At 44.0% G+C, this 142262-nt stretch overlaps 5 protein-coding genes and 1 long non-coding RNA gene across 17 annotated transcripts; 3 read left to right on the top strand and 3 right to left on the bottom strand.

The window, feature by feature from the left end:
* Positions 1-25957: 25957 nt before the first annotated feature.
* On the top strand, positions 25958-28682 carry CST11 (cystatin 11). 2 transcript variants are annotated; one of them, XM_057300796.1, is made up of 3 exons: positions 25958-26250; positions 26914-27018; positions 28245-28682. In XM_057300796.1, exons 1-3 carry the CDS (start codon positions 26023-26025, stop codon positions 28326-28328), a joined length of 417 nt encoding a protein of 138 aa, XP_057156779.1. In that variant the 5' UTR covers positions 25958-26022; the 3' UTR covers positions 28329-28682. The 2 variants fall into 2 exon arrangements, with proteins under 2 accessions (XP_057156779.1, XP_008952985.1); XM_008954737.5 differs by lacking the exon at positions 26914-27018.
* Positions 28683-30376: 1694 nt separating this feature from the next.
* On the bottom strand, positions 30377-39897 carry CSTL1 (cystatin like 1). Its single transcript, XM_014342996.4, has 4 exons — positions 39001-39897; positions 38321-38663; positions 34775-34885; positions 30377-34048 (listed from the first exon to the last, which is right to left on the bottom strand). Exons 2-4 carry the CDS (start codon positions 38537-38539, stop codon positions 33941-33943), a joined length of 438 nt encoding a protein of 145 aa, XP_014198482.1. The 5' UTR covers positions 38540-38663; positions 39001-39897; the 3' UTR covers positions 30377-33940.
* An 11245-nt stretch (positions 39898-51142) lies between these two features.
* Positions 51143-98159, top strand: NAPB (NSF attachment protein beta). 2 transcript variants are annotated; one of them, XM_003829375.4, is made up of 11 exons: positions 51143-51353; positions 69592-69671; positions 75442-75558; positions 77440-77486; positions 77626-77703; positions 82354-82409; positions 82588-82672; positions 91317-91421; positions 92721-92789; positions 93161-93211; positions 95190-98159. In XM_003829375.4, exons 1-11 carry the CDS (start codon positions 51256-51258, stop codon positions 95298-95300), a joined length of 897 nt encoding a protein of 298 aa, XP_003829423.2. In that variant the 5' UTR covers positions 51143-51255; the 3' UTR covers positions 95301-98159. The 2 variants fall into 2 exon arrangements, with proteins under 2 accessions (XP_003829423.2, XP_034803286.2); XM_034947395.2 differs by lacking the exons at positions 51143-51353; positions 69592-69671; positions 77440-77486 and having other exon boundaries at positions 75499-75558.
* A 1459-nt stretch (positions 98160-99618) lies between these two features.
* On the bottom strand, positions 99619-111645 carry GZF1 (GDNF inducible zinc finger protein 1). Of its 9 annotated transcripts, none has more exons than XM_034947392.3 (7): positions 110420-110641; positions 109355-109451; positions 106926-108310; positions 105576-105670; positions 103740-103907; positions 102935-103092; positions 99619-102585 (listed from the first exon to the last, which is right to left on the bottom strand). In XM_034947392.3, exons 3-7 carry the CDS (start codon positions 108287-108289, stop codon positions 102235-102237), a joined length of 2136 nt encoding a protein of 711 aa, XP_034803283.1. In that variant the 5' UTR covers positions 108290-108310; positions 109355-109451; positions 110420-110641; the 3' UTR covers positions 99619-102234. The 9 variants fall into 9 exon arrangements, with proteins under 9 accessions (XP_034803283.1, XP_054960990.1, XP_054960989.1 ...); XM_055105015.2 differs by lacking the exon at positions 110420-110641 and adding an exon at positions 109807-110300; XM_055105014.2 differs by lacking the exon at positions 110420-110641 and adding an exon at positions 109602-110296.
* Positions 111646-114309: 2664 nt separating this feature from the next.
* LOC100977540 (uncharacterized) lies at positions 114310-116074 on the top strand. The gene is made up of 3 exons (XR_608985.4): positions 114310-114712; positions 115531-115617; positions 115699-116074. It is a non-coding gene; the product is annotated as an uncharacterized LOC100977540 (long non-coding RNA).
* Positions 116075-117886: 1812 nt separating this feature from the next.
* NXT1 (nuclear transport factor 2 like export factor 1) lies at positions 117887-129155 on the bottom strand. Of its 2 annotated transcripts, none has more exons than XM_003829377.7 (2): positions 121594-129155; positions 117887-118677 (listed from the first exon to the last, which is right to left on the bottom strand). In XM_003829377.7, the coding sequence occupies exon 2, from the start codon at positions 118614-118616 to the stop codon at positions 118194-118196; it is 423 nt and encodes a 140-aa protein (XP_003829425.2). In that variant the 5' UTR covers positions 118617-118677; positions 121594-129155; the 3' UTR covers positions 117887-118193. The 2 variants fall into 2 exon arrangements, with proteins under 2 accessions (XP_003829425.2, XP_034803105.1); XM_034947214.2 differs by having other exon boundaries at positions 121147-121605.
* Positions 129156-142262: the final 13107 nt, after the last annotated feature.

Here is a 142262-nt window from a genome sequence, read left to right as displayed (position 1 = left end):
CAAATCTGTTAAAAATATCATTGTCTGAACTCAAACAAATTTACAAGAAAAAAACAAACAACCCCATCAAAAAGTGGGCGAAGGACATGAACAGACACTTCTCAAAAGAAGACATTTATGCTGCCAAAAAACACATGAAAAAATGCTCACCATCACTGGCCATCAGAGAAATGCAAATCAAAACCACAATGAGATACCATCTCACACTAGTTAGAATGGCAATCATTCAAAAGTCAGGAAACAACAGGTGCTGGAGAGGATGTGGAGAAATAGGAACACTTTTACACTGTTGGTGGGACTGTAAACTAGTTCAACCATTGTGGAAGTCAGTGTGGCGATTCCTCAGGGATCTAGAACTAGAAATACCATTTGACCCAGCCATCCCATTACTGGTTATATACCCAAAGGACTATAAATCATGCTGTTATAAAGACACATGCACACGTATGTTTATTGTGGCATTATTCACAATAGCAAAGACTTGGAACCAACCCGAATGTCCAACAATGATAGACTGGATTACGAAAATGTGGCACATATACACCATGGAATACTATGCAGCCATAAAAAATGACGAGTTCATGTCCTTTGTAGGGACATGGATGAAATTGGAAATCATCATTCTCAGGAAACTATTGCAAGAACAAAAAACCAAACACCGCATATTCTCACTCACAGGTGGGAATCGAACAATGAGAACACATGGACACAGGAAGGGGAACATCACACTCTGGGGTCTGTTGTGGGGTGGGGGGAGGGGGGAGGGATAGCATTGGGAGATATACCTAATGCTAGATGACGAGTTAGTGGGTGCAGCGCACCAGCATGGCACATGTATACATATGTAACTAACCTGCACATTGTGCACATGTACCCTAAAACTTAAAGTATAATAATAATTTAAAAAAAGAAAAAAAAATCATTGTCCACGTCTGTCAAGAAGAATTATACAAACAGTTGCTAAGTGTTTTCTTTTCATGAATTTTTTAAAAAGGCAGAGAAACAACTAGGAAAGTGGATAAAAGGCTGCCATGTGCATGTCATATAAATAGGCCTAGATAGGGCCATGTACAATCTCTCTGCAGGTCAATAGAAGAGAGTCCACTAAGTGTGCTTCAGATACACACTGGAATCTTCCCAATGACTAATACCTGACAGACAAATTGACAGAGTGATAAACATATAGGGTGTGACACACTCACACAATCAAATCCTGCGCAGCAGTGAACCTGCGCATGCCACAGCCACACCTAACAATACACTGCCTCTGCCTTACACCTGAGCCTCAGCCACACACAGAGGGCTCACACTGGGTGGTTCCTTTTACACAGAGTGAGAAATGGGCGAGACTAATGCCTGGGATTAAAAACTAGGTCAGCAGGACTCCTTGCAGGTTAGAATCTAGATGGGATCACAGAGGGGGCTCTGGGGGATGGCACTGTTCTGCTTCATGTGAGTGCTAATTGCTCGTAACCATCTACCTTGCCAGTGTTCATCGAGGTGAATACAGAGCTGCACCATGCTGTTGTGCATGTTTCTTAGGCTTCTATAAGAAATGATTAAAAGTTATTTTCATTTCTTTACGTAGAAGTCCACGAAACTCAGGAAGCACCCAAATGTAGAGAGAAAATGAATCCAGACCGGAAGTCTGGGCAGGCTGGGGCACAGGTCTTACTGGACAGCCTAGAAATTGTCGAGAAACTTGACCCAGTCAAGGGCTCAGCAATCCATGCTGGGGATGAGATGATACCCAACTATGCCCTGGAACAAACTAACAACCACACTTATGCCCCTATACACACAACACACTCACATTCATGACCAACACACACAACACACTCACACTCATGCCCCTATACACACAACACACTCACACTCATACCCAACACACACTCACACATGCATGCCCAACACATGCCAGAAACATGCACTCATGCCCAACATACACCAACATACACTCACGCACAACACACACCAACACACTCACACTCATACCCAACACACACACACCACACTCACACTCAAGCCCAACACACACCAACACACTCACATTCATGCCCCTATACACATAACACACTCACACTCATGCCCAACACACACTCACACACACATGCCCAACACACGCCAAAAACATGCACTCATGCCCAACATACACCAACAACATACACTCATGCCCAACACACTCACATACTCATGCCCTGACAGACACCAACACACTCACACTCATGCCTGACACAAACCAACACATTCATACTCATGCCTGACACACACCAACATACACTCATGCCCAACCCTCAACACACTCACACACTCATGCCCCAACACACCAACACACTCACACTCATTCCTTGATACACACCAACAGCACACTCATGTTTTTACATATATCAATAACACACTCACATACTCATACTCCCATACACACCAAGAACACTCACATATGCCCTGCCCCTCCTTGCATTCTCCCCTTTTGGGCTGGCATGAAGCCCCCACCCCGGGCACTGTGGCTGGGCAGCAGCATAACTCCCCTGTGCCCAGGGCTCCTGCAGCCTCCCAGGGTCCAGGGATGGGGATGCAACCCAAGGAAGGGGCAGATGGCCAAGGAAAGGGGCAAAGATCAGGAAGGCTGTGTGCCCTCCGCAGGAGGAAGGACCCTTGAGCCCGATCTTCAGAAATGTGGTGCAGACATGGGACCCCCTCCCACGTCACCCCCTGCTGCCATCACCCCGGGCTCTGAGCTATTCAGTCGGTGAAGAGAGTTCTGGGAGTGGACAAAATGACTGCCACTCACCTTCTGCTGGGCTCGCTGGACCTCCAGCAACCTGTGGGTGTACTCTTCCATATTGTCCTCATTGAACTGAGCCACAGCAAGCTCCATTGATGCCACAAAATACTGATGTCTACGAATTCTTTTTGAATGATCCAGATGCAGGTGCTCAGCACAATAAGTGTCACAAGCAGGGGCACCTTCCACCACATGGCTATCCTCAGCGTACACACCGGGGGCCAGGGGCACTCAGGTGGAGGAGTGGTGGCAGCTGCTGCTGATGACTCCCTTCTCAGCTCTGGGTCCCACACAGCCCTGTCCACCAGGGGCCCTGAGCTGTTGAGTACCTCCCTTTGAGCAGTGCCTTGTCCAGTGCCTCTCTCCACAACCCCGCAGAGTCCCTCCGTTATCTCCAAACAAGGCAGAGCAGGAGGTCACATAACTTTGGACCTGCAGGCATGCATGCAACATGCCTGCTGCCTACCTTTTCAGGGAAGCCTCCTCCAGCTGCAGCCCAGCCCTGAGAAGACCCGGTGGAGACCTCGAGCCCACCTGGCTTGCCCTCACGTAGTGCAGGTAAGGCTCACCAGGGAAAAAGAAATCTCTGAGACCTCTGGTGAGCCAATTCCTGAAGAGCAGAAGCAGTTGCTAAGCCTGCCCATGACTGGGCTGGAGCCCACATCGCCAGCTAGGCCCAGGAGAGCACAAAGTGTGTGGCCAGTGGGGCTCTGAAGGGTGCAAGGGAGATGTCTATAAGAGTCCATTTTCCCTGCTGCCAGACCTTCCTCCACCAGAAGGTGCAACTGGCTTCATCCTCCCAGGCTGATTATTAGTTTTCCTTCATTTCAAAACCAGTTGTAATTTCCACTATGACATTTTTTTAAATCTGTGGGCTATTATAGCTGTATTGTTTAATTTCCAAATGTAGTTGATTTTCTAGTTATCTTTTCTCTCATCGACTTCTAACTCAAGTCCACTATAGTCAGTCAGAGAACACCATTTCATTATCTCCCTTCTTTGAAATTTTTGAGTTATTATTTGTCTAGAATAACCAATATTCTATTAATATATGCAGTTGAAAAGAATACGTATTCTGCATTTTATAGATGTAGAGTTAGATATTTATATACATCAGTAAGTCTATTCTGTTGAAATTTTCTATATATTTACCCTTTTTTCTTTCTTTCTTTCTTTTTTTTTTTTTTCTGAGGCAGAGTCTCACTCTGTCACCTAGGCTAGAGTACAGTAGCACGATCTCAGCTCACTGCAACCTCTGCCTCCTGGGTTTAAGCAATTCTCATGCCTCAGCCTCCCGAGCAGCTTGGATTACAGACATGTACCACCACGCTTTTGGATTTATAGTAGAGACAGGGTTTCACCATGTTGGCCAGGCTGGTCTCAAACTCCTGGCCTCAGGTAATCCGCCCACTTCAACCTCCCAAAGTGCTGGGATTACAGGCATAAGCCACTGTGCCTGGCCATATTTACTCTTTTTACTTTGTCTTGTTTTATTGAGTTTGGTTTGGTTTGGTTTTGGTTTAGGTTTTGGTCGCCTTTTCTGCGAGTTACTGAGGGGTATGTTAAAATTTCTCATGATGATTATGATTGTGAATTTGTCTATTTCTTTCTGACAATTTTTGCTTGATTTATTTTCAGACTATGTCATCCAGTGCTTATACAAGTAGAATTGTTACACTTTCTTGGTGGCTGACCATTTTATCATTATATAATGTACCAGTTTATGCTGAGTAATGCCTCTTGCTCTGAAGTCTGATGTCAGAGACACCAAAACATCTAGCATTGTTTTGATTCTTATTTACTTGAATATCTTTATTCATACTTTTATTCTAATATGGTATCTTAATTAATATGTGCCTTTATAACCACCAAATAGTTTTTTAAATCAGTCTAAGATTCTTATTTGGAAAGTTGTTCCATTTACATTACTCATATTATTAGTTACTAATGACTAATATTACCATATGTTTGGTTTCAAATCTACCATATTGCTATTTGTTTTCTACTCATTTCATTTGTCCCTGTTTCTTGTTTTATTCAATTTCTTCTCCTCAGTGGCTTTTAGTTAACCTCCCCTTTTGTCTTTTCTTTTTTTTGAGATGGAGTTTCACTCTGTCACCCAGGCTGGAGTGCAGTGGTGCAATCTCAGCTCACTGCAGCCTTCTGGGTTCAAGCAATTCTCATGCCTCAGCCTCCCGAGCAGCTGGGACTACAGATGTGAGCCACTCTGTCCAGCTAATTTTGTATTTTTAGTAGCAATGGGGTTTCACTATGTAGATTAAGCTGGTCTTGAACTCCTGGCCTCAAGTGATCCAGCTGCCTAGGCCACCCAAAGTGCTGGGATTACAGGAGTGAGCCACTGCACCCAGCCAAGTTATCTCTTCTTTACCTCTTCTTTTAGTGTAACTATAGTGATTGTAATGAGTATCATTGACTTAACTGAGTTACCATAAATTAGTACCTTTACCACTCTCTGATTTGCAAATGGATAAAAGCAAAGGCAGCTTTGTCATCATGAGCTACTTCTCGCAGGAGTCAGGATCCACATCTGCAGACTATACAAAGACAAACAACAGAGATTAAAAGCACAATCATCATTGAAATCACAGAACTTCCAAGTGTTTTTATCCATTTTCAGCTCCTTTAAGCACTCCAGCTCCTGGCATTAAGGTCAGGTGTGCCTGGAATGCTTTAAATATTTGTTCTTTTAATTTTAAATCCTTATGTTAAGCTCCTAGAGTGGGCCATATCATTTGAGGTTGAGGTGCCACTATACTGCCATGGTTCCAGATAATAGGAACTCTTGCTGTACTTCTTATTATATCTACCATCTGACTGTTTTGTTCAGATCAGCTGAACATAGTGTGACAGTGGCACAGACTGAGAGGTGCAATTTAAGCTAAACATCGCCTTAGGGGACCAATTAATAATGATTCCATAGGAATCGTTGTTCAGTACCTCTGCCTGTTCTGCAATGCAATCTTCCTAAACAAGTACGTTCATTTTTTCTTTTTTCTTTTTTTTTTTTAATTATACTTTAAGTTTTAGGGTACATGTGCACATTGTGCAGGTTAGTTACATATGTATACATGTGCCATGCTGGTGCACTGCACCCACTAACTCGTCATCTAGCATTAGGTATATCATTTTTTCTAACTGGTTCCATTCCTGTTTACAAATAGGTTTTTGAGGGCGGTATGCCTCAATTATAGGGGCAGATTTATTATGGTAAATACTGAGATCAGAAAGCATGTGTAACTGTGTCATAAAGTGATTGCATCCAGGAATTATTGCCAGCCAAGATTGATAAATATACCCAATAATTGTTCTCTGTGTCAGCCCTTACTGAAGGAATACTCATGGCAGTGGTGATAACCGCTATCATAGCTACCATAAAATTACTCGTTGTGACTGGTTGTCCCACTTTCCTCAGGTTTTCTTCCACCATCTGTGACAGCTTCTTGATCTGTCCCCAGATGGGTGGCTGTGTTTGACAGGTGTTGCTTGTGACAGTTGGAGTCCTCCTCAGAGTCAGTCTTGACATGGCTGCAACTGGGGGGTCCTCAGGATCCTCCCAGAGTCTCTTCCTCAGCTTCTGGCTCATGATAAGGTTTCAGGTGTCTTGATAGTATCCAAATTGGCTGTTGATTTTGGCCTGGAGAAATACAAGCATAACCTCTACCCCAAGTTATTATTTTACCTATTTCCCAACTTTTTGTTATCGGATCTCTCCACCAAATCAGTTGTTCTATTTCTGTCTTTGCAGCTGGTTTCTGTAGATGCTGTTCAGCTGCTGATAACATCTGGCCTTTGGGCAGGCTCAAAAAATTTAAAGTCAATAATGCTAGATTCAGTTGTATCTGCAGTGTCCCATATTCTCTGTCTCTCCCTTTCTGCTTTTGCAGCTGCTGTTTTAGGGAGAGATTCATTTTTTCCACTATGGCTTGTCCTTGAGAATGGTATGGGATACCGGTAATGTGTTTAATATTCCATATAGAGAAAAATGTAGCTAGAGTTTGGCTAGTATAGCCTGGGGCATTATCTGTTTTAATAGAAGCTGGAATGCCCATCACCACAAAACACTGCAAAAGGTGATGTTTCACACAGGCAGAAGACTCTCCTTTTTGGCATGCAGCCCAGACAAAGTGAGAAAAGGTGTCCACACATACATGTACATAAGCTAGTCTCCCAAACGAGGGAACATGTGTGACATCCATTTGCCAAATAGAGTTAGGTTCCAGTCCTCGAGGATTAACTCCTGTAAAAGATGAGGAATGTACCATTTGGCAAGTTGGGCATCGCTGGATAATAGCTTTAGCTTCTTTCCAGGTAATGCTGTATCTGCGTTTGAGACCAGAGGCATTAACATGGGTTGAATTATGAAAGTGTCTAGCATTAGATATTGCAGTAGCAACTAGGTGATCAGCCATTTGATTCCCTTCAGTCAAAGGTCCTGGAAGAGGTGTATGAGCCCTAATGTGAGTGATGTAAAAAGGGTGCATTCTACTCCTAACTGCTGTTTGCAATTGGGTAAATAAAGTCATCAGTTGTTCATCTGTATGAAATCATAACTGAGCATTTTCAATTAACTGTGTGGAGTGAACCACATATGAAGAATCAGAAATCACATTAATAGGCATATCAAAAGCAGTCAATAACTCAATTACAGCTACAAGCTCCACTTTTTGAGCTTAAGTATAGGGCATCTGAAAAACTTTACTTTTTGAGCCAGAATAAGAAGCTTTACCATTACTAGACCCATCTGTAAAAACATTCTCAGCACCTTCAATTGGCTTAAATTTCATTACTTTAGGGAGAATCCAATTAGTTAATTTCAAAAACTGAAACAGCTTCGTTTTAGGAAAATGATTATTGAGAATACCCACAAAGTCAGCTAAATGGATTTGCCAGGTAAGACTATTTATAAAAGCTTACTGTATTTGTGCCTTTGTGAGAGGGACAATAATTTTTCCAGGATCATATCCATGTAATTTAACAATCTGAGTTCTCCCAATCCCTATCATAGTAGCGATTTGATCTAAATAAGGATTTAGAGTCCATGAATTAGTATGTGGAAGAAAAAGCCACTCTACTAAGTCCTGTTCTTGGACAATAACACCATTAGGTGAATGCTGAGATGAAAAAAATTAGCAAATCTAGAGTCTTCTCTGGATCTATTCTATTTGAGCCTTATGGACTTGCTTTTCAGTCAGCTGTAACTTGACCTCAGCCTCCTTTAATTGCTGAGGGCTAGTTAAGACTAGGATTTCCTCTAAGGATAGAAAACAGATTACTCATGGCATAGGTAGGAATGCCTAGAGCAGGTCATATCCAATTAATATCCCTTAGTAATTTTTGAAAGTCATTTAATGTTTTTAGTTGATCCCTATGTATGGTTACTTTCTGTGACACAATGGTAGTGTCATTTACTAAGGTCCCCAAGTAGAAGTAAGGAGTAGTAGTCTGAATTTTATCAGGAGCTATAATTAAACCAGCATGAGAAATCAAATTTTGCAAGTGATCATAACATTGGAGTAATATTTCTCGAGTGGGGGCTGCACAAAGTATATCATCCATATAGTGAATAATGTAACACTGTGAAAATTTTTTACAAGTAGGTTCAATTGCTTGCCCCACATACATCTGGCAAATTGTTGGACTGTTTGACATGCCCTGTGGCAACACTTTCCAGTGATAACGCTTAGCAGGCTGCAGGTTGTTTACTGCAGGAATCATAAATGCAAACTGTTCACAGTCTTGCTCAGCTAAAGGGATAATAAAGAAACAGTCTTTTAAATCTATGACTATTAAAGGCCAATTTTTTGGAATTATAGCAGGAGAAGGCAATCCTGGCTGTAATGCTCCCATAGGTTGTATAACTGAACTGATGGTTCTTAACTCAGTTAACATTCTCCATTTACCTGTTTTTTTCTTAATTACAAACACTGGAGAATTCCAAGGGGAAAATGTTGGAGCTATGTGCCCATTTTCTAATTGTTCAGTAACTAATTTCTCTAAAGCCTCCCGTTTCTCTTTACTTAGCAGCCATTGTTCTATCCAAATTGGCTTATCTGTTAACCATTTTAAAGGTATAAGTTCTGGAGGCTTAACAATGGCCACCATAAAAAATTATTTCCTAATCTTTGGCAGGAACTTTGTTTTTCTGCTTGAAGTGGTTCTTTCAAACTTTGCAAATTTTTTTCTAGTCCCATACCAGGGATATACCCTATTTCATGAATTGTATGTTGACTTTGAGGGCTATATAATTGTTCTGGAATTAGAACTTGTGCTCCCCATTGTTGTAATAAATCTCTTCCCCATAAATTTATAGGTACAGAAGTTATCATTGGTTGAATAGTCCTAGGTTGTCCATTGGGCCCCTCACAATGCAAAATATACTACTTTGATATACTTCAGCAGCTTTACCAACTCCAACTATGTTAAATTGAGCAGGTTGAATTGGCCACGTGGACGGCCAGTGCTGTAGAGCAATGATTGAAATGTCCACTCCTGTATCTAGCAAACCTTTAAATTTCTTTCCTTGAATAGTTATTTCACAGGTAGGACGTTAATCAGTAATTTGATTTACCCAATAAGCTGCTTTGCCTTGTTTGTTTGTGCTTCCAAATCCTCTTGTTTGTTTAATTTCACTTTTTCCCATTCCTACATATGGCACAATCAGGAGCTGTGCTATGTGCTTTCCTGGGTCTGCTTTCCAGGGAAGAGAAGTAGATATAACAATTTGAATTTCCCCATTGTAATCTGAATCAATGACTCCTGTATGTATTTGTATCCCTTTTAAACTTACACTAGACCTTCCTAAAAGTAATCTTATTGTCCCTGCTGGCAAGGGTCCACAGACTCCTGTTGGGACCTTCTGCAGGAGTTCCCCAGGCAGAAGGCTCACAGCTTTTGTGCAGCATAAATCTACTGTGGCACTACCAGCTGTGGCAGGGGACAGACATTTTACAGGGGTGAGGGAATGGCCTGTGCTGGAAATGCCCCAGTTTAGAACAGGGCCCGGGACGGGCCCCTCATTGCATTTCCCGAAATCAAGTTCCCTTCTTTATCAAACTTAGAGTGACACTGACTAGCCCAATGATTTCCTTTTTTTACATTTTGGACATATTACAGGCTTAACAGTTTTCTTTTTTCCCCTATCTGGCAACCTAACTTGCTGATTTTTTTCTACATTTTTTTTTAGCATGACCATGCTTCCCACAGTTAAAATAAGCTCCAGGAAATGGAGTATTTCCTTTATCCACTCTTAGTCCTGCCATTGCCTTTGCCAACAAGGTAGCTTTATGCAGATTACCTCTGATACCATCACAGGCCTTGATATAATCAACTAAATGTGCCTTCCCTCTGATAGGCTGCAGAGAAGCCTGGCAATCGGGATTAGCATTGTCAAAAGCTAATAACTTCAACACTATATCCTGAGCAGCCAAATCTGCAATCATCTTTTTAAGAGACTCCTGTAACCGAGCTATAAAATCAACATATGCTTCCCTTGTCCCTGTTTTATAGCACTAAAGGAAGGGTATTGTTCTCCACCTGAAGTGATTTTTTCCCAATCTCCAATGCACACTCCCCTAAGCTGTTCTATGGCATCATCATGCATGACCAGTTGTGCATCTAAACCAGCCCAGCTGCTAATCCCCAAAAGTTGGTCTGCAGTTATATTAATTTGAGTTTGCGCCTGGGCGTTGTGAGCAGCCTGAATGGAAGCATCATCTGCCCACCAAGTTTTATTTTATTTTATTTTATTTATATATGTATTTTTTATTATACTTTAAGTTCTAGGGTACATGAGCACAACATACAGGTTTGTTACATATGTGTACATGTGCCATGTTGGTGTGCTGCACCCATGCCCACCAAGTTTTAAATTTTAAGAACTGAGCAGGAGTTAGACAAGCTCAAGTAAGAGCATCCCAGTCAGTAGGAATCATCTGACTTGAAATAGTAACATTCTTTAACAGTCCCATTCCAAAAGGAGAACCTGGTCCATACTGATTTATAGCTTGTTTTAATTCTTTGAGTAATTTAAAAAGAAAAGGCTCAAATGTAGCTGTAATATTTCCCTGTTGATCTGGGGGGTGTATTCTAACAGGGAACTGCCAAGCCTCTAAATCACCCTCTCGTCTAGCTTGCTGAATTCCTGCCTGAATAGAACTAAGAGTGGTTGCTCGAGGCGCTGCTCCAACAGTCACTGGGGCAACTACTTTTCACCCAGTGTCCTCCAGAAAAGAAAGATCTGGGGGGTCATTTTCTTCAAAATAATAAGGATGGGGTGCAGAAGGGTAGGGATGAAACTTTCCTTCCTTTGCCGCTTTAGCTGGCAAATAAACATGCTCTGTAACCTCTTCTGTTACTTCACTATACTCTTGTTCTCCTCATTATCAGTGTGAAAAACTTCCAAGGTGAAAGGAACCAGACCCCACACTGTCCCACTGTTACCCTGACACTTCCAAGCTCCCCTTCTTACTCACCACGGGGATTGCTTTAAGAGTACTCGGGTGTCCTCCAGCTAGTTTTCCATTCCAATGGTCGCTCTGGCAACCCTTCGATCTGGATTGGAGTCCCACATTGGGTGCCACTTGCTGAGACCAGCTTGGTTGGGGAGACCCTAACCCTGTGGCGCTAGAGGAATTAAAGACACACACACAGAAATATAGAGGTGTGAAGTGGGAAATCAGGGGTCTCACAGCCTTCAGAGCTGAGAGCCCCAAACAGAGATTTACCCACATATTTATTAACAGCAAACCAGTCATTAGCATTATTTCTATAGACATTAAATTAACTAAGAGTATCCCTTATGGGAAACAAAGGGATGGGCCGAATTAAAGGAATAGCGTGGGCTAGTTAACTGCAGCAGGAACACGCCCTTAAGAAACAGATCACTCATGCTATTATTTGTGGCTTAAGAATGCCTTTAAGTGGTTTCCCACCCTGGGTGGGCTAGGTGTTCCTTGCCCTAATTCCCATAAACCCACAACCTTCCAGCCTGGGTGTTAGGGCCATTATGAACATGTTACAGTGCTGCAGAGATTTTGTTTATGGCCAGTTTTGGGGCCAGTTTATGGCCAGATTTTGGGGGGCCTGCTCCCATCATACCACTGCAAAGATGGTGAGGAAACCTTAGGGCACTATTACCCCTTTGTCCCCTTCTACCTTGTATGTTATTGTTGTCATGTACTTAAATTCTAAATATTTGATAGCCTGTAAAACAATATTACAGTGGTTTTATACGTTTAATATTCATGGGGATTTATAAATTATATTTACCCTTCTTCCATGCACCATTCCTTCAACATTACTTTGCTTCCACCTGGGATCATTTTCCTTTACCTCCAAAGAACTCATTTTAGTGTTTATTTTTTACTGGATCTTGTTGGTATATCATTTAGCTTTTTCCAAAAGCTGACTTTTCTCTAAACAATTTTACTTCTCTGGGACCCCCTATCCTAGGGGTTCAGCCAAATCTCCATCCTCTCTCTTCTGGGTGTCCCCAAAATACTGCTAACACATGGGTTTAAGACTATAAATTTCCCTCTAAGCCCTTTTTTGGCAACATCTCAGAAATGTTGATATGTCATATGGTTATTATCTTTCAATTCAAAATCCATGAATTATTTTTAAATTTATTGTTTGATTTTTTATTGTTAAATTTACAGACAGCTAGAGTTGTTAAAATTATTTTTAGCTATTTTTATTATAGTTGTTTACTGTGAGCAAAGAACACACTCTGAAACATTTTCATCTTTAAAATTTTTGAGATTTTTTTCTTTTTTGATGTTCTGAAAATGTCTTTATTTTGATTTCATTTTTGAGGAGTATCTTTACTGACTATGGAATTCTAGATTGTTCATTATTTTCTTTCAGTTCAAAGATTCAAATCTGGGCTTCTGCAAATGGTCTATTTCCAGTTCACTTTTACTCCTAGGATGTGGCCTGTCATTGTTTCACCTGCAACCCTTGGATATTTGCCATAGTCTTCTTCCTTATCAGGCACTGAACTTTAATTTTTGTCCCCTCATTTGAAGCAGAGAAAATGCATTTTCCCAAGCAGCGTTGAAAGTCAAGATCTTTCATCCCCTTTCTGCCCCTGGTGCCCTCCACTCTAGGTCTTGCTCCAAGTCAGGAAGTTTCCTACATCAAGGCAAGTGTCTATTACCACAGTGTCTCTCCAAAGGGCAGTGAGTAGCATCTGCAACTGAGTCCTCACAATGGAGACCATGCTGGGTCCCCAGGCTGAAGGACTTAAGCATCAAAAAGCTGGTAGGGACATGCTGAGTTGAGCTGCTGCTTCTGCAATCATCTGCAGTCTTGGCAAAGTTTTTCTTATTAACCGAGAAGTTGGTCAGGCCCTTAGGGACAGGCTCATATACCTAGAGGACCTTTTGGAGACTCATGGGCAGAACGGAGAGCTGCCTGATCAGGGCTCCTGCCCTGGAGCTTCTGCAACCCTCCCTTGGGATTCCTTCATTACCAAAGGTGCAAAATCAGAGGCTTGGAATTGAGCATATATCCACACACTCGTGTTCACAGCAGCATTATCCACAATAGCTGGGAGGTGGAAGCAGCCCAAGTGTCCATGGAAGAATGAGTGAATAAAAAAAATGTGGCATTTCCATACAATGGAATATTATTCAGCCATAAAAAAGGAAAAAACTGTCACATGTTACAACATGGGTGAACCTTGAGGATGTTATACTAAGTGAAATAAGCCAGTAACAAAAGACAAACACTATATGATTCCACTCACATAAGATATCTAGACTAATCAAATTCACAGAGACAGAAAGTAGACTAGGGGTTACCAGGGGCTGGGGGAGAGAAGAATGAAGTGTTATTGTTTAATGGGTATGGAGTTTCAATTTTACAACATGAAAAAAATTCTAGAGATGGATTGTGGTGAGGATTGCACATGGATGAATGTACTTAACACCACTGAACTGTACACTTAAAAATGCTTAAAATGGCAAATTTTATGTTATACACATTTTAACCATAATAAAAAATTCAGGGGCTCAGGAGAATTCTGAATCACAAAAGAAAAAGCCTATGATTTGAAGGCAAGTTGCTCCCTATAAAGTGTCTTCGGGCATTGTCTTCTGGTGCCCAATCTGGCAGTAGAGGAGGGAGCAGAAGGGAAGAGCATCCCCTCCCTGACATCCCCACTGCTGAGCTGCTTGGTCTCCTCTGGTCTCTCAGCTGGCCTGAGGGTTTCTGCCTCCTTTTGGAGCATTTGTGTTGCCTAAGAGCACCAGGGGCTAATGTTAGCCACTCTGGAAGGTGTGTCTCTGCCTACTAGACTTTTGCAGAGTTCAACAGTCTCAAACTATCTCTCCTTGGGTGTCCAATTCTTATATCACACTTGAGAGCTATCATTCCCAGAGAACCACTGAAACACAGCAAAACACAGCAGAGTAGCCATCTGACCTTAGAACGTTTCATCATTTTGTGAGCTCTGAAAAGTAGATCTGGAGAGAAACAAACTAACAAAATGCCTTTTCTTCAATCCATTGATCCATAAATCAGAAACAGGATCAAGCATCAGCACAGTTATTTCACCACGTGAAAAAATAATAGGAATTTTCTTCCTGGCAGCGGACAAAATATTTTGTTAGTGTCTTAGGGAACCTTGCTGGAAGGGAACATGGCTGCTAGAGAAGACAGATATGCTGGCTAAAGCTGTTCCTGGGGTTCAGATGCCTGAGGAACCTAGACTAACACTGATGGGCCTCTCTATAATAGACCTAAAATCCAAACATATCAATCATTACATTAAATATAAGTGATCTAAATTAAAAGATAGAGATTGTCAAAATGAATAAAAATATCTCCCAACTGTATGCATATACCTCCCTATTCACATACAGAAACACGTATGATTATATGTGTCATGTTATGAAAATCCCAATAGTCTACCACAAATCCTAAAGAACTAGAGGATGGTGGTATTTATAAGGTGATGGACACGTATGTAAGAACAGAATACAATAGTCAAAACATAGAATAGAACAAAATAGCCATAAATAGACCAACTGGTAGCCAACTCACATTTGGCATTGGTGTAGAGGCAATTCAATGTATAAAGAACAATCTTTTCAATAAATGGTGTTGGAACCATTGAGCTTCCATATGCAACAGAAATGAATCTGAAACTAAATTTCATCATATATGCATTATACAAGAATTAACTCAAAATTAAATCATAGATAAAAATATAAAACTATAACAGTTTTAGAGCAAAATATTCATGGCATGAAGTTAGAATTTTCAGACATGACACCAAAGGCATGATCCTTTTTTAAAAAAAAATGTATATCTCTCATTTTATGTTAAGGAGTCATAAAATGATGTCTCAGCACACAAAATCAATGTGGAAAAATTACTAACATTTCTATACACCAACAAAAGTCAAGCCAAGAGGCAAATCAGGAATGTACACCCATTCACAATTGCCACAAAAAGAATAAAATACCTAGGAATACAGATAACTAGGGAAGTGAAAGATCTTTACAAAGAGAACTACAAGACACTGCTCAAAGAAATCAGAGATGACACAAACAAATGGAAAAACATTCCATGCTCATGGATAGGAAAAATCAATGTTGTTGAAATCAATATTGTTAAAAAGCAGTTTATAGATTCAATGCTATTCCTATTAAACTACCATTGACATTCTTCACAGAACTAAATAAAACTATTTTAATATTCATATAGAACCAAAAGAAGAGTCCAAATAGCCAAGGCAATCCCAAGCAAAAAGAACAAAGCTGGAGGTATCATGCTACCTGACTTCAAACTATACTACAGGGCTACTGTAACCAAAACAGCATGGTACAAAAACATACACACACACCAATGGAACAGAATAGAGAACCCAGAAATAAGGCCACACACCTACAACTATCTGACTTTTGAAAAACCTGACAAAAACAAGCAATGGGGAAAGGATTTCCTATTCAATAAATGATGCTGGGATAACTGGCTAGCCATATGCAGAAGATTGAAACTGGACCCCTTTCTTACATTATGTACAAAAATTAACTCAAGATGAATTAAATACTTAAATGTAAAACTCAAAACTATAAAAACCCAGAAGACAACCTAGACAACACCATTTAGGACACAGGCATGGGCAAAGATTTCATGACAATGACACCAAAAGCAATTGTGACAAAAGCAAAAATTGACAAATGGGATCTAATTAAACTAAAGAGCTTCGGCACAGCAAAAGAAACTATCAACAGAGTGAGCAGACAATCTGCAGAATGGAGAAAATTTTTGCAAGCATGCATCTAACAAAGGTCTAGTAGCCAGCATCTATAAGGAACTTAAATTTACAAGAAAAAAACAAACAACCCCATTAAAAAGTGGGCAAAGGACATGAACAGACAGTTTTCAAAAGAAGACATATATGCGGCCAACAAGCATTTGAAAAAAGGTCAACATCACTTATCATTAGAGAAATGCAAATTAAAACCACAATGAGATATCATCTCACACCAATCAGAATGGCTACTATTAAAAATTTTAAAAAAACAGATGCTGGCAAGGTTATGGAGAAAAAAAGAAGGCTTATACACTGTTAGTGGAAATTGAAATTAGTTCAACCATTGTGGAAGACAGTGTGGTGATTCCTCAAAGTCTCAAAGACAGAAATACCATTTGACCTAGCAATCCCATTACTGGGTATATACCCAAAGGAATATAACTTGTTCTGTTATAAAGACATATGCATGCATATGTGCATTGCAGCACTAGTCACAATAGCAAAGACATGGAATCCACCTAAATGTCTCTCAATGATAGACTAAAGAAAATGTAGTACACATACACCATGCAATACTATGCAGCCATAAAAAAGAATAAGATCATATCCTTTGCAGGGACATGGATGAAACTGCAGGCCATTATTCTCAGCAAACTAATGCAGAAACAGAAAACCAAATACCACATGTTCTCACTTATAAGTGGGAGCTAAATGATGAGAACACATGAACACATAGAGGGAAACAAACCACACTGGGGCCTATTGGAAGGTGGAGGGTAGGAGGAAAAAGAGGATCAGGCAAAACTAACTAATGGGTACTAGATTTAATACCTGGGCAATGAAATAATCTTTACAACAAACCCTCATGACATAAGTTGACCTACAAAACAAACCTGTGCATGTACCCCTTGAAAAAAGAAGATAAATTGAACTTCATGAAAATTTAAGGTTTTACTCTAACACAGACACTGTTAAATGAAAAGACAAGCTACAGACTGAAATAGGATATTTTCAAATCACATACCTAAAAAATTATAACCAGAAAAAATAAATAACCTCAAAAACTCAATAGTAAAAAAACAAACACACCAATTAATAAATGGACAAAAGACATGAATACTTTACCAAAGATAAGCACATAGTAAATACACATATAAAAAGATCATTAGTTATTAGCGAATAAGCTCCATGTCATCAGTCCTTGGACAAATGCTGATTAAAACCATGATGAGATACCACATAGCTAAAATAAAAAATAGTGATAACAACAAATGCTGGTGAGGATGAAGATAAAAACTGGTTCTCTCATTCACTGCCAGTCAGAATGCAAAATGGTGTAATCACTATAGACATGTTTTGCAATTTCTTACATAGGCATACCTCGGAGACATTGGGGGTTTCATTTTAGACCACCACAATAAAGTGAATATTGCAATAAAGTGAGTCACACATTTTTTGGGGGGTTTCCCAGTGCATATAAAAGTTGTGTTTATGCTATATCATAGTCTATTAAGTGTGTAATAGAATCATGTATAAAAAACAATATATATACCTTAATTAAAAATGATTTACTGCTAAAAATGCTAACAATCTGTGCCTTCAGTGAGTCATAATCCTTTTGCTGATGGAGGGTCTTGCCTTGATGTTGATGGTTGCTGACTGATCAGACTGGTGGTTGCTGAAGGTTGGGGTGGCTGTGGCAATTTCTGAAAATAAGACAACAATAAAGTTTATATCTGGCTGGCCAGGGTGACTGCACCTTTAAAGACAAGCTATCAATTTGCATTGCCACGGTGAAGTTTTAACATCTCACCAGGAATTTTCTTGTGGGCAGAATATGGGGGAAGCGAGTAGCTTTTCATCTTGTAGTCTTCTTACTTAGGAAACAAAAGGTGGAGGCAGGTTTGCATGACCCAGTTCCCAGACTGACTTTTCCCTTTGGCTAAATGAGCTTGGGGTCCCAAAATTTAATTTCCTTTCACAGGGTGTATCTGACTGTTTCCCTAACCCATTTTGTCTGTGTTATCTTAAGTAAAATGAGGATTCCCGACATTTTTTGTGTGCCTTTTTTTTAATGTGAAAACTGTGGGCTTCTCAATATCCCACACTTTCCCCTTTAAATTTTGAACCCCCAAAATCATCTTCAGAGAAAGGCACCTGTCTCCCAGGTGCGTCCTTAACTTTGGCAAATAAATCTCCAAAAATGATTGAGATTTGTCTCGCCATTTTCCTCAACTGACAACCCCATGATTACAAAATTTATGAATTAAAAAGTGAAAGATAACTATTCAACAAATGGGGTGGGTAAAACTAGATAGCCAACTGCAAAATAAATAGATAAATAAATACATAGTTCAATCCCCAAGGCATTCCTTCCACCAACACAAATTCCAGATGGGATCAACAAATACAAGGGATACTTGTGAATGCTCATCTGGCAGCCAGGACAGCCACCCCATGACCCTCTGGATTCTACTGAGGCTTACAAGAGAACCCTGGTTGAATGTGGAGAAGGAGCCGGACTTCCTGTTGGTGAGGGCATTTGGGAAGCTCAGCTGTTAGGCAGTCACCATTTGCCTTCTGAGCTGTGAAGCAGGATCCCATTATATTTGTTCCCAGAACGGTATAAATGCATTTTAGGTGCTTATAAAGGACTTGGGGAGGCCAGCAGGGTTTGTGGAAAAGGCATTCTCATCTAATGTTGGCAGAAGTACAAGCTGGGGAAGTATAAACAGAAGTGATGCTATAAACACTAGTTGTCTTGTGAGTTTGTTCCTTATTTGCTAAACCACTGGGAACCAGTTGAAGACCTCACAGCAGTGGTATAAAACTAGCTGTATTGTGCAGGGAGAGGCCAGAGTGAACAGTGCAGGAATGGTCAGGATATTACAGAAGTCTGGATGGAGTCAGTGAAGAGTGGGCTGGAAGGCAGCTGTGGAAATGCAGTCTACAGGGAAAAGGATTTTATTCATTCAATCATCCATGTGTTCATGCCTTCACTCATCCAACATGTTTTTGAGCAATGACTTTGTGTCAGTCCCTGGAGATACAGTTGTGAATAAAACTAAATCCTGTGCCATGCCAGTGGTTTTTGACAGGTGTTCTGAAGAATGACCCAATGGGACCATATGACTGACTGGGTACAAAGAATGAGTCAGAGGAGAGAACCAAAGTTTAACATTTGGGCAAGTGCGTGCATGTGTGTGTGTGTGTGAACATTGTCAGTGGTTCATTCAACATCAGGAACTGCACTACTTGTCAGAAATACAGAAAATAACAAATGATAATAACAACAACAATAATAATTGAACATTTTTTTAAAAACCATTATAAGCTCTTTGCCTGGATTATCTCATTTCATTAGCATGAATGGGAACTATTTTATACCCATTTTGCAGGTGAGAAGACTGAGGCATGTTGAATGTAAGTAATTTGCCCACAGCCACCCAGCTGGTCAAAGGTGGAGCCAGATGTGAGTCCAGCCAGTCTGACTTTGTTGTCCCAAGGGATTCAAAGTGAGGTTCCAGAGGCAGAGCTGAAGAGCAGTGGAAGGAGAACAGCTTGCATGTTTTGATAGAAGTGTGGCCAGAGAGCAGTGGCATCCGTGTTAGCCTGGGCAGAAGGTGGGCCAGGCAATCAGAAGGCGCTTCCTGGAGGAGATTGCTCTTCAGCAGAGTCCAGGAATATGAGCAGCTGTTAACAAAAGGAAGAGAAGGACAAGAGTGCTCAGCAGAGGGGAATCCCCTACCAAGACAGAGCTACAGCATGTATGCTGGAGACTTTGTAGGAGGGAATTCGGCTGCCCCAGGAAGCTCATGATCTTGGACTCCTATAAACCTACATCTCTTAAATGTTGGCCCCTCTTTAATGGAGAGAAGAGGCCAAATGGTCTAGGGAAGGTGAGGAAAAGGAGTCTCTGGCTAAGAGCTCGGCCTCTCCTCCGAGGCCCAGCAATTCCAACTCCTCTGGCCCCAGACCCACAAAACAAAACCCATCTTAACCAAAGTCCCAAAGGAAACTGGGTCCACCTCCAATGGTTCAGGGGCCTTCCTTCCCGGGAACAGTACTGATAAATGTGCCTTTCTCATCCTCACCGTAATATTTGCTGGTTCTCCTGGGAGACTGGCACCCTCCTGATTAATTGCCCATTCAATCCTCTCTGAGTCCAGAGAGCTGCATTCGTTCAATTTGGCCAGGAGAACAGTTTTCATGAGACATGAAAGCTGAGGTAACAACAGCAAGCGAGAATCAGCATGCAAGGAGACACATCCACCTGAGCTACGGGGAATAATGAAGAAGATTTAGCAGGGCAGGAACATTCATTGATTGCAATCTGAAAACTTACAAAGCCACTGGAGTTGAAGAGTGCATGGAAAATTTTAGAAACCGGCACGTTCCTCAGCATGTTCATCTATGTGAGATGACAGTTTGGTGGCCAGATAGCATCTTCCAGCAGAGCAACTCCATGCCTGTGGCCGCAGGAACTTTGGGCAAATATACACAAACTGCAGTCTGAGTGTTCTATACCACGTTGAGAGGAAGTCTTTCTGACAGCTGGAAATGGCAGTCCATTCTATTTTTAATTTTAGCATCTTAACCAACTCTTGGTAGGATGTGGAAAGTCAGAAAGATTTTTTTTGGAATATAAACATGCTACAATATTGCATCTGTGGATGGATGTCTCCTAGCAATTAATCCATGGACCCATAGATCCACGTTACCCAGAAGAAGCCATAGGGGATGGAGTGTGGAACTGAGACATGACTGGAGGACTTGTGGGACTTGGTGGCTGACTCTGGGGCTCCCAAGAGACAAAATAGGGTACCCCAGAGAGGCGATGGAAGGAAGTCAAGACAATGAGCCTTTCTTTGGCTGGAGGAGATTCAGTTTACAGTGGGACTTTCAAAGGAATTTGCAGCAAACAGGTAGCAATATAAAATCACACTTCAAAAAGGGAACTTGGAATGAAGTTAACTATATGGGAGTCACCTCTACGGGAGCATTGAATGTGGCCAAATTGTTAGTAACTGAGACTGTAGAAAAGGGGTTCTTAAAAAACCATCAAGGCTGGTGCAAGCACAATGGTATTTACAACTTATTGATCACAAACAGTTACAGATTCCTTTGTTCTTTCTCCACTCCCACTGCTTCCCTTGACTAGCCTTTAAAAAAATTTACATATATATATATATATATATATACACATATATATACATACATACATATTATCCCATGCCAAGGGATTGGATTCAGCGGCCTGTAACCTCCCTAAAGTCATATGCAACATTTTATGTAAATGTTACTGAATGTTAAATGGAATTTTTTATTAGGACAAGTTTCAAAATCAGGTGCCAGAGAAGAACGTAAAATTTTTCATAGCGGATACAGAAGCCACCTGAATTGCTCACCCATGTTGAGAAAATGAAATGTCCAGGAGTCGGGAACAGAGGAAGTTCTGAGGGAGGTGATCTACCTGACCCTCGCCCAAGCTAGTGGTGACTGACTTCCTGCTTTTCTGGCCAGGCAGCCAAGAAGCGGCTGGGTTGAGATGGTCCAGAGCAGAGAAGGAACTGAGGCGGTAGGGATGTCAACAGGGCTCCACATACCTCAGCCAAAAGAACCAGAGCAGTCCTGGCCGAGACAACAGCAACCGGCAGCCGGAAGGGAGAGCCTCTGTGCTGCCATGACAGGCAGAATAACACCCCACCCGAGATGTCCGCATCCTAACCCCAGAACCTGTGAACTTGTTACCTTGTGGGCAAAAGTGACTTTGCAGATGTGATTAAGTTAAGGATCTTAAGATGGTGAGATTATCTGAAGGGGCCCCATGTAATTAATCACAAGCGTCCTTAGAAGAGGGAGATGGAGAGTCAGAGAAGGAGACATGCTGGGGAGAACCAGAGGCCAGAGAGTAGAGAGACTGAAGAGACTCCATGCTGGCTTTGATGATGCAGGAAGGGGCCAGAAGCCAAGCAATGCTGGCAGCTGAAAAAATAGGTTCTCCCTTAGGCCATCCAGAGGGAATGCGACCCTGCCAGTACCTTGATTGTAGGGCTGGTCACCTCCAAAATTGCAAGATAATAAAAGGGTGTTGCTTTAAACCACTGTTGTTAGTAACTAGTTACAGCAGCCACAGGAAATGAGCACAGCTGCCAGGGGAGCTGCAGGGGAGGGGCTGCTAGCGATGGAGGCTGGGCAGAGGCAGGAAGGGACCCCAGAACAGCCAGTTTTAAAATTCTGCCAAGGCTTGGGAGCACAGCAGCTGCAGCCAAGTAGGAATTTTCCAGTCCTCTACATCTTCCTTCTCTGCTCGTTCTGACACAGAGGGGCCCTAAAAACCATGGCTGGTGAGATGGAAGAGGCAGAGGAGATGTGGTGCATAGGGAAAAAGAGAAAGAAGCAAGCACTCCTCCCCAAATGCAAGCCTCCAGGAGGGAGAAGCGCAACTTTAAAGCACGTTCAAAGTTTTGACCATCTCCAAAAACTAGCATTTCAATAACTGGATTGAGACTGTGTATATTGCCTGGGAGTCACTTGAAAAGTCACAGAGGACAAATAGCATGGCTGAGTCCATGCAAAGGAACAGTAGAAAGTGAGGACAAAGCCACACCATGATGACACTTGCAAGTGAAGCCTGTTCCCCATAAGGGGCACATTCTCTGTTTTCAGGGGAGTGGGCCACAGCTTCCACCAGCTTCTCAAAGGGGATTCTTGTATCTGCTGAGGTAAAGAATTATGAACACAGAGGAAGAGGTCAAGATTTGGGCTTGGAGAAGAGTTTGTATTCCAGCCTGCAGGGGAGTGGGGAGGGAATAACAAGAAGAAAAAGCAGAGGGGAAAAAAGACAAGATCAAGAGGGCTGGAGGACGTGGTGTTCTTCACACTGCTCACCTCCCCATGCAGGGCCAGGAGGGCGAGTGGGCGACAGGAAGAGAACCCACGGGCCACTGACGAGATCAACCAAGAGGTAATGCTGCCAGTGCAACCCTGCGGAAGATCGACCACCTGCGCCTCCTGGCCCGGCTTCTTTGGTGCCGCCCTCTTGCCTTGCTACCTGGGGCCTGAGGGAACTGGCAAGGCATGTTTGCACTGATATAAGTGAAGGCCCATGGGCTGCCCACTGAGGTCAGAGATGAACATTGCCAGTTCTGCACAGCTGCAAAGCACACATGGGAGGGGATCCACAGTCAGACCCCACAGACATTGACAGGAGGGATTCTTTGTGAGCCCCACCACCCTGCCCCACCACGTGCTAGATGCTTACATATGCTATTCCTAGTCTTACAGCAATTCTGCCGGAGACATGTAGTAAATATGTCTATTCCATGAACAACCTAAATCAGACAATAAAAAACAAAATTTCATAAATATTGTTCAGACAATTGCACAATAATCCCACTATATATTAAGCACTTACTATGAGTCAGATTCTGTTTCAATTAGTAGTAGTATGTGGCCAGCCATGAAAATTAGAGACCAAAACTATGGTGGTTTAAGCACACAAGAGTTGAAAATAAACTCTTATTTATATAAACAAGAAAATAAACTTTACTATACAAGAGTTGGGATGGCAATATAGGGCTGGCACTCCAAAAAGTGGCAAGGGCACAAGGCACCACAATCCTTTCATCTTTTTCTCTCCCATCCTCAGAGCTGGCTTCTGTTCTCCAGATTACTTCATGTTCCAATAGAGCTGCTGGAGCTCCAGCCATCATGTCCTCATTCCCAATGGCAGATAAGGCAAAAATGACTCTTTGCAACTGAGTCAGCAATTTACAGAGTAAATTCCTCTATGTCTCAAACAACAATTTCACTTAGATCTTGGTCATGAGACTACCCCCACTGCAAGGAAGGCTGGGAAATGCAGTCTTTATTGCAGGCAGTCCCATACTCAAACAAAAATGCAGCTCTGTTACTGAGGAAAATAAAATGAGCAGTCTCTGCCCATAGGCTCTTAATTATAATGTAAGAGTAACCCAATGAAAAGAGCATTGATATCCCACTTACAGCCGCTCAGGGAGCTCAGGGCAGAGGCCAAGCAGACCTCACACTAGGCCCAACTGATGCCCAGCTTCTCACCTTTTTCCGCTTTGCCTTTGTGCCACCAGACAAATTGAGGCCGTCCTGGAAGCACAGACAGGAGGTGGAGACAGAGCCCTTCCACAGTGTTCGCTCTGTGGTGATGCCAAACCCTCCATCAAGAGGGCATGGAGGATGTGCGCTCCACTGTACTCCAAGGAGTGAACCCTGAGGTCCATGAGTTTTGGGAGTGTGTGTGTGTGCAGGTATGTATGTCTGTGTGTGTACTGTGTCTGTGTGTTTTAGCGTGAGTGTGGGTATGTATGCGTGGGGGGGTGTGTCTATGTGTGTTGTGTGTGTGTTTCAGTGTGAGTGTGGGTGTGTACATGTAGGTATGTGTGTGTATGTTGTGTGTCTGTGTGTTTCAGTGTGAGTGTGGGTGTGTAATGTAGGTGTGTGTATCTGTGTGTGTTGTGTGTCTGTGTTTCAATGTGAGTGTGGGCATGTACGTGTAGGTGTGTGTTGTGTGTCTATATGTTTCAGTGTGAGTGTCATTGTGTATGTGTAGATGTGTGTGTAGTATGTCTGTGTGTTTCAGTGTGAGTGTGGTTGTGTACATGTAGGTGCGTGTGTCTCTGTGTGTTGTGTGTGTGTTTCAGTGTGTATGTGTGCATGTGTGGTGGTGTGTGTGTGTTGTGCATCTGTGTTTTTTGCTGTGAATGTGGATGTATACATGTAGGTGTGTGTGTCTGTATATTTCAGTGTGAGCGTGGATAGGTATTTGTCTCTGTGTGTTGTGTGTCTGTGTTTCAGTGTGAGTGTGACTGTGTGTGTAGGTATGTGTATGTGTTGTGTGTCCGTGTGTTCGGGTGTGAATGTGGCTATGCAGCAAGTGTGTCTGTGAGGGAAGGCTGAGCAGGGGTGTCAGGAAAGAGGCCCTGGCTTCCTGGTTCCTGGCATCCCCTGGAGGCACATGAGGAAGCCTCGAAACAGGCCTTGGGTGTGCCCAGGGCTCCTCCCCGGGTTCCCACACAGGAGCCATCACTGCACATTTTTATATCGCATCTTCCCAAAAGACACCATAACAGGCCTTCTAGGAGTCGAACATAACCGCGCTAAGCCTGCATTCTGTGTGCCGTGGGACACAAGCTCCAGCCTCCACCCACCAATGGCTTCTTCCTTCTCTAACAGGCAGCCAAGTCTGGGGACTCCCATCAGGTCCCCAGGATGGGACCTTTAGGAGACCAGAATGTCCAACCAGAAAGCTCCCTGTGTCTCACAACTGAAGCTTCCTCGCCACTGCCTCCTCCTCCAAAACATGCAAGTCCAGCGGAGGCCACTCTAGGACTTGTCGGTACTGGGGAATCGTCGGTGTCAGAGTTGACTCTCCCTCCCTTCACACCTTTCTGTAGGGTGCCTCTGCTCCTTTGTCCTCTAAGGGAGGGGATTTTCCAAAACTCGTCTCCAGGAACCAGGCTGGGGGAGAGTGGCTTCCGGTGCAGGCGGCCCCTCCCCACAGTGCTCATCCCCCACTGCTCACCTATGAATGCGCCAGTCCTGGCATCCAGTCTCCCCGTGTCTCCAGCAGCTACCATCCTCCAGGACTCCCAGGGGCCCTCGCCTGGCTCCCACCAAGACAATGCTGGGTCCACAGAAGCCTGTGTGTTGCTGAGGGAGCAGCCCCTCAAAAGAGAAAATGTGTGTGTTAGCCTGTGTGTGTGTGGCATGAACTTATGCAAAAACCATTGCACAGTCTCTTGCTGCTCTCCCCTCGAGTTCAGCTGCTGATGAAGGGGGAGGAGGAGGAGAGGAGAGCTGTGGGTGTCCACCACCAGCTGCTCTTAAATCCTGCCAGGGCAGGTAGGGTCAGTGTGATTCGACTTGTCCCTGAGGAGTACAGAGAACACTCTTCCTGTTCCTCTGCAGCTGAAGGATGATGGCTGAGCCCTGGCAGGCCCTACAGCTCCTGTTGGCCATTCTATTGACTCTGATGGCCCTCCCCTACCAAGCAAGGAAGAAAACCTTTCTAAGCATCCATGAAGTGATGGCAGTAGAAAACTATGCGAAGGACAGCTTGCAGTGGATCACCGACCAGTATAACAAGGAAAGTGATGACAAGTACCACTTCAGGATCTTCCGAGTCCTTAAAGTCCAGAGGCAGGTGAGTGTATGACTTCCCGCCTCTCCCCAGGCCTGATACGCCCACATCGGGTGGCCACTGGTGTCAGGAATAATCCCACTCAAGGGAAATTCAACCTTGCTTAGCTTGATGTGAGCACTTTAAGAGAAGCATAAATTCACTAGGGTGATGAAGTTAAGGCACTTAAACAAAACCCAGGACCAGGGATCCTCAGCACATTACATCCCAAGGGCCAAATCTGCCTGCCGCCCACTTTTGTAAGTCGTGTTCTTGTGACCTAGCCATGAGCATGCCTGTGCTTTGTCTGCCACTGCTTGCTGCTGCCACACTCATGCCGAACTGAGTAGTTACAGAGACCACATGGCCAATAAAACGTAAGATGTTTACTATGTAGCCCTTTACGGAAAAAGTTTACAGACCCCTATCCAGAACCACTAGCGTCACTTGCATTACCCAAGGGATAGATTTGCCCAGGGGGAAAGTTCATGTTTCTGATGGTTTCTGGTTAATTCTCTTGGAATGACAAAAACAATCATGAGTCAAATAGAGGAAAGAGGAGCCCGCTAATCCACCCAGGACCAGCTCCTTGCCCTTGGACGTGGGGTAGCGGAGCCCCCAGGCACAGAAACCACAGACAGGGGAGAAGGAGACAAGCTGTGCCTCCCCCACGCCTGGCGCCCACAGATCACTGACCACCTGGAGTATCACCTGAACGTGGAAATGCAGCGGACCACCTGCCAAAAGCCAGAGACCACAAACTGTGTCCTCCAGGAAGGGGAGCTTCACAAGGTATTGGGTAAAAGCACTTTAACGTAGACAGAAGTCCTTTTCAGTGAGGTTTTTCTGTGGCTTTAGAATGAGTTGGGAAGAATTAATTGGAATTTACTCAAGCTGGCTTGAAAAGAATGCATGGGTAACACCTCCTTCCTCAGAGAGGGAAAGCAAAGGTGGAGACAGCCGGGATGCTGCTCCTTTGTTGCTGGAAGGAGTGTGAGGAGGCTGAACATGTCCAGAGAGAGGAGTTGAGGTGGCCGAGCTGCAGGGGCACACTCTGGGGCGAGGGAAGCAGACAATTCCTAATATTTGAGCAGCCTGTGGGAGGGACCTGGCAGGTGCGCTGACTGAATACCTCAGAGTCAACATGACAAGGCCGCGCAAGTGCTGGGCTCCTGTCCTCTCTCATTTCATCCAGCCGTGTTCATCCAGGGGGAGGAGGAGGTGAGGAAACAAGTTCAGAAATGATTTGACTGGTGGGTGAGGGTGGGTGAGGGGCACAAACTTGCATGCATGTGCTCTGCTGGGAAGCCACCACCCCCGAAGGCAGCTCCAGCTCCAACAGGCCTTCATCCCACCTGGCACTGGCCCATCTGTGGGAGATGGTGCAATGGACAGATGGATGAAGAAATGAAGCAAGGCTGCATGCACTGAGGGAGAGGAAGCAAAGTCAGGAAGTAAAGATGGATGGGTGGATGGAAGGAGGGATAAATGGAAGAATGAATGGAGATGGATGAGGGATGAATGGAAGGATGGATGAATGGGTTGATGGGTGGACAGATGGGTAAATGGATGGATGGGGGATGGATTGAAGGATAAATGGATGGACAAATGGATGGATGGACATATGGGTAGATGAATGGAGGGATAAATAGATGGTTGGAAGAATGGGTGGATGAATAAATGGAGCCAAGAGAGGACAAATAAGGGAAGAAGTGAAGTTTGAAAAAATGAGTAAAAATGAAGAGGGAAAAAAGAATCAGCAGTACCCATGGTGAATATGGGCTGCGCAGACACTTTATTTCTAAATATCTTGTTTGATATTTATTTTGATTTCAGCCGCTTGATAGTAACATTGCTGGGATCATTCCAGAAAATGTCCTTCTGTTTGTGGTCAAATAGGATTGTAGGGGTGGAGAGGTGGTAGCCTTTTCTCCATCTTCGTGTCTTACATCCTCTTCCTTCTCCTTTTAAATTTCACCTGGCGTCTTTTAAAATATTGCCTTTGTTTTTTGTTTTAGCAAGTCAACTGCTTCTTCTCAGTGTTTGCTGTACCCTGGTTTGAACAGTACAAAATTCTGAACAAAAGCTGCAGCAGTGACTAGGTGTCCTGGAGCGTACAACTGTGGCCACTGCATGTGAGAGAATCCTGCAATGGGCAATAATCTTTAATATAGGCAATAAATGTTTGTCAACATATTCTCCTAAGATCGTGATTCCACTTTTTTTCTTTTTTCTTTTATCCAAATTCTTCAGCTCATAGTAATAATCTGAAAGTCTGCTGGGCCAGGGCAGTTTGGGGGTCCAAATGAGGTGACCTACATTATTCCTGACCTTATCACCTATGCCTTCATGGTAGCAGAACTTCAATTTCATTCTCATATCAGGCAAGATTTTAAGATTCTTTAGATTTTAAAATAGTATGGAGAAACTGAGAAGCAGAATAAGGAGAGGGAAGAAGCTCAAAGCAACTGAACAGCCAAGAGACATTTGCAAGTATGGCCTGTGATGGCACCTCTGAGGGGCCCAATGAAGATCACCCTCTCTCCTTGCCTAAAGTGTGAAATAAGAAGAAATCACCAAAGAACTAAGAAAGACAAGGCCTTTGCTACTGATACGATAACCAGGTTGAGAGATGTGCCTTATTTTTACAAGCAAGTGCACTTTCTAATTGCAAACTCCAGAATTAGACTTCTGCCCCCTTGCACGAGCAACACTGGACCAAACTAGGTCTGTCTATAAATAAGTTCCTCTCCTAGAGGAGCAAAGGGACATATGTGCCCCCTGTGAAGGAGGCAGACCTGGTGACAATGCCCAGTTCATTCTTCCCAAACAGACCAGTCAGATTAATCCCAGCAGGAGAGGAAGTCCTGAGGACAGGGAGAAGCCAGGAGTCCTCTGTTCAAGGGGCTTTCTTTCCACAGAAGGCACAGCAGCCATGGGAGGAAGCATCCCCCAACTCCACAGCCTGATTCAAGGTCTCAGATGATGTCACCGGGCTTACCCCACTCCACTTCCTCCTCCATGTGGTTGCAGGGAGGCTGCCAGCAGCTCAATGGGTTAGGTGTGTCCTCCTTCACATCCAGTAAGAAAGGGAGGAAGATCTTGTTCCCAAGAGCTCAAGCAAAAGCCTTGGGTTTAATACAACAGGCGAGGTCTAGGGACATCATAGCAAACACACACACACACGCATACACACACACACACACACGGCATTACGGCATTCATTTCCCTGCAGGGAGAGGGAGTTGGGGTATTTATCCAACAGTTCAGTTCCCATCAGTATTGGCTCTTAGGGGGCATGAATTCCCTAGTACCTCCTGCCTGAGGCAGCTCCAGGGCAGAGTAAGCGGCAGAGACGGTGCACAGATAAAAGGGCACAGGGAAGTCAAGCTGGCATGCACAGAAAGTGCGAGATTTGAGAGACTATAGGCAGAGCACCAACAGGAGAGCTCCTGCATGTGTGAACTGTGAGCTGAGATGCACGTCAGCAACACCAGTTCTCCCCAAGATGGGATGGGCTTTGAAAGAACAAATAATTTATTTTTGGCTTTTACTCTCCCTGTTGAAGTGCTGGAATGCCCAGAACCCTGTTTCAGCGGGGCCCAGGTGGGGTTTCCCTCCACCAACTGCCTGGGATGATGCTAACCTACAATGTCTTCATCTTTAACTGAGAATAACAGTACCTACTCCTTGAGGCAGTTGTAAAGATTGATGATGATAATGCATATAAATTGCTTAACACAGTGCCTAACACGAAGCAGGCATTCAAATAAATATTAACCATTAGGAAGAATGCTGGCAGTGGCAGTGGTAGTAATTTAATACCAGTCAACAGTCAACACTTTCCTGACATTTTTTGCTATGGTGTCCCCAAGGCAGGCATTACTATTCTTGGGGAGATTAAAAAGAGAAGGTGGAACATTTATGCCCATTAATCTCTTGGATTTCTCAGCCAATGTTGTGGGGGCTTTCTTAGAAGTTTTTCTAAAAATTAGTATATATTTCCAGGAAGTTACAAAGGTAGTAGAGAGAAGTCCTCTGTGTCCTTCCTCTAGTTTCCCCTAATGGTTACATCTTATCACATCATAGGAAAATATCACAATTAGGAAGCCAACATTGGTACTGTGTGTGTGCCATTTAGTCACACGTGTACATTCGTGTAACCAGCACCATGCTCAAGACACAGCACTGCTCCATCACCGGAGAGCTCTGCTGTGCTGCCTCCCTGTACTCAGCCAGGGCCTGGGTGCCCACTCCTGTCTCAATGCTGGCTCAGGCCCACCATTCCTGTTTGCTAGTTATGAAAGCAAGGTGAGCGGGTGGGGTGGGAGAGTTCATTTTAAAAAATTCAAAGTAATGCCATAAAGTTTGGTAAAACATTATAAAAAGAATAGAGTGTCAATATGAAATTGTGTTTAAAGAGATAGAAATACACATTGGGTAGAGTGTGCACTGCTCAGGTGAGAGTTGTGCCAAAATCTCAGAAATCACCACAGAAGACATTATCTATGTAACCAAACAGCACCTGTTCCCAAAAACCCATTGAAATAAAGTATTAATAACAATAATAATAAGAGATGACTCTAAAGTTGGAAAGCAAAAAAAAGATAGAAATAGTACAATTAGACCATATAAATAAAAGATGTTCAAAAAGTAAGAACTTAGAGGTTGAACAAGATTTAAATCGATAAGTAAGTAACATTAGAAAAACAAATTAGGTAAAAAACAAACAATGTTTAAAAGTCTTGAGCAAAAAATAGCTAAAGGCTAAACGTAAGCACATCCTATTACCAACTAACTCTTAGGCATATATCCAGTAGAAACACATGTATGTGGCCAGGCACGGTGGCTCATGCCTGTAATCCCAGCACTTTGGGAGGCCGAGGCGTGTGGATCGCCTGAGGTCAGGTGTTTGAGACCAGCCTGGCCAACATGGTGAAACCCCATCTCTACTAAAAATACAAAAACATTTAGCTGGGCATGGTGGCAGGCACCTGTAATCCCAGCTACTTGGGAGGCTGAGGCAGGAGAATCACTTGAACCTGGGAGGCAGAGCCAAGATCGTGCCACTGCACTGCAGCCTGGGCAACAAGAGTGGAACTCTGTCTCACAAAAAAAAAAAAAAAAAAAAGAAAAGAAAAGAAGTACATGCAATGTGTCCAGCATTAGACAGGCACACTCATGCTTGTTAATAGCTATTGTTCTTAGAAGCTGAAAACGACCCAAAAGTACATTATCAGTACAATAGATAAATTGTGGTATATTTACACAAAGCAATTCTATACAATAAAGAAAGTGAACTATAACTACACACGACCACACAGATGTATTGAATTCAAGAAGCCAGAGACAAAAGAATATATATTGTATGACTCTATTTCTAAAAATGCAACCAACAAGCTGTGTTAAGTTAGGATGTTAGAATCTGGACAGAGGCTGCCTTTGGAGGCTCTTCATCTATAAAGTGGAGAAAAAGTTACCATTTCGTAGGGTGGTCATGATGATCAAATAGGATAATGTGGGCAGCAGGCCAGTGCTGGTCACCCAGTCAGCCCTCAATTAGCTTAGATTTGCAGGACTGGGTGCTTTCTGGCCTTTTTGTTTTTGCGATGTTTGTGGGGAGGTTGTTTTTGTGGGGTTTTTTGCGCAGGAATTCCACCTCCTTTAACTCTCTTCCTCCATCCTCTCTTCTCCCTCAGGCCTTGCTGTCAAGTTTGAGGTTCTTGCTCTGTGTTTATTCTTCCCCTTTAGCAATACTCCCTCAAGTTGCCATTATGACCAGCTGGTGGCACTGGTGCCTGGGAAGAGGCTGAATGGTCAAGTGGTACAATAGGCACACTGTCAGCCATTGTCTGTGGCTATTAGACCATTTCTGGTCTAACAAGCACCTTCTCTAATCGACTGTCAGCCAGAGAAGAGGAGAAAACACAGGTCTTATTTTAGCAGCCATCAGAACATGGGAGGCTCAATGACTCAGTGTGCAGAAAAGAGTTCGCACGGCCCGCCTGAACTGCTGTCCTTAGAAAGGCTGCTTGCAGGCTGGGCGCGGTGGCTCACGTTTGTCATCCCAGCACTTTGGGAGGCTGAGGCGGGTGGATCACCAGGTCAGGAGATCAAGACTATCCTGGCCAACATGGTGAAACCCTGTCTCTACTAAAAATACAAAAAAATTAGCTGGGCGTGGCAGTGCACGCCTGTAGTCCCAGCTACTAGGGAGGCTGAGGCAGAAGAATTGGTTGAACCTGGGAGGCGGAGACTGCAGTGAGCCAAGATCATGCCACGGCACTCCAGCCTGGCGACAGAGCGAGACTTCGTCTCAAAAAAAAGAAAAAAAAAGAAAGAAAGAAAGGCTGCTTGCAAGGCTGGCCTTGGATGGAGTTTGAGAACTTGGAGAGTCAACAGTTCCCTACACTGATAGAAAACTTTTCCTGCATGAGAAGAGGACCTCAGTGTGTCTACATTCTCTGTACAGCAATGAGGTTGACATTGAACCCCTGCTATCCTCTGGGAGTCTGGAATTTCGGCATGTGCCAGGCAGAGACTACCTTCATGACCAGCCCCCGGTAAAAACCCTGGCTGCTGGGTCTTAAGGAGATTGCTTGTGACACATACTGCCACAGCTCACTTCTGGGGGAATTGAGCGTGCTCTGTGTGATGGCACCGAGAGAGAACTCTGGAAGCTCCTGGCTGGTTTTCTCCTGACCTAGCGCCATGCACCGTTTGCCTTTGCTGGTTTCACCCTGTGTCCCACTGCTGTCATATCACAGCCATGAGAATGACTCTAGGCTAAGTCCTGTGAGTCCTCTAGTGAGTCACTCAATGTGAATTTGGTATTGGGAATCTCAGACACACTCACAAAAATGTGTGTGAGTCACAGTGTTGTGTGTGTGCTGGGAAGAAATAGGGCTCCCCACACTAGGGTCAGAGCTCAGGGACATGCTAAATTCAGAAAAGCCATAGAGAGGTGGGGTGGTGTAGAAAGAATGATGAGGTTTCCCCAGTGATTATGAACATTCTGTTCTAATTGCATCAGCTGGGTGGGTGCAGTAGCTCACACCTATAATCCCAACACTTTGGGAGACTGAGGCAGGAGGATTACTTGAGCCCAGGAGTCCATGACCAGCCTAGGCAACAAAGGGAGATATTGTCTCCACAAAAAAAATGTGTTTTAAAAAATTAGCTGGACAAAGCGGTGTGCACCTGTAATCTCAGCTACTTGGGAAGCTAAGGTGAAAGAATCACTTGAGCCCGGGGAAGTCAAGGCTTCAGTGAGCTCCACTTCAGCGGAGGCTTCAGTGATTGTGCCACTTCTCTCCAGCCTGGGCAACAGAGCAAGACTGTGTCTCAAAAAAAAAAAAGAAAGAAAGAAAGGAAAAGAAAGAAAAGATTGCACCAACCCCTGAAGACCACTGAATGTGTGTGCGAGTGAGTGTGCATGTGCTTGACATGTAGGAGTGAGTGGGTGGGCGGGTGGATGAGTGTGTGAGGCTGTTAAAGTGAGTGTGCATGTATGTGAGTGGTGAGAGTGTGAGGGTGTCGTGAGTGTGAGCATTGTGTGTGTGGGTTGTGAAGGTAAGTATGTGCATGTGTGTGTACGTGTACACTCGTGTGTGTGTGCATGTGTGTGTGTGCATGTGTAATAAGACCCCAATGAGGGAGACATGATCCTTTACAGTTTAATAACAGCCAGTGCACAACTCAATCATCTGAGCCCTCATCCGAGGTTTCTGCCCACATGCTTGGCCTCCAGACAGGAATTGTTCCAGAGCTGGAAATAGTTTATCCAGGGCATGGTGTATATCAAAGACTCGCAAATTAAACTCTGTGGAAGAAGAAAGAAAACAGACTTTGGGGGAAGTATTTTTCAAAGGCAAGCAACAGGCGCCTGTTCCCCAGGTCTGTCCCTGTGGCTGCTCATGAACCCCGTGGGCAGAGAGGGGAGCTGCCCACAATCAAGGGTAGAAACAGAAAGGACGGCCAGTCTGGAACAGGAATGTCACCCTGTCTTTCCCCTACCCAGCCACTTGGGACCCACAGCAGGTGAACCTGGAGTCTACGGCCTGGCAGGACCCTGTCATGTGGGCCAGGCAGGCCAGCAAGGAGCAATAGCATCGTTACCTCCTCCTGCACCTCCCCAGGCATGGGGGAGCCCCTTGTATCTGCCAGCTTTCAAGGGGTGCCACTCACAGACCAGGAAAAATAGAAGGGAACAAGGAGGAAATTGGACAACCTTAGAGACCTGGAGAGGGAGAAAGAAGACAGAAGAAGGACCCCAAGGAAAGGGAACCACTGCTTTCACGCAGAGGGTCTGGGGAGCAGGCCAGGTTGGAGAAGGGTCCAGGCGACCAGAGGCCTGGGTGCAGGGCTGTACCAGCCCAAATATAAAGCCTCCCTCCTTCACCCAGGTGCCTCAGGAGGTGCCAGACAGCCCCAGGGCTGGGCCGCAGCTGGCCCCAATCCACACAAGTGGCAAAACTGCAAACTTCTAGCTGTTGCTTTTTAAAAGGTTCACTTCACAAGTCCCTTTGGGATGACTTCCACTACACACCTTTCTCAGCTTCTTGCTTTGCAGGGGGCAGGAAGAATTGCTCGTGTCATTCCTCTTGCATTTGGTCCGGCCAATCTTCACAGTGACTACATACTCCACTCCCGTCGTCAGCTGCCGAGAATCAGTTGTGCTGTTAGTGTGGACTCCAAGCATCCAGTGGCTGACCCTCTCCTGGAGAAGCTAGGACTGAGAGTAAAGCTCCCAGAGCCACAGTTCTTGTTCGCGGAGCTTACCCACCAAAAGCATGGCTCCCTTCTCCTTACTTCTGGCTGGAGGGAGGGCAATGGCAGCCAAAGCCCCTGGTCATAGGTTGGTTTTGCTGCAGCAGCCACAGAAAGCTTCTCACCTGCCTCCGTTCCATCCTCAGGACAGAAGAGGCAACATCAAGCTGGGTTGCCTGGCCACCACAGGCCACTCCCAGGCTGGCAGATGTGGCCTTCAAAATGCAACAGAGCCAGCATCTTGTCCCCACCCCCCCAGTCCCTTCTGCCATTTCCTCTGTCTCTACTATCCTTCCTGACCAACCTAGTGGAAGGCAGCTTAGCAATACAGTTAAAAACAGTTTGGGAATCGAATTGATTTGGGGCATGCATTTTCCACTTAGTGACTGTGACCTTGAGCAAGTTACTTAGCATCCTCAGCTTTTTCACTTACAAACTACAAACCACAATTGTGCCTGCTCCTGGAGTTGTTATGTGGGCTAAATGGAAGCTTGCATTTCCCTGAATGCATAAAATAAATTTTAAATATTTTCATAATTATAAGTTATTACATCTTTTAGCAAAGTGTCTGCAGCATTACTTTGAAGCAGATTCAGTGTTAGGAGAGTGACAGAACACAAAATCTGGCTTTACCCCCTGCAGACTCTGTAAATTTTACTGAATCTCAGTTTCCTCATCTAGGAAATGAGGAGAATAATGCCAGTTTCCTCCTAGCGTGTACAGAAATGAAGGAAGGAGGCATGGTGGGTACACGAGCCATGGAGAACGCATGCCAGGGATTTCCCCATGGCTCTTTCACTTGTGATCAAGTGTGAGGCCATGAAGCCTGCAGGGGTTGGAGCCTGGAAAAGCCCTTGTGGGCAGGGAGGTCCTACGCCCAGAAGGGAGACTAACAGAGAGCTTGGGGGTTACGGTTCCCTGTCAGGTTCTGAGCTGGATTCCTGAGTAGATATGTGGATTAGTGGATCTTCACCGGTGCAGGAGAAGCTCTGGGAGGCTCCCTGTTGCCTTGCCCTGTCACTGGTCAAGCCCAGTGAGAGGGCTTGGTCATCTCTGGGGTGGTGACTGAGGCAGAGAGTGCCCACACTGCTCCTGGGAGGAAGACACCCTTAGCAAACACTGGGACAGGGCAGCAGGGAGCCTAGGCCTGAGGGCAGTACCAGCCTCCCCGCACCCAAGCATGTGGGGGCCATCCATGCATGGGCAATTGCAGGGCTGCCCCAGGCATGGTCACACTGACCTTCAGCACGCTCAGAATGTAAGAAAAAACTAAACCACCCGTCATCACTGTAACTGACATTCCAGTGTGCAAAGTGTTATTCGTTATTAGACTTATTTGTTCGAAAATGACAGGAGTAGTCATAATAACAGCAAAGATTTTTTACAAGTGCTACCAGATGTTGGCACTGTGCTAAGTACTTCCCTCCTGTTCTGAGCCACTTTGCAGGTGAAGAAACTGAGGTCTAGAGAGTCTGGATGTCACTTGACCAAGAGCCTCAGTTGGGAGGAGCTGGGCGTGAAGCCCCAGAGGCACCTGGCAGCCCTCCACGCCTGCTCTTGTCCCCTCTGTGAGGTGTAAGGACAGACACAATGGTCATATGGGTGTGGGGATGCCCAGAGGCCCATGCCAAGATCACCCAGCTACCAGGAGGCACGCCTGCTCTGCCTGCTTATCAATGTGAATGACATCAAATGCTCATCATTATTCTTTAACAGCTAACTTAATGGTGATGGATTGATTTCACAAGGCAAGCCTCCTTGGGGTCTTAACCAATTGTGGAAGAACCAAGAACCAAATGGGCAACATCGCCATCTTGTGGTAGAAGTGCCTCACTGAGCCGGCCTGCGGGACAGTCTGCATTGGGATGAGGATTTGACATATGCTGACTGGTCCTCCCCACCCTGCCCTCCCGCCTTGCCGGTTCTCTCTGTTGCAGCTGCCTTACTCTCTGGCGAGAGAGCTTTCCCATAGCCAGTTGTGTTTTCCCAAATCTAGCTAATTGAACTAGGACGTAGCATTGTTGCTGCCCCAACTTCTACAGTCAGCCCTCTGTACTTATGAGCTCCATATCTGTGGATGCAAACAACCGTGCATCAAAATATTCAGGAAAAAAAAATGTATGGTTGCCTGTATACTGAACATTTTTTCTTGTAATTATTCCCTAAACAGTACAGTATAATAATTATCTACATAGCATTTACACTGTACCAATTATTATAATTAATCTAGAAATGATTTACCATATGTGGGAAGATGTGCATAGGTTATGTGGAAACACTATTCCATTTTACATAAAAGACTTGAGAATCCATGGATCCTGAGGGGTCCTGGAACCAATTCCTCATGGACACCAAGGGGACTGTATAGTTTATTATCTGACCTTGAGGAAATGTTGTACCAATAAAAGGGGTTCCCTAACAACTTTTCTTTCTTCTATTATCCTCCAACTGATATATTTCAGAGAAATTTTATATGTAAAACAGAAGGTGAGGTGATCTGGCTGAACCCTATCTCTCACATCCCCTCCACTTCCAGAATAAACCCTCTGTATAATTTGAAGTTTGTATAACACAGAACACCCAGTTTTGAATTTTACAACCCTACACATTGAAAAAATATTGGGGGCTACAGGCCTACAGAGAATATTTGTATTTTGCCAAATGAGAACTTTAAAGGGAGCAAAATTATCCTTGCTGTCACTCCGGCAGGGTCAAATATCAGAATGAAAGGCATTTCTTCCCAAGGAAAAAGAGTTGGCCAGGTGTGGTGGCTCACGCCTGTAACTCCGGCACTTTGGGAGGCCGAGGTGGGCAGATCACCTGAGGTCAGGAGTTCGAGACCAGTTTGGCTAACATGGTGAAAACTGGTTTCTACTAAAAATACAAAAAATTTAGCCAAGTGTGGTGGTACGTACCTGTAATCTCACCTACTTGGGGGGCTGAGGCAGGAGAATCGCTTGAACCTGGGAGGAGGAGGTTGCAGTGAGCCAAGATCATGCCATTGCACTCCAGCGTGGGCAACAAGAGTGAAACTCCATCTCAAAAAAAAAAAAAAGAGTTTAATCCTCAGTGAACACTTTTGCCTCTAAGTGTATTGGAGTTAGAGTTCATGCCAGTCCTTAGGAAAGCATTTTGGAAGCATGGCTAAGGACATTCTGGGATCTGAACAACTCTACAATGTACCTGCTACAAGTGAAGATGCTTCCCACTTGGGACCTCACGGAGGACCACCGCTTGGTTCTCTTGGGAGACACCCCAGAATCCTCACATGTCTGAACTGGCAAGAACAGGGCCTGCTGATGTCTGGGGAGAGCAAGGTACAAACCTGCATCTGACTTCGAATTAGCTTCTGGACTCGATATAAGTAGGTGTCGTTGCTGGCATTGTTGTAGGATTGAATGAAGAAGTTGAGTGTCGAATTCATGTTCTTCTTGCTCATGAGCTTCTGCTGGAAGCCCTCCCACCTTTGGAAGTGACCCAGCTTGGCTGACAGGACCAGGGCAATCAGCAGCAGCAGGGGGTTTCTCCAGCATCTGATCCCCATGTCTACAGCCTCAGAAACCTTCTTCCCAACTGCACCTTCCAGGGTGTGGTGGTGCCACGCTGTAGTTCACTCATTCTCCCACCATAACCCTCACCAACATAGGCTTTCCTGGGGGATGGCCTGCCTGCATTTAAACAGAGATTCAGACCTGAACCTTGTCACTCGCTTTCCAGCCAGTTCATTTTCTACCCATTTACACCACCCATTCAGTTCTTTGGTGATCCAGGCAAGCAAAATTTTTAAACACCTGCCAAGGCGTGCAAGCCCCTCTCCCTGCCTTCACATGTCTCTGGGAAGAAAGGCCCCAGAACAGCCCCTACAGTGCTCTGCAATAAGAGCTGGGGTTGTAGATAGAGAAGCATCACTTACAGGAAGGGAGGCGGCCTTACGGAGAAGGTAATATCTGAACTGAGATATAAGGAAGCAGTCATATGGAGCAAGGAGTGGTACATTATTCTTACCTTCCTTGGGTTCCAACTGTCTTACAAAGCCACCACCTGTTCCCTGTGCTTCCTTTAGAGACACATTCTCCTTGCTCACCTGCCGCCCGCCCACCACAGATTTCTGCCTGCAGGATCCCCCTATACCTGCAGGCCCTGCACTGGCTTTTGCTATCTTGTTGTGACCCTAGTGGAGCTTTGTGAGGTAATTGCAGCCTCCCTATGAGGGAGGAATAAGCTGTGAGCCCCATTTAGAAATTATCCTCAGACCCCTGAAGATTAGGTGTCACTTACCCCCAAAAGCCCATGAATGCCCTATTTTAAAAACATTTGCTGGCTGGGCGTGGTGGCTCACGCCTGTAATCCCAGCACTTTGGGACGCTGAGGTGGGTGAATCACCAGAGATCAGGAGTTCGAGACCAGCCTGGCCAACATGGTGAAACCCCATCTCTACTGAAAATACAAAATTAGCTGGGTGTGGTGGCATGTACCTGTAGTCCCAGTTACTTGGGAGGCTGAGGCAGGAGAATCACTTGAACCCAGGAGGTGGAGGCTGAAGTGAGCCGGGATGGTGCCTCTGCACTCCAGCCTGGGTGACAGAGCGAGACTGTGTCTCAGAAAAAAAAAAAAAACACAAAAAAACACCCTAAATGGAATCCTACCAGAAAAAAATATTAGTGGAATAGTTGATGAAATGTGAATAAAATCTGCAGATTAGTTAATAGTATTGTGTGAATGTTGATATTCTAGTTTTTACCGTTGTACTGTGATTGTATAATATCTTAACATTTGGGGAAGTGGAATGAAGGGTATACGAGAATGCTTTATGCTATTTTTGCAGCCTTTGTGTAAGTCTGAAATTATTCCAAAATAAAGGTTAAAATGTCCAAAACTAAATAAAGCATTGTTCTGTGAGGAGTAGCGTGCTGAGGGAGGGGAAGCAGGAGCCTTAGGATCCAACTGTCCTGGCTCAAGTCCTTCGCTGGGGACTCTGGGAGAGTTACCTCATCTCCCTAAGCTGGGTTTCTTCACCTGTAATATGAGAATGGGGAGAAAGACTCCACTTGAATTGTGGTAGAGACTAACTGGATGTAGGCAAAGAACCTGCTCCCGAGTCAGGTGTCAGGTGCATAAGAATGTCTTCTTCGTGATTCTTCTGTGACTCTGAACCCACACTTAACCCATGGCCTGTCAGGTCCCTCCTGTCCTGGAAGCCGGGCCACCTTCCATCATGACAATGTTGCTAGCACCTGTCACAACATCCTCCCTTGGCCCCAGAGCCTGTCTTGAGAGGACTTGTCCAGCCGGTGGAGGTGATACGTTTGAAATTCCCTGAGCCTGAGCTGCCGAGGGCCACTTGCTGTAGAATAGATAATGAAGGATTCCGAGTAATCAGGGAAGCCACGCAGACCTGGGCCATCTCAGCACGCCCCAGACACCTGGGATACCCCCATCAGGCTGAGACCCATAGAGAGGAAAAATAACATTGGGTGGGCCATATTAGAAACGCCATGGATGTGGGGCTCAAAGCATAAACAATAAATCTGCTTAAGAAATATGGGAGTTGGAAAGAGGAAAATGAGTCACTGGCAATTTTAATTGAAGAAAAGGAAAACATAGACACTGACTATGCCACAGAAAGAGATGTGAGGGGCCTAACAGGTCACACTGGCGTTCCTTAGCTTGTGTTAGCAAAATGCTGATTTCTGACTCTGTGGACATGGAATCAGGAAAAAAATACGATTCTGGTAAGGTACATGTATAAAGGGAGACAGGGAGCTTGGTTACAGCATGGAATAGGGGCAGAGCATAGTGGCTGACACCTGGGAGGCTGAGGCTAGGAGGATTGCTTCAGCCCAGGAGTTCCAGACCAGCCTGGGCAACATGGTGAAACCCCGTTTCCACAGAAAATACAAAAATTAGCCAGACATGGTGGCCCACATCTGTAGTCCCACCTACTCTGGAGGCTGAGGTGGGAGGATCACCTGAGCCCAAGAGAGGTCGAGGCTGCAGTGAGCTGAGATCACACTAAGCACTCCAGCCTGGGCGACAGAACAAAGGGAAATAGAGGGCTTAGTTGTTGTCTGGTTACTGCCATGAAACAATGGAAAAATAGGGGCCCGAGTATTTCCGTGGAACAAAAGTAAATTAGGAGTGCTGGCTATAACAAATAGGAGCCCTGTTCTTGCCAATAAAAGAAGGGAAAAATACGAGCTCAGGTTAGACCATGGAATAACAGGAAATATGAGGTCTGCTCATGTCTGTGGAATAAGGGGCATAGGAGAGAAGGATTGCAGAAGGGCATGAGAAAACTTCAGGTGATAGATATATCTGTTGTATGAATTGTAGTGATAATTCCACAGGTGCCTACGTATGACAAATTTCATCAAATTGTACACTTTAAATATGTGCAATTTGGCCAGGAGCCGTGGCTCACACCTGTAATCCCAACACTTTGGGGAGGCCAAGGTGGGCAGATCACATGAGGCCAGGAGTTCAAGACCTACCTGGGCAACATGGTGAAACCCCATCTCTACTAAAAAACACAAAAATTAGCCGGGGAGCACATGCCTGTAGTCTCAGCAACTCTGGAGGCTGAGGTGAAAGGATCACTTGAGCCCTGGAGGTCTAGAATGCAGTGAGCTGTGATTGTGCCACTGCATTCCAGCCTGCCCAGCAGAGTAAGACCCCATCTGAAAAAAAAAAAAAAAAAAAGAAAGAAAGAAAAAGTATGTTTCCCAGGAGTCCAGCAAACCAGGCCTCCTGCCTCATAAGCTGAACCTGGTAACAGGCCACTGCTGGACCAGGCATGATGGCAAGTGTGGGATTCCTGTTGGATCAACCCGTGGCTGGGTGCTGTGTGGGCGAGGTGGTGTGTGTCCCACAGAGGCCCCCTGTGAGCTGCACAACTTCCTGGTTCTGTCTGTTGACGACCAAGCTCAGGATTTCTTTATCAGTCCAGCTCCTAGGAGAAGCAGGAAATAAACAAGAACATGATGATGTGTTTTATCCCAGCAGGCTCTGCTTATGTGGGCTGAGGAACCTGCAGACAGGGAGCTTCCTGGCTGTAGTTCTTCATCACTCCTTCACCAGTAGATATGGCATTGGGGCTGGGAAAGGGTCACACTGTGACACTCTCTTCATCAGCCGACATCTGCTGTCTGAAATTTTCTGATCATTCTGGGGAAACAAATAATCCTCTGTAAACAACACAGCTGATCTCGGTTGGTTTCCTCTCTCCACTCTCTATTTTTTTTTTTTTTTTGCATGTAGCACTATTTGACAAGCTCTTCTTTGTCCCCTAAATAATCCTGTTCTAGGCTGGCTGCTGACCTGGAGATAACCCAGGCAGAAAGCAAATCTATTTGCGACCCACCTGCTGCCGGGCACCCTCCAAACATAGCCCAGGAAGGAATGGTCAGCAGTCTGTGCCTGCTTGAGGAATCTCCCAACCATGGCTGCAGGGCAGGGGTAGGGGAGCAGAGTCCATGCTACCAGCAGCAGCTCCCACTGCAGCCCTGAGCCCTCGCCCCCAGGGCAGCAGCAGAAGAACATGGCTGATCTTGGCTGGAAATGCCTTCTGATTCTGGGGAGCAGGCCAGCAGCAGGCGCACAGAAAGTCAGCAAACAAGGCGGTGCTACAGATGGCTCCAAACTGGCATCGCTCCAAAGGTCCCAGGGTACATTTTCTCTTTCCAGACACAGAAACATGAGAAATCACAAGGCTTAAAAAGTGAGAGCGTGTCACAAGAGGCCAAGGATGCCCAGAGTGGAGGGGCTTGTGGGGAGGTCATCGTCCTCATCCAGCCTTTGGTCTCCTTTCTGCAGACGTTTTCCACAGCACAGTATCTGTTTACCAGCTCTTAAATAGTCATCAGGTTCCATTTTGAAAGCAAAGAAAAAGCAGGTGGATTCTGCAGGCTGCGACACTCCTGCTTCCACCTTCTCCTGCGATCTGTCTGGTTTTCTGTAAGCAGATGCTCTTCCCACTGAAGCAATGAGCAGCAAAAGCGGAAGAGGGCCAAGAGTCTGTTGAAATCTGTAATTAAGTCTTCAAGTTCAAATCTTTTGCCCATTTTTCTGTTTGGTTGTCTTCAATTGATTTGTGGGATTTATTTATCCTTCTTGCAAATGTCATCCTCTGGGTTGTGGTTGTCTTTTCATTTTATTTATGGCATGTTGATGAAAAAATATTCTTAATCTTAATGGAAAGAATGTATTGATTTTTCTTTCTTGTGGTTTGCATTTTTTATGTCTTATTTAGGAAATCAAGGTCATAAAGCTACTTTTAAATATTTTTTCTGAAATTTTTAAAGTTTAGCATTTCCCATTTACATCCATAATCCATCTAGACTTTTGTGCGTGGTATGTTTACTAATGTTTTCTTCAGAATTTTTGTATCTATCTTCATGAGTTAAACTGGCCTGTGATTGTTTTTTCTCATATTGTGCTTTCCTGGTTTGGGTTTCAAGGTTATACTGGCCTCATCCAACGGGTTGGGGAGCATGTCAGCCTGGGTCTCCACAGTCAGCACAGGCACACTTGCAACAGGAGAGTTCAGGGCAGTTTCTATACGGGGCACTGTGCAATGATGCAGGGACACAGAAACCCTGGGACACAGGGCAAGTGTCTGCAGCAGCCATGCCAGCTAGCCTAAGCCTGAAAGATGAGGCAAACATCTAGAAAGAATTGGAGTGCCAGCTGGCCACTTTGTGGAGAGAGCAGGGGACAAACACCATGATGTCAATCTCCTCTGTCCTCTACCTCATTCCTAGGCATCTTGTTGTCAAATACAAGCAGAAGTTATAGGGCGCAAGAGCCCCACGGATGGAGTCCATAGCAGCCTGTGTTGTGAAGCAGAGAGCAGCATGGAGAAAGTGCATTAGTCAGGGTTCTCCAGAGAAACACAGAGATATGAAGAGATTTATTATAAAGGATTGGCTTGTACAATTATGGAGGCCTCGAAGTCCACCATCTGCTGTTTGCAAGCTGGAAACCAAGGAAAGCCAATGGTATAGTTGGAAGGCCTGAGAGCTGGAGAGCCACGGGTGTAGATTCCAACCCGAGTCTGAAGGCTTAATAACCAGGAGCGCTGAGGGCAGGAGAAGATTGATGTCACAGTCCAAACAGCCAGGCAGAGCTAATTCAACCATCTGCCACTCGGGCACTCAGTGGATTGGATTGAATGGTGTCACTCACATTGGAGGGGCCATTTGCTTTACTCAGTCCACTGATTCAAATGCTGACCTTTTCCAGAAACATCCTCACAGACCCATCCAGAAATAACATTTAACAGATAGTGGGCATTCCGTGGCCCAGTCAAGTTGACACGTAAAATTAACCATAACAGAAGGTTAGCCAGTGGGGCTAGGGAGCAAACAGAAATTAGCCAGCACCAGATGATTTCCCTCTGTCTTAGTTCTCTTGAAAAGCTGCTAGTTTTTATCTTTTTGCCCATTTCTTTTAGGGATTGGGAAAGGGATATTCTATGATCTGACTTCATTTCATTTCTTTATCCAGATACTGTCCCAATGTGCAGCTGATTTTCATCATTTGCAGAAGTTATCTTCTATAAAATCTCTGCAAACATTGAAGTAGTAAATGCTAAACCATTGTGCCCAGGAAAAACACAAGGTTTGGTTTCCTTGAGTCTCTGGTTACAACACTTTCTGTCAATTGATCAATATTTAACCTCGTTTTATGTGTGTCTCTAGTTAGAGGTGTCTTTTAAATATATATTGTTGACTCATTGTCATCAAGCTCACCACCAACAGTCCTGTAAATGCCTGAATGAAGCTTATTTAAGACACATTTTCTCCATAAGGCACCTCACAGTCTTCTTGTGCCTAGGAACTAGATAGCACTGCAGCACTATGCCTGGGGCCATTTTAATCAGCAAAATCACCAACCAAAAAAAGCACAAAACTCAAACCACATGTGATAGCTCATACCTGTAATGCCAACACTTTGGGAGGCCAAGGCTGAAGACACTTGAGCTCAGGAGTTCGAGATCAGCCTGGGCAACACAGCAAGACCCCACCTCTAAAAAAAAAAACCAATACAAAATTGTGAAACGTGGCACTAAACAGGCTGTGAAGAAGGACACATTAACAATATAAGAGCTGGAACAAGGCTGGGAGTGGTGGCTCAAGGCCAAGGCAGGTGGATTACCTGAGGTCAGGAGTTGGAGACCAGCCTGATCAACATGGGGAAACCCCATCTCTAGTAAAAATACAAAACTTAGCTGGGTATGGTGGCACGTGCCTGTAGTCTCAGCTACCTGGGAGGCTGAGGCAGGAGAATTGCTTGAACCCAGGAGGTGTAGGTTGCAGTGAGCTGAGATCGAGCCACTGCACTCCAGCCTGGTAGACAGAGTGAGACACCATCTCGAAAACAAACAAACAAACAAAAACAACAACAGCTGGAACAAGAAGGCAGATTGCTGCTGTATTTGACCTCAGCTTGGAACATATGTGTCAGGCCACCCACATTTTTGCCCACTCTGAGCGTCTGTGAATGACCGCAAAAGTGCCACAAGTGTTGATTTTAGGAATGCAACTTAATTTTAGCAAGTAGGTGAGTTTGCAAATATGAAATCCATGAATAATAAGGGTTGAGTGTGTTTTTAAAGACAGTTACTACCATGTTAAGAGTAGATTTGCGAAGACCCAGTTCTTCCCACCTGATAATGAAGAAATGCTAGCACCGCACCCTAAATAAGCCTGGGACGGTGTAATCTAGTGATGGGGAAATTATTTCACTTTCCAAGACAGTCTTAGATGTTTCCATAAGAGCCAAATGTGATGCAAACCAAATATGCCACTGTGGAAAAAGGTTTTGTGAAATCTGATTTATTCAACTATTGGCCATTAACAACCAATTACAAACACTTATAGCAACAGAGAAAATATATGTTTCATAAACAAACAAAAAATACAAACTACAAGCATACTCCTAATAATACTTACACATGTGTAAGTTTGATGGATAAAAATGAGATAGCACTATATATGTGTAAAAAATTAAAAATGTTTCATTGAGTAGGTAGAATTATGAGCATCTTTTTTTCCCTAAAATTTCTCCTAATGTAATATTAAATAATCATGTGAAAGGAATTCAAAGAGTATGTGAGAAATAAACCATTTTTCCCTTTAAGCAGTTGTGTCTGTGGCTCACAACCATTTAATTTACATTAAGCATAGATAAGAAAGGTCCTAGAATATATAATATAAATAAAAATTGTCAAAATGATCTTATGCCCATTTGCCATAAATAAAGGCATCAAGTTAATTTCAAAACTTGTTTGTAGACTTTTACATCAACTAATAAAAAGAAGAATATTTGGTCGGGCACAGTGGCTCATGCCTGTAATCCCAGCACTTTGGGAGTCTGAGATGGAAAGACTGCTTGAGCTCAGGAGTTTGAGACCAGCCTGGGCAAGAGAGCAAGACCTCATCTCTACTAAAAATAAAAATTAAAAAACAACTGGGTTTGGTGGTACATGCCTGTAGTCCCAGCTACTCAGGAGGCTGAGGTAGGAGGACCACTTACGCCTGGGAGATTTAGGCTGCAGTGAGCTTTGATTGTGCATTTTAGCCTGGGCAACAGAGCGACACCCTGTCTCAAAAAAAAAAAAAAAAAAAAAAGAAGAAGAAGAAGAAGAAGAGCACTTACTAATGACAATAATATATATTTTCTCATAAGCATTTATTTTAACTTAATTTACCATTTTTTGTTTTCTGTAACAGATATTTGTGTATATTTAATTTTACCTTTTCTAACTTTTTGGTCTGAATTTTATAGAGTAATTTTTTAAGGAAAGGTTAAATAAGATTAATAAAGTTACATTTGGGGAAACTTGTAACAATTTTGACAGGGTGTGAAATGTCACCCCACACACATAACACACAAACACTTAAACTGATGTTGTTTCAAAAAGTTTTTTAGAGATTAACAAAAGCTGTTTAATTATTTCTCTGAAATGTGCCATTCAAATGTTCTTGGGTTTTGTTAGTCTATGAGAAAAATGAAAAGAATCACTGTAAATAGAACAATTAAATTCTGTCCTTAGAATTGCACAACCTCATCCACACAGATGGAAGATTTATTTTCATTAATGCATTCCTTTAACGATTTTGGGTGAAGAGCCTCCTGAAATGGACTCCTTCCTTCCCTGCCTTCTGAAGCAGAACACTCTGCTTTAGATGGTTTGACCTTGTCCGATGACTCTGAGCCACGCTTAGCATTTCAGGCAGAACCAAGGCTGAGATGTCATCAGAGAAGGCCACTGCAGACCTGGGCAGGGACCGTTGGGCCATGCCATGCAGGGCCATGTGAGCTGAGGGCTGTCCCCCAACGCCAGCGTAGGCGCTCCAGCTTCCCAACTTTGTCAATGCAACCAGAGTGGACCAGGGTGAGCACGGACTCCCTCTAACCTAGCTGTCATGGTGTGAAAACATCTGCAAATCCTCAGAGGCCTTCCCATCAGGAGATGTCGTCTCATTTCCCTCCCCTTTAATGTGGGTGAGCCTTCTTGCTTTGCTTCAGTGAAGCAGCAGTGATGTCCCATAATTTTCCATACTGGATCTTTGCCTGGTGCTCTCTCCCCTTCTGTGAACACACACAGATGGCTACACCCTTTCCCCATATCGATTCTGTTCTTTTCTGACTCTGGCTTTCTTAGTATTGGGGTTCTCAAGTAGCTTCAGCCCTGTCTTGATGGATCATCTTTCGGGGTATGTGCTGATTCAGTCTGAGCGTCCAGGTGTCCACCTCCATCTTCTCACAGGGAAAAGCCAGCAGTACTGTTGGCTCTGCCTTGTTCAGGCTACAGGCTCCTTTCCTGCTCTGCCTTCTCAGAAACTCCCTGAAGCCTTTTTCTTCTTTTCTTACAAGTGTCCAGAACTTCTGAAAAGCAAAGCACATAGAGGCTAGTGTCATCCACTAGGACTTGTGGAATGATAAAATTGTTCTCTGTCTGTGCAGTCCATATAGTAGTGTAGGGGGGCATCTCAGGCTCCTGGTGGAGTCTGAAAATTAAACTTATATAAGACAAGTTAATAGCAGGAAAGCACACAGGTGTATTTGATACAAGTTTTACATGGCATGGGAGGCCTCATAAGGAAATGAAAACCCAAAGAAGCAGTTAGAGTGTGTTACTTATTTACTGAATTGGACAAAGAATAGTAAACTGAAAATGTGATGAGGCAGAGGGGCTTGGGCTAGGGTAGTTAATTGGATAGAAAAGTGACTAAGAAGATAAGGGTTAGTTTAACAGGGTTTGTACAGAATTCTCTTAGCCTCAACTTCCTGTCTTTGATGATAAGAATGTTGCTTTAGTTCTAGTATAAGAGGGACATCTTTCATATGGGAATTTCATCTCTTGCCTTTAAATAAACAAGAGGTTGGGGCCAGGCGCGGTGGCTCACGCCTGTAATCCCAGCACTTTGGGAGGCCGAGGCGGGTGGATCATGAGGTCAGGAGATCGAGACCATGCTGGCTAACACAGTGAAACCCCGTCTCTACTAAAAATACAAAAAATTAGCCGGGTGTGGTGGTGGGTGCCTGTAGTCCCAGCTACTTGGGAGGCTGAGGCAGCAGAATGGCGTGAACCTGGGAGGCGGAGCTTGCAGTGAGCCACTGCACTCTAGCCTGGGCAACAGAGTGAAACTCTGTCTCAAAAAAAAAAAAAAAAGAAAGAAACAAGAGGTCAAAGTGTCCAGTGTGTATTCTGTATGCAAAAAAGAAAAGAAAAAGTCAAAGTAATCTTCTTGCACCTGTCGTTTTTTGGGTGTCTAACTTTTTTTTTTTTGAGCAGAGTCTCACTCACTCTGTCGCCCAGGCTGGAGTGTAATGGCGCAATCTTGGCTCACTGCAACCTCTGTTCCACCTCTCAGGTTCAAGTGATTCTCCTGCCTCAGCCTCCTGAGTAGCTGGGATTACAGGCATGCACCACGACACCTAACTAGTTTTTGTATTTTTTGTAAATTTTGTAGTTTTAGTAGAGATGGGGTTTTACTGTGTTGGCCAGGTTGGTCTTGAACTACTCACCTCAAGTGATCCGCTTGCCTTGGCCTCCCAAAGTGCTGGGATTGCAGGCGTGAGCCACCGCCCTCAAGTATCTAACTTAGTCAATCCACCAGGTGTCTAACTTAGTCAATCCACCAGGATGCTATATTTATAACTCTTTCAGTAGCCACTGGCTATGTGTGGCTATTGAGCACTTGAAATACGGCTAGTACAGCCAAGAAATGGAACTTTACATTTTATTTAATATTATTTAACTTGAATGTAAATTGCCACCAGTGGTGAGTGGCTCCATCCTGGGCAGCGCAGGTGTGGGCAGTGGGTCCTTTGGCTCTTCTCCAAGATGACTTCTACTCTTCTCCTGATCCACACCAGGGGTGCTTCTCCTTTTCTTTTCCTTCTTGTTTCAAGGATTCCTCAGCTGTCTCTCTAGTCAGGCCTTATTCTGTGAGGTTCATCTCTCTGCCCTGCCTCCTTTCCTCCCCCAGCCTCTGGGAGAATAAAACACTAGCTCTACCCAGTAATTAAGGTTTGAAGGTTTTCTCCCACTTTGGTGTGGACTGGCAGAACGGTGGGAGTGCCCACAAATTTCCTGTGACAAAAAAGAGAATGAAGGAAATTACTAGAAACCACCAAAAATGTCTCTCTTAATTGCAAGTGCTAGCTTCGGGGAGGCAGTCTGTTCCAGCTCCTTTTCAACTGACTACAGATATGAGAATCTAGAACTGTGTGCTTTAGGATAGGGATGGAGAGTTCTTTTCAAAATGTGCATTTTCTAGACCCCAGCTGCAAGAGACCTTGATACCAAAACCCAGTGGCCTAGGAATCAGTATTTCTTAAATATCCATTAGAGCTTCTGCATCGAACCATGTTAGGGAGCTGATTTAATCAACACACTGATTTACTTAGGAGCTTTTGATTTAGCCTCACTCCATTAAGCCCCCATAGACTGCTCTGCTTTCCAAATGCTTATGTTCACTTTTTACAGTTTTTCTCTTGTCTCCCCTGCATTTACGGTCACCTCCAATTTCCTGCCTCCTTCTCTCTCCAAAAACACACAGATCAGCTTTTCAAAGTTAGAATAATGCATGTAGTAATCGTAAATAAACTGCATGAAGAGCTGAGATTTCTTTCTATCTCTACAGAGTCCTGAAATGTATGAACTCTGTGACATGTGCTTTAGTCAACTTTCTTTCTAGGAGTTTGGCCCCTCTTGCCTTGCCCTCTACAGACAGTCTTCATTTTCTAAAATTTTGCATGCCAGTGCCCAGAGTGTATTTATTAACAGTTTGAAACTGTCATAAATCTCACTTGGCAGTGATTTTCTTATTAGTTTCAGCATCTCTGCCTTAGCACTGCCAAGCTTGAATGGTCTAGACATTGTCTTCAAAAATAACTCCCTCTGGGACAGGCCTGAAAGTCTCTGGCACAGGATCCCATCTATCTATGGATACTTCTCCTAGGAGATTAGAAGTCTTCCTGGCAGGCAAACATTTTGTCCCTGGAGATCCATCCACTATGGCCAGTATTATGTAAAGGATAAGAGTTCAATGGCTCACATCCGTTGAATATAATTCAGTCAACAAAAGAGTGGATTATGCATATATTGCATATATGCAACTCATTTATAACCAAGGAAGAGAGGACCAACAGAAAGTTACAGTTTGGGGAGATTTAAAAATAACTGAACTTATATTGGGGACGTCTTGCTCTTGGAGATAAAAACGGCTCTTATTGCCAGCTGTTGCTCGTTTTTTGGTGGGCGGTATCAAGCATGTGATGCTTTGGTGGCTACACCAGATTCTCTTTTGCAGAACTTGCATGAAGGGTGTGGGTTCCATCCAATCTGTTATCCCCTGTTCCTTCATCCATCCCATTGCCATGCGAGTCTTACTGAGGAGGTGATCTTTACTAGAGGCCACGGATCATTTTTCCATTTCTGCATACATACAAAATTAAAGTTCACCTTGGCCCAGGACCCCTTTGGGGGGGTCACGCCCCCTGCGCCGATGTCCTGGGAGCTAGCGGTGCGCAAGCTCGGCTCACACACACCCCGCCCCGGGGCCTCCTGGGAACTGTAGTAGGCGGCTCGCGAATCCCCGCCGCCATGACAGGACCCGGACTACAGCTCCCGAAAGGCCTCGCGCGTCGCGCCTGCGCCTGCGCCCCTGCGGCCGCCAGAGGGAGGGTTAAGGCGCCTGGGCGCACAGCGAGCCGGCTGAGGGGGCTGTGGCGGCCGCGGCGGGCGACATGGACAACGCGGGGAAGGAGCGTGAGGCAGTACAGCTGATGGCGGAGGCCGAGAAGCGAGTCAAGGCCTCCCACTCCTTCCTCCGAGGGCTGTTTGGGTGAGCGCCAGACCGTGCGTGCCCTGGGGGGGGTCTCCGTACTTGGCCCCCTTCCTTTCAGGCTGACCCCCCGAGTCCCCCGCGCAACCTCTGGGGCCCTCAGACCACGTCTAGGGGCCCTCAGCCTGCAGGCGCCCTCCAGAAATCCTGTAGGGTCCCCCAGCGCCCCCTGGAGCCCCCAGAACGCCCAGGGGCCCTCAGTCCGCACGCGCCCTCCAGAGACCCCACAGGCCCCCCCAGGGTCCCTGGAAACCCCGCATCCTCCCAGGGGCTCTCAGCCCCCACGCGCACTTTAGAGACCCCCTAGGGCCGGCAGAACTCCCCAGGGTTCCTCAGCCCCCACACGCTCTCCGGATCCCCTAACACGCCCCCTTAGAATCCCCAGAGTCTCACAGGGACCCTCAGCCCCCACGCGCCTTTCAGAGAACCCCTAGGACCCCCAGAGCTCCCCAAGCGCCCCACGAAGCCCCTAGAACACTCTGGGAGGGGGGCTGTCAGCCTCACGCGCCCTCTGGAGACCCCAGATCGCCCCCCTCGCCCTGGCCCGTGTTGGTGCGGGGGTCCCACGACCTAGAAGGTCAGCGGCTCCCTGAGGCCCGCGGGCGCGGTAGCTCGGGGCGCGCGTGGGGCCCCCTTCTCAGTGCGTAGCGAGTCGTATCGGTGCATTTCGCCACGCTGAAGCCCGTATCGCTCCGGAGACCGGTCCGGGTGAGGCGCGCCGGGGTGGAGCCGGAGGGGTGGGTGCGGGGGCCACCCCCGGCGCCTGGAACGCGCACCTGGGGGCGTCCCGCCTGCAGGTGGGCCCCGCGGGGGAGGGGGCGGTCCGGCGCGGGATCCAGAGCTGGTGTGCTTGTTGGCCTCTCTCCAGGGGCCTTGCGCCGAGTACACCTTTAGTAAATACTTGACTAATGAACGAATATATTTTCTCAGCATAGTATTTTTCCTTCTCCAGAGATTGATTGATAGCCAGAGCCTCCTGTTTGATTAACGGTAACGCTGCTGCTGTTTAAGTCAGGCGCCCTTTGGGAATCCCTTTAATTTCCTGTAATTCTTCCGTGCTCTCCTAAGGAGGATTTTAAATTCCAACCTCTCAAAAAGCAGAGCCCGCACTGACAGCCCGGAAGAATTCTGGGCTGTTGAATATGTGAATGATTCAGCTGTTTAGGATGAGAAAGGCAGAAATTTTGTGTGTGCCTGTTTCGTTGTTTTCTCTTGAAAGTGAAAGATCCTTTGCTGTTACCAAGAGCAGATACTTAACCCATTGCATGACTAGACACGATTTTATTTCTGTACACATTCAGTTCAGACTCTATTTCAGAAGACAGACATAATGGGCTCTTAGCTTGTTTTGCCAACTTCATTCTTTTGGCTATAAATTATAATACTTTACCGCTATTGATACGTCTTTAGGAAATGCTTAAGGACAAGTTGCATGCAGTACGCATAACTGCAGAAATGCATAAAGGGCTGCAAAAATGCAAGAAGATAAGGGTCCCTGTCCTCAGGAACCTCTCAGAGGACGTTTATCACAGCTGGTTTCTAAATTTCTCATGTGATGTGTAGGAGATATAGCTATGAATTATGTTTTGTTTTGCATTTAAAAGTTATGACAGTACCATCAAGTGCTAGCGCCACACTAACTCCTTTTAAATGTTTTGATTCACAAAACATTTAAAATTCACTCTAATAAAATTTAATGTCATAGTACCTCATGCCAGGAGGTTATTTTAATGTTACAACATTATTTCAAGTCAGGAAGTGCTTCCCTGTGGGAGAGTCTGTAACTGGCAGAGGAAAAAGCATGACAGCACTTGGTGCTTGTCTCAGGAGAACACTCCTTTTGGGAAAGAGGTTTTCGATGTTTTTAGGAAACTAGGCCAAATCTTGAGCTTATAATACTTAAAGGATTTTGAAAAGCCTTTGTTTTTAAAGAAACATCTCCCTTTTAAATGTTGCTACCTATGTTATTGACAGGACATATAAGAAGACGAATCTTCACCATTCACACTCAGTTTACACAAAAGTTAATGCATCTTAGTTCTTACCTGGGTACAACAGGTTGGTTTATTATCTAGCTTTGGGACCTAGGGCAAGTTACTTAGCCTCTCTGTGCTTCAGTTTCCAGTGTATAAAATGGAGACAATAATAGTATATCTCAAAATTTATGGGAGTTCAGTGAGGTTATGTTTACAAAACATTTGGAACCATGGATGTTGGAGACAGTGACCATGAGATATTAATTAGCATATTCATCAAAATTATCAGCTCCAGTTATTTATCAAAGAAGCAGTAGGCCAAACAGATAACTTTTCCAGAATTTCAGAGCCATAGACTGCATCATTGATTTTTTTTTTTTTTTTTGAGACGGAGTCTCACACTGTCACCCGGGCTGGAGTGCAGTGGCGCGATGTCAACTAACTGCAACCTCCGCCTCCCAGGTTCAAGCGATTCTCCTGCCTCAGTCTCCTGAGTAGCTGGGATTACAGCCACCCGCCACCACGCCCGGCTAATTTTTTTTTTTTTTTTGTATTTTTAGTAGAGACGGGGTTTCACTATGTTGGCCAGGCTGGTCTCGAACGCCTGACCTCGTGATCCACCTGCCTTGGCCTCCCAAAGTGCTGGGATTACAGGCATGAGCCACCACGCCCAGCCTCATTGATCTTTTAATGAAATAAAATATCTGAAAGAGCTTTAACCATTAATGTACCATGCAAGTGTGATTTATACTTTGAAGACTGTTATTTCCAGTAATACTTGCTCCAGGAAAGCTTGCAGGAAGAAGAGTACTTAGAGTTTTAGGAGTTTAGTAATATTGTATAATTACTGAAGCCAGAAAACAGACGTAGTGTTCCTGTGTCAGTAGGACAATTAAGATTCTGTATCAATTTTAGATGTTTAGAATCCTACCTTATAGATGGCATGTATCATCACCTTTCTAGACTGGAATACATGTTATTCCACCCTGCCCCTGCCTTCTTAGCTATAGAATGTCACCATTTTCATTCCTAAAGGTCTGCATGTAATCCTTTATTTAAAACGCAGAGTAATCCATCTCTATGTCAGACTCCAGAATTAATGTAATACAAAATTAATAAAACACACATACTGACTTGAATATCATCAGAGCTCATATATTTAAGAGCTGACTAGCTGGTGCTTTAAAGAGGATAAGCCATCTGTTTTCAGGTTGTGGCAGTCATTAAAAGGTGCTTGGCATATTGCAGATATTTCACATCACAGACATTCTGAATGCTCTATCTGCAGATTAAAGCCTGTCATGAGTTCTCTAGTGTTTACCACTCACAGTGGTTTTGTGGCAATACTGTATTCTTAGTAGTATTCTATAGCTTTTGTTTCTTGCTTTCAGTAAAATTAGATGAAAATATGCATATGTATTTATGAGAACGTGTCAGTCAAATATTTCTTCTCTGTGTAAGGCACAAATCCTCTGCCTTATCTGCTTGATAGGTAAGGTATCAATATTCCTTTCCCATCCCCACCTTCCTCCCCAGGAAAAGAGCTGACAAGGGATGCAAACATTGCAGGAAACCACTGTTGTGGTGGTTTGTGTTTCTGCTTAATTGCCCGTTAAGCAGTGATGTGCTTTTGTAGTTGTGGAATTAAAACTTTTTCTCAAGTTTGTAGTATAGTACGTTTAGTAAAACTACTTCCAAAGGAGTTGTCTTGTCCTTTAGTTTGTTGCCAGGGATGAGCTATGGAATTTTGTAGTTAATTTCAAATTCCAGTTTATAATGTTAATGAACTACTGGTATGATTTTAAATCGGCCTGAGTCTGACATTAAGATAGTTTTGAATTGGAAAAGCCTCTTATAATACTATCCCCTCCATCTTGTTGCTATGAGACCCGGTTGGGAATAACCTGCACAATGCACATAGAAGAAAGTGCTTAAGACTGACAGTGGAGGCCAGGTGCAGTGGCTCACGCCTGTAATCCCAGCACTCTGGGAGGCCGAGGCGGGTGGATCACTTGAGGTCAGGAGTTTGAGACCAGCCTAGCCAACATGATGAAACCCCGTCTCTACTAAAAATACAAAAATTAGCCTGGCGTGGTGGCGGGCGCCTGTAATACCAGCTACTTGGTAGGCTGAGGCAGGAGAATCACTTGAACCTTGGAGGTGGAGGTTGTAGTGAGCTGAGATTGTGCCACTGCACTCCAGCCTGGGCCCCCGAGCGAGACTCCGTCTCAAAAAAAAAAAAAAAAAAGAATGCCAGTGGAAAGATGTTCTTTATGGTTAATGCTGTCTTCCTTTGCCTTTCAGTGTTTAGTCTGAGTTTACACAAGAGCGACAAATTTGGCAATGTCAATGTAAATTTAATGAAAGGCCCCATTGGGTTATCTTGAAATAATTATGAATCTATAATTTATTGGTTGTTTGTGAAAATTGTGAATATTTCTTAAGCATTGTAGACTGTAAATTATCAGTATTCTTCACTTGTGTTTATTTCAACAAAGATTGCTTTTAAGTTTGGCCAAAATATGGTGGGGCCATGTGATAACATAGGTGAAGCATTTAGGTTTTCCTCAGTTACAATTCTTGTTCAAATGCAGATTGAACTTTTAAAAAAATTATTAGGCTCAGGTTTACTTACAGAGACAGGTGATACAGTATAAGAAATATATACGTATATTTGTGTATCTTTCTCAAAAGAAATCGATTATAAATTGAACAATTATTTTTATAAATTATATAATATACGTAAGAAATATAATTATATTATTATTCATGGGGAGACCAGGTAGAGGCTCAAGTTCTCTCATTTACTATTTTGGTGACCATAGTCAAGTAAATCATACTCAGAACTTGTTTTTTTTTAGTTTTCAGATGGGCAGAGAGACAGAATCTGTTTTTCACGTTTGTTAAGGATTGAATGAGGTCAGAATGCTTATTCAGTTGCACAGAGCTATATAACTTTATTATAATTGTTTGGTTTTCTGATTTTAGGTTGTTACAGCTTGGTATCAAATGATAAACTGTTACCAGACTGGCCTTTTTCTTGTTGCATTTTTGCAGTTTTCTCCACATATTCTTTCATTCTTGTGAGCTCTGTGAGGTGCAGTTACTCTGGAGAGAGGGAGGGCCAGTAATCATATGTGGCTTCTTGGAAGTCTGCCTGTTTTGTTGCTGTGGCTAACACCTCACGCAGCCTGAGGCATGCGTTAGGCACGTGGTAAATATTGGTGGAGAGAATGAATGTATTAATGCTAATACAAATGCTGATGTTTTTTCTTTTATTCTTACCTAGTTTTCAAGAGCAAAGCTATACCAAGTAAAGGAGAGTTTAAGTCGCTTTCTTCCGTTTTATTTATGTATTTATTTTTTTGAGACGAGCTCTCACTCTGTTGCCTAGGCCGGAAGGCAGTGGCGAGATATCTGCTCACTTCAACCTTGACCTCCTGAGCTCAAGAGATCCTCCCACCTCAGCCTCCCAAGTAGCTAGGACTACAGGCATGCACTACCATGCCTGACTAATTTTGTATTTTTTGTAGAGACAGGGTCTTGCTATGTTGCCCAGGCTTGTCTCCAACTCCGGGACTCAAGCGATCTGCTCTGCTGACCTCAGCCTCCCAAAGTGCTGCGATTACAGGTGTTAGCCACTGTACTAGGCATTTTATTTAAATATTTGCTTATTATAAACATTGTAGCTGTACACGGTAGAAAAGTACAAGGAGTACAGAGTTTTCTTCTTTTTTTTTGAAATGGAGTCTTGCTCTGTTGCCCAGGCTGGAGTGCAGTGGCATGATCTTGGCTCACTGCAACCTCTGCCTCCTGGGTTCAAGTGATTCTGCTGCCTCAGTCTCCTGAGTAACTTGGATTACAGATGGGTGCCACCACACCCAGCTAATTTTTGTATTTTTAGTAGAGACGGGGTTTCACCATGTTGGCCAGGCTGGTCTTGAACTTCTGACCTCATGATCCGCCCACCTCGGCCTCCCAAAGTGCTGGAATTACAGGCATGAGCCACCGTGCCCAGCGCAGAGAGTTTTCAGTTGAAAAGTAAAGTTCTCTGAGTCTTCTTTTTACGTAATCTCACTCCCAAGAAGCAACCATTTTTAACTTTCTCATTAGTTTTTCTGATGGTTACCACCATATTTCTAAATAATTTTAGAGCACTTCTACTTCCTGATATCTTGATTTTCAGACAGTATCTGTTGATTTTGCTAAAAATGATGAAAAATTTATTATAACTTACATCGTCTTACATTTTCCCCTTTACCTCCTCATTTTACTTAGTTATGTCTCAATCTCTATTACCTTTTATATATAAACAGCATATTTAAATCTTAATTCATCTATGAATTAATGCTGAATAATTAAGCTAATCAAAATATTATACTTAAATTTTTTTAAATATGTTTTTCTATTTTTGTGAGTTATGGAGTCAAAGAGAATATATTGTCCAAATTGTGATATTTTTGAGATACTAAGAAAATGGGTACAAGTCAAGCATATCTATGCAATGAGGACACAGAATCACCCTAGTTACAGACTTCATATACTCTTCTTAGATTTTCACATTGTGTTTATCTGATTGGATGATAAAATCAGTAAAGCTTTTGTACCTTCAAAGAATTTTCAGTGACTAATAAAGTTCACAGTAAGGAAACTTGGAAGTAGAGTTTCAGAATGTTAACTATTTCTGTATTTAAGTGGAACTTATAAGTAATAACAAAATCTAATAAGTCAATACTTCCTTGAATTAAGGTATATTTTTTCATAGTGAGGACTCGCCTGTCAATTCCAGTTTTAGTCCGTGTATTCATTAGGGATTAGTGTTGTATTTTGAAGGCCTTTTTGAATATCTGCGGAGATAAACATTTTTCTCCTTAGAGTTATTATATGTTAATTAGTAAATATGAGGCCTCGTATTGTACTGTCCTCGCACTCCTGGAGTAAACCTCTCAGGATTATAATATATTTTTAAATGTAGATTCCATTTTTATTTTTATTTATTTGTTTATTTTTTTGCGACAGGGTCTCACTTTGTTGACCAGGCTGGAGTGCAGTGATGTGCTCATTACTCACTGCGACCTCCGCCTCCCAGGCTTAAGTGATCCTCCCACCTCAGCCTCCTCAGCAGCTGGGATTACAGGCACAGGCCACCATGCCCAGCTAATTTTTGTATTTTTATTAGATATGGGGTTTCACCATATTGGCTAGGCTGGTTTCAAACTCCTGGGCTCAAATGATCTGCCTGGTTGGTCTCCCACAGGGCTGGGATTACAGGCATGAGCCACTGTGCCTGGCCTAGATTCTATTTTTACATACATGATTTAGGATTGTTTTATCTACAATTCATTTGTATATAGCTTTACTTTATCAGCTTGAAGTATTGCTGTTACAGGTGCCTCCTAAAAATAATTTGGATGTTTTTCTTTTTTTTTTTTTTTTTTTTGGACTCTGGTCTTTGAAGATTTAAGAATATACCACAGTGAAACCATTGGGGCTTTTGATGGGTATTTCTTTGATAACTTTCTTGTTTTTGTCTCTGGAGTTTGTAATGTTTAAATTTTCTATCTCTACTGAGGTCAATTTTGGTAAATTGTGTTTTCCTAGGAAATAATTCATTTTATCTAAGTTTTAAAAAATGTATTTGCATTGTGCATAGTAGTCTTTTCTGACTTTTAAAAATGTTCTGTTTTAGTAATTTTCTTCTGTCACTTTATTTTTGTGTTTGTGTTTTTCCCCTTTTTTCCTTGATTCTTTTTCTCTAAACAACCAATATTTTGATTGATTTGTTCTACTGGTTTTGTGTTTTCTGTCTTACTGACTTATACTTTTATCTTTATTGCTTTCTTTGGCTTCTTTTGTTTTTCCCTCTGGTTCATTTTTCTAGGGAGGTGTTTATTCACTGTTTTCATTACTTTATTTGTATGGATTAAAATATTCATGGCTATACATTTTTTTCTTAAAACTGCTTCAGTTGTATTTTATAGATCCTGTTACATAATGTTTTTATCTTAGTTTGTTTCCCCTTTGTTGCAAGAGGCTTTTATTGTAAGGGTTTTATTCCAGGTAGAAAGAATGGCCTTTCTTTGTATATTATTACTTAAACTTTTTTTTTTCATTATGATCAGAGAACTTACTGAGATTTTCGTTGCCACTTAATATATTGTTGGTGTTCATGAATAGTCCAGGTACACTTTACTTAAAATTTTTTTTTTCGACATGGAATCTTGCTGTGTTTCCCAGGATGGTCTCGAACTCCTGGCCTAAGCAATCCTCCTGCTTTGGCCTCCCAAAGAGTGTTGGGATCATAGGCATGAGCCACCTGCACCCAGCACCCATGTACACTTTATTTTTTTGGAGACAGAGTCTCACGCTGTTGCCCAGGCTGGAGTACAGTGGTGTGGCTCACTGCAACCTCCGCCTCCCAGGTTCAAGCGATTCTCCTGCCTCAGCCTCCCCAGTAGCTAGGAATACAGGCACACGCCACCACACCTGGCTAATTTTTGTATATTTAGTAGAGACACGGTTTCACCGTGTTGGCCAGGCTGGTCTCAAACTCCTGACCTCAAACGATCCAATTGCCTTGGCCTCCCAAAGTGCTGGGATTGTAATCTCCCATGTATACTTTAGAAGGTGGATATTTTCTTATCAAATTTTGATAGAGATCCCTCTTGTCTAGTTATTGATTATATTGTCTCTGTGTTTCATGTCTGTATTTTCTGTTCACTTGATCTGTTTTGGGGGGCATATTAATATCTGCTTTCTTATAAGTGTATTTCTATCTTTTTTAACGTTTGCAATTTCTGCTTTATAAAGGGGGCTACTGTGTTTTTGGTACATAGATTTTCACAACTAATATTATTATGAATTATATTTTTAGCATTATGAAGTGAACTTCTTTATTTCATTTAAGGCCTTTGAGCCCAAATTCTACTTTGTTTCATTGCAGGGTAGCAATCTCTGTTTTCTTACTGCTTGTGTTTGCATTCCTTAGGACTGTATTATGTAAGAGGATCATACATGCTGTCTGTTACCTTGTGCCCTCTGCTGCCAGTTGTGGCCATGTGACTGACTTTGACTGATGAAGTATGAGTGGAAGGCACTTCTGCCATGGCTTTTACCCTTCTGTAAGAAATTAAGAAGAGTATATATACCGGATAAGTGCTACATTCCAGAGTAGAGAATGATGACACTTGGAGAAAGAGGCAGCAGTCACAGCCAGTCTGCAGTAAACAAGTCAAGTGACTGAGAGAAGCCTTTGGGAGATGTCAGGGTTATTTGCTGTTATGACAGCTCTAATGAGAGCTGCTTGATTTGTTTGGTATACTTTTGACCATCTCTTTATTTTAAGCCTTTCGGAATAGGTATTTTAGTTGTGTTTCTTGTATTGAGCACAAAGTTGGGTTTCGTTTTTTGAGCAGATCTGAAAATGACGAGTATATGATTGGTTCTTAACTGTCATACTACTATATTTACTGTATATTATATTTTCATTGCTATTTGTCTTCATGTCTCTTTTTTTATTTAGGAAGGTTTGTAATTTTGTTCTACTGGTTACCTTTATGCTATAAATGTTTTTAAATATCCTTAGCTCCTTTTCCTTACTTAGGCGCCTATTATTTTGTTCACTCCAGAAAACTCCTGTTACCTATGTGCTTCTCAGTGAGCACGTTCTACATCTCTTGTTCTCTAATATGCCTGTTTTTTTTTCAAAGCTGTTTGTACTTTGTCAGACATAGAAGTGTTTCCCTATTATTTTTCTACCCTTGTCCTTACATTTTGTCTTAGATCTACAATACAACATATGCAGTGACACCACCAGTCATTTCAGCTATGTTTCCTAGTCATCTCTTAGTTATCCCTTGGGTCCTGGCTTACACTGGGGGTTGCGTGCTGGATGGCCTGGTTGTATAATCCTTGGCTCACACTTTTTTCCCCCTTGAGTTTCTGGTAAAGCATTGTTCCACTGTTGTTTTGCTCCGTATATTGCTGTTGAAGTCTTAGCCTGATTTTCTTAGTTTTATAAGTAACTTTGAGTTTTTATGTGGAAGCCCAGAAATGTTCTTCATTTATAAAATCTAGTCATCTTACTAGGATATGTTTCACAGTAGACTATTCTGGGTCAGTTTTCCAAGTACATGTAGGCCTGTTCAGTATTTCGATTCATGCCTTTTGTTTCCAGAAAATTTTCTCAGATTGTGAAAATGGGTTTTTTCTTCCCCTCTTTAGGGACTCTAATTACATGGATATTGGCTCTTTGCCCATCCTGTATTACTTTTACTTAGATCCTTTTCTCTTCATTTTTGTTCTCTTGGCTGTTTTCATAGTTTTCCTTATTGTCAGTAGAATCTGCTTTCCCCTTAGGTATGCTATAACAGAGATTTTATTTCTGAGATCATTTTGTCTTTTTATTTCTATCCTTCTAGAATTTGAAACAAGAGTTCATCATCTAATTTTTTTGTGTATTTCCATGATGAGTTTTTAAATTTCTAGCTTATGATGTACTTTCATATCTGTTTAATAATATTTCAGTCATATGGAATTGTTTTCCTGTGCCTTGTGATTGTTTTAGGGAACGTATTTTAATTCTTGTTTCTTTTTTGTTTTGGGGCTTTTTTGGTATGGCTCATTTTTATTTTAATATTTGTTCCTTTTTTACAACTTTTAGAGTCAGGGGGTACATATGCAGGTTTGTTAACTGGGTATATTGTGTGATACTGAGGTTTAGGGTACAAATGATCCTGTCACCCAGATACTGAGCATAGTACCCAATAGTTTTTCAACTGTTTCTCTCCCCATACCCCTCTAGTGTCCCCAGTGTCTACAGTTGCCATTTTTATGCCCATGGGTATCCAGTGTTTAGCTACCACTTATAAGTGAAAACATGCGGTATTTGGTTTTCTATTCCTGCATTAATTCACTTAGGATCTTCTTTCTTATGTAGTAGCTTCATATGGATGCTGTTTCTCCTTTCTGTTTAGTGTAGAGAGTCACAGAGTTTCTTGGGCACACAATAGCATGTGTTTCTGTGATAGGAGATGAGCGGTTTGTGTGACTTCATGGGTTTCTTAGTTTAAATGCTGCCTTGTGTAGGTACAGTTAAGTGCGGTTTCTTTAATGAATGGTGCTGTGGAGGGGTAGGTTTGTGTGACTTCTAATTCTGTGATACTCTTTTGTTTCAAGAACGTATTTCTATCACTTGCCTTCTTTCCTTTCACTGCCAAACCTCCATAGAGCTGCCCCCACCTTCTAAGTTGCCTTCTCCCAGAAGCAGTGTCTTCTGGAAACTGCAGCCTGTGGCAAAGCCCTTCTATTCAGTTCCCAACTGCAGTGTTCTGCCAGGTCTTCCACCTGGTCTGGGGTGTTTGCCCACCCTGGTAGGGCACTTCCTTGCTGAGAGTTCTTCCCTGGACAATGATTGCCAGGTTAAACTCCCCTCTCCTGTCCACAGACGCCCCTCTGACTGGCAGCAGAGGCAGTGTTGCTAGCTCTAGTAGTTTTGGATTTTTTATTTCCTCAATTATATTTAATGGAGGCTTGCTGAATACTGCCTCATTTTGCTGTAGGCACGGATTATGGGTGGTTATGTATGCTTTTTGTTGATCTATAAGGTTTTTGGAGGATGTGTGGATATATTTATCTAAGCAGCCACCATGATTTTTTGGGAATCACATGTCTCATCAGTATTTTCTGAAGACTGAAATTCAGCTTAAATTTTTATAAAGACTGAAATTCAATTTAAAAACTGCTCTTGGTAAATCAGGTTGTATGTAACAGTCATTTCTGAATTAATCTAGCAGTTACCATTATCTTTCTTAAGTATTTAAATATGTTTGTTTTGTTTTATAAATAGGTCCAGTCTATACCTATTTCTTCTCTATAAAGATGACTACTCCCCATATAAAGTTGAGGCATTAGAAAACTATTGTCAAAATAAAGTCTAACTAGTTTTCTTTGTTATACTTGTTCTCATAAGCTTTATTTCAGGAAATTGTGCTTAAACACAAATACTTTGGTCACAGTCCTTAAATGTCTCTGATTATTTTCTCTGTTTGAGAATCTATGATTTTTGTCCTTAATTAAGCAGAAGTAAAGTGAAAAGTTCTTAGAAAATTGATTCCAAAAGCTCAAGGCCACTGAGACAGCGCTCCCCTTACTGGTACAGTGCTAGCTGGCTTGGCGGAATTTTTCTTTCTCTCCAAGGCCAAGACAGGCCTGGCTGCTCCAGGGAACTGGAGGCTGGTAAATAAATGATACTGTTCATTTGTAGGTGGTCTGACTCAAGCCCATGCCCTGGGCCTTTCCACCATACCTTGGGCTTCTGCATTACCGATTTATAAAAGAACAGTGAAACATTTAAATGCTGCCTTTTGCTGTAAGAATTCAAATTAGCATTCTGGAGAGTATCTCCCTCCTACCTTTTTAAAAAAATAGTTTTTAATTGACACATTGTATTGTATATATTGATGGGGTACAGTTTGATTTTTTGATATACGTCTGTGTTGTATAATGATCAAATCAGGATAGTTAGCATACTCATCACCTCATACATTTATCATTTCTTTGTGTTGAGAACATGTAAAAATATCTCTTCCAGTTGTTTTGTGTCCTTCTGGGGCCTCTGCATCTCCTCCACTGAAGAAATCTCTACTTTTGCATCACATAAAAGATTTGTACTGTTTTAAAATATATTAAGCGCTGAAATAAAGTAATCTTGGAAGGGTTAAGTTTACCTAGGAAAGCCCCAAGTTTTTAGAATCTGTGGAGATTCCAGAAGTGAAGCATCAGGTGGAAATAAATTGTTTATAGAGCCTATAATATCACAGAGTAGTTGTGTATGGCAGAGGCACTTTCAGACAGATTTTGAATTTTCCTCTCTTCTAGATTCTTTCTACATTTGCTTATTATTTTGAGGCATACATGGGAAACCTTAAAAAATGAATGTGGACAGTTTGTTCCATCCAGACACTAAGCAGTCAGCCTTGTTATTGTGGCCTGTGTGCCAGGCCCCGTGCTGCTTCCTCTTCCCCAGAGCATCAGTCTAGTGGCTAAGGAGATACTGCTGGTAAATAATGAGAAGAAGGAGGTACCATGCTTTGTGGGGATCCCCCCAGGCTCCCCACACTGGGCAAGTCCCTTTTCAGTCTTTTGGGGTGGCTTGACACACCCCTTCATGGCATCCTGATGTTACAGCTGAATTTTGCCTCTGGTTCTACATGCTTATCTTCATAGTACTGTCACTGTCACTTTTTGTGGTATTTCTACTCTAATATCTTGTGATTTTAGAGTCAACTTTATTTCTATCTCAGGAGTTGTCAGCCTTTTTCTTTGAGGTACATCTCATGATGTGTGTGTCATTAGTTCTCACAATTCTACGATGTCTCCTTCCTCCCACCCACAGTTTTAAAATAGTACGGACTATAGTTGTCATAGTTTTACAATGCTCTGCAATAGTTATTATTCAGGATGGGGGAAATCAAGATTTTAGATTATTTGAAGATGAATTGGTTTTCACAGCTCTGCTGTTCACTGGCTCCTGGTGGGACATTTGTGGCTTTGACAATGTTTCCTCAGGGGAACATGGGGAATTGATAGGCTTTTTCTCAGACCCTTCTGGCCGTGAAGCTTGATATTCTTTCCTCAGTGTCGTGACCTCCTTGTGGGCAAGAAGTTTATTTCCTTAGTGTTTTCTGGCACGTATGGATCTCAGTAAATATTTCCTGAATAAGTATGGTCAAGAAGAAGAGAGTCTGCCTTGCCTCTGGAATGCAGGGGTGGTTCACCTGGGCCAGCCAGGTGGCAGTGGTTTTTGTGCTAGCTGGGCAGTGTTTTCTTTCACGGTGGGGAAAATGTTTTCTTCTTCCAAGTCAGATTCCTGTAATACAAAAAAATAGTTAATTTAGCTCAGTTTAGCTTCTTAATGTCAATTGAGTGCTAAGTGTTGTAACTTATGTCGCTGCGTAATATGGATTCCCCACAGAATATTTTTTCCAAGGATCTTCTGCCTCGCTGTGAGACCTCTGGATAACAGTTGTTACTTTGAATGCAAATTCTGAATACTTGTCCATAAAATTTACAAAAAATTAACTTTCACATAAAACAAAATAAGCATCCGGTGTAATTTCAAAAGTACCTTTTTTCAGGAAGTTTTAAAGTTATGGTCGGTTTATGACAAATGGGTTTTTAAAGTGAGGCTACCTCTGGCAATTCTGTTTCAGGAGACATGAGGATCTCATGGTTTAGCAAAGTTCAAAGGTCACTGAACTTGAAGTCAAGTGTCAGGTACACTACTGACCTTGGCTGGGTAGCCTTGGATAAGCCATTGTCCTCTAGATGCCATTTTCTCTTCAGTAAAATAGAGATAGTGTCTTTCATGGTTGTAATAATGAAAATGACATAACATATATGGAAATATCTAGCATAAAACCTAGAATAATGTAGGAACTCTGTTAATTCTAGCTGTATCCTGTCTCTGAAAATAAGTGGATAAAGTACATTTTAATTAAGCTAGTTTTATTTAGAAACCTTTAATAAGAATGATTGAACTATAATTACAGTTCAAGATTCCCAGTACTCTTTAGAAAAACAAGACCCAAGAAAGTAGCAAGACTTTACGCCAAGGGAGGTATAGCTAAGGTTGAGAACGTTTTCATGTGAGGAATTTTCCATTTAGGAAACTTATTAGCTGTTTTTCTTTTTTTTTAATGTGTAGATTTGAAGTGGAGGGAAAGGGACATGAAGGTGTGAGAGAAAGCTGTAGCTTATTCTGACACTTCATTTTTGGTATGGCTTGTTGCCATTCTATCTTTCACTGTGTAACATAGTCCCCAAAGGTTTTTGTTTGTTTTTTGATTTTTTGTGTGTGTGTTGGGGAGGAGGTTTTATTGAGATTTAATACACATACCATACAATTCACTGATTTAAAATGTACAATTCAGAGGTTTTTAGCCTATTCACAGGGCTATGCAACCACAGCAGTTTTAGAACATCTTCATCACCCCAGAAAGAAACCCTGTACCATTTAGCTGTCATTTTCCCTCACCTCCCTGCTTTTCCCCAACACTCCCACCTCTAGATGTCTTTGCCTGCTTTGCGCTGCTGTAACACAATAACCTTAGCCTGGGTAATTTATAAGAACAGAAATGTATTTCTCACAGTTTTGGGGGCTGGAAAGTCTAAGATCAAGGCACCAGCGTCTGGTATCTGATGAGGGCCTTCTTGCTTTGTCTTCACATGGTAGAAGAGAACCAGAGAAAATGGAACCTCCCTTTCACAAGCGCTTTTATTAGTGGCCTTAATAAATTCATGAGAGCAGAGGGCTCATGACCTAAACACCTCCCAGTAGGCCCTACCTCCCAACACTGTTGCATTGGGGATTAAATTTTAATTTAGTTTTGGAGGGGACAAAAACATTCAAACCATAGCACTACCAACCACTAACCTGTTTTCTGTCTCTAAAAATTTGCCTACTGTAGACCTGTCATATAAATGGAATCTCACTGTGACTGCTCATATTGCACATTAATATTCCATTGTATGTGTATACCACATATTATTTATCTGTTAATCGGTTGATGGACTTTTGGGTTGTTTCCACTCCTTAGCTTTTTTTTTCGTTTTGAGACGGAGTCTCTGTGTCGCCCAGGCTGAAGTGCAGTGACACTATCTCGGCTCAGTGCATCCTCCGCCTCCCAGGTTCAAGTGATTCTCCTGCCTCAGCCTCCCGTGTAGCTGGGACTGCAGGCACCCGCCACCATGCCCAGCTAATTTTTGTATTTTTACTAGAGATGGAGGTTTCACCAAGTTGGCCAGGCTGGTCTCAAACTCCTGGCCCTGAAGTGATCCACCCACCTCAGCCTCCCAAAGAGCTGGGATTACAGGCGTGAGCCACTGTGCCTGGCCACTTTTTAGCTATTATGATTAATGCTGCTGTGAACAGTTGCATACAAGTTTCTGTGTGGATATGCGTTTTCTCTCTTTCTTTATCTCTCTCTTTCTTTCTTTCTTTCTCTCTCTCTTTCTCTGTCTCTCTCTCTTTCTTTCTTTTCTTCTTGACAAAGTCTCGCTCTGTCACCTAGACTGGTGGGCTGGAGTGCAGTGGTGTGATCTCGGATTACTGTAACCTCAGTCCCTCAAGTAGCTGGGACTACAGGCATGTGCCACCACACTGGCTAATTGTTTTTGTATTTTTAGTGGAGATGGGGTTTCGCCATGTTGTCCAGGCTGGTCTTGAACTCCTGACCTCAGGTGATCCTCCAGCCTCGGCCTCCCAAAGTGCTGGGATTACAGGCGTGAGCCTCCTTGCCCCGCCGGGATGTGTTTTAATTTCTCTTGGGTGTGTACCTAGGAATGGAATTGCTGGGTTATATGGTAACATTTTCCAAAGTGGCTGCACCCTTTTATATTCCTCCCAGTCATATATAAGGTTTCTCCACATATATAAGGTTTCTCCACGTCTTCCCTGACTCTTGTTATTTTTTGTCTTTTGACAGACAGTAGCCCATCCTAGCCATCCTAGCAGGAGCCATGTGGTATCACATGTGTGGTTTCGATTTGCATTTATTCCAAATACATGTTCCTTATGAGACATACAATGTAACATTCCCAAAGGTTTTTATGCCTTCCATACATGGATCTAGATATGATAACCATTCTGATTGAGTACCTGCTCTGGGTGAAGCTCTGCAGTGGCAGGTGTATGTGGATTATTTCTTTTGATTCTCATAATAACTCCTAGGTATACATTATCTTCAGTTTACGCATGCCAAAACTGAGGTGTGAAGGAGTTAAAGAACTGGTCCAGGGCCATACTGTTAGTAGTTATTGCCTAAGGTCTGAGTCACACCTGAGCCTTGCTGTATGCCCAGCCTCTGCTCTGCACTAGGACTTGTGTTGACAGGGAGCTGCAAGCTCCTCTGCTGGAGCTTGGAGTTTAATGGAGTTCCTAACACGTGTGTGCACTCTTTCATGTACATATGTTCATACTAGGCCCAGCATCCAGTGTCAGCCTTGACCTGTCCTGTCTCTGAGTCCTTATGTCCATACCCCACTGAGTTCCTTGTTATGTGTACTGTACAGAGTCTGCTGCATCTCAGTTTTCCGCTGTTTATTTCATGATTATAAATAGACAAGATAGATAAACGTCTTTCATGGAGGGGCCTTAGCATAGTAAAAGCAAAGTTAACTCTGGGAGGATTACGGAGGATAATTTTGGCTTTTATGTGAGAAGAAATTTCCAAGTAGCTTAAAGCTGTCCCTCAGTGGAATCAGCTGCTTGGTAAAGAACTTTGCAGAACTGTATATGTCCAAGCAACAGTGGAGGTACCCTTCTCTCAGGGTGTTGTAAAATGCATTTCTCAGGGTGTTGCAAAATGCATTTCTAAACTGGGCCGGACCCTGAGGCTTCCTCCAGGTTGGAGAAGGACTTGCCCTTACCAGAGTTGACATCATACAGCTGTAGAATGTCGTGCCACTTTCTCATAAGACGTGGCTTCTGAATAAACATAGTGCTGAACTCTTGGGAGATAACAGGGTAAAGATGTCTTTATCCTTCAAAATTTAATCTGCTTTGAAAAACGTACTTTTAACTACTCAGACTGATATAAAACTTCCAGCTTTTATAGATGGGAAGGACTCTGATTAAAGATGTAATCAGAATAACATCTTCAGTTTATAACACCTCTGGTTCTGGGGTCAGCCAGATCTGTGTTTGAGTCTTTTTTTTTTTTTTTTTGAGACATAGTTTTGCTCTTGTTGCCCAGGCTGGAGTGCAATGGCACGATCTCAGCTCACTACAACCTCTGCCTCCCAGGTTCAAGCAATTCTCCTACCTCAGCCTCCTGAGTAGCTGGGACTACAGGCACATGCCACCACGCCCAGCTAATTTTTGTATTTTCAGTAGGGATGGGGTTTCACCATGTTGGCCAGGCTGGTCTCGAACACCTGACCTCAGGTGATCCACCCGCCTTGGCCTCCCAAAGTTCTGGGATTACCGGCATGAGCCATCATGCCCTGCCCTGTGTTTGAGTCTTAATTCTGAGCTATCCTTTCTGTGTCACCTCGGGCTAGTTACTTTACCACTTAACACCCCAGTTTCCTCATCTGGAAAACAGGGATAGTAAGAGTATCTCCTTTAAATAGAGGTTAAGATTCTGTAATGCTTGTCTGGCACATAGCAAGTATATACTAAATGTTTATCATTTGAGGGAGGGGGAATTAGAGATGTGGATGGTTGTTAAAATGTAATCTAATTTTTAACTTTTTCTCAGAGGAAACACAAGAATAGAAGAGGCTTGTGAAATGTATACCAGAGCTGCAAATATGTTCAAGATGGCTAAAAATTGGAGTGGTATGTACAAAGTTTTTGTTTGCTTTTTAGGCAAATGGTTTAAAATCACTTTGAAGGGAGAAATGACTGTTTTCCCCTTGAAGAGCAAGACTATTGGCCCCAGAGACAGATGTCAGTGCTGAATAACTGATGTGACTGCTACTGACATGGAGACTAAAGGGGTGTGCTCTAAGTGAATGAAGCTGGAAAGCCTGGCTTAAGTTTAAGCACAGGGACAGTGTCTGTCTTAGTTTCTATAAACTTCTTAATACAGTAGGCATGTGGTAACTAAAAATAGTTAAAATTACTTGGAATTAGAGTAATCTTTGCTTCTTACTAATATGTTCAAATAAACACAGTGCCATAAGGAATGAAAGTTGGAATAAAAGTCATTAAAACTGGTGGGATAAAGAGAATTTTCTTTACCTGAACATTGGTTGAGAATGAGCATTCCCTGCTACGCAATAACTGATTGTGATTCCACTGAGAACTGACAGTGGGGTTTGGGGGGAGGGGGATGGATTTACATTAACCTCAATAGACTCATGGTTATTTTTTAAAGTAATGCTTTCTACCCAGTGAGACCAGGCATAACAAAATTCACAGGATTATTATTTTCATTGGTCTGAGATGGGATGGCTCTTTGAGAGAAATTCATCCCTCTCCCTTCAGCGAAAGAGATCTTTCATGCCTTAGTGATGGGATATTTCTGTAGTGAAAATGGAGACCACCGTTGACCAGAGCAGGGGACGTGGGTGTTGTGCTCTGGCTCACAGCTGCTGTGGGATTGGAAGTGGGACTCGCCCTCTACAAGCTGTTTCAAGGCAGACACTTTAAAATCATTTCAAAGGAGAAAATGCTTTTGAGCTAGATGATTCTAAAAGGTCTCTTCTGGCTTTAAAGATCTTTGTAAGAAGTTTAGTTTTAGCTAAGGCTTTAGATATGCTATTTTTCAAAACACACCTACGCCTGAATTATATTGTATTTTTAAAATGGAGGAGAAAACAGTTTGTTTCACATTCCCTCTTTTATTTTGTTCAGGTCTTATAAGTAAAAAGTGATCTTACCTGAAGAGATCACTTACTTACTTATTTATTTACTTACTTAATTTGTTTATTTATTTATTTATTCGAGACAGAGTCTCACTCTGCAGCCCAAGCTAGAGTGCAGTGGTACAATCTTGACTCACTGCAATCTCTGCCTCTGGGGCTCAAGCGATTCTTGTGCCTCAGCCTCCCTCGTAGCTGGGACTACAGGCACGCGCCACCACGCCCAGCTAATTGTTTGTATTTTAGTAGAGACGGGGTTTCACCATGTTGCCCAGGGTGGTGTGGAACTCCTGAGCTCAGGCGATCCACCCACCTCGGCCTCCCAAAGTGCTGGGATTATAGGTATGAACCACTGTGCCCGGCTGAGACCACTTATTACTTATTGTATCTGGTGATGAGGTATTCTAACCTTTGGAAATTCCATTTCAGAGAGGCCACTGATCATGTATGTAACTAAGGAGGCTTTGTATGTGCACCCCGCGTCATCTGTTGCCTGGGGTGATGCTCTAGCCTCCTGACATTGCCATACTGCTGCACTTTTCCAGTCTGTTTCCATTTATGTCTGAGGTTGCAATTTTTTGAATTTTGGAAATCAGACCTTGGCGATGACCTTGAGCAGTAGGATAGGATATAAATAACTCCCATGTGCTTAGCGTTCCAGTGAAGGAACACTAGGCATAAATGTGTTAATGAAGTAACGTAACACAAGTTAAGTAAGGTCATATCATTCCAAATAAGAGCTGACGTCTCTGTAGTGGCCCTCAAAGACTATCCCCTTCCTTGTGCACCCAGCTCCCACTTCAGAGCCTTTGCATGTACTGTTCCCTCTGTCTCCCTACTCTTTCCCCAAACAGAATGTTGCTGGGTCCCTGCTTCCTTCAGCTCCCTCTTCACATGTCAACTTATTGGTGAGGTCTTCTCTGGCCACCCCTTTTAAAAATAACAATCTTGTCCTTCCTGGAAACTTTTTTTTTTTCTTTCTCCAACACTGTTATCACCATCTAGCAAAAATAAATTACATAATGTTTTATTCATTTATATTTACATGTTTTTATTATATGGTGATTCTCATTAGAAAGTAAACCTTGGAAGGCCATGTTTGTGTGTTTTTATCTCTGCTGTATCTCCAGGCCCTGGATTATTACCTGCAAAGTCATAGGTGCTCAGTATATTTGTTGAGTGGATGAATATTAGACTCCTTGAAGTTCTATCCATGTTGCATTGGTGATGATCATAACAGCATTGCATCTCTTTATAGTTTTAAAAGTTCTTTCATAATGACTAAGCTAATTTGTTTGATACTCAGCTTTTGAGAGATTATCCTCACAGGTATTATACCAGTTTTGCGGGTGAGAAAATTTAGCCTAAGTTGTGTGGCTTCCCAGAGACCATTTAATTTAATATATGATCCTTTAAAGACAGTTCCAAGTTCCCCCTCCACCTCTGAGAATGGAGTCTTGCTCTGTTGTCCAGGCTAGAATGCAGTGGTGCGATCTCAGCTCACTGCAACCTCCGCCTCCCGAGTTTAAGCGATTCTCCTGCCTCAGCCTCCGGAGTAGCTGGGATTACAGGCATGTGCCACCACGCCCAGCTAATTTTGTATTTTTAGTAGAGATGGGGTTTCTCCATGTTGGCCAGGCTGGTCTTGAACTCCTGACCTCGTGATCCACCCTAAGTGCTGGGATTACAGGCATGAGCCACTGTGCCCGGCCCGACACTTCCAAGTTTAGATAGACTGAGCTAGCATTTGCTGTCAGTGATTGGAATGAATAGTCAGAGTGAAAAAGTAAGCCAGCAACTCGTTTTGGAATGTGGGAATGTGAAAATGTAAAATTAAAGCAGTTACTATTGTCTGGAGAAATGGAGGTAGCACAGAAGAGCCTGGGTGTTGTGGTATTACTGAGCAAGAAAAGGATGGCCCATGACTGATTCTGAGGCAGGAAACATAGATAAGTTATCAAAAATGAAATGCCAGCAGGAGAGCAAGGATGTAGGTTGTAAAAAAATGATGGCATTTCAATATGCCAAACCACAGATATGATCTAAGGCTAGATTTGCATGTAATAATGAAAGTGGCCACTGTGTGTAATGTGAGTCAGGCCCTTCTAAGCACTTTACTTGTGAAGTCCAAGCTATTAACTACGTTCTTCTGAGGCAGAGCCCATTAAAGCTCCCACTTAGCCAGATATGTTCCTGAGTTGCCACTTCATGGTTAAGTGCTGCCCCAAGTACCCCAGGTGCCTGGCCACTGTCCTGGCAGTGGCCTTTGCCCCTTCTGGATATCCACCAGCCTCTCATGATTCACAAGGGGCCAGCAGGGCTTCTTCAGTTCCAGCTCTAGCTCTGAGGCTGGCATGTACTCTGATTGTTCAGTGCCTTGGTTTCTTCCTGCGGCTATAACAAAATACCTTAGTGTAATTTATAAAGAAAACGAACGTATTGTTCAGAGTTCTGGAGGCTGGGTCGTTTAAGATCAAGGTGCCAGCAGATCCCGTATTTGGTGAGGACTGTTCTCAGCTTCCACGATGGCGCCTTCTTGCTATGTCCTCACGTGGTGGAAGGAGCAAGGCAGCTCTCTTCAACCTCTTTTATAAGGGCACTCATCCCATTTATGAGGGTGGTGCTCTCATGACTTTATCACTCCCCCAAAGGCCCCACCTCTTAATACTGTCAAATTGGATATCAGGCTCCAGTAATACAAATTTTGGGGGGATACTACCATTCAGATCATAGCACTACCCATGTCATGCTGGTGGTTACATATTTTTCAAAGATGCCTGGTTACTCTTTTTAATCAGAAACTGTGGTACAGAGCAAGAATTGAACCTGGGCAGGTGGGCTCCAGAGTTTGTACTGTCCCTTTGCCCTCAGGTTCAGAAACCCACGTGAGAACTATGCATTTCCTCTGGGGAGAGGGAGTTGGAACAAGAGATGCAGCTGAAGCTTTAGCAGAATTGGATGTTTACGGCCAGGTATAATCATCTGTAATCCCAACACTTTGGGAGGCCGAGGCTGGAGGATTGCTTGAGCCCAGAAGTTCAAAACCAGCCTGGGCAACATAGTGAGAACCTGTCTCTACAAAAAAAAAAAAAAAAAAAAAAAATTTTTTTGAGACAAGAGTCTTGCTCTGTCACCCAGGCTGGAGTGCAGTGACACAATCTCGGCTCACTGCAACCTCCGCCTCCCGGATTCAAGCAATTGTCCTACCTCAGCCTCCCAAGTAGCTGGGATTATAGGCACCTGCCACAATGCCCAGCTAATTTTTTGTATTTTTAGTAGAGACAGGGTTTCGCTATGTTCAGGCCAGGCTGGTCTCGAACTCCTGACCTCAGGTAATCCACCCACCTTGGCCTCCCAAAGTGCTGGGATTATAGGCTTGAGCCACCAAACCCAGCCAAAAAATTTTTTTTAAGAATTAAAAATAAAAAATAGCCAGGTGTGGTGGCACATGCAGCTACTCAGGAGGCTGAGGCAGGAGGATCTCTTGATCCTGGGAGGTGGAGGTTGCAGTGAGCTGTGATCACGACACTGCACTGCAGCCTGGGTGACAGATTGAGACCCTGTCTTGAAAAAAAGAAAAGAATTGGATTTTTTTTCCTCACAAAAAAAATTTATAGCAAATGTTTAATATCAGCAGTGAGTACTGCTTTATGATAATTTTTTTAGAAACCTAAAGGCTTTGTGATATTCTTAACCATGCTTTTCCTGGTAGATCAGATTCTTTCCTCTCCATTTCTGCTGTACTGACTTCCCCAATGTGACTCATTTTTCAGAGGCACTCTGCTGTGTTGCTTTCTCTGAACTCAGGAAGTTTCGCATGTTGATGTTTAAACCCTCTGGGAAGTGGCCTGATGCAGCCTCAGCCTTGATTTCCACTGGCCTCCTCCAGTCAGGGCAGGCTTGTCACTGGCCTCCACTTCCAGCCCTTTCTTACCTTCAAGCATTTCTTCTGTGTTCCTGTGACTCCTCTGCTAGCGATTCCTTCCCTCTTTCTTTTCCAGCACTCCAGAATCCGTGGTCCCTGATCCAACATGTACCTTACATGTTGTACTGTGTCCCAGTTGGAGACCTGGGCGGTACCCCACAACCAGATCCATCAGTGATTCTGCAGGGAAATTTGTAAATTCTCACACTAAATGGGGTAAAATAGATTAAACCTCATATAAATTTCAGTCAGATTTTGCTATAAAGTAAAGAAAAAAATTTGGATTTTTAGACTTTTTTGAATTTCAAAATTGTGGGCCTGATTTTCACTTTTTAGGAAACTTACTTTATCCATGAAGCCTTCATTAGCAGTTTCTTCCACATCAACAGCTAAGTGTAGGAGACACTAAGATAGAAAAGTGAGCAAATATCTTTGCGCTCAGTGTTTTACCTTTCTTTAATCATTTGTGGCTTGAAGCCCTTAGCTGATGTTTATTATATGTTAGTGGAATTGAATTGAGTAGCCCAAGACTTGGCTACTGGTATTGAATGGCCAGATCAGGGAATAGTGGCTTAGTGCCCAGGGACACTTGGAAAGTCTGCTGGAGCTGAGGTGGAGAAGCTTTCATCGCTGTTTGACTTGATTCTGGTTATTTTTATATTTGCCTGAGGTGCACTGGACCACATGGATTTTTGCTTCTGACTAGAATGCTTCTTTTCAGTGGAATATAATTTTTCTAGGGAGGTCCAGTGCTTACAGCATGGGCTGCTCTGGGGGGGACTTGTTCCTCTGTGTTTAATTGTAGTGTCTTCTTCAGCTGCAGGAAACGCATTTTGTCAGGCAGCCAAGCTCCACATGCAGCTTCAGAGCAAACATGACTCCGCTACCAGCTTTGTGGATGCTGGAAATGCTTACAAAAAGGCAGATCCCCAAGGTAAGACAGCCAGGCATGTAGCATGCTATCTCTGTGTGTAACTAACCAGTCAGTACTTCCCTCAACGTTAAGGTCAGTGTTGGTGTGCTTTCAAGTCCTGGTAAAAAGGAATTTTTGTATTTTGGAATAATAGAGAATTTTGATAACCTTAGGGATTTTTCTTTTTTAATCATTTGGGGGCTTTTATGAGGAGAAATTATGTTAAATTTATACTGGCTGTTTATAGCATCATTTAATTAAACTCTTATTTATATTGCATTTTAGAGAATTTTTTGGAAATTACCTTTAATTTTATCTAAGACTTCTTATATCTTAATTTTGTGAAAATGTATATTGTTCATAAAAGGAAACTCTTATGTTCCCTTACTCCTAAATACCTAAGGAGTTTTCAGATCCAGTTAATGGGAGATTGTAATATTCAATCGTTAAAAAGTCTGATTCATACAGTATCCATTTGGTTTTTTAAAAAGTTTTTCAAAGTATTTGTTTTGAGGAAAGAATGCAATTGGATATTTAATGTGGTAAAATTTTGCAAAGATTATTTCTTTTTAGTTAGAAGAGTGTAATTAAAAGTATTAATTTCTTACCTTCCACACGCGTGCACAGTGGAAATTTTGTGTTTTTCCTTTTTCTTTTAGCAGTCCATGTTGTTTAACACACAGATCCCAAATTTTGAGAATAAATATGTCATAAAGAAATAGGGTATCTTCAATACCTTTGGTATAAGGGTTAATCACAGTTTATTTCCCAAAGTGACAAACTGGACACAGGTTAAATAAGCTGTTAGAGTGGTAACATTGTAATGCATCAGTACTTTAGAGTATGGTGCAGGCATTAAAATCCCTGGTTTCAGAGAATCTTCAGTGACCTGGTAAATGTTTACATGTCAATTAAAGAAGCACATGAGACTGAATGTTGTATAATCTCATTTTCAGAAAAAAGTTTGTGCATATAGAAATGTGTCTAATAAACATAAAAGAAAAGTACATCTGAGTACTAACAACGGATTTGAGCGGGATTATTGATAGATTATTTTTCTCTTTATATTCTGTATTTTAAAAGGTGTAACAGGGATCCACATTTTTTATGTAGTTTAGAGGGAAATTGTTTTAATTTTTGTTCATCTGCTTACCTTTCTAATTTTGTAGTCAGGCCTTTCTACTTTGCTGCCTCTTTAAACCAAACGTAATAAACTTGGAGCTGTCACTGTATGCCAGCATTATAAACACCATCATTTTATGATAGGGAAAATTTTTTGGTTCACTTGTTTAGAAAATTAGTAAAATTTATTAGCATTATTATTTATTAGATTTGTTTCTTCATTTTGTTAGTATGCTACAATTTAGCATCTTTGAACATTATACAGAATGTTGACTTTGCTTAAGGGTTGTTTGAATAGGCATTTCAAAGTGCTTTTGCTTTTGGCTGCATGGAGAGTAGAATCTATTGAGGTGATTGTTCTTGTGATGTGGTGCCATGTTCCAAAATTAATATATATGCATGGTATTAATGAGGAATATGTTTGCATTCATATTTTAGCAGATACAATTTATCAGTGTTGGTGACAACCTCTATGGTTTTATTTTCTTTATAATACAGTCTTTTGCCTGGATGGAGTCCTCACTTTAAGGTTAAGAGTAACTAAGCCAATGTTACTCCAGCTACAGTTCCCTAAATTATACTATAGCTGCTGGGAACAAAGCCATGCTGATGAATCTGGACTTGTGCATGATTTTTGTTTGCTTCTCACTAACCTGCCCACCCTCCACTCCAAAATTATACCTCATTAACGTTCTAATAACAGCCAAGAAGACAGCCTCACCTGAACCCTCTTTGACTGAATGGATTTTTCATTGTTTTTCTTAAATGCCTACGCTTCAGAGGCTATCAACTGCTTAAATGCAGCCATCGACATTTACACAGACATGGTAAGACATTGCATTGCTTGAGTGGCTGTGGGGTGGAGTCTTGAGATGGCTTAGAGTTCTATCTTTCTTTTTTATGTTCCCAAACTGGCATTCAGATAGGTAAAATCGGTGTGTGACTGTTTCTTGTTTTTTCCCCTAGGGAAGGTTTACAATTGCAGCCAAGCACCACATTACTGTTGCAGAGATCTATGAGACTGAACTTGTAGACATTGAGAAGGTAAGCAGTGGGCACACTTCCTCGGATGTGAAGCAGGCAGATAAGCTGACTCAAAGAACTCTCCTCTCCTCAGTTTGAGAGTGATCGTAGGTGTAGAGTGGTCATAGATGGCCTTGCCTGGAGACTTTCTGGCAAAGTCTACTAGCTGGCTAAGTAGATGGGCTGTTTTCCTGGAGTGGACATCTAAGACATGAGAGCTGGTTAAGATTTACAGAGATCACCTGTTGTTTCCACTGTCTCTGATTCATGTCAGAACATTAGCATTGCCAAAAGAACCTTCAGCTGTATTGCTTAGTACTCTAAGGCCCAGTGAAGAACGTGTAAGAGGTCACCTCTGTACACTCAGTCAGCATCACAGCTTTAAGTATCTGTGTGCCAGTGACTCAGAAATCTGACTGCAGCCTAGACCTCTCTCCAAATGCTAGATTCCTGTATCCACCTGCCTGCTGACCTCTCCACTTTGTCCAGCAGTCATCTCTAACCCAACATGTCTGGGACTGGATTCTCAGATGTCCCCAACCCAGTGTTCCCCCCTAAACTACAGGCTTCCTTGCCTTTTCTCTTTCTCTACAACCTGTGAGCAATTTTTGTGAGCGGTGTCCTTCCTGCTCCCAAGTCTTGGCACAACTCACTACCTTGTCTCCCAGCTCACACTTGATCGCTGCAGGATCCTTCAAACCGGTCTCCCTGCTTTTGCTCTCCCTACCTTGCCAACCCCACATCCCCATGCCACAGAGTAGCCAGAGTGAGCCTTCTAAGCATTGCATCATACTCTGTTTCTCTACTGCTGACAGTCATTAGACCCCTTTCACTAAGAGGAACAGCTGGAGCTGTGCAGAGCCTTCGTGGCTCCACTGAATTGCTTCCTCCCAGCCCCACACTCCCCATGCACCTGTGTGGCCTGGCCTCTCCTCTTTTCTGTTATTCTCCTCCTCTTGCATACCCTGCACGGCCATCCTGGCCTCCTTGCTGTTCCGCACACTTGCCAGATGAGCGCTCCTGCCTCAGGACCTTTGTATCCATGATTTCCTCTGTCTGCAAAGCTCTTCCCCAGATGTCCATGTGGCTGACTCCTCACATCTTTCAAGTCCACATGGCTAACTTCCCCATGCCCTTCCATTTTTGCTCATTTATTACCTATTTCCATGATTAACTATTATGACCCCCTAGTTAATTTAGCCCCCCAGGAAGACATAGTAGATCCCCACACACCTCACTTAACTTCTTGTATTGCTGAGCAGATGTCTCCTTACAATATGCCCTCTCATATGCTTGCTCATCATTCTCATATTGGTTGTCTCTCTCCCTCCACCAGATTGGGCACACGTGTCAGCAGAGAGCTTTGTCTCTGCTTTGCTGATGTGTCCCAAGAGCCCAGAACTCTGGGACCTAGTGGGGTCTAAATATTTGCTAAATATTTGCTACCCCTACCTCCACCATACCAAATGGAGTCTTCCTGGTCTGGGGAAGGATCTGCTAGGCGTTACTGAAATTGGACTGGCATTGTTAACGTTCACTCTTTTGACTGTGTGACCTCCACCTGTTGGTTATTCAGCACAAAATTTGCTCATATTTGTTACATAAAATTTATTATTTGACCTTTTTTTTTTTATAATTGCCATACTTTTCTGAGGATACTCCCTGATCTTGATCAAGTCAGGGCCACCCTGTGCATTGACGTGTGTGTGAGCCTTCTCTTTGGAAGGTTATCTGTGGATCCTGGAGGCAGGTGATGGAGCTGGATCTGAACCTCCTTTGTTCCCTGGTGTGGAATTGATGATGGAACGGGAGGGAGATGGATCTGGTGTGGCTGGGGTATTTATTTGGTCAGGGTGTCTGGGATGGCCACAGTATCTTTATTTAGGTTTGAGTGAGTCTTGCGGGGATGAGCACCGTGCGCAGAGCGTCTTTGCCAGCAGAGGCTCCTGTTCCAGCTTCCTCTTTCACAGTGGTCAGAAGGGCACTCTGGGGCAGGAGCCTGCAGTGCTGTGTCATTTCTGCTGCCCAGGCATGGTCTCCAACACATGGGTCTCCATAAACTTGAGAACAGATAAAATGAAATGTGACATACTCTTTTTTTCTCTTGAAAAAAAAAAAGGCCAGGTACAGTGGCTGATGCCTATAATCCTACCACTTTGGGAGGCCAAGGCAGGAGGATCACTTGAGCCCAGGAGTTCAAGACCAGCCTGGGCAACATGAGAAATCCCCATCTCTACTAAAAATAAAAATACAAAAAACTATCCAGGAATGGTGGCATGTGCCTCATTCTGTTGCACAGGCTGGACAGGTTGGAGTGGCATGAACACAGCTCACTGTAGCCTCAGCCTCCTGGGCTCAAGCGATCCTCCCACCTCAGCCTTCCAAGTAGCTGAGACTACAGGCATGTGCCACCATGCCCGGCTAATTTTTTAATTTTTCATACAAATGAGGTCTTTTCATGTTGCCCAGGCTGGTCTCAAACTCCTGGACTCAAGCAGTCCTCCCATCTTGGCCTCCCAAATGCTGAGATTACAGGTATGGACCATCATGCCTGACCTTCACGAATACTGAATTTTAAAATGCAGCTATAAAAGAACAGGTGTACTATGGTTCTCTTTTTGCAAATACTTAGTCACACACAGAAATAGTCTGCAAGAAACTATTTCTCTGGAAGAAAATATTTCTTTGGAACACCTGTCAGAGCTGTCATGTACACACATGTGAGATTACCTGATGAAGGTACATCTCCACCCTCTAAAATGTGGGCTCTGTGAGGGCAGGGCCCATGACTGTTCGCTCACCATCACAGCCCTGAGCCTAGCATGATGCCTATTTACAAAGTGGGTGCTCAGTAACAGATGCTAAGTGAATGAAGACAAAGTGCATCACAAATGAAAGCTGCCTGTAGTTCCATGGCCTGTTTTGTTTTATTTGTTTTCTTGTCCCTGCGAATCTCTTCTAACTCACTAGGAGCTGCCTTGAAGCCACTTAACTAATGGGCTTGGGCGGAAAGGCAGCACCTTTAATCTGATTTTCAGAGACTGCTAGCTCCCTCATTTGCATTTGCTGTGAAACCTTTGTCATTCAAGCATCCTGCAAACCCACCACCTGCTTCTGTATGTTTGCATGCTAAAAATGGTTTTTACGGTTTTTAATCCTTGAGAGAAAAAAGCATTTTGCGATGTGTAAAAATTATATGAAATTAGAAATTTCATTGGTCATAAATATAGTTTTATTGGACCACAACCACACTTATTCATTTATATCTTGTGTATGGCTGCTTTTATGCTACCACAAGAGAGCTGAGTAGTTGCAACAAAGATGCACAAAACCTAAAATATTTCTTGTCTGACCTGTTAGAGAAAAACTTTGGCTAGAGCCCTGGTTTAAAGAGCTGCTCATACTTATCTCTTGTTATTTGGGGTATAGAAGGTTTTTTCAATCTTATGAGAGCTTTATTTCTAAGGCTGTCTACCACCGTCTACAAACCAGCTGATTCTTTGCAGAGTTCAGCTCTTACAAAACTGTGCTAAAAACAGCAGCACACACTATCATCTGACTCTTCTCAGCCATTTTGCTTAGTTTTGGACTCCGGTAGACACCTATTTTTTTGTTTGTTTGAGACAGAGTTTCACTCTTGTCACCCAGGCTGGAGTGCAATGGCGCGATCTCAGCTCACTGCAAGCTCTGCCTCCCCGGTTCAAGCAGTTCTCCTGTCTCAGCCTCCCAAGTAGCTGGGATTACGGGTGCCCACACCACGCCCGGCTAATTTTTGTATCTTTTTAGTAGAGACAGGGTTTCACCATGTTGGCCAGGCTAGTCCTGAACTCCTCACCTCAGGTATTCCACCCTCCTCGGCCTCCAAAAGTGCTGGGATTACAGGCATGAGCCACGGCACCTGGCCGACACCAGTTCTTTTTTCTGAGTTGTCACGTGCTTGATTTCACTAACTTCTACCACAGCATGACAAAGACTTCTAGCTTTCTGGCCTGTGATCTCTGTTTCTTCTCCACTTGATGCCATATATTTTAGATTGACGGCAACACCCTTATTCTAGGTGACACTTAAGGTATTAGTGTGTGTAGTCTGTGCTGCAAGTCATAGACATAAGGTGTAATTAGGGCTTCATAGCTCTCTAACAATCCAGTGTGGCTGCTAAGGGTTTGACAGTGGTAGAGACACTGGGTTGGAGGTACCTTGTGTCCTTTGTAATTACTTAGGAACCTGCCTGACAGTTCTGCCATTTTGGTGTCTAGCTTACAGTGTCACTCTGGACTTGGTCATAGCCCTCCTAGCTCATGGGAAGTGGAAGGCCTGGAGGAGGATGCAAAGTGAGATATATGGCCCAAGCCTGGGAGTGGCCCCCAACATGTCTGTTTACATTCCACTGGAGAGAACTAGTCATAGGCTGCCCCTCACTATAGAGGAAGCTGAGGAAGTGGTGTAGCTGGGCATATGCCATGTGGGGAGGAGGAAACAGATTTTGATGGTCAGCAAGCATTCTGCTTCCAGAGGTGCATGCTTTCTTGTATTTCCTAAAGAAAGTAGGCCGAGTTGTGAAAAGTTTGCTGGTAGAGTAGGTTTATTTATGGAAAAATACCTATGCAAATGTAGTTTTAAAATGCAGCTCTCCAAATAAATTGTGTGTGAATAAAATATGTATGTTTTCAGGCTATTGCACATTATGAACAATCTGCTGATTATTACAAAGGAGAAGAATCCAACAGGCAAGTATTACTTTTCTTAATATGATTTAATGGGTTTTATTATGTGTGATAAAAAAATACTTCTTTATACTTTGTGAGTGTATTTGACTATACCAAATGAAGATGTACTGAGGCCCAGTGCACATCTTTTATTTTTCCATTGGCTTGTTACTCACTCTGCTTTGGTTCTTGATTTCAGCTCAGCAAACAAGTGTCTGCTGAAGGTGGCAGCATATGCTGCCCAGCTTGAGCAGTACCAGAAAGCCATTGAGATCTATGAGCAGGTGAGGATACTGTTGTTTCCTTGGAGAGAAGTTGTCTGAATAATTTTTCAAAATTAAACTTTTTATTTTTCTGTTTATTGAGATATAATCCACACATCACGTAATGAGTACAGTTCAACGGTTTTTAGTCTGTTCACAAAGTTGTATAACTATCACCACTACTTAATTCCAGAACATTTTAATCATCCCCAAAAGAAGCCCAGCAGTCCATTCTTTCCTCCTAGTCCCTGGAAGACACAATCTACTCTCACAATCTACTCTCTGTCTATATGGATTTGTCTATTCTGAACCTTGAATATATATGAAATCACATACCATGTGGCCTTTTGTGACTGCCATCTTTCACTTAGTGTATTGTTTTCAGGGTTCATCCATGTCATAGCAAATGTCAGTATGTCATTGTTTTTCGTGGCTAATACCTCATGGTTTATTTATCAATTTATGGATGTTTGGGGTTTTTCCACTTTGGGGCTATTATCAATAATGCTGCTGTGAACATTTGTGTTAAAGTTTTTGTGGCGGTGTTTTTAGTTCTCTTAGTTACATACCTGGGAATAGAATTGCAGTTGCTGGACCATGTGGTAAGTCCATGTTTAACTTTTTGAGGAACTGCCAGACATTTTCACAGTGGCTACACCATTATACCTTCCCACTAGCAATGCACAGTGTTCCAGTTTCTCCACATCCTCACCAATACTTGTTTTGGTTTGTTTTTTTTTTTAAAAAAAAATAATAGTCACCCTAATGAGTGTGAAATGTTGTCTCATTCTGTTTTTGATTGTTATTTCCCTAATGACTAGTGATGTTGAGCATCTTTTTATTTGCTTATTGGCCATTTGTATATCTTTGGAGAAATGTCTATTCCAGTACTTTCTCCGGATTTTAATTTGGCTGTTTGTTTTTTGGTGGTGAGTTTTAGGTGTTCTTTATATATTCTGGATATTAATCCCCTATTAGATATGTGATTTGCAAGTATTTACTCTCATTCTGTGGGTTGTCTCTGGACTCTGTTATTAATGTCCTTTGATTCACTGAAGTCTTTCATATTTTTGAAGTCCAGTTTGTCTATTTTTTCTTTGTCTGGCTTTTGTTGTTATATAGAAGAAATCATCGCTAAATCTGATATCATGAGGCTTTTCCTTTCTGTTTTGTTATAGGAATTGTATAGTTTTGGCTGTTAGGTTTAGGTCTTTTATCCATTTTGAGTTAATTTTTGTATATAGTATGAGGTAAGGGTCCAACTTTATTCTTTTATATGTGGATATCCAGTTTTTCTAGCACCAATTGTTGAATAGAACTATATTTTAACTATTGAATGGTATTAAGACCCTTATTGAAAATTATTTCACCATATGAAATATGAGGGCTTACTTCTGGGCTCTCTATTCCATTGATCTATTTATCCATCTTTGTGCCAGTATTATACTGTTTATATCTGTAACTTTGCAGTAAGTTTTGAAGTCAGTAAGTGTGAGTCCTCCAGCTTTTTGTTCTTTTTCAGAATTGTTTTGGCTATTCCAGATCCCTTGCATTTTCATCCGAATATTAGGATCAGCTTGTCAATCTCTGCAAAGTAGCCAGCTTGGATTTTGATAGGGATTGTATGGAATGTGCATACCAATTTGGAGTGGTTTTAGGGTTTTCTAGAGAAACAGAACCAATAAGAGGTGTAGGGGTGTATGTGTGTGTGTGAGTGTGTATGTGTGTTTAGAGAGAGAAATTACTGGAGGGAATTGATTTGCTTGATTATATAGGTTGAGAAGGCCTAAGATCTGCAGTCTGAAGACCCAGGAGAGCCAATGGTATAGCTCCAGTCCAAATCCAAAGGCCTCAGAACCAGGAGATTTGATGATGTAATTTCTAATCTGAGTCCAAGTCTGAATCAGGAGAATACCAGTGTCCTGGCTCTAAGACAGGCATTGAGAATGAATTCTTCCTTTTAACCTTTTATTTTATTCAGGTTTTCAGTAGATTGGATGAGGCCCACCCACATTGGGGAGGGCAATCTGCTTACTCATCCTACTGATGCAAACGTTAATCTCATTCAGAAACACCCCACAGACACACTCAGAATAACACCAAATATCTGGGCACCCTGTAGCCCACTCAAGTTGACACATAAAATCAGTCATCACAGAGAGTATTGCCATCTTAACAATACTAAGTCTGACAGTCTATGAATACAGAGTTCCTTTTATATTTATTCGGATCTTCTTTCATTTTGCTCAACAATGTTTTATAGTTTTTGGTGTGTAAGTTTTGTATTTCTTGGGTGAAATATACTCCAAAGTATTTTATTTTTTTTTGATGCTACTACAAATTGAATTATTTTCTTAATTTACTTTTAAGATTGTTAACTGCTAGTGTATAGAAATACAGTTGAATTTTGTATATCAATTTTTTGTCCTGCAACCATGCCAAACTTGTTTATTAGCTCTAATAGGTTTTTTTGGTGTGGATTTCTTAGGTTTTCTATATCCAAAATCATGTTATCTGCAAATAACAATAGTTTTACTTCTTCCTCTGCAATATGAATGTGTTTTACTTCATTTTCTCGGTTGCCCTGGCTAGAATCTCCAGTGCAGTGTTGAATAGAAGTGACAAGAGCAGACATCCTTGTCTTGTTCCTGATCTTGTAAGGAAAACTTTTGGTCTTTCATATTAAGTGTGATATCGGTAGATATCAGTAGTGGGGTTTTGGTAAATGCTTTTATCAGTTTGAGGCAGTTCCCCTCTCTTCCTAGTTTGTTGAGTGTTTTTATCATCAAAGGGTATTGGATTTTGTCAGGCATTTTCCTGTGTCTATTGAGATAAACATATGATTTTTGTCCTTTATTTGTCAGACTTTTTTCTGCATCTATTGAGATAAACATGGTTTTTGTCCTTTGTCAAACTTTTTTCTGCATCAATTGAGATAAACATGTGGTTTTTGTCCTAATCAGCTTAATATTGTAGATTACATTGATTGATTTTCATATGTTGAACCAACCTTACATTCCTGGAATAAATTCTACTTGGTCATTGCAAACTTTGAGGGGTTTCCCAAGAACACCCTCAAGTTTATTAATAATTTGTTAGACAAACTTACAGAACCCACTGAAAGCTGTTATACTCACAATTATGGTTTATTACAGCAAACGGGTACAGATTAAACTCAAAGGAGAGACTCATAGGTCAGGGTCTAGGAGACTTCCAGGAAGAGCTTTCAGTTGTCGGCTCTCAGTGGAGTTATGTAAACAGCACTTACATCCCCCCACAGTAATAAGTGAAAATAAGCGTAGACTGCTGCCAACCAAGGAAGCTCCCCTGAACGTGGTGTTCTGAGTTTTTATTGGGGTCCAGTGACATAGATGTTGACCACCCTTGTGGCTGACTTTACTTTTTGTAAGTGCCAGAATTGGTTTGCTAACATTTTGTTGAGGATTTTATGTCTATGTTCATAAAGGATATTGATCGTTAGTTTTCTTGTGGTGTCTTTGTCTGGTTTTGGAATCAAGGTATTTCTGGTCTCAGAATGCATTAGGATGTCTTCTTCCTCTTCTGTGTTTTGGAAGAGTTTGTAAAGGATTGGTGTGAATTCCTCTTTAAATGTTTGGTAGAATTCAATTATTTCTCTTTTTTTGTTTTTATTTTCACTGATTTCTGTTTTTATTGTTATTTCCTCCATTTTGTTTTCTTTGGATTTGTTTTGCTCTTTTTCTGGGTACTTGACATGGAAGTTTAGCTTGCTGATTTTCATCTTTGTTATGTATGCATTTTTAGTGTTATCAGTTACCCTTTCATACATTTGGCTACTTCCCAATTTTATTATATCATTATACTTTTATTTTTATTCAGTTAGTTGGATTTATTGATTTCCCTTGAGACTTCAGTGACCCATGGATTATTTAGTAGTGTTTTATTTAATTTCCAAGTGTCTAGCAGAGATTTTTCTGTAATCTTTCTATTGTTGACTTATTTTTAATTCCTTTGTGGTTAGATAACATATTTTTGCGTGATTTCAATTCTTATAAATTTGTTTTGTTTTATGGCCTAGATATGGTCTATCTTGGCATATGTTTTATGATTATGCTGTTATTGGGTGATGTTTATAAATGTTGATTAGCTCCTGTTGGATGATGGCATTGTCGAGTTCTGTAATATACTTGCTGATCTTTCTTTCTTTCTCTCTTTCTCTCTTTCTCTCTCTCTCTCTCTTTCTCTCTCTCTCTCTTTCTCTCTTTCTCTCTCTCTCTTTCTCTTCTTTCTCTTCTTTCAGACAGAGTCTTGCTCTGTCACCCAGGCTGGAGTGCAGTGACTTGATCTCAGCTCACTGCAACCCTCCACCTCCCAGGTTCAAACTATTTTCGTGCCTCAGCCTCCCGAGTAGCTGGGATTACAGGTGTGTGCCATGTTGGCTAGGCTGGTCTCGAATTCCTGGCCTCAAATTCGAGGCCTTGTCCTCCCAAAGTGCCAGGATTACAGGTGTGAGCCACTGCGATTGGCCTTTGATTTTCTTTCTAATTCTATCCATTGTTGAGAGTTGGGTGTTAAAATCTCCAACTGTAGTTGTGGATTTGTCTGACTCTTCTTTCATTGTGTCAGTCTTTGCATCACATACTTTGCAGCTCTGGATTGCTATTCTTGCTGGAGAGACCCTTTTATCATTACATAATGTCCTTCTCTGTCTCTGGTAATTTTCTTGGCTCAAGTCTACTTTATCCACTTTATAGCCCTGCCTGGTTTCTTTTGATTAATGTTTATATGATATGTTTGTCCATTCTTTTTCTTTCAGCCTGTCTATATCATTATAACTGAAGTGAGTTTCTTGTAGTTGGATCTTGTTTTTTTTTGTTTGTTTGTTTTGAGACAGAGTCTTGCTCTGTCTCCTACACTGGAGCGCAGTGGAGTGATTTTGGCTCACTGCAACCTCCACCTCCTGGGTTCAAGTAATTCTCCTGCCTCAGCCTCCCGAGTAGCTGAGATTACAGGTGCGTGCCAGCATGCCCGGCTGATTTTTGTATTTTTAGTAGAGACAGGATTTCACCATGTTGGCCAGGCTGGTTTCATACTCCTGACCTCGGTGATACACCCGCCTTGGCCTCCCAAAGTGCTGGGATTGCAGGCATGATCCACCACAGCCAGCCTGGATCCTGTTTTTTAATCCACTGTGCCAATCTTTGTTTTTCAATTGGTGTATTTAGGTCATTCACATTTAATGCAGTTATTTATATGTTAGGGCTTAATTCTGCTTTCTGCCATTTTAGTTTTTGCTTTCTATTCTTTGCTTTTTGTTTCTCTGTTTTCTTTTTCCAACCTTTTTATGGGTTGCTTTTCTTTTTTTTCTTTCTTTTTTTTTTTTTTTTTTTTTTTGAGACTGGGTCTCACTCTGTCACCCAGGCTGGAGGGAAATGGTGCGACCCTGGCTCACTGCAGCCTCCACCTCCCAACCTCAAGCAGTCCTCCCACCTCAGCCTTAGCCTCCAGAATAGCTGAGACTACAGACATGCACCACCACACCTGGCTATTTTTTGTAGCGATGGGGTTTTGCCATGTTGTCCAGGCTGGTCTTGAACTCCTGAGCTCAAGTCTTTTTGTAGCGATGGGGTTTTGCCATGTTGCCCAGGCTGGTCTTGAGCTCCTGAGCTCAAGTCATCTGCCCACCTCGGTCCCCCAAAGTGCTAGGATTATAGGCGTGAGCCACCACACCCAGCCTACTTGATTTTCTAGTGTTTCTAAGTACAGTTATTCCTCAGTGTCTACAGGGGATTAGTTCCAGGACCTCTCTCATATATCAAAATCTGTGCATAGTCAAGTCCCACAGTTGGCCCTGTGGAACTCACATATAAAAAAGTCTGCCTTTCATTTATATGGGTGTTGAATTCCTAAGAATACTGTATTTTCAATCCACATTTGGTTGAAAAAATCCATATATAAGTGGATTCACACAGTTTAAACCAGTGTTGTTGGAGAATCAATGGTATATATCTTTGTGTAGCTTTTGTGGTTAAATGCTGTAGGTTGGTGTCATCATTTTATAAGTTCTGGTGAAATTTAGAAATCTTACCTCCCTTTCTGTTCTTTTACTCCCCCTATTCAATATATAGTTGTCTTAATGTTTCCTCTGCATACATTTAGAACCACATGAGTCAATGTTAGAATTTTTGTTTCAGCCATCAAACATAATTTAGAAAACTCAAGAAAGAAAGCCTGTTATATTTACCCATATTTTTGCTTACCATGTTCTTTCTTCTGGATGTTCCAAGATTATTGTTTCCTTTCTATTTAGAGAACCTCCTTTTGTCATTTTTTTAGGGTAGGTCTGCTGACAACAAATTTTCTTAGTTTTCCCCTATCTGGAAACGTTTTGATTTTGCCTTCATTTCTGAAACATAGTTTTCCTGGGAGTATAATTCTAAGTTGACTGTTCTTTTCCTTTAGTTTCAAAAATGTGCACTTTATGGCTTCCATGGTTTTACAAACTTCTGACATCAAGTGATCCACCCACCTCAGCCTCCCAAAGTGCTGGGATTACAGGCATGAGCCACAACGCCTAGTGGGCCTCCATTGTTTTTGATGAGAAGTCTGCTGTCATTCAACTTGTTTTCCCCTATAAAAAAGGTGTTATTCTCTAGACACTTTCATAATTTTTTTTCTTTTAGTTTCAGAAGTTTAATTATAATGTGGCTTGGATAGATATATTTGGTTTTAAGCTATTTGAGTTTCCCTAAACTTACAGAATCTGTAGGTTTATGTTTCTTGTCAAATTTGAGAATCATTTAGCAGTTATTTCTTCAAGTACTTTTTCAGCTTCCCTTTTTTTTTTTGAGACCGAGTCTTGCTCTGTCGCCCAGGTGTGCCAGTTTAATGGCGCGATCTTGGCTCACTGCAACCTTTGCCTCCCAGGTTCAAGCAATTCTCCTGTCTCAGCCTCCCAAGTAGCTGGGACTACAGGTGCTTGCCATCACACCTGGCTAATTTTTGTATTTTTAGTACAGACAAGGTTTCGCCATGTTGACCAGGCTGGTCTTGAACTCTTGACCTCAAGTGGTTCGCCTGCCTTGGCCTCCCACAGTGCTGGGATTACAGGCGTGAGCCACCATGCCCAGCCAGCCCTTTTCTCTTTCTCCTCCCCTTCTAGAACACAGATGCCACAAAAGTGAGACTGTTTTATTATCCCATGGGTCCTTGATGCTCTGTTCCTTTTTGTCAGTTTGTCTTCTCTCTGTTGTTCCTGTTGTTGTCTTCCATTTAGTGCTTCTTTCCTCTGTCCCTTTCATCCTGCTGTTGAGCCCACCCACTTTTTATGTATGGTACTGTTTTTTTTTTTCAGTTCTGAAGTTTTTATTTGTTTTTACTTTATATCTTTTTTCCTGTGGCTTCCTTTTTCTTTGTGGATGCTTTCCATTTTTCCGTTAGCTTCAGGTGTTATTGTACTTGCTTTTTGGAGCATTTTTATGAGGGCTTCTTTAAAATCTTCGTGGGATATTTTGGACATTTCCGTCATCTGGAACCCTCATCTGTTAATGGTCTTTTTTCATTTAGCTTGAGATCTTCCTGTGTTTTTGGTATTACAAGTCATTTCTGATTGAAAACAGGGCATTGGCACATTAGGTTATGAGACTGGGTCTTGTTTAAACGTTCTCTTTCAGTTGGCCTTCTTTGACATTCCTCTGGCTGGGGAAGGTGGGGATGTTACCTCATTACTGCCAGGTGGAGGTAGAAGTGTCAGCTTTCCACCAGGTCTCTGTTGACACCTGAGGGGCCTAGTCAGCCCTGGGCAGAAGTGGCATCCCCTCTCCTTATCTGTTTCTGCCAGCACAGTGCTGGTTTGTTCTTGGTATGGTGAGAGTCTTCACCCTCCACTAGACCTCTTCTGACAGCACACCAGCTGGAGAAAGAAGGGGAACCTCTTTCCTGCTGGACAGAGACAGGATGCAGGCTCCCAGTGTGGTCTGCACTGCCTTAGTGTCAGGGGGTTGGGTGGGGATCAAGCCTCAGCTCCCTATTTGGCCTTCTCTGAAGCTCCTAAGCAGAGGTATTGGGGTGCTTCTTACAGTCTTTCAAGAATGGACTTTAGGACTCCTTCTTCAGCCTTTGATGATGTAAATGGGGTTAGGGCCTCAGTTTTTCTGTGATATTTGGCTGGAGTAGAGCAGTTATTGTCTAAGTGTTTTCTCTCTTGCTGGGCTGCCCCTTTTCTAGTCCTTTGGCCAGAGAGAGCAGGCTTTTGTCTCTTCTCTTTTGATCTGTGCATACTGGCATTTCTGGGTTGCTGGTTCTTCAGTTTCATGCCATGGATATAGGAAGGGAAAAGAAAACCGAGGGAACCCACCACCACGTTTTCCCTTGGGAAACGTTTGTTTTTTAGAAAATGACCTGGGCTTTTAGTAGTGCTTAGTGGGAGGATTAGGAGAAAGGATGTTTACTCCATCTTATTGGAAGCAGAATTCTTCTGAGCTATTTTTAACTGGTTAAGACTTCATGTATTTAATGGTCTTGTCTAGTAAAATTTCTACTATATGGTATTCGGATAAAACAATATATTTCATAGCTAAACAAACATAAGATACATAATTATTTTCTAAAGGACAACAGATGAGAATGACTTTGCCTGATATAAGAGGGTAAATCTTTTAAATTTAACTCTGCGTTCTGTGCCTAGGTTGGGGCAAACACAATGGATAATCCTTTGTTGAAATACAGTGCAAAGGATTACTTCTTCAAAGCTGCCCTCTGCCACTTCATAGTAGACGAGTTGAATGCCAAGGTAAGGAGTTCTTCAGCATTGATTGACTGATTTCCTTGAGCACTGATTGACAGATTTCACCCATAAGAATACGTACACATTCTCTCTTGTTCTTGGTATCATTTCATTTTGATGTTAGTACCAAGAATAAATGGGTACATTAAAAATAAGTATTATTCTGTGGTATGTGTCCCAGTTGTAATCTTTTAACAGCTGTCAAAGCTGTTCTCAAAAGTTACCTGATAGTTTATAGCCATACCACCCTGAACACACCCAATCTCGTCTGATCTCAGAAGCTAAGCAGTGTAGAGCCTGGTACTTGAATGGGGGGCACTGCCTGGGAATATTTAGTGCTATAGGCTTAAATATATGTATATGTTCACTGGTAGCCACCATTTTTTTTTCAGTAGTTTTGCTTTAAAGAAATTAAGGGGGCCAGGCGTGGTGGCTCACATCTGTAAACCCAGCATTTTGGGAGGCCAAGTGGGGTGGATCACCTGAGGTCAGGAGTTCGAGACCAGCCTGGTCAAAATGGTGAAACCCCGTTTCTACTAAAAATACAAAAAAGTTAGCTGGGTGTGGTGGCGGGTGCCTGTAAGTCCAGCTACTTGAGAGGCTGAGGCAGGAGAATCACTTGAACCTGTGAGGCAGAGGTTGCCGTGAGCTGAGATCGCACCACTGCACTCCAGCCTGGGTGACAGAGTAAGAGTCCGTCTCAAAAAAAAAAGAAAGAAATTAAGGAACTAAAGGAGGAGACAATAAGAGTAGGATAATATCCATTTAAAAAACAACCAAAACAACAGGCAAGCTCAGAAATGGTGTTGGAGTGAGGACTGGGAAGAAGTTGAAAAGCACAGTGAGCACTGGGAGCCAAGAGGCAAAAAGACAGGCAGCCTTGGCATGGCCAGTGTCTGGAGTTGGAAGAGCAGAATTAAAGCCAGTAAGAGAAACTGTTATTTCTGTCAGCTTCGAGCAGGAAGCTAAATGTAAGTTATTTGGAATCTGGACTGTATTAAGAACGTCTCCATTTAATGGATGGATACAGATACCTGGTCTGTGAGTGTTTAAGAATTCATTTTCATTTACAATGTCTTCTCAGCAGCAGCCTAACTCAGAAAAAAGTAGTTTAGAAGTTATTCTTTATTGAAATGGAAAATTCAGAATAGACAGATTTTCTATGTTGATTCTGCTGTTGAGTTTAACTACATACTTTTTCAACACTTAATAGGATATAGGTAGATCTTATTTGAAGCTGATAGAATGTTGAAAGCTTTGTTTGTTTAGTAAGTCTGAAATTGATGAGTGGTTTTTCTCTCTCAGCTTGCTCTTGAGAAATATGAGGAAATGTTTCCAGCATTTACTGATTCAAGAGAATGTAAATTATTGAAAGTAAGTAATATTAGAACTTTGAAGAAAAATGCTTTTGTTCTGTTAGGTGACAACACCTAAGTGGGATTGGGTATGAAGTGAAGTTTTAATCTATAAAGTCTGCTAACTGAGGGGCCCTGGTACTTTCCTGCTTTCGTATTATAGGTGTTCAAATGCAATTAAGGTCAGAAACATGTAGTTGTGTTCTGAAATAGGCACCTGAGAAATGTTACTACAGAAGCTAGATCCCTAACTTGGCTCTTGACTTGTATATGAGTATTTCCTCAGTTTTGTGCAATATTTGGCAACATTGGTATTATACTTAAAGTATATATTTAGAAATGGGACTTCATCTTACAGAACTGTTTTTAAAAATATTTTTATGCTACCAGAAACTCCTAGAAGCTCATGAAGAACAGAACAGTGAAGCTTACACTGAAGCAGTAAGTTATGCTTTTGGGACATGGTACATTATTTGAAGATTTAAGTTAAAGAAACTTCTTTTCCTTTTCATTATGTGAATTCTAAACATTTATTTGAACATGACTCCAGCATACCTTAAGTTGTATTTTCCAAACGTCACCTTTTATATATCACACAAATTAAACAGTTCCATTAGCCATGCTGAGATTCGACTTACACTCAAAACTAATTTAGCTGTGAGACTAGTTCAGGAGCAAATATTCCATTTATATTCTTATAATTTGCTGTTTTAATTTTTTCTTTTGAAAATAATCTGACCCATAAATAAGTATAAAGTAAAATTAGTTAAGGCCAGGCACGGCATCTCACACCTGTAATCCTGGCACTTTCGGAGGCCGAGGCAGGCAGATCATGAGTCAGGAAATCGAGACCATCCTGGCCAACATGGTGAAACCCCGTCTCTACTAAAAATATAAAAATTAGCCAGGCATGCTGGCACACGCCTGTAGTCCCAGCTACTCGGGAGGCTGAGGCAGGAGAATCGCTTGAACCCGGGAGGCAGAGGTTGCAGTGAGCTGAGATTGCACCACTGCACTCCAGCCTGGTGACAGAGCGAGACTCTGTCTCAAAAAAAAAAAAAAAAGAGAAAAAATTAAATATAATTTAAAATATAAAAACTAAGTAGTGAGAATTTGCTATATTTGTGGCATGAAATAAATGGAAGGTGGCCAGGCACGGTGGCTCACACCTATAATCCTAGCACTTTGGGAGGCCAAGGCGGGTGAATCACCTGAGATCAGGAGTTTGAGACCAGGTTGGCCAACATGGCAAAACACCATCTCTACTAAAAATACAAAAATTAGCCAGGCATGGTGGAGTGTGCCTGTAATACCAGCTACTCGGGAGGCTGAGGCAGGAGAATCTCTTGAACCCAGGAGGTGGAGGTTGCAGTGAGCCAAGATCATGCCATTGCATTCCAGCCTGGGCAACAAGAGTGAAACTCCATCTCAAAAATAAATAAATACATAAATAAATAAATAAATAAATAAATAATATATATATATTAAAAATATGAGGGTTTTTTTTCTTTATACTTTTTGTTTTTCCATCTTCTGCCAGCTCATGTTTAGAATCAAGCAAAAAAAAAATGTTTTTATATATTTTGAAACAGAGCCTCACTCCGTCACTCAGGCTGGAGTGCTGTGGTGTGATCACGGCTCACTGCACCCTCAACCTCCTGGGTTCAGGTGATCCTCCCACCTGAGACTCCTAAGTACCTGGGACTACAGGTGCACACCACCACCCGCAGCTAATTTTTTTTTTTTGCATTTTTTGTTGAGGCAAGTTTTCACCATGTTGCCCAGGCTGGTCTCTTAACTCCTGGGCTTAAGCTATCCACCTGCCTTGGCCTCCCAAACTTCAAGGATTACAGGCATGAGCCACTACATCCAGCCTCAAGCAAATTTCTCAGTAGCCTCCTGTAACATGTTCATCACAGCTCAGGAGTGATAGAGGAAAGGAATGTTTCCCTGTCTAACTTTTGCCTACCACATCATTTTCATCCTATTGTAATTTTATTTTTGGGTAATGCATTGAAATGTGTTAATTCCGCTTCCATACATATTCTAACTCTGTAATTAATGTTTTCCCATGTTCAGTGAGTATTAATTTTCCATATTCCTTTCAAATTTTTGTACAATATCCAGTTTCTTTTGCCACAATAATTATGACTGTTAATGAATTTTTTTCTTACACATGTTTGAAAACAGAGAAATGTCAAGCCCAGGAACTTGTCACTAGTATCAAAATAGTAACAGGATAATGAAAAAATAAACAATTTTTTAATGAAGAAAGTTATAAACTGGAATGATTAATTTCAAATGATGAAGAAAGTTAGTAGATTATGGCTGTAAAGGTATAAACAGCTTGGGGTACTATTATTTTGTGTTTTTAATGTATTTACATGGGGTAATTCCTGTTCCTCTTTCCTTATACTAGGTGAAGGAATTTGACTCAATATCTCGCTTGGATCAGTGGCTGACCACCATGTTGCTTCGCATCAAAAAGTCCATCCAAGGGGATGGAGAAGGAGATGGAGACCTAAAATGAAATGTTTTTGTCTTTGTGGCATGCAGCTAACTCCTCTTTAGTTTTGTCTTAGGGTCAAGTGATCTTTATGGGATGCCTATTTAATGGCTTAATTTTGTTGCATATGAGCCAGACGGCCTGTGTATTGTTTAAGCTCGCCAAGTCTGTGTTGCTGTGAAATGAATGAAGGAGAGGCTCCAGTTCATCTTGTGGTAATGATGGGTTGTTTCATGCTTATCAGAACCCCCAGCGTTTTCTGAGAAGTACTTCAGAATCTCATTCCTCATATTTCATTGGTATTTGCGGAACCTATGTTTAATGTTACCACGTGTTTTTATGTCCTTTTCGTTGGACTTGAGTACTCAGCCCAGTTGTTCTCATAGATGCTTTGCATTTTCTCTGTGCTTTGGCATCTGAATATGTTCTTTAAATGTGTGTTTAGTTTAGGACAGTTACTAGGAATGAGTTTATAACTTTATTAGAAATCATTTCTATTTTTGTTATCCTGTGATTATTTTGATGGTGCTAGTGACTAGTTTCTTTGCTTTTTGTGTTGTTCCGTATGCTAACATGTGCATGGCAAAAATTTAGAATAGCCAGGGTCTGTAGGCATCACATTGTGAGGAAAGGAGCTTTCTGGAAGTACTTGCTTCATGTATGGATGAGTGTCAAAGTGAATTTGATTTGTACTTAGACACACGCGTGCACACACACACACACACATATCACAAGATCTGTTAGAAATGGAATTTTTCTCTTTTTCTGGAGATAGTTTTCACTTTTAGTTGGAGTGGAAATCCCTTTATATTTACATTGAAGTATTTTAATTGGCATAGCCTGCTCATTATTTTCATGTTTATACACTTTCCCAAGTTGAGGTGGTGTGTTCTGTGCTGTGACTATAGAAATCTTGGTCAGGACTGGATAGATTATCTAAGTTAAGCTTGAGAATGAATGTATGTAATTTTCCTGTTTATTGTACATGATGGGTTAGGTGGGGTGAATGTGGTACAGGAATGTCCTGTATGCCCAAGTGGGCAAGAACCCCAACTTGTTTCTCAGGGGACTTGATTGTTCTCTTAGCTGGTGGAATATGTTGGCTTATGTGTTTGAACTCTGTCGTGTTTAATTGGTTTATATAATATATGTATGCTATCTTGATTCATGAACTTGATTCTATTAATTTATATGCTGATATTGTACTTTAGACATACACTTGTCTCCTGAATGTCCTCTGAATATTTTATAGTTAAATGATTTATATTTGAAATGTGTTGCCAGACTTAACCCAGCAGACACTCTGACATCACGGAGCTTCACTGATGACAGGTAACGAAACTTCCTATGTTATGTCAGGTAGTAGTAAGTAGTATTGGAATGATGTTTTCATTTTTGGTGGCTCTCAACTGGAATTGGTAGTGCTTCCAGGCCAAGGGTCGACTGCAGGTTGTTTGAGAAATGATGAGTAGGTCAGTCTAGGAAGAAAGAGAAAGTAGCAGGAAAGGAAGTGGGAAGGGCCAGCCAAAGACAGACTGTAGAGGATCCACATCAGGTGGCCATGAGGACTTGCAGGCTATAGTTATGGTGGTGACATGCATGAGGTGGGCTGGTAGAGCAGGAAGCTCTGTGATGTCAGAGCATCTACTGGGACTACAGGTGCACTGTAGTCCCCACTACTGGGGGTGGCAATGAAGACACTCTGTCTGTTGGGCCCTAGAATTTAATGTGGATTTCCTCCTTCCTTCCAAGTTCTGAGATTCTTAAATGAGAGCTGGCTGTCTCTAGAGGTAAGACCTGGAATGGAGTCCAGTTGGTACTTTTTCACTCCCTCTTAGAATCTCTTATGAAAAAATGATCAGAGAGAAAAGTGGGGTTTTGTTTCCCTACCTAATAATATATCCTACAACCAGCCAAATGCACTTTTGTGAAAATGGGGTGTGAGGAGTGGTTCTGCAGCTTGAGTCCTCTGGTTTTAAGTAGTTTGTTTCTACTTGTTTAAAGAATCTTCTGGTCTGACCACTTAAAGTAAAAACCACATGATTTATTTTCGGGCAATTATGTTTAGCTTTCATCATTATACTCCAACAGACCCGTCTGAAGGGGTATTTTTTTTAACAATAATGTTTGTAACATTTTGTTGTGTCAATTAGAGGGTCACTTGTTTGTATTGCAATAAACACTGGGACCAGTTCCGGGGTTAAGAATTAATTTTTGTTTTTAATATTTCACATGAAAAGAATCAAAGTAATTGTAATGGCTAGAAGAGACCTGCCAGAAGATTAAAAAAAAGAATGAGAGAAAAGCCCAGTCAGTGGTGTGCAAACTTACTTCCTTTAAATGTCCCATGGATGTAGGACAGTGCCATGTTTCAAGATGCCTGTGAGCTAGGTCTTCAAGATTTATAGAATGTTACTTATGAACAAAATATAATTATTTATGGTACAATTCTTGTACTTTAGCAAATCTGGAGTTAGTTCATAGTCAAAGTCAGTTAATATTTCTTAGAGGAAAGTTTTGCTTTTTGTGGCAACATTTTTATAGCTTGTGTGAGTTCCTTTTTTTATTTAATGATTTGAAAGCAGTATTTTTGCACAGTCGTGACCGTGTGTGGTGGCGTCACTGTAACCAAAGTATATGCACCAGCCCTTGTGCATTTATTGTTTCTCCTGATTTTGTGGATTTAAATGTCCAAATGCAAACCTTTGTGACTTCCTTTGGAGGACTTGGCAGCACAGCATGCCCCCGTGACCTGCCTGCTGTGGTATGAGCTATGACCAAGAGCAGGCTTCCTGCTCCATGGAGTCCTGAGTTGCTCTGGGGCAGGGGATTACGTTATGAAAACTAACCATGTGTAACAATAAATCTACCTTAGCAGAAAAAGTATGTTTGTTTTATTTTAACCTGTAAAGTGGAAATTATCAGTAATATTTTGATGAGTCTTGTTGCTAAATTGGCATAGGTCAAAAGTAGCTTCCATTGTTTCAAGTTGTTCCCGTTAAGATTAAGGCAACAGACGTTAATACTCTCTAGGCTCCGGTCATTTGTTGGGAATTCCAGGGCACCGTAATGGTTTTGCAGACTGAGGGTTTAGAAGGAAACCCTGGTAACTTCTGTTGATGCAGTCCACTAAAGTACATGATAACCCTGCAGACCCCACATTCTCATCCCTTCCTTGAATCCTTTAGGGTCTACAGTTACTTGCAAAGTTGAGGAAGGCATGGTTGCTGGAAGACTGGTGGGGAGGTGAGGCACCCCTAAGCCTGACACTCTCCTACCCCAAGAAAGTACCACTCAACTATCTGGTCAGTGTGGGCATTTATCTTAATTTTGCAAAATATCAGCACAGGGAGAGGAGATGCCCCTGGGGAAGGGTCAGTCCCACTGACCACTGGGGCCTGAAGTCCTGATGAGGAAGAGGACCCATGGCGGGTAGTGCAGACCGGCTCATCCTACCATCCTATCATAGAGCCTTGATTTCAGGTCCTAAAGTATATTCACAACACTTCAGGTAAGTCAAAGCAAAATGTTTTAAATGGTAGAACAAGCTGTCCTCATCTAGGCATTCTGAGTTGTTGATCATTCAAAGCCTAAATCAAGTGGCTCTTCTCAGAATCAATTTCCTAATGAAGATGCCACCATGGTAGTTTAAAAGCTTAGTTTTGTCAGCCTTAGTTAAGAGTCCACGTACGGATTGCCAAAGGTATGCAGATGATTTTCTGAGTCTCATTTAGGATGATGTGATAGAGCAGGGGTCCCCAACCCGTTAGAAACTGGGCCTTACGGCAGGAGGTGAGCTGCAGGCAGTGAAGCTTCATCTGTATTTGCAGTCACTCCCCGTGGCTCACATTACCACCTGAGCTGTGCACCCTGTCAGATCAGCAGTGTCATTAGAGTCTCATAGGAGTGTAAACACTATTGAACTGCGCGTGCACGGGATCTAGGTTGTACGCTTTTTATGAGAATCTAATGCCTAATGATCTGTTGCTGTCTCCCATCACCCCCAGACGGGACTGTCAAGTTGCAGGAAAACAAGCTCAGGGCTCCCACTATACATTATGGTGCATTGTATAATTACTTCATTGTATATTACAATGCAATAATAATAGAAAGTGCACAATAAATGTAATGCGCTTGAATCATCCTGAAACCATTCTGTCCCCCCACCTGTGGAAAAATTGTCTTCCACAAAAGTGGTCCCTGGTGCCAAAAAGGTTGGGGACTGCTGTGCTAGATGATCTTCTGACCTGTGTGCCTTTCTCAGTCACATCAAATGAAATATTGTTACTCCTGAGTACATGAATATCATGACATTTGGTTAAATTGACAAGTACCCATCTTGTTTCCCAAAAATGAACTCCTTGGAGGGACAAGGTTTATTTAACAGGTTAAAAATTAAATTATACACTCAAATTTACTTGTTTGGATAATCACCTACAGCAAAATCACATTTCTGTAAAAATCAACTTAAATAAAGGTCTCCACCACATGGCCCATTTTTTCCAAACGACAGCAAAGAATTTGGTAAAACGAAAGGCTGCACATCCCTTTGGAGTTTGGGCTGACAGTATTTCACAGAAAATGGTTGGAAAATGGTTGAAGCAAGCTCCTAAATGGCCCTTCTTGAGGCTCTGGGAGAGGCACTGTGCCGGCACCTGGCCACTTTCCTCATTACACACTTGGGACCAATCCACTCAGACGGTGGCCTCGCTTCCACTCAGCATGGCTGTGCTTGGACTTGGAGGAATGGGGCAGATGCTCCAGGAGGTCCTCTGTAACCAGTCCCCTACAGGGTTAGGTTTTTCTGTTCTCAGGGACAGAGAAATGTATATAGTAGAAGTCGTATCTTTGATGCCTACTTTTTACATTGAAGAAAGTGGCAGAGAGCTCAACCGCACTTCCAGCCCGGTTGTGGCCTACGCATGAGCAGAGGCCAGGATTTCTCCTCTCCAGGATCCCACTGCCAGAGACCAACTGGGATCCAAGCAGTTAAACAGCTTAATCCTAGGACTGTATGAAATAAAGGCTTATGGACCCGGATTTTACATTTCATTATTCACGTAATTAAGCAAATTATATGTTTCAATTAAGAATCATATTTCTGCAGAACCTAAATTATAACAGAAATAGATCTTTAAAAAATTGCAAAACTGCTTTTACAAAGCAGACATTTATTAACATTTTTTTGTAGAATTTCTAAGGAAACAAATTCAAGACAAAAATCCCTCCAGTAGGTAACAAAATGATCTATTGTTTCAATTCCTTCTGATCAAGTGACTTTATTCCATAAAACAGTACATCAGCTGGGCAGGTTCGGTCTTCTCTGGATGTGTGACAGTCATTATTTATTTGTTCTGTAAACATAACTAGGATACAGTGACACTGTCATAACTAAATTTGAAGTAAATTAGTACTGTGACCTCCAAGGGCAGGTGTGAAGCATGTTATCAGCACCTGAAACACCTTGTAGTGGTTTCACTAACATAAGTTAAAACATAAGCACTTAGGAAGAAAGTCTTCCCTCATTAATTTCTGGCATAGTGCAGCTACATCTTCATCCTGGAACTTAAAGTACCTTCCTCTTAGAAAATCAAAGTGTTTTCACAGCAAGTTTAATAAATTAAAAATGTAGAGAAAAAAGGAACTAGTGAACAAAAGAATTCTCCAAGGTTCCCTTTTTAAATTAATGTTTAAATGTTACATGTGAATCATAGCATTTCACAAGCACGTGGCACATACTCAAGGCCCTAGAACCAAATGTCAACGTTTAACAAATACAGCAGAATCGTCTTTTCATTGTGAATTTTTTAAAGCAATAATTAAGTCCTGCATGAAACAGCCAAAGAAGCATTTGAGACAAAGTTACTGGTTCTTCACAATCAACTCTTTAAGGCATAATCGGAGGTAAGTGTGCTGAGACTTTTGGTCCCTACTGCTATGTTCTCACATGCTCCCAAGGAAATAGACATGTCAGTTACTTGCCTGTTTCCATCTCTAGGTGTGGAAATGAGAACTCTGGGTTTCTGGAAATTACAGAAATCAAGTCAGAAAAACCTGGCAAAAATAATAATACTCTGTGTTCTATAATTTGCCACAGTCACCTCATTTTGCAAATAAAGTGACTACACAACTTTCAAGTACTCTAAAGCGTCTTAATTTTTCATGCCTCTGCAAAAAAATACTATATTGTTTTGCTAGACTCTTTGGTAGGACAGCTTTTACCTAATCTGATTTTTTTAAGACTGAAACTGAACAGCCTCATCTCATTTCTAAGTTGATTTTATGACAAACTTCCTCGCTGCGTATGTGCTGAGATTACGCTAGCAGTTTTGCAGGTGTTCAATCTGTCATACTTTGTTTACTGCCTACAAATGGGGGGTGGGGAGGAATGAATGCAACAATCTATTTCTTCAGTTGCATTTGAGGGTCCCCACAGAAAATCTGATTTGCTTCAATTCAACAGGGAAGAAATGACTGAAAATATGTGGCCCCAGTTTTATTTCGGCTTGGAAGAAAAATACCTTGAAAGTAGTTATGAGAGAAGTAAACCCACATGGAAATATAAGGCAGAGTGAGAAGCCAGGAAGACTGCTAACTACAATATCAGGAGCTGGTTCAGTTCTCTGTACTCTGCAATTAAGACCAGCAGTTATCTATAAACTAGGTAATCAAGAATTAGAACAATTAACACATACACCCTACACCAGAATTAAGTGAGGTTATGTTCACTGCCTTTTTGTCAATAAAGTAGCTGAGATCATGCAGATCAGGATTTTTGAGGGAAAGCTTTAAAAATGCTGTGATAAAGCCGTGCAAGTTAGCAGAAGTTCAGGAAAATCTGCAGAGGCCATTCTTGCCCACATCTTTGCACATGGACAATTATTTTTCTTAGCCCCACATCATCTTGAGTTCAGCTACCACACACGCAGACTAACAGGATGGGAACTGCTTGAAGCTCTTATTCCATGTTGCTCAAAGAGTGAAGCTGTGTGGGCATCGAGTCTGTCTGTGGGGTCAGCTCGCTAAGCTCGCTGATGGTGGTGGCCAGGAGGGTGTCCTGGGACACCACGGAGTCATCTGCCTTGCAGGCTGTGTCAGCAGAACTGTTCTCCTGCATGGTAGGTACAGTGTCTTGGACTGCAGCCAGGTTGTGGAAATGGCCATTTTCTGCAAAAGACAGCAATTTATCCGAAAGCTTGGACGACACATACTCTTCGTCAGGCTGTTCAGTCTTGTGTCCGTCATCGTTCTTGGGCGAGCCATCTACAATGACAAGGAAAGACTTCCATGGAGTATTCTTATCGTGTATCTGTAAGTTAAACACAAAACAAAGGTCACTGAATGTGTCTCTGGACAAGTGCATCTTTTAAAACAATAGTCCCTCTACAACTTCAATTTTCAACTTTCACTAATAAGTACCCGCCTGCCACCACCCTCACTGTTACAGAGTAGTCATCGTGGATGGTGCTTTCCCTGGGCCTTGGGGCTTGGTGTTCCACTTCATTCATTCCGTGAGCGTTCCACTGCAGAGACAACCCAAGGAGAAAGTACCTGTTGTCTCGACCTCTAACCACCTTGGAGAATGGTGGTAGGTATTTCTCTTTCCGTGTATCTAAGGGCAGCAGCTTGTTTCTCAAATAAGCCAACCCACTGCTTACTGAGGTGTGCCGCCGAAGAGTGGACTTGTCGGTGAATGTCCGTCCGCACGCATTGCACATGAATGGCCTCTCCCCTGTGTGGATGCGGCGGTGGCGCTGGAGGGCGTTGAGCTGGGTGAACTGCTTGCCGCACTGGTCACAGCAGTAGGGACGCTCCCCTGAGGCAGGGAGAGAGGAGACTGCTGGTGGGTCCCTTTGGCCTACTGTGCTTAATTCTGAATACACACTTGAGTGAATGATGCTGTTGCAAACCACTGGGAAGCCTCAGCATCCAACATAAGGAAGGTTATGTTGGGAACAACTTAAGGGCTACAAATCCACTATCTCTATAATACCAAGAATTTATGGCCTACACCAAAAAGGGGCCAGGACATGTGCCTGCAGCAGGTATTATAACTATAGGAATGACACCTGTTTTCCATGGTAATGGAGTATAAAATTACAAGACCCCTAACAACTGAATACGCATGTGTGCATGTGCATTTACTAACATGTACAGATCATTATCCCTATGTCCACACATCCACTTCCTACATTCACACCATGACTAAGCTGTCTGTCCTTTTCAGTAAAAACTCCATGTAGCAAAGGGACTTAGTCTTCTCCCATTTACACACATAAGTGCTCCCACTTTTCAGTTTCTCAGAGTTAGAAACAATCTCTAAAGAAATGCTATTATGACATACAAAGTTTGGCCAGTTTTCTTCAAAAGCTTAGTTCCAAGTAATTTACTGGTAAATCTACAAGCTTTAGAATTTTTTTTTGGCCAAACTAAACTCCCTTCCCTGGGACATTCCAACCATACCTGTGTGGACTTTAATATGCTGGTAGAGTGAATTCCGCTGGGCAAAAGTCCTGAAACATACTTCACATTTAAAGGGTTTGGATCCAGTATGGATTCTATTGTGGTGTTTTAAGTACTCCTTAGAAGCAAAACTCTTGCCACATGTTTCACACATAAAAGGTCTTTCACCTACATGAGAAAATGAAAGTCATAAACAATACAGGCATTAAAAACACATGGAACAGTAGGTCTCCACTGTTAAAACCCACGTGAACTCCTCAAAAGTGCCTTGGTAGGCAGCATGTTACATTTTCCAGTAAAAACTATCATAAAATATATATTCATGTAAGATGCTTGCTACTTACTGAAAGTTGGTGTAAAATATCCTGGGAAATTGCAAGAAAAATTCCATTGGACTAGAATCAAAGAGGTATTGTTTGTTCAGCTGGCTCACATTTTAGAAATTTACTCATTCCAAACAAGGAAATAATTTCACAACTTCTGTTTGGAGGAACTGCTGGATTATTTTCAAAGGAACACTTCTATGGATCTTTATCAGAATAAAGGGGAAGTTGACAATGGATATATATCACTGTTCTAGAGTAGCAACTCCAATCAACTTGATTGAATTGTAGGACAAAAGTTTTAAATATCATCTCACTTTTTGTAGTTTAATCCCACAAATCAGACTTACCAAATTATTAGCTGTGCCCGATTTCACAGACATCAAAATAAAAATAGTGACTTTAATAAAATCTTACCATGTTAATATTATCAAAGGACCAATTCTAACTTAATCCTTCATTATAACCTGACCTTGTCCCCAATCCCAAGCTTTCTTTAAACAACAATTCTACTCATTCTGTAGTCATAATGCATGTCATTAAATGCTAATTTCATGACATTAAATGAGATTTTCATTCAATGACATGAATTATGACTTCAGAATGAGCAGAACTGGTGTCTAATCACACAGATGTGGTGTCTAATGAGTCAGAGACATGTCATCTCTGTCTCACATGCATTTGAACTTGAGGCTTGTAAGCCAGTGTTTACAAGTAAGAATAAAAAATGCAAGCAAAGAAGAAACTGAGAAGAATTGGAACACTTCAGTGCTGTATGCTTCTGTATCTTCCACAAGATTCTAAACCTCAGGGTTACTGTGCTGAAGCAGAATAAAGCCAACTTAAGTTTTATCTGTCACATAATAAATCATAAAGACTTTGGAAAACAGAAATGAGATAATCCTATTACCTTAATGTATCATATAACAACTTATTTTCTTCTGGTCTTTTATGTGCAGGTTTTCAATACAATTGAGGTTAACTGTATGCTTAATTGTGCATTTTAAAGTTGAACATCCAAGCACAGACTTTTTCATGTCATTCAGAGCCCTTACTCTGAATAGCCGGGTCATAAGCCAGGGTATAGATTTACCAGAGTTGACTAGAGCACTTCCTTGTGGTTGGACAATCAGGCTGTTTCCCATTCTTAGTTAATAAAAATAGCAAGAAGGGGGATAATAGCATACAGCTCTTCCCATATGTTGGACAATTTCTTTAGGACAGAGTCTTAGAAAAAAAATTTTCGGTTACAAAAGAACTATTTTATATCTCTTGATACCTAAGACCTGCATGCCAGATCCTATGGCCTGGTGGTATAAAAGCCACAGCCATGTGCACACTAGCAACAAGGCAATGTGTGTATGTTTATTCATTTTGCTCACTTACTAGATGGAAAAGCTATATCATGGCTTTAACCTGCACCACCTTGGTAGATGCCAACTTCAAAATTAATCAATTGCATTTCCTTCTAGATCTAGGAAAGACATTCAATCACAACAGCATGAGTATTTACCTGTGTGACACCTTTTATGATAAATCAGCATGTGGTTCTGAGTGAATCTTGCACCACATTCATCACAGACAAAAGGTTTTTCCCCTGTATGAATTCTGAAAGTACAACATTCAGATGATAACTTAGGATGTATTTCAAAGCTCACTTTGCAATACAATTTCCACTCTATCCTGCAAAAATCATTTACTCCAAGAGACCTAATGAGAATGACTGTAGTGACAGGTCAAGAGCCCATAATCTCCATCCCAAAATAAACTGAGTTTCTGCACAAGGTCAATGGATCCACACATTTTCCATAAATCACTGACTGGAATGTTCATCTACACCTGATCACAAGCCCTACTGCTGATGCTATAAGGCATGTGCAGGTAGAGACCAGGCCTTTGCAGATTTTTTTAAACACTAAAGACCACAATCTGATATTTGTAAAGCTGTCTCATACAGAATAATCAGCCACAAACACCTTAGGAACTACTGCTGATTAAGTGTCACATGATCAAAAATGTTACTCTCATTTCCTAATATGACATCACCAGTAGAGAAAGGAGAACTGTTCTCAAATTGCTGAAGGTGGCATTTTTAAAATGCATAAGCATTTTAATGTCACAACTAGTATGAAGTAGCAATCAAACATAATTTACTGAGCACTTCCTAAACCAAGTATTTTTAACTTATTATATAGAGTAAAAAATGAACACCATGCTGCTAACCCAAGACTGACCTAGGTTTGAGGGCAGATCTAGAAGAGAAGAGAAAACAACTGCTTGTTGGGATTTCAAGAATAAATATACTAAGAACTATAAGAAAACTTATTTAAAAACATCACCACACACCTGCAGCTCAGAAACATATTAAGAAACAGAAAGCATTGTCTGTCCTGATTCTGGAGTGCAGACTGCCCAGATGGCACTCCTTCCAAGCCTGAGAACCAAAAGACCAGAGACGAGTCCTAAAGCCTGAAATGGCATCTCACTGAGGTCTCTACTGAGACTGTGGGACCCGGAGGGTCACAGAACCCCAAGATCTAAACGAAGAGTCAGGAAAGGAGAAATAAAGGTAACGAGGCCCAACTCTTCCTCCAGCACGGTGGGGCGAGCCCGCGGCCGCTGTCGCGGTCCCACCAGGGGGACGTCCCGGCCAGCAGGGGCGCCCCAGGGGTCTCAGAACAAGGGAGCAGAGCCATCACTCGCAGCCCCTGTACCTTCACAGAGAACTAAACGCTGTCTCGAAATAAGCCCCCAGGTTTGGAGCGGAGAAATTAAGCAGTGAGACATCAAATCCCAGGACGACCTCAGTGCTTGACACACCCTCCCAGTGCGCAGGGACCCCTCTGGACGGCTCCCCGCATACCTCATGTGCGTCTTGAGCGCGGACGGCTGCGAGAACCTGGCGCCGCACTCGGTGCAGCCGTAGGGCCGGTCTCCCGTGTGTGTGCGCTCGTGCAGCCGCAGCGCTGTCTTGGAACTCAGGCCCTTGCCGCACTGGCCGCAGCGGTGCCGCTCGCCGCCGCCCTCATGCACCTGCAGCACGTGCCGCTTCACGTCCTTCTTGCGCTTGAACTTCTTCCCGCACAGCTCGCATGGGAAATGGCGCTCGCTGCTGTGCACGTGGCGCTGGTGGCTCTTCAGGTTGCAGCGGTTGGCGAAGGTCTGGCCGCAGGTGTCGCAGCGGTACACCACCTCGGTGGCCACGCCGTGGCGGTGCTTGCTGTGCTTCAGGAAGCTCTTCTCATACAGAAACGCCTTCTCGCAAATGCTGCACTTAAAGCTGCTCTTCTTCTCCCCTTCTTCGTCCTCCTCCTCCTCCTCCTCCTCTTCCTCCTCCGGCCCTGCTTTCTTTGACAATTCCTCCAACTCAGCACCTGCCTGGCAACCCTCATTTTTGGAAACCGCCTCCATCTCCGTGCCCACCCTGTCCGGGCTTTGGTCCTGGGGACACCTGTAGTCCCCCACATCACCCTCAGCAGTTTTCTGCTGCTCTCGGAGTCTTCTCGTATATTTCTTTTTAGGGATCTCCACAAAGACCTTCCTCCCAGCCAGCCTTCCACTAGCTCTCCTGATTTTAGGGTAGGGAGGTTTAACTACCTCTTTCTTCTTGTCTAGTTTGTCCCTGGACTTCTTCGGTGGCAAATCTGAAGACATGCCATTGCTGGCTCTCTCTCCTGGGTAGCCCAAGGAATCCGTGAGACCATTGGGGTGAGGGCCATCGGTGGCCACACTTGCCCTGGGGGCAGGAGCAGCACTAACTTGGGAGCCACTGCTCACCTCCACCTCCTGAGACTCTGAGAAATTTTGCAACTCCAAAAGTACCGACTCTAACATCTGTTTCTTTAATTGAAAACAAGTTTCTGATAAATCCAAACATTTCAGCTTTTCAGCCACTTCCAGCATTCGCTGCACCCGGTCTTCTTCCACCTGTACCTTGGCAGTGTAGACAAACTCAAGAAATGAAGCAAAGTCAGCAACCTGCACTTCATTTAAGTAGACATTAGTCCTAGTACCATCCACACTCTTCTCATTAAGGAACACTTCCTTAAAAAACTTGCTGGTGGCAGCCAGCACTGCCTTGTGGGCCATGAAGTCTTTGCGGACACCCTGATACTCCACGCTGACTGTCACGTCACACAGGTGACCCAGGAGGCGAAGCTCATGCATCTCATGCAGTAGGTTAAATGGGGAGGATTTGGATTCCAGCAGAACTGCACCGCTTTCCATCTTTCTTCCTTCCAAAAACAGCTTTGAAAAAGAAACAAGAATTATGCATGAGCAACCACTGATGCAAAAGGACTAAAATTTATGAGGATTCCTTCAGTACTTGAGAGGATATAGACTCATTAACAACCTAGCTTTACTCAGGTAAAGATTCGAATGACATTTTACTTCTTAGCAATTTTCTAAAGTGAGGTTCCTCATGCATTTTCCTAAGGTAATAAATTGGCATGAAAAATAGTGTATTCTAAGGTTTCCTCCAGTGATAAACAAATGATGGAAGTTGTGATTAGTGAAATACATTAACACAGTAATTTGCTCACCAAGGTCACTGTCTAATTTGCTTACATAGTCCCCAAAACTGTAAAAGAATTCATGGCAACAATAATGTCTAGTTCTCTGATCAGGAAACCAGATAATTAAAACACATAGCCACCACCATCTGGGAGCAAATCCAAAACCTCAGGGAATCATTTCTGCCTTTGAAAAGAACCAACTAAATAACTACTTTCCATGAGGAAAACTTCTTGGAAAAGTAGTTCACAATTAATCGCCCATTCCCAACATCCTAAACTCCTCGGAATTTGAATTATTGTTACTCTACTGAAATAATGTAAGTTCCACAGCTTTTACAAGCTGTGCTACTTTGAGCAAGCAACTTCTCTGAACCCATTTCCTCCTCTGAAGAAGGCTGACCGGCTGTTATCAGGGTTCCATGAGCCTGAAACTTGTTGGCTAGTTTATTGGTTTCCCACACATAGGCCAAGGTGCTACAGTGATCCCCATTTCATAGATGAGGACCTATCAAGGTAACAGTCAATGGCTGGTTGGGACATGAGCCAGGGCCTGGTGCCCGGATTCAACTCAGACTACTCAACACACTCTTCCCCTCAGCCTTGCCAAAGGCAAAGGGCTATCTTTAGCCCCTAAATCTTTCCACTGCAGCGGGCATGCAAATTTCACCAACCCCACCTAAGGCCTCCAGATACCGTCACCCCATCGTCATTTCTGCTGCTTTGCCACAAACTCCCTGAATGTGTTTTCTCCCTGCCCTTCAGCTCCTGAATCTACCTTCCTCTTTGATTCCTGTTTCCATCCATCCAAAGCACATGCCTTCCTTCTAGCCTCCTTCGGCCAGACCACAGATGTCACCTCGGATTCGACGTGTCTAGAAAAAAAGTTGTCATCATCTTCCCTGATAAACTAGTCCCACCCCTCTCCCCTTCTCCAGTCTCATCAATGAGACCGCTCCCCACAACTAGCAGTCCCCCAAACATGGAAAAGACTGCCCTCTGGGAGTTCCGCTGTAAACAGGTACCTATGAGGCTTGATCAATGTCGCCTGAAGGAGACGCCCCAGTAAAACTGTGAGAACACTGACAAAGCCTAAGGAAGGGATCTATAAGAGTGGGGCGGGGTTTCAGTGGTCCCAGCCCCAGCCTGGGGAAACAAGACTGCAGAGGGCTCTCTCAGCCTGATGCCCTGACTTCCCCAGACCTCTGCCAACAGGGCCCTCGAGGGGACCTGATTTCTCAATCAACAAAGTGGGTTCTGAGCGCGATTTCCTATGTTGCTTGGCTACTGGAGTGCAGGCACTGGAGGTGGCGACAGGGCCGTCTGCGGCCGGTGACAGCTGCGTATCCGCCAAATCTCATTGGCATTCCGGCCGCCTCCCAGTGCACCCGGCATCTGCACCAACGTCGGCGGCCCCTGAATCCCCGAGGCTCACGGGGCCAGAGCCCTTCCAGGAGACGCTGCTACCCGCAGCCCAGTCCACGGCCACAAGGACCGGAGTTTCCAGTGGGGCTTAAATCCGCCGCTGTCCTCGTCGCCCTCACGGCACCTCCCACCCTTCCCGCGCCACTTGGCCGCCCCAGCGCCCGGACGCCGCTCGGCCACTCCAAAGACGACCCAGAGAACAAACTACTGCAGCCACAGAGAAGCCCCTCCTCGGCCCGACGCGCCGCCTCCCGACGCGGGCATCCGGGGCCGCGTGGATCAGGCCCTCGGGCCGCCCCCTGCCCCCGCTCCCGCATCCCCGAGACGCGCAGGTCCACAGAGCAGCCGGGGCGCGCGGACAAAGAGGCGGCGGCGGGCGGCGAGGGGCCGGAGCCAGGCCTACGGGCCGCGCACTCACCTCCCAGCCGGCGCCCCCGCTGCCGCCGCTGTCCGCTGGACCAGGTCGGTAGGAACGGCCGGCCAGGCTGGGCGTGGCGTAGCACCCTGCGCGGGCACCGCCGATTGGTCGCTGCAGGCCCCTCCCCTCCCGCGGCCGGCCCCGCCCCTGGCGGGGCTGAGGAAGGGGCTGAGCCACACGTCGGGCGGCGGAGCGGTTCGGGCAGTTACCTGATCTGGCCGCGCGACTGACTGGCGACGTCGGATTGCGTCACCCGCCGCATTGCGTCACCCGCCGCGAGCCAAGGCCTGCGCCTGCGCAGGAGACAGCGACGCCTGCGCTGCGGCACGCCACAGGGGGGCGGGGCCAGTCGCGAAAAGTCACGTGAGCGTCAGATTCGCGTGGTCACTTTCGCGTCCATTCCGGGCTTCTGGCCGCAAGGCGCCAGCGCTTCCGGGCCCCAGCAGCCTGCGGTCAGGGCCTGCAGCTGGCTTCCCACTAAGAGCTGCTCACGTCCCCGAGGCCGAGCGCACCCTTAGGGCACGGTGGCCACGCGAGGGACCCCCCGGAAAGCCGGGCTTGGAGCTGGTACTCACCTTGGCTACTAGGGGCGCAGATGCCTCCACGGGCGCTGGAGAACTGGCGCCAGGCGGGGCGCGGCGCGGCGCTCTCCTCTGGGGCGCTTCTTCCGCGGTGCCCCCGCCCTGCTGGGGGGCTCGGCGCGCCAGGAGCCGGGACCGCACCCTGCCGTCTTTACTGCAGGGCTTTATTTCCAGGAGTTCCCATTCGGGCGAAGGCTTTGTTCACTACAGAACTTCCCCAGAGACCCATCTACTCTTCGGGGAAAGCACAATTGATTCCCTAAGATTCGCTGACTCCTCGAAATCTTGCTGTTTCCACCAATTCTTGCTCAATACTAACTAAAGCCCGCTTTGAAACACCTTCCTTGAGTCAGACTTCCAGTTCTCAATAAACTGACCTTGCCTTTTGCTCCCAGCCATTGGTAAAGCTTTGCCAGGTCATGCTGTCCCTTACTGTGGCCAGCAGTTAACTCAGCCTTGTCTTACCGACAGGTTGAGTTTGTAATGTTTGGGGACTGTCAGGACAAATACAAATTTAAAATAAGAGGTTTACTACTTCCTGTTGAAAATATGAGATTTCCCTCCCTTTTTCTTTGAACATTTACTTTTAGAAAATTGGTAATTAGTGTGAGTACTTTTTCCTCTCTTTGAAATATATAAATCCTTTTGAAGACTAGTTAGGCCTTTTTGTGCGCTTTATAACCTAGATATGTCTTTTTCTAGGACCTAGGAGCCATCTCTAAGTATCAAGGGAGTTAATACCCCTGTCTCCCAGTTTTAATGGGAGAGTAGGAGCCTAACTTCAGTGGGCCCTTTGCTCCAACTTACAAAATTATCTCATATCATAAAGATGCAAGTTTCTTTTTCCTCTAGATAAAGCCAATTGGCTAACACAGAGGATCACCCCAAATATCAGGTTAGATGAACTGTGTGTGATGAAAAATGCTGCCAAGTTCCCTTGAGAGCTAGTTATTGTTTATCTTGAAAATGTGTGTAATAGATTGCTTGGCTGCACAAAAGAGTGAGATTTCGTTCTGTCTTTGCAGTCTCTTAGTGGATTGCCTGTGATGGGTATCACATTCTAGTTTAATACTTATTCAATTACAAAGTGTTTTCTTTCTCCACTACCTTTCTGAAGAGGGTTGGGAGATTGTACTTTTAATTATATTTCCTGAACAGGAGCCAGCTTCCCACACATAGTAGGTGCTCAATAAATATTTGAAGAATGAATGAGTGACAGAAATCTTTCTTAGGCCGACTCTCTTTATATTTGCATTCCATGATTTGAAGAAATTGGAATGAACGCAGTTTTCACCCATGGCTCCAGCAGGCCCAGAATCGTGTTTTATGATTTTGTTTTGCATTACAAAAAGGTGGTCAGGCACGGTGGCTCACGCCTGTAATCCCAGCACTTTGGGAGGCCGAGGCGGGCCGATCACTTGAGGTCAGGAGTTGAAGACCAGCCTGGCCAACATGGTGAAACCCCGTCTCTGCTAAAATACAAAAATTAGGCCAGGTGTGGTGGCTCACACCTATAATTCTAGCACTTTGGGAGGCCGAAGTGGGCGGATCACCTGAGGTCAGGAGTTCAAGACCAGCCTGGACAACATGGTGAAACCCTTTCCCTACTAATAATACAAAAATTAGCCGGGCGAGGTGGTACATGCCTTTAATCCCAGCTATTCAGGAGACTGAGGCAGGAGAATCGCTTGAACATGGGAGGCAGAGGTTGCAGTGAGCAGAGATTGCACCACTGCATTCCAGCCTGGGCAACAGAGGAAAACTCTGTCTCAAAAAAACAAAACCAAATTAGCCGGGAGTGGTGACAGGCACTTGTAATCCCAGATGCTCAGGAGGCTGAGGCAGGAGAATCACTTGAACCCAGGAGATGGAGGTTGCAGTGAGCTTAGATCATGCCATTGCACTCCAGCCTGGGCAATAGAATGAGACTCCGTCTCCGATTATGTTAGCTAGCATAACATAATGCTAGCTAATCCATTCAATACTGAAAGGATTGCTTTAGTTGAGTGTCTTAATAGCTTTAAAAATAGAGGTCGTAAGACTCACAGACTCTTTGTGGCAATACTAAATGATAAAGAACGAAGGGCCATGCCTGGCAAGGGTTGTCATGCACCTCTACACTTCAAGAAGAAACTATGCCTTAACTGCCACAAGGTTTTTATTCTCTAGCAGCCAAACAAGCACTGGCCTCTAGATAAGCAATATTCAAACAATGTGCTTTTCATCCACCTCCACATGCTGACTGACACGCCCCCTGCCCCAGCCCCACCACTTCCACAAATAATTACTGCTTTGATTGGACCAGAGACTGACTGCAGTAACTTTTTCCTGATGGGAAACAACCGAACAGAGGCTGATTCTGGCGGTTTACAGAGGCTGCACACAAGTGCATCGGTGTCCTGAAAAGATCTTTCAACTTATAGGGTCTAAATGTAATACATGAATACCTGTAAATGCTAAGAGTCCACCCCAAAGTAAACATAGGTCACCTGTAACATGCACGTTTGTCCAGTAAGCATGGGTCAGGACCCGTTTCATGAATATTCATAGCTCTTCCTGTGGCCTGTTCATATGTGTACTTGGCTAAGTCCTTCAGCTTAAATTCCTGTCTTAGGCCCCCTTCCCTCCAGCTGCCTGCCTTTTGAGCTTCTGCCAGAAGCTATGCTTCCCAGCCTGTCAGAAGGGCCACCTTGCAGGTTATCACCGTTTAAAGAAATAAAGCTCTCCTTTCTAAGTTTATGTTTGTGATTGTTTTTTTAAAATAATACAAATAGACAATTCACTTGACAGTGTGAATGGCATACTTCACTGACAATGGAATACTATAAAAACAATAATAAACCACTGATAAACATCAACCTGACAAAGTTAAATATAGTGTTTCATGCTGTAGAACTCTGCACGAGAAAAGTACACGGGAGTGAACAATTGTTACGTAAGGGCGTTCACTGCAGTGCACTTACATTAGTGAAACTTTGTAAACAATCTCACCTATAAGGAGATGGCCGAAGAATTTGATATATCCAAGCACTGGATTATTATGCCGATCATTAAAACAATGTTTAAAAATATGTGTAATAGCTTGGGGAAATGCTCGCCATGTTATAATGAGTAAAGACGGTACACTATTTTACACAGGGTCTGATGTGATTTGAAAACAAATCTATAGAAATAGACTGGAAAGAAATGTATCAAATTCTAAACTGCACTAGGAAGAACACTGACGCACGCGCAACGCCGGCGCCCTGCCCACTAGGCGCCCTCGCTGCCCCTCACCTGCACAGCCGGCGCACGCCCACAGGCTCGTGAGGGAGCGGCCGGTGGGTCAGGCTGGGCGGCACTCCTCGCCCATTGGCTGTCCCGGAGTCCGGCCCCGCCTCTCCCCGCCTTCTGGAGCCGCTGGTATAGCTCCTTCCAGGGCTCCTTGGAGACGGAGGGCGGGGCTAGGGCGCCGGAGTCACGTGGTCGCGCCACCGCGCGATTACTAGCTGTCAAAAGAGTCCTCAGAAGTGTCCTGAGCGGTCGCAGGGTAATGACGTCGGCCGTATCGGGGATGCTGGAACCTGCGGTTGAGTGAGAAACCGGCGCCACCGCCTGCGTCTTGGTCTCGGGCTGGTGGCCAGCGGGGTCTGGGCTGTGGTTTTACCCAGCTCCTTTGCGAAGCTGCTGTCCTTTCCTCAACGTTACCACCCGGCTGGGCAGCCTACCCTCGGTCAGTACGTCCTGGCAAGAGCTGCTTCGGGCGTGGCGTTCGTGTCGCGGGGACCTCGGCTCAGAAGCGAGGGAAGAGCAGCCCTCAGAGGAGCGGCGACCGCGCTCACCGGGAGCCCGGGTTGGGAGAGGGCTCCCCAGGAGGGGTGTGAGCTCCGAACGAGAAAGAACGCCACCGCCTCGTGGGGTCTCTTCCTAATGTGCAGATTCCAAATCTCTACAATGCTGCAAAAGAGGTTACAGTCCACATCAAATTAAGCATGCCCTAAAGGGCAGCTGGGGTTCAGTTCAAGAGTTGAGTTTTAACACACGCCTTTACCTGCCTTAAAATTGGGCAAGGTATCACAACGTTAAACCATTTCTCACAAGTCTCGTTGGTGATGTTTAAGATTTTTTGTTTGTTTGTTTGTTTTTTGTTACGGAGTCTCGCTCTGTCGCCCAGACTGGAATGCAGTGGCGCGGTCTTGGCTGACTACAACCTCCGCCTCCTGGGTTCAAGCGATTCTCCTGCCTCAGCTTCCTGAGTAGCTGGGATTACAGGCGCCTGCCACCACGCCCAGCTAATTTTTCTATTTTTAGTAGAAACGGGGTTTCGCCTTGTTGGCCAGGCTGGTCTTAAGTTTTGCATCCTGGCTCCCTCCTCTTACCTAGTCCCAGCCTTTTGTCTACAGGACAAAGCAACTTTCTGCAGTTTTCTGTTTGCTCTTTAGAGAGACGGGGCCCTAATTTGGCAAAGTGGTAGGGGAGACAGGGCTGGTGTTTAAGGTCGACCAAAGCAACATCTAAATCTCTGCTCTTCCCCCAAATTGTCCAAATTAGCAGCAACAGGTGTGCACCTTCCAAGCTTGCAACAGACCACATTCAGAAGCTTGATTTCCTGTTGTTCTGGGAATATCTGGATCAGAGGTAACATGGTTCACTAGGACTCCTCAGCTTCACCCAGTGTCCATTTCACCTCCCCCGGCCTTCCAATGTCTCTTCTTGCAGATTTCTCCAAGCCACTCTCCCCTTCATCTCCTCCACCCCCAGGACCCAACTCCTGCCCCTCCCACCCTAGCCCCTGTTCTCCCTGCCCACCTCCTACCCCACTGGAGTGGCCTTTCATCAAACCTAAACCAAAGAAACCAACAGACCTTGCTGTCACCACTACTCCGGGACCTGGAAGTTAAAGCGAGAGAGAGACGGTGAAACACAGAAAGCAGAACGCCTTCTGTTCTTCCACAACACAAGGTTTGTGGACGTGGCCACTATAAGAACTCGCACTGCGTGCTGATTATACGCCTCAGCACAATTCATTTCTTAAACTTTTTAGAATAATTTAAAATTTACAAAAAGTTGCAAAAATAAAAACCAGTAAACTCTTCACCTTCATCTGCCTTATAATTAAGGCAGCGGGCAGCGCGCTGGACAGAACGGGAGGGGCTTGCGCTTTCCGCCGGTGGGAAACCCCACCCGCAGGGACGAGCCGGGACCATCTGGCCCTACCTGCCGAACGGCCGCTTGGTGGAGATGTGTCCCAGAACCGAAGGAGGAGGGTGCCACGCACATTTGTCTTGCCTTCCCCGGTGGTGGGGGCATGGCAAGGGCGGAGCTTCCCGGTGTGCCCTTGGAGGCCGCCTGCAACCAGGCTAGTGTAGGTGGGGACGCACGCCCTGTACCCTACCCATCCTGCCCATTGCGGGTCTGGCCCGGACCTGAGGGGCAGTAGTTGGGGCCGTCCCCGCGTCTTCTGGGCCCTGTAGTGAATACAGTCTGCCCCATTCAAATCCTTTTCCTCACTTAGGATTACTGCTGTGTGTCAGTGTCACACACCCCAAATTGATAATGGCTTAAGATGGGATTTCTCATTTAAAAAGAAGTCTTTGGTTGAGTGAGCTGGGGCTATTTTGGTGTTTCCACATGGGACCTAGGCTCCTTTTAGCTCAGCACTATCCTACTTCTAGGGTATGGCTGAGCTGTTCTCTTGGCCAAGACTGAGCCAGAGCCTGTGGTCAGGCCAGCATAACCTTTCCAGGCAGCAGGATAGAGTGGGAAAGAAAGAAGGGTCTGTTGAAGGAAAATTCCCCCAAGTTCAGTCCTACTTCATTGGCCAGAACTTAATCACGTCAGACCTAGCTACAAATTGAATGAGAAAGTCAAGTATTTAAGGTGGGTCCCTTGTCTCTCAAAACACTGGGCTTCAGATAATAGAGAAGGGAAGGGGTGTCAAGAGGAAACGGCTACCTGTGTCACTGTGCTTATCAGGATTCTTACCCTTCTCAAAATTTCCCATTGCAGTATCTTGACTACCCTATCTCAAACCTAGCACACTCTTACCAAAGACAACTTAACTGGGGAAGCTGCAGCATGGCAGACACATCATCTATTGGTCCAACTTCTATAGGGTTTTCTATTCTTTACATTGAAGAAATGCAATTGGGTTTGGCCTTTAGGATCAGTAACAGCAGCTTCTGGTTCTGATGTCCTCCATCCCAGTTTCAGTGCTTCTTCCTCTCAGAATCAGTGCTGATTCACTTTCTCTTTATGAATGAATTTAATATAGTGGCTTCATTTATAAGCAATTAGCTAACTCTAGTATTTCATCTGTTCTCATCATTTAATTCTCAGCTAAGGTGCTAAGGTAGGGCCCAGCCATCTGTTAGGTGATTCTGCTATATCCTAAGGTGATGTATCCTAAAAGACACCTAGGGTGCTTTTAGAAACTGCCCATGCCCAGCTGTATCCTCAAAGATTCAGGCAAACAATTAGCCGGGTGTGGTGGCATGTGCCTGCAATCCCAGCTACTCAGGAGGCTTAGGCACGAGAATTGTTAGAACCCGGGAGATGGAGGTTGCAGTGAGCCGAGATTATGCCACTGCACTCCAGCCTGAAACAAAACCAACCCCCCTACCCACCACCACACCCACACACACACACACACACACACACACACACACACTCAAGCATGGTTGGGTCTGGAGTATGGCCTTGGCATAGGTAATTTTCAGTGTCCCAAGGGATTCTAGTGTGCATGGGGCTGTGAATCACAGCTCCAGGTGGGCCAACTATGTGCACACTGGTGCCTGGGGTAGGTACTAAGCCCTGATCCTCACCCCTGTGCGGGTGCTTCCTATTATGCTTTCTGCCTTTAGCCCTCCTCCTCCCTCACAACCTGGTCAAACACATCAGACAGGGAAAGAAGCAACATGTGTATTATTAAATTATTTGTCAGAATTTCCAGAATCAGAGTCTCTACTGGGCAAGTAGAAAAATAGAAAAGTTTACTACTTTGAAAAGGAAACTATGACAAACAAGTATATATTCAGGAAAGGGACTCCTAGAACTTGAGCAACAAAAAAGAGTTCAACCTCAGCACAGTGGAGTCTGCAGTGTCTCCGCAACAACAGAAATGAACTTGTGTTCCTCACATCCTTGAGAGTCGAGGTTTGCATTTCTCTACAGAGCTAGGGCTGAATGAAGCAAAGAGACCTCTGCCACCCCCACTAGCTGGCCCAGTCCTGGAAGCGGAAGCAGTCACTTGCGATCTTCCACACTGTGTTGCTGGGTGAGGCCTGGGCGGTCAGGATGAAGTTCTGGTTGAAGTCCCGTTGTTTGTTCCCCTCAAACTTCACTGATCCACAGATCACAACAAGGACCGTGGTCTGACTCGGTGTGGCTTCATCATGAACAGGCTGGCAGTCTACCACACTGATTTGGAACTCGCTGGAAGGCAACATTTCAAAAAACTCACTCAAGGATTCTTGTCCTGAAACAGCATTGCCATTCCAGACCAGGGTGGCTGTGCCCATGTACAGGCGGGACAGCAAACGCCGCCGCTTATCCATGGTGGTGTAGTAGACATTGACAAACTCCTCAGCAGCTCTGCAGGCCTGATCCACATAGGTCTTGAAATCCACAGATGCCATCTCTGGTTCTATGGAAGGAGGGCTCCACCAGGGTATTTCCTCTGCCTTGGGGAACCAGGGGCTGCAGGGAAATAAGGTTGAAGAGAAGCCATGTGAATGCCAAAGTTCATTCTGCCCTGACAATGGAACATTCCTCCTTTTCTACTATTGGCAAAATAGTTACAGACTGCAGAACAATGACTGTAGGCTCAAATAGTACCCAATGCCTAAATGCCTAATTTTACTAAGACTCGGTTTGCTCACTGTTAAGATGGGATTACCACTGTGGCAAACTGAGATAGTATACCTTAAGTGTTTAGTTTAAAAACATTTAGTTATAGTCAGCACTCCATATCTGAGGGTTTTGCATCCACAGATTCAGCCAACCTCAGGGCGAAACCTGCAAATACGTTGGGCTGACTGTGCTATGCCATTTTGTTTTTGTGACAGTCTCACTCTATCACCCAGGCTGGAGTGCAGTGGCGCGATCTCGGCTCACTGCAACCCCTGCCTCCCAGCTTCAAGCGATTTTCTTGCCTCAGCCTCCCAAGTAGCTGGGACTACAGATGCCCGCCACCACGCCTGGCTAATTTTTGTATTTTTAATAGAGACAGGGTTTCGCCATGTTGGCCAGTCTGGTCTCAAACTCCTGACCTCAGGTGATCTGCCTGCCTCGGCCCCCCAAAGTGCTGGGATTACAGGCATGAGCCACCATGCCCGGCCTTAACGCCATTTTATATCAAGGACTTGGAGCATCAGCAGATTTGGTCTGTTGTGGGGGTAGGGGGGCTGCTGGAATCAATTCCCAGAGGATAAGGAGGCCTGATTGGACCACGAATTTTTAAAATCACATTTTATAAAACAGAGTACATTTGAGTATGGAAGGCCACTCTTTCCTGAATGCTTGCGACAGACATGACAGCCCCTTGGTAAAGACAGTGGACCATGTTGAAGGGAAGAGTGGTCACTGGCCCAATAAAGGCCAACCAAACCAATGAAATGCTCGTCAGCTGCTGAGTCTAGGAAAGTCTATCATGAGCTCACTCAGGAGGAACTGGGAAGGCAGAGAAGGCAGGTTTCTCAAGAGGGTAGAAACACAAATGACATGAGGACAGAACCAAAATGGCAGCCATAATCCCCATGATAAGCTGGAAGCAGCAAACCTCTTGGGTGAGTGGGGATTAGAAGGGAGGACACCCAGCTTACACAGGTACTAACATCCACCAGATAAGTCCTGTGGAGTCACAGTGCCTCCACAGAAAGGCATGTTAGATTTCAAAGCTCTTGGGTGTGTGGGCACAGAATATGAACTATAGCTGAAATGTCACATTGTCCCCCAAATAAAAAAGTCCAAAAGCATTTAAAAAATTGACATTTATTTTTTTCAGGGTACAGGTACAACTGTTATGTTCTTTTCTCCATAATTAAAATATTTCACTTAAAAAAAAGAGGACATTACTAAAATAGAAGACATTACTAAAATAGTTTATACTTACAAACTTAGTGAACAGTTTTTTTTCATTTAAAAAAAAGACTTTTTTTTTTATAATGATTAGCTTATGAAATAAATAAAACATTCCACATAGGGCTGGAAAGAGCCAGGTACTTATAACGGCTGCAAAGGTGGTGCATTGCCTCTGGTAAAGGGCTGGCTGGGAGGGAAGCTGTCCTAAAAATGAGCAGTTAAGAGCCAATTTCAGACGTGGGTCTTTCCACGCCCTCCACAGACCTCATAGTTAAGCCTCAACTGTACTCTGGACTGAGTACAGTGGTCCCTCGGTATCTGTGAGGAACTGGATTCAGGACCCCCGAGGATACCAACATCTGCAGATGCTCAAGTCCCTGATAAAATGGTGTACTGTTTGATATAACCTATGCGCAGCATCCTCCTATATACCTTCATCATCTGTAGGTAACTTATAATACCTAATACAATGTAGATGGGATGTAAATAGTTGTTATACTGTATAGTTTAGGAAATAATGACAAGAAAAAAAAAGCCTCTACATGTTCAGTACAAACCCATTTTTCTTTTTCTGAAAAATATTTTTGATTTGAGGTTGGTTGAATCCACCCCACGCGGAACCTACGAATAAGAAGCGCTGTGTTTGCTAAGGGCTTCACACAAATTACCTCATTTAACTGTTACCACAAATGGATGAAAAAGGTATTACTTTAACAATTTTACAAATGAGAAAAGGGAAACCTAGGGCTGGATCAAGGTAACGACGGTTAAGTACACTCCTGATCTATCGTTTACAAGACTAGACTGAGGGCTGAAATTTTGTCAATACAACGCTGTCCTTGTACTAGCGTAAGCAAGTCTCCATGAGCACAACTCCAGGACTGCTAGAGTGGGAATTTTCTCCCAGGGACCCCATTTCTCTTTGGCTGGATTTCCCGATCTCCACCTCACTCCTCCTCCCTCCATGGCACCAGTCCCCCCATAATCTCAGAAATGCCCCTCTTCTCCGCCCCTGGCTGTCTTTCCAAACACAATCTAACAACTGGCCACGCCCCCACACCCCATAGAAGGACCATCTCCACTTACGGTTTTCAGCTACCTATGAGGTCGTCAGTCCCGCTGTCTGTGTCAAATCGGAAAAAGAACCTGACCGTGAGGACTAGAGTAAGAGGCTGTGAAGACTGCCGCCTCCTCGCACGACCCACACCGTCGAGTGTCCGGAGATGGACGGGAAAAGCTACCACAGTGGCATGGCCTTATTTCCTGTGAGTCGCCTTTAATTCAAACCTAGACAGACGCACGCCCTGCCCGGCCCTCCTCAGACCCGAGAGCTGCGCTGTGAGGGGACGCGCCTCCCCTCGTTGATGAGAATTCGCTGCCACGCTTTTTGCACAGGCGAGAGCCTCACCGCGGCGGCAACTCTACCACGTGGACAAAGGCACAGCCGTGTCTCATTCTCGACAATGGAGGAGGGCGTGGGGTATGCACTAGGGGCTGTCTCGGGGGTCAGACCGCCGGGGGACGGCAACGTACCTGCGCGGCGACGTCCAGGGTCAGCGCGGGCCGCGGCCCCCACGGTCGGGACGCCCCCCGCGTGGGCCGCAGTTCCACTGAGGGGCCGGCCGCGGAGGTCACAAGGTGGGCCCACCGAAGCCTCTGGTAGGGGCACGGGAAGAGCCGCCTTTCTCCCCTCCTCCTCCTTCTTGGAGGCTTACTCTGGGTCACCGGGGCCCCAGAACCGGGGGACTTTCCGGCGCAGTTCCGCGGCTTCCCGCGCGCGGCCAGCCGGTCTCCGCGCAGACGCGAGCGCCCCGGCACCGCCCTCTCCCGCATTCCCGTGACGGGCAGCGAAGTCAGCCAGTAGGACTGCGGGCCGGAAGGCTAACTCCGCCGATGTGTGGCTTATAAGAGGCGGTAGCTTCCGGGAGTGTCACTTTCCCAGAAATCCCGGCAAATCAGCCCTAGAGTTTTCGTTGGTCCAACCGGGCCACAGACTCCGGCCCGTCTGGTTAGGTGGGATGCCTGATTGGGCCAAACCTCTTAGGTCCCGCACCTAGAGCGGGGAGTAGCGTCTGCTTTTTTTTTCCGCTGCGCGGAGGCCGCTAGGCTGGAGAGGGAGGGGAAGGTGTGTGGGGTCGGGTGAGATGCTTTCCCCTCGTCCCGCATGCGCCTGTATTGGAGTGATTTCAGTTAAAAGTCTCGTGAAACGTCACCAGTGATGTAGTCACGGCCAGCAGCAGCTGCCTGACCCCGCCGAGGCCTTCCGTCTGGCAACATGTGGGGCGCCGCAATGCTTGAGGCCACGGCGAGGGCAACGCCGGCCGCGCCCCGTGGAAACCGCGTGGCGGAGTGCTTGAGCCGATCGCGCTCTTTAGGAGTTAGGCCACTTAGAGGCGACATCTTGGTGGACACAGAGGAAGCCAGTTTTAGTCAGATGGGAAAAGTAGCTAAAAGTGGGAGGAGACTGGGGCGAGGGTGGGACGTGGGGGAGGCGGGGGCGTGACGGCGGCTCCCCACTGCCCTGAGGCTTGAGGGACTCCGGGAAACCCGGGCCCGGCTGGGGTTGGGACTCTGTTCTTCCGCGTCCCTAGCTACGATTCAGCTGTTCTGGAATGAGAACTGGATTTTTACTGAACTTTACGAACAGGCTCAACAGGATGTAACCATTCAGTGTGGAGGCATGAGAAACTATAGCTTGTAAATTAAAAGAAAAACCTCATTTCTTTAGACAACATTTTCAGCTCCATCTGCTGGTCTGAGGCTGAATAATTAATTGAAAAGCCAGGAGAGAAATGGGGCTAGATGAAGTGAGGTAGTTTAACCTGTGCTTTCTTGGCGTCCCGTCGGCTCCCTTTGCTTGCATTCCTAAGAGAATCTTGGTCTCAGATTTCAGGACAAGTGGAAAACAGTTGGGCTATTTAGTATAGGCTACCCCTTCCCCCCCCGCACCCTCTCCCCCCACACACTTCAGTTAAGTAGGTGGAAAGTTTGGATTATTAAAAAGACACGTTGGAGGCTGAGCAGAGAGTGTGAAAGAGCATTTTCGGGGCTTTATGAACTAACATGGCCTTTTGAACCCCAAGGCAGTGATACTTGGATTGATCTAAATCAGCGTGGATGGAATGGAAGTGGGAATGCGTTGATTTACTGCACGCTCAGTAGTTTGGATGTTGTGCTGCTTTTGTTTCCTGTATAATAAGCCCCTTTAATTTGTTTCACATAACTTATTGGGGGAGGTACCATTATTTCTGATTTTATAGACAAGGAGGCTGACAAAGAACCATCCTGGTGTCACAGGGTCGATTCATACCTAGAAAAGCTGGTTAGAAGAACATTAATGCAGCTCCAAGGCCTTTTAAAAATGCGAGACTTTAGCTTTGAAAGGCAGCTGTTCTGCCTTTTAGGTTTGTGGGGTCTGCCTTTTAGGTTAGGGTCCTTTTAGGTTTGTGTCTCCAGCATATAAAATTGTGCCTGACCCAAAGCAAGGGCTCAATAAATACTGTTTGAATGAACAGACAAGCCTGGGTTCAAATCATGCTCCTCAACTGCACAGTTGTGATGATCTGTCCTCAACACTCACTCCCTGCTCTCTTTGGAAGCAACCCTGGCTTTTATTCCCCCTATTTGTAGCAGGACAAGCCGCAGACAAAACCCCTCAGAAACCAAGTTAAAGAAGGAAGGGCTTTATTCGGCCAGGGAGCTTCAGCAAGACTCACGTCTCCAACAACCGAACTCCCCAAGTGAGCAATTCCTGTCCCTTTTAAGGGCTCACAACTCTAAGGGGGTCCACGTGAGAGGGTCATGATCAATTGAGCAAGCAGTGGGTACGTGACTGGGGCTGCATGCACAGGTAATTAGAACGGAACAGGACAGGACAGGGATCTTCACAGTGCCTTTTTTATGCAAACAACCAATTAGGTCAGGAGTCAATCTTTACCAGGCCCAGAGTGTGGCGCTGGGCTGTCTGCTTGTGGATTTCATTTCTGCCTTTTAGTTTTTACTACTTTTTTCTTTGGAGGCAGAAATTGGGCATAAGACAATATGAGGGGTGGTCTCCTCCCTCACTATGATCCTGGAGTTTGGGGAGGTCAGAGACATCCCTGGTTCCAAAGGACACACGACTGGCACTGTATGCCTTGAGCACAGCTGAGGGTGGTCGGAGGCCCAGTTAGGGCCACTGAGCCTGGAGGTGTTTGCTGAAGGATTCTGGGGAAGGAGATTTTTCTCCCTTCCCTTCTGGACTCACAGTGTGTGGATAGCACTGTTGCAGCCATCTTGCTGCCCTGAGTGGTAGACCCTTGATGAGGCAGACAGGAAAGCTGGGAAGAAATCAGGCTCTTGACGACTATGTTGGGAGTCAAATCATCCCTCAAGTTTGGACTTTTCAGTTTCAAGAGCCAGGAAATCCTTTTATCTTTTGTACTATTTAAAATTGGGCATAAGCATAAAGTTATTTGCAACCTGACTAGTGTGGCTTAAGCATTAGCAGGGTGGCTATGGCAAGTGAGTTAGCCTCTTTGAGGCTCAGCTGCCTCCTCTGTAGAATAGGGACAATGGTCATATCCATCTCCTCGGGCTGACGTGAAGAGCGAACGAAACAATGCATGCTAAGTGCTTCATATGGGGCCGAGCATGAAGTAGCATCCAGAAAGCGTTGGGAAAGCAGAATCATGCTTTGACATTTTGCATCTATAGCAACTTCCTTATTTGCCAACAATCCCTCCAATGACTGGCTTTTAAACTTGGAAGAAGTGTATTGACAAATTGGTGGGATTTGTCACCAAATTGCATGGGCCCTTCTGAAGATGAGCCCAGTGGTCCCATGTGCAGCGTGGAGTCCGTCCAGGGAGGAAGGGCACATCTGGTCACACAGGCAGAGTCCTTGGCAGCTCTGATGACAGGCTTGACTTAAGGATCTTTAAGTCTGTAAACAGAGGATTGATCTTTTCCCTCATTGTCAATGTTGTTCTCTGGCGCAGGGTCTTAACAGCATTTGTTTGCCATGAGAGGCTGCATGACTTGGAGCCAGTCAATCTACGGTGACAGCAAAGCAGTTGTGACTCTAATGTACTGCCACCAAAAACACTTTCTTTTCCGTCTCTCAGCCTTAGCAGGATCATCTGAGCCACTGCCAGTTCAGAGTGAGCTGGGGCTGCTTTTCCAGGAGGGCAGTTGGGGACCTGACTTTTGAGGAGATTCTGAGGTTTACCGAAGGAGCAAACCCTATGGGGTTAGACAGAGTTTTGTGAAATCTGAGCTCTGCCTTCTCTGTACTTCAGTTACTGCCTCTGTAAAATGGGGGTGTCAGCACTGTAGACATTAAATGGCAGTGTATAAAGGAGGCACCATCTGGAGAATTTGTCCAGCCTGCAATGATGCCGTTTGTCTGAGAAGGTTGTAGGGATCATTTCTGGTTTGAATCTCAGCCCTCTTCCCAGCTCAGCCACCAGCCATCTGGAATTGTGGGAGAGGTCAGACGGCTGCAAAGCCTCTATGTGGAATTGGAACTAAATACACATATTTATCAGTATTTAATGGAAGACTGCAGGATGCTTGCAGAGTCTACAGAAGGCACTGGTAAGGTGGCTCTTTTAGTCTGGGAACAAGAACTGGGCAATGGATGCCTCAGGGGCTGAGTTGGACTGACAGAGCTGTGACCAGTGTCTAGAACCTGGGATTCTCCACTAAAGTCAGATTCTCAGGAGAGAGTTGGATTGGCCCAACTTCAGTCATGTGCCACCCCTCTGCTGCCCAGGAGGGATGGGTGGCCTGAGGGACAGTCCTGCCAAAAACACCTGGGGAGGAAGTTTCTCAAAAGAAGTAATGTGGAGGAGCTGTTCCCAAAGGAAGGAGGGGGGATTCTGAGAAGGCAGGAATAACTGAGGCCATGAGCACAGACAGAGGATGAAGCAGAGGTCAAGGTCATGTGACCAGAGGAGAGAACTGGAGCAAGACATGTATGCACACACACATGCACACATGGACACTCACATATGCACACTTACATGTACACATGCACACTTACATGTACACATGTGTACACACGAGCTATGGAGAATGGTTGCCTTGATTCCTTACTATGATGGATTACATTTTCTGAAAATGGACACAAAATAAATTTCTGGTCCCATGTCCTCATCTGGAACCTTACCTTGCCACCCGCGGTCAGGAGATGGTGTTGAGTCCTTCCCTTGATCAGGCAGGCCTTTGTGACTGTGTGAGCTCAGGCTAAATGGTGTTACATGTCTGCCAAGGTTGGCCTGTAAAAGGAGATACAGCCGGTGCTGCTCTCTAGCTATACATGTGCCTGGAGCCCAGTGCTGTGCTGCAAGCAAAGCCCAACTCCAGCTGAGCCACCCCACAGCAACGCGTGCCCAGTAGCCAGTTGTGTGGCTTGTGTGAACCACCGTGGTCCTAGGTTGGCAAGGCTTGAAGAGAAATGAGCCTACCCTGCCTTGCCCCACCCAAACTGCAGATTTGTGGGCAAAATAAATGATTGTTGTCATGCTAACCCACTAAGTTTTGTAGTGGTCTGCTATGCAGCAAGACAGAGTTCTTACTCATTACTTTCCTTCTCCAAGTCCTTGCTGTGGTCCTGCCCCAAGGTTCCAGGGAATAGCCTAGTGCTGGCAATAACTCCTTTTTAATTTATGTCTGACCTGGGTTTGCCACTTGCTGCTAATGGAACCTTGAAAATAGGGCCCCTTGGCTGGGTGCGATGGCTCATGCCTGTAATCCCAGCACTTTGGGAGGCCGAGGTGGGCACATCATGAGGTCAGGAGTTTGAGACCAGCCTGGCCAACATGGTGAAACCTTGTCTCTACTAAACATACAAAAATTAGCCGTGAGTGGTGGCAGGTACCTGTAATCCCAGCTGCTCAGGAGGCTGAGGCAGGAGAATTGCTTGAACCCGGGAGGCGGAGGTTGCAGTGAGCTGAGACCATGCCATTGCACTCCAGCCTGGGTGACGAGACTCCATCTCAAAAAAAAAAAAAAAGAAAAGAAAAGAAGGCCCCTCAAGGCCTTACGTAGTGATGCCACCTCAACGAACTCACCACAGTCCTGAGGCTGGCTTTGTCCTGATTTCTGAAAATGGGTCCATTGGCTAGGACCAGTCACAGGAAGAAGCTCACAAGGCTGCACTCCAGAGCAGGTGTTGGTTGGTTCATCTACAGCCAGAACCAACTTCCCAGGGACTAAGCAGCATGTGTTCATGTGCTCTCTATGTGAGCAGGTGCAGGTGGCTATAAGAGCATGGGTCAGAACAAGGAAACACAGTAGATGGCATGATCCCAGTGGCCAAGGGCACAAGTTGACAGGGCCTGAAGGATCTATGTTCTCAGGAAGGAACATGGTCACCAGGGAGACCAGATACCCCACAGTGAGTCTGGTGACCACATTCCCTTCTCACCAGCTCTGCCCACATTTGCCCCTGTGAATGACCCTACCCCTTTTTTTGGGCGTTTCCACATTCTGGTGGTGGATATTTTAATTTGTTCACCTCATGGGCTGGGAATCTCTTTTCTCTTAAAGGTGACATTGCATAGGTATGTTCCAAGTCTTATTGACTTTTAACTCTCAGGGACACTGTTATTTCTCTGCTTCTAAGCCAGTTTTATAAATTACTGTGTAGGAAGTGCCTAGCACATGGTACATGTCTTAGTTTGGATTCCCCAAGAAGCTGATCCGAAGCAAGTATTTTGGTGCAAGTCATTGGTTTGCTAGGCAAAGGGGTGTAGGGAATTGGGATGGGTGAGGAGTAGATTACCCAGGCTGCTACCACTGTGGGTGACTGGATCCTCATCACGCTGTGCAGCTCCTCATAGAACAGCATAGAACACATGCTTCAGAATTATTCCCCCTGGAGGGCCAGGAGCGTGTGGGAACTGTGGAATTTACACACAACTCCTGAGAGTTGAGGGCTGCTGGGGAGGTGTCGTTTTCTTGTCTGGCAAGAGGGACAGAGAAGCTTTTCTTCCACCGGCCTGGAAAAAAAGCCCTTAGGCATTTGGAAATCAGCTAGAGCCCCCTGAAAAGGGAAGTACCAGGACTCAGACAGGCACTGAAGGTGTCAATCATAGCAGGCGTTTTAAGTGGCTCCACAAGCAGCTTCTGGAGGACCCGGCATATTCAGTGTACTTCACAAGCAACCCCGTGGTGACCTTGGGCATAGCCTTGGAGGTGGCTATTCCTATTGACCCAACCATGTAGGCCAACTGTAGATCTGAGTGGAAAGGGGCTGTGAACCTCATTAAGCCATGGGTGCTCAAAGCTGATGACACAAAGGAAAGGTAAGATGTATGATCCCTGCTCTCGAGCTGAGCTTCGAGCTGAGGGCATGACACTTATAAACACTAGGCTCTTAGGGAATGATGGCCTTGTAAAATGGCCTGTGCTGCTTTGTTTACCAGGAATGCCCTTCTCTGGACATGCAAATCAAAACCCCAATGAGGTGCCATTCTGCAATCTTAGGATGCCTAGAATCAAAAAATAGAAAATAACAAATGTTGGTGAGAATGTGGGGAAATTGGAACCCTTGTGCATCGCTGGTGGGAATGTAAAATGGTTCAGTCACTGTAAAAAACTGTACAATGAGTCCAAAAAAATTCAGCATAGAACTGCCATATGACCTAGCAATTCTACTTCTAGGTAAATACCCAAAAGAATTGAAAATAGGTGCTCAAGTGAGTATTTGTTCATGATTGTTCATAATAGCCAAAAATTAAAAACAATCCAAATGTCCAATGGATGAATGAATAAACAAAATGTGGTATACCCATACAATGGAATATTATTCAGCCATGAAAAATAAAGTACTGGCCAGGTGTGGTGGCTCATGCCTGTAGTCCCAGTGCTTTGAGAGGCTGACGCAGGAGGATTGCTTGGGGCCAGGAGTTCCACACTAGCCTGGGCAACATCATGAGACCTAGCCTCTACAAAAAATAAAAAAAAAAAACTTGCTAGCTGTGGTGGGTCACACCTGTAGTACTAGCTATTTGGGAAGATAATGTAGGAGGATCTCTAGAGCTCAGGAGTTCAAGGCTGCAGTGAGCGATGATTATGCCACTGCACTGCAGCCTGGACAACAGAAACCCCATTTCTAAAATAAATAAAAATAAATGAAGTACTGATACGTGCTGCAATGTAGATGAATCTTGAAAACATGGTGAAAGAAGCCATACACAGAAGTCACCTGTTGTAGGATTCCATTTCTGTGGAATATCCAGAATAGGTGAATCTGCAGAGAGAATGCCGAATGATGTTTGCCAGGGGCTGTGGGCAGGGAGGAATGGGGAGAAGCAGCTTCATGGGTACCAGGCTTTTGAGTCATGAAAATGTTCTGGAACTGATAGAGGTTGGACGATATTGTGAAACTGCTAAAAGCCGTTGAATTGTTTGCATTAAAATAGCCCATTTTATATAAACTTCACCTCAAGAAATTATTAAACAGAAAAAAAAAATTCTCTTTCCTCGAGGCTCAGTTGACATGCCAGCTGCCCAAAGGCATGTCTTCTGGTCCAAGTGACTGGAGGTGACTTTCGTGACCTCATGGCCACTGGGTTCCTCTGCTTCTAGATGCTTTGTCTCCTAGCTGCCATATGTCCCTTCCTCCTGACTCTGAGAGCTGAGGGCTGGGGCCAGTGTCTGTGTCCCTTCCTCCTGATTCAGGACTGGGGGCTGGGGCCAGCCATTCCTCTCATGCTCTGAGGCTCACACTTACTTCAGCCTTGCTGAGTCGCTTATGCCCCTGCAGCTCCTACTGTGGGTCTGGAGTTTGGGCTCAGCTGTCTTTCTCTGGGGCCATTTGAACAATCCTGGTGGATAGAGCAGAAAGAGCATGCAAACTTGGAGTCAGATAGACCTGCGTGACCTCCTGTGAATGATCTAACCCTCTGAGCCTGTAAAATCAGGGTACCTGCTCCCTGATGTTGGCATGTGGATACCTGAAGAATGCCTGGGTAGTGGGTGCAGCTCTTGTGGCACAATTACCCCAACTCCACTCCCATCTTCTCTTCCTCTCTTAACGGGTCACTAACTTTTCTGGTCCTGAAACACACATGCTCCTCAAAGGGACTTGCCTGGGGCACAACTGTCACTCTGCAGTATCCCTACTTGTGAGCTCCCCATATCCTAGACTAGGGTCCCAGACCCGAGGCCCTCCATAATAAGACATGAGCTGGGTTCCCACCCATTCTCCCCCGTCCCGTGTTTCGGCCACGCGGAATCCATGCTGCTTGCCCCAGTCCTTAGGCTGCCCTCTCTGCCTTGTGTACCTTGCCCCCATTTCTGCACACATTTCCGCTATCCTTCAGGGACTGGCTCAGATGCCACCTTCTCTTTACAGCCATCCCACTTTGTGGAAAGGTCTGTGGTGTTCCCCCCTCTGAACATTCCTGTGCCCCTTTTGTGGCATTCATTTCTCGCTCTCTCCCCAGTGTTCGGCCAGGCCGTGTGGGCCCAGGGCAAGGCCCTGGTTTGCCCAGCATCAGCAGAGACGTTTTAGTGATGCATGGATCTGAGGGCTGGTCTGTGTGCGGAGAGAGGCTGCTCCCAAGTGGGAGACGCTGAGGTGCTTGGCAAAGATGAGACTTGAGAGAGGCCTTGATTGATGAGTGGGCTTTGAATAAGGAATCAAAGAGTCTTGAGAGCTCAGAAGTGAGCGGCAAGCACTTTTTGTCTCCCCCTGCAGCCTGGGAAAGCTGAGTGGAGCAGACAGTGAGATACCCTCTTCACTCCTTTCCAGACCAGGGTTTTCTGGCCACAGTCTTGGACCTTACTCATGGCAGGGCAGGAATGCCCAGAGTTAACACCCAAGAGCATCCTTCAATAAGGACAGATGGGAATTGGAGGGTTCCAACCCTTCCAGCCCCTCAGGCAGGACATCTCTGAGGCACACCCCGCATCATCCTGGAGCTCCCCAGGGACTGAGCCAGGCACCTGCAGTGCTGCCCCTGTACTGGCTTCCCCCTGCCCTGCCTCACATCCCCATACCCCAACAGGTGCCCCTGGGATCACCTCTCAAATAAGTGGCTTGCAGTGCAATTGTTGTCTCAGGGGCTGCTGCTGGGGACTCTGTCTAAGCTAGGGAGCAAAGAAAGGACTTTCTCTCACTGTTGAAACACCTGAAGAATGTCTAGATGGGTTTTCCTGGTCCCTTGAAGGGTCAATGCCTTGGCTAACAGCTCTCTTTTGGTGCTAGACAGTAACAAATCTAATGCAAACTACAGTTCTCAAAGTGAGGGAGCGTCAGAATCCTTGCTAACACTAGGGTGCCAGAGCCTTAGCTTCAAAGTTTCAGACATAGCAGGGCCAAGGGAGGCCAGAATTTGCATTTCTAACCAATTTCTAGTCATACTGGAAAGCCGGGACCACACTTTGAAAACAACTGCTCTTGACTAGAGAATAAAAGTAGCCTGGGTTGAAAAGTGCTCTGCAGCTTTTTTAATGAAGTAAATTATTATTTTACACTCTTCTGCAATTAGTTCAGCCTTGACTGTTGAGCTTAGTTTTCCTTTTTTTTTTTTTTTTTGAGCCGGAGTCTCGCTCTGTTGCCAGGTTGCAGTGCAGTGGCGCGATCTCGGCTCACTGCAACCTCCACCTCCTGGGTTCAAGCAATTCTTGTGCCTGAGCCTCCTGAGTAGCTGAGACTACAGGCATGTGCCACCTTGCCCAGCTAATTTTTCTATTTTTAGTGGAGATGGGGTTTCGCCGTGTTGGCCAGGCTGATCTCAAACTCCTGACCTCAGGTGATCTGCCCGCTTCGGCCTCCCAAAATGTTGGGATTACAGGCATGAGCCACTGCGCCCAGCCAGTTTTCCCGCTTTTGAAGCTGTCTGATCTGTCTTGCTCTTCAAATCTGAATTGCCATTCACAGAAGCAGCCACACGAGGGTGGTCTAGCCTTTGACAAGAGCCGCTCTGCTTGCGTTGTAGACAGGATCTGAGTGACATCTTTTCTGATCAAGAAACCAAAGTGTTCCTTCCCTATATCAAACATAGGGCATTTAAAAAGTCCAGGATAATCTCCTTTGTCTTGACAGGTGGCTGCTCAGAGAGGCTTTTTTGTTTTTCTCTAGGATATTTTAGAAACGGTTTGGGAAAGCAGATATCTCTGCCTCTCCAAAGCAGCACAACTTTTAGTGTGGTGCTATTTCAAATTCTGAGGTACTGTCTCAAAAATGCTTCCTGGTGAGCATTTTGGTCTAATGGCTGACTTTGGCACTTTGTCCCGGGATGGTTCCGAGGCGATAAATGCACAGTGTACAATGGGATGAGCGCGATGGCATGTGGGGGATCAGCTCAGGGTGCCGGCGCAGGGCCCCAGGCAGCCCGTTCTTGCCAGCCAGTGCCTATGACCAGCGAGGGGTGGGGGCATCGAGAAGATCCTGCCCCTCCCCACGACCCTACCCCTTCTCCTGTGACATCAGAGGGTCATCCCAGGTGGAATATTCCCAGTATCCCTTCCTGCTCCCAGCTGTGGGCCCCTGGAGGGCACTCCGGGTGATGAGGATTCTCATCCCTGCTGAGTGGGAAAGGGGCACCCTGACAGGAGAGCTGGCCATGCCCCAAGCCTCCCCAGCCTTGCCCTCTGCATTCCTTGGGGGCCCTGTCTTCATGGGGATGGGGGATGGCAGCTGTCAGCAACAGGCCAAGTGGTTCTCTCTTCTTTCTGGCAACTCTTCTGTCCCCAGCCTCGAGTGGAAGCAGAGGCTGCATTAATTTAATTTAAAAATTTAAGCCAAAGTTCCAATTCGTGGTACAGAGATCCAAGAGCATAGAAGGTTTGTAAGGAGAGCAGGTACCTCTTGTCCTGCCCCTTGCTTTCCCTCGCATTCAGGCTCGTGGGGTAAACACTTGCAACTGTTCCTATGTTTTTGTTCTTTTGGCAGTTACCTCTGTAATTCTAAATAATGAGCTTGTAATTCAATTGCTTGACTTATCAATTTTGGACAATCTTCAATGACTATTACAATGGAATCTTACAAAATAGTCTCTTAGCTAATTTCATTAGATTTAGTTCTAGTGATGACCTTTATAGCTTTAAATATGTAATTCCTCTCTGCTTCTTATTCCATCAATGATAGAGACTGTTGTCTAACTCTGCCCTCTCGGACGGGGATAACAGTTCTCTCAACCATCTCATCCTAAGTCCCATCTCTGTGACTAACCCTTGAGCTGCTGTCACCTCCATGCTCTCCTCCACCTGTGGAAATAGAACCCTGACTTGCGTGTGGCCACTCAGCCTGAAAAGAGGCTTCCTAGTTTCTCTCCCACTAGCTGTGGCATATACCTCATCTGGTTGATGAGATGTAGTTTGAAGTGTTGTGTGGGACTTCCTAAAACTAGGGAGGCTAGGCCATCTCCCATGTCTTCATTCAACTGCTTGAAATGCAGATGTGATGGCTGGCACTTTGGCTGCTATTTTGGACCATGCAGATGTGGGCCAGATCCTAGGGATGGTAGAGAGGAGGGTGGAAGGACTTGGCTCCCTTTATTTCATAGAGCTATGATAAGTTCTCTTTTAGGCAAGTGAGAACTACAAGTCTATTTTGTTTACATCATTTTGAGCTCATCAGTTAGATGCCATCAAAACTAATTCTAGATAATATGGTAAGAACTGTCTTCACATTTACAGCATCAAGGATGACTACATTTACCTTCTGTTCTACAGCGATGATTAGGTTTATTCTTTGTCTAGATTGAGTCTAAGCATTGAAAAGAAATAAGAAGCATTTTCACTATTAGGCCTAACTGTTGATTACTATAGAAACACACACATGTAGGACTTGCTTGGTTCTCTCCCACGATGTCTGTATCCCCTAAAGGGTGACTTTCCCAGATTCAAAGTCCAGTGTACAGCCTTCTCTTTTCCAACCCTCCTTACACCATGCTTATTTTAGTTTACTTTCTATTCGGCTATATCTTTATGGAACAGGATCTTGTTTTTCTTGGAATTCCTAATTGTTTTTGTCTTTGTTGCTTTTGCTGTTGACAAAATAATGTGCCTTAATCCCTTCATCTCATGGGCCAGCCTTTCCAGAGCACCCCTCATTGCTTGAAAAGCCCTTTACCGCTGGAGTCACTCCCTAATGATCCTTGGACCTTTCCAGTCTGTATGGGTTTCCTTCATCCTCTGGAAAAGTTATTCTATTTTTTTTTATGGCTTTCCCCCATTTACTTTCTCTCCTCTTTCTCTTGTTTTTGCAATTTTGGCCTCTCTCTTGCTTTCTTTCTTTTTTTTTTTTTTTTTTTTTTTTTTTTTTTTTTTTTTTTTTTGCCTGTGCCCTGGGAATTAAAAATAAACAAACAACTTTATTGTGTATCCTTTCTATTGACTTATTATTTGCCTTATCTGGCCAATTATATCTTTATTTTCTAAGCTTACTTTCATGATCTCATGTTCCTGACTGGTCCTTTTTTCTAGTATTCTGTTCTTCTATTGTACTTTTTGCCTTGTTCCTTTTTATATATAAGGAATGCAATTACCTCTCAAAATTTATGAGAACAGACTCAAGTCCATAGAAACCTCTGGAGCTGAGCATCCTCAGTTCAAATGCTGGCTCTGCCACTTACCAGCTGCATGATCTTGGGCAAGTTAATCTGCCTCAAGGCTTTGGCAAGATCAAAGGGTTGCTATGACCTGATGCACACGTGGTACCTGACTTCAGGTAGGTACTGAGTGCATGTCACTGGTGGCAGATTGCATTGCCCAAAGGCGTCTGAACAATTAAAGTTGTCCCAGACCTCCTGCTCTAACAACATGACTGACATTGCTCTCACTGAGAGGTGGCGTCTATGTTCCTCCCGTTTAATCTGGGAAGAGAGGAGTTCCCAGGCTAGGTCATAGAAGGTGATGCAGGTTCCACTCAGCTCACCTGTGCTCACTCCCTCTTCTTTTTTTTCCTCTCTCTCTCTCTCTCCCTCCAACTCCCCATACCTCTGTCTGTCTCTGCTCACCCTTGAATGCAGCTACCATGCTGTGAGGAAACCTGGACTAGGCCAGCTGGAAAGAGGACATGGACAGGCCTATTTGGGGAGGAGCTGAGTGAGGCCCCAGTGACAGCAAACATCAGTTGTCAGATGTGCAATGGATGAGCCTTCAGCAGGCTCTGCTGTGCCCTTTTCAAATGCATATTTATTATGCAGCCAGAGTTGGCAGCAAGCACTAAGCTGTGACAGTGCATGAAGTAATTTAATTGGTGAGGCCCATTCTTGCAACCACCTCTGTGACTAGTGGAGTCAACTCAGATCCCAGATAAAGGATGGGGTGCTGGGTCAGCATGCCAAACCCAAGCTACCCCAGGGGGCTCAGAGGAAGAATAATGTGCTGGAAAGTGCTCTGTGGCATGTAAAAATGGGAGTCTTCTCAGGATCTAGCAGTGGGACTACATTTGGGTAGAAGTGCCAAATGAGAGAAAGCAAAGACCCTAAGGATGAGATTTAATGAGGTTGCTGCCCTGTGTCTGGCCTGTCCCCCGCTGGTGCTCCTCTTCCAAGGGCATTCCTGCTCATGGGGAACAGAGGCTTTGGGTAAGGAACACAGCCATCATATGGTATGAGCAGCCACACCGGGCGGCTGGCATGAAGCTAATACAGGCTAGAAGTCTCTCCTGGGAGGAGGCTGCCACGTGGGGGTCACAGAGTGCTGAGGGCCACTTGGAAAGTTGTGGATCCAACAAGGATCCTGGGCCCTGGAAGCTCCACAGCATCCCTCAGTAGCAGGCTGTGAAGTATCTGACCTGTGTTATCAGTAGACGGTCTTGGTCTTGACTGCAAGTTGTACAGGTTCTTGGTGTTTTGAACAAAGAATTAGATAAAACACACAGCAAAGCAAGGAAAGAATGAAGCAACGAAAGAGCAAAAACAGATATTTATTGAAAATGAAAGTACACTCCACAGTGTGGGAATGGGTGGAGCAGCAGCTCAAGGTCCAGGATATAGAATCTACAGAGTCCAAATGCCCCTTAGAGGTTTCCCATTGGCCACTTGGTGTTCACCCGGTGTAAATGAAGTGGCGGCCTGCTTTCTGCAACCAATCAGAGGCTGAAGTGAAGTTACAAAGTTACACTCCTATGCAACATCTGATTGGTTGCAAAAAGCAACCAATCAGAGGTATTTTCAGTTTCACATCTGCTGCACAGAAAAGGTGAGGGTTTGCAAAGGGAGTGATTTCTGATCTGTTTGTTACTAAGGTGTGGAAAGTTAGGGCTCTACTTTGAATTTAGTTCTAGGAAGTCAGCTTGAAATGGCCTTAGGTTCCCTGCCTCCAGACCCTATTCTTCTGCCTCATCTGGACCACCCATGTGAGGGCCGCTCTTCGGAAGATTTATCCTTAGAGAACAAAGGGCTCAAAGAAATACTGCCTCAAGCTGCACATTGGCCCAACTCAGTTTTATTTTATTTTATTTAATTAATTTATTTATATATTTGTTTATTTATGACAGAGTCTTTTTCTTGTTGCCCAGGCTGGAGTGCAGTGGCATGATCTCGGCTCACTGCAACCTCCACCTCCCGGGTTCAAGTGATTCTCCTGCCTCAGCCTCCTGAGTAGCTGGGAGTACAGGCGCCTGCCACCATGCCCAGGTAATTTTTGTATTTTTAGTAGAGGCGGGGTTTCACCATGTTGGCCAGGCTGGTCTCGAACTCCTGACCTCAAGTGATCCACCCGCCTCAGCCTCCCAAGTGCTGGGATTACAGGCGTGAGCCACTGCGCCTGGTCAGTTTTTTTGTTTTTTTTTTTAAGTTTTTTCTTGGCATCACCGGTTAAAAGAGATTGAGAACAAGAACGTTCTTTCAGCGTGCCCACACCCCTGCCTGGCTTAACGGGTCTGAAATGTGAGGGGAAGCCAAGTAGCCAGCTTGCCTCTGTTACTCATGGCCCAGTGGGTTGGCTCATGACCCTCAGGCCAGCCTGTGCCACTTTGGTGACTGGTGGCTACTTTGTGGTCAACTCCTGAAGCATCAGCACAGCATGAACAAACCAAAAGTGAAATTCAGAAATGGCTGCAGAAGCCAAACTGTTCTCCAGCCCCTCTGAAATCCCCCAAGCACTGGGGGAGCCACAACCAGTTTGGGGGCCATTAGGAACATTTTAATCTATAAGGCTATGTGCTATGGAGGGGTAGGGGAGATGGTTGCAGGAGGCCATGGGAGGGTTGAGACCCACAGGCCAGAGTCCAGGCCATAAGACCCTCATGATGAGAATGTTGACAATAACAAAATACTACTACTACTACTGCTGCTACTACTACTACTGCTGCTGCTGCTACTACTGCTACTACTTACGTTTTAACATTTTTCAGAGCTTTGCTGTTTATGATTATTCTGTCCTAGATGATTGCAGCAACATTATGAAGTATGTCTCAGGTTGAGTCCCCTAGAAACAGACCCTGAGATGGAGATTTGCATGTAGAGGTTCGTTGGGGAGGGGATCTTGGGAGTCCCACCTGGGAAGGGTAAGAGAGCAGTGGGGCTTTGATGCTGCTGCAACAGAGGCCTCCACTGGCCCCTGGGGAGCTTGGAGCTTTGGAAACCTGCAGAGTTGAGGCAAGGGTTCCCTGTGTCCCTTCCATAGGCTGCTCATTAGACCAGCGGGGGGTTTGGTGAGGATGCAGAAGGGGCTCAGCCACCAGTGTGGAAGGGGTACCCTGGCCTTGGAGCAGAATCTGAAGAGGACACTGAGCACCCACCACACGTGGGCACTCTCAGGATCTCTGCTACAGAGCAGGTGCTGAGTAGTGAGATTTGCCCAGGGAATGAGCCTACCTGGTGGGATCATCATGTGGACCTGGAGGTCCTGACTTACTCAAGACCACTCAGCTACTAAGTGGCCACACTGGGATTCCAGCTAAAGACTGTTTTAGGTTAGAGCTTCCTGATCTCAGAATGGACCCCCTGACCTAAGAATAGGACCCCCCCACCTCAGGATGGACTCCCCAACCTTAGAATAAACTCTCTGACCTCAGAATGAATTCCTGGGCCTAAGAATGAACTTTCTGACCTCAGAATGGATTCCCTGACCTCAGAATAGACTCTCTGACCTCAGAATGGACCCCCTGACCTAAGAATAAATCCCCCACCTAAGAATGAACCTCCAACCTGAGAATGAACTCCCGAAGCAATAATGGATTCCCTAACCTAAGAATAGACTCTTCAACCTAAGAATAAACTTCCTGACCCAAGCATGAATCCCCTGACCTAATAATAGACTCCCCAACCTAAACAGGAACTTCCTGACCTAGGAATGAACTGCCTGACCTCAGAATGAACTTCTTTACTTAAGAATGAACTTTCTGCCATCAGAATGGACCCTTGACCTCAGAATGAACTCCCCGACCTCAGAATGAACTCTCTGACCTCAGAATGAACTCCCTGACCTCAGAATGAACTCCCTGACCTCAGAATGGACTCCCTGACCTCAGAATGGACTCTCTGACCTCAGAATGAACTCTTTGAACTCAGAATGAACTCTTTGAACTCAGAATGAACTCTCTCAACTCCGAATGAACTCTCTGACCTCAGAATGAACTCTCTGAACTCGGAATGAACTCTTTGAACTCAGAATGAACTCTCTCAACTCAGAATGAACTCTCTGACCTCAGAATGAACTCTTTGAACTCAGAATGAACTCTCTGAACTCAGAATGAACTCCCTGACCTCAGAATGGATTCCCCGACCTAAGAATGGACTCCCTGACCTAGGAATGAACTCTCTGACCTCAGAATGAACTTTCTGAACTCAGAATGGACTTCCTGACCTCAGAATGGATTCCCTGACCTAAGAATGAACTCCTTGATCATTTTGCAGGTGATGCTCGGGAGCACCAGTAGGGAGTGGGAAAGCAGACAGGGAAGGGAAAGAAGGCCAGCCAGGCACAGTGGCTCATGCCCATAATTCCAGCACTTTGGGAGGCCAAGGTGGGTGGATCACCTGAGGTCAGGAGTTTGAGACCAGCTTGGCCAACGTGGTGAAACCCCATCTCTACTAAAAATACAAAAATTAGCCAGACATGGTGGTGCACACCTGTAATTCCATCTACTTGGGAGGCTGAGGCAGGAAAATTGCTGGAATCTGGGAGGTGGAGGTTGCAGTGAACCATGATCATGCCACTGCACTCCAGCCTGGGCGACAGTGACACTCTATTTAAAAAAAAAAAAAAAAAACAAAGAAAGAAAGAAAGGAGGCACTGGGAATGCTGAGGGGCTCTGGCAAAGGGTGATTATCTATCCAGAGCCCTTTCTGAAGCATTGCTCTGCAGACCCGCCAGCCAGGGTTTTCATTAAGTAGCATTAAGTCATAACCTTAAGTAATAAAGCAAGCATGCATAGAAGGGCAAAGCCAGTCACTTCTCAGACCCTGAACCCCTCAGTGAAGGTTGGCTGGCCCTTTGGTGGAGACTGAAGAAAGAGTTTATTGCAGGTGGGAATATTATTTAAACAGGGATTGATGGAGGACAAAAGGGGTTTCTGGTTCCATGAGGCAGGAGATAAATGAAATGGGAATCCTGAGTCATGCATTTTATTCACTTCTCTGGAACGAGTTCTGGGGGCTCATTTAGCAGAGAAAATAGGACAAGAAAAATGGACTCTGCTGGCATTGGACAGAGTCAAAGCCAAATGACTTCTGGGTTCTAAATTTTTTTGTTTTGTCTTTATTCATACATGTTGGTTGTTTGGATTGTTTTTCATTGACCATTGTAAGCTAAATCCATATCAGGAGGATCTGAAAAGCTCATAATAAAAATATAAAGTAGAGACCAAGGGTTGTAAAAGTGGCATTTTACTCAAGATATAGTAAGGCTGTTTTACAATAGTGGGTAGTAATCGACAATTTAAATGAAAACCCTCAAGGGTTAGATGATGATAGAGCTGATGCTCTTCTTATTGACCAAGATGCACCAACCAGTCTTGAAGAGGATCTCGTTTTGTAAAGGAGCCATGCAGAAGAAGAATTCCCAGAGGGAGCCTAATGTCTGTGAAATGTCATATATTGCTTACACAGAAACCAGTTACTCAAAGAGCTATGCTGTTCTTATGCCCTGTGATGGATCTACTGGGGATAAAGATAAGAGCCTGTCTGCCTACCTCAGCCTGTGCACCTGATCGTCCTTTTCCTGAAGCAACTTGTCATGCCTTCACAGTGCACACCTGACCAGTTCCAAACCAAAAAGGGATGTGCCTGGACGTGTGTGGATAGATGGCTGAGAGAGACATTATTGTTGTTGGTGAGTGAAATGGTTCTTTCTTCCTGGGTCTGGCATTTTATTTGAATGATTCTTTAGAAATTGTTTAAAAATTTTCTGCCAGGCAAAAGTTTGTGCAAATGTCAACAAATAGCTTACCCTTACCCAAAAAAGTTGAGATTTGAGGTCTGGAAGTTTATGTAGTAAGGAAGACGCTAATTCTTATGGTTTTAAGATTTATAATGAGAAGTAATGGGGATTTGTCAGCATTGAATTGTGGGGTTTTTAATGAAGCTATTGTGAGAGAAAGATGAATTGACGATCTCAGGATTGAGTCCCTCCTGAAGGACCTTGGTTGGTCAGATATGGCTCTAGTGAACATCTGAGAAACAGAAAAGAAGACTTGAATGTGGTCCTTTCTGTTCTGATACTGTTATCGTCCCAGTCAGTCATGCGTAAAACATCAGCTTAGTCACTTCTTCCTCTTCCCTTTCCAGTCCCTGCCATGGGTCTCTTTTAGTATTTTCCAGTAAACTTTGCTTAGAAAAAACACCAATAAAAATCCTTGCAAATGAAATCATCAGACCCTGAAGAAGTAGCATATTCTCTAGGGATTGATTCCTTTTCTCCTTCTAACACCACTAATACCTCCCTTGGCCAGCCACTGACACCCTTTTGGGGACTGTATTTTTGGCTTGAAAATTGGCCTGTCAGTAAATTCGAAGGGGTGTGTATTGTTCCAGGGTTGATGTATTATAACTCTGCAGGTGCCCTGCCCAATTCATTTTACTGAGTGGTCACACCCCCAGCTGTTGTGTGTGCTGGCTGGAAATAGCCACATTACCAACATGGTGCCTGTGAGTCAAGGTGGATCAATGCCACAGTGCAGCCCCTGCTCCAGAGCCCCCAGTGGGGCCAGGCTGAGGTGTGACTGCAGCGGATATGAGGCCATCTCACTCCTTCCTTGACTTGTTCTGCTTCCCTCCGTCTCTTCCTCCTGAGTCCTCCCTCCAGTCATGGGCACCCACACCCCTGTCTCTGGCTCTGCTTCTACAAGACCTGACTCGAGGCTCTGCCTTCACACTTGGATTACTGCTAGTGTCTCCATCCTTCTTTGATCTTCTCCAGGTGTCCAGCACCCCCTCCCCTTAGTGCATATTACATAAACTGCTGGACTTAGCTTCCTAAAATGCAGCTCCTGCATATGTCCTTGTTCCTGAATATCTATGCCATTGGTTCTCAAACTTGTGTGCAACCACAAGCAAACAAATAATGCAAGTTTGCTCAAAATGTTGAACTCAAGACCCATCTCTAGTGTTTTGATTCAGTCCATCTGAGCAGGACCTGGGAATGTGAACTTCCACAAGCCCCCACTCCCACCCTAGATGATTTGTATTTTGAGAAATATACTTTAACACTGATTCTTTCCTGATTCCTATTCAAGTTCTGAAACTGTTTTGATTTCCTTTCTGGAGCATCTTTGAGGTGAGTTTATACAACTCTTTCATCTTTGTGGGAGACAAGCTTGGCCCTATCTCTGAGTATAAGTAATCCTATGTCATAAATATTCAATAAGGAAGAAAGGAAGAAAAGAGAGAAAAAAAATAAGGCCAGGAAAGGGGCAGTTGTAGCATGTATGTGGGTGATCATCCTGGGATATGGTGGGTTACCCAGAATGCTACTACACTTGGTACAGTAGTCAGGGTTCTCCAGGGAAACAGAATCAGTAGGATAGTGGAGATATAAATCTATATATCTTCAATGTGTGCTGTTATATATAATGTATAATAATAATATGACAAATTATATGAATATAAATTATAAATGTAAGAATTATATGAATAAATATATTTCCAGATATATATCTAGAAAAAGGAGATTTATTATAAGCCATTGGCTCACATGATTATGGGGGTCAAGAAGTCCTACAATTTGCCATCTGCAAGCTGGGGATTCAGGAAGGCTAGTGCTGTAGTTCAAAGGCCCGAGAACTGGAGAGCCAATGGTGTGGATTCCAGTCC

This window comes from Pan paniscus, chromosome 21 (genome assembly GCF_029289425.2).
Source record: "Pan paniscus chromosome 21, NHGRI_mPanPan1-v2.0_pri, whole genome shotgun sequence".
Lineage (NCBI taxonomy): Eukaryota > Metazoa > Chordata > Mammalia > Primates > Hominidae > Pan > Pan paniscus.
This window is presented reverse-complemented; position numbering and strand designations above follow the sequence as displayed.

Bases quoted from the DNA above. Each gene is read 5' to 3' on its own strand.
- CSTL1 (XM_014342996.4), bottom strand. From the start codon at position 38,539: ATGGGGATCAGATGCTGGAGAAACCCCCTGCTGCTGCTGATTGCCCTG. The intron at 34,886-38,320 runs GTTTGTACCTTG...GATTCTCGGCAG, and splicing joins TAATTCGAAGTCAGATGCAG to CTGACGACGGGAGTGGAGTA. The intron at 34,049-34,774 runs GTGTGTAGTGGA...CTTCTTCCACAG, and splicing joins AAAGCAAGAAGCTGAGAAAG to AGTTTAATTTGCGAGTCTTT.
- CST11 (XM_057300796.1), top strand. From the start codon at position 26,023: ATGATGGCTGAGCCCTGGCAGGCCCTACAGCTCCTGTTGGCCATTCTA. The intron at 26,251-26,913 runs GTGAGTGTATGA...TGGCGCCCACAG, and splicing joins TCCTTAAAGTCCAGAGGCAG to ATCACTGACCACCTGGAGTA. The intron at 27,019-28,244 runs GTATTGGGTAAA...TTTTTGTTTTAG, and splicing joins AGGAAGGGGAGCTTCACAAG to CAAGTCAACTGCTTCTTCTC.
- GZF1 (XM_055105018.2), bottom strand. From the start codon at position 108,289: ATGGAAAGCGGTGCAGTTCTGCTGGAATCCAAATCCTCCCCATTTAAC. The intron at 105,671-106,925 runs GTATGCGGGGAG...TTGTACTTTCAG, and splicing joins GCGCTCAAGACGCACATGAG to AATTCATACAGGGGAAAAAC. The intron at 102,586-102,934 runs GTAAGCAGTGGG...TTTAACTTACAG, and splicing joins CTCTTCGGCGGCACACCTCA to ATACACGATAAGAATACTCC.
- NAPB (XM_003829375.4), top strand. From the start codon at position 51,256: ATGGACAACGCGGGGAAGGAGCGTGAGGCAGTACAGCTGATGGCGGAG. The intron at 75,559-77,439 runs GTAAGACAGCCA...CCTACGCTTCAG, and splicing joins CAAAAAGGCAGATCCCCAAG to AGGCTATCAACTGCTTAAAT. The intron at 82,673-91,316 runs GTGAGGATACTG...TTCTGTGCCTAG, and splicing joins CCATTGAGATCTATGAGCAG to GTTGGGGCAAACACAATGGA.
- NXT1 (XM_003829377.7), bottom strand. From the start codon at position 118,616: ATGGCATCTGTGGATTTCAAGACCTATGTGGATCAGGCCTGCAGAGCT.